This window comes from Pholcus phalangioides, unplaced genomic scaffold, assembly GCF_987345545.1.
Source record: "Pholcus phalangioides strain wild (caught in Gottingen) unplaced genomic scaffold, Ppha-v1.0 ptg000011l_1, whole genome shotgun sequence".
Lineage (NCBI taxonomy): Eukaryota > Metazoa > Arthropoda > Arachnida > Araneae > Pholcidae > Pholcus > Pholcus phalangioides.
In genome coordinates, this window is record NW_028301604.1 from 23,128,720 (window position 1) to 23,252,795 (window position 124,076).

At 35.9% G+C, this 124,076-nt stretch overlaps 2 protein-coding genes across 3 annotated transcripts; both read left to right on the forward strand.

Annotated features, from left to right (window-relative positions):
• The first annotated feature begins 7,283 nt into the window (after positions 1-7,283).
• Positions 7,284-75,835, forward strand: LOC149080237 (A-type potassium channel modulatory protein KCNIP1-like). 2 transcript variants are annotated; one of them, XM_089239316.1, is made up of 10 exons: positions 7,284-7,534; positions 13,925-14,327; positions 34,702-34,749; positions 38,135-38,224; positions 38,693-38,770; positions 39,522-39,646; positions 53,419-53,562; positions 53,766-53,978; positions 63,556-63,618; positions 71,128-75,835. In XM_089239316.1, the coding sequence occupies exons 2-10, from the start codon at positions 14,222-14,224 to the stop codon at positions 71,173-71,175; spliced, it is 915 nt and encodes a 304-aa protein (XP_089095442.1). In that variant the 5' UTR covers positions 7,284-7,534; positions 13,925-14,221; the 3' UTR covers positions 71,176-75,835. The 2 variants fall into 2 exon arrangements, with proteins under 2 accessions (XP_089095442.1, XP_089095443.1); XM_089239317.1 differs by lacking the exons at positions 7,284-7,534; positions 34,702-34,749 and having other exon boundaries at positions 14,082-14,327; positions 71,128-71,304.
• Positions 75,836-82,094: 6,259 nt separating this feature from the next.
• LOC149080238 (TWiK family of potassium channels protein 18-like) lies at positions 82,095-113,584 on the forward strand. The gene is made up of 3 exons (XM_089239318.1): positions 82,095-83,002; positions 109,463-109,683; positions 111,842-113,584. Exons 1-3 carry the CDS (start codon positions 82,468-82,470, stop codon positions 112,625-112,627), a joined length of 1,542 nt encoding a protein of 513 aa, XP_089095444.1. The 5' UTR covers positions 82,095-82,467; the 3' UTR covers positions 112,628-113,584.
• Positions 113,585-124,076: the final 10,492 nt, after the last annotated feature.

Genomic DNA, 124,076 nt, shown 5'->3' on the forward strand with positions numbered 1-124,076 from the left:
TATTGTGGCCTCGTCGTTCTGGAATGCGCCCGTCTTCAAAGAACATATCCATTGATAGGAATAGATTATATCTAAGTAAGCTAAAATACTCAACAATATGAGGATAGCACATTAGGCGCAGTAAAATATGTTAAAATGTTTTTGGATAGGCAGTGAATGAATGTGAAAGAAACTAAATTCAGTCCATTTTCACCAATTTTTTTACGATCAAACACCTTATCTAAATTAGAGAAACATCGAAAAATAATTGAAAATTTTACATTAAATATGACGCTGACCGATGAGCAAATTCTTTAAAAGACGATTTCTTATTTTTTCTAGAGTTTCCCAAAGTTTTTGTTCCATCGCTCCCTTCTTCAGATATTTTTCTCCCGTCCCTCCCAACTCAAGGCAACCCATAGGATCGTATGTCATACCCGTAGTTTCTACCACCCCCTTGGACCATTTCATGATATTTCTCCCACTTTGAAAAACAACTATTATATACGAAAGTTCCATTTGCATCGAGATTTATTTCACTGCTTTAGCAAGAGAGAGAGTTGTATATTCCGTTCTTATTTCTTCTACGCTCATTACAAGCTACATTTGCTGTGATGTAGTGATTTCTATTAGCTATCCTCTCTAATAAAGGAATGACCTCGCAGATTCATCCCCGAAATTAATCCTTCATGATTGTCAGAAGAGATTATATTGAATGTAACATTTCGTCTCACACAATTCGTATCTTCTATGCTTATGTATTTCCCAATGCATTGTTCAGTTTATCAGGTTAATCTGTACTTTATAATAAATAGCTAGAACTACGTTACTTTTCAGCTGTTTCAAATTGAATCTGAAACAAACTAAATATGTATATATACTCTTAATTGTTAATAAATTACTTGAACATGTTTATGACTAATGTACTCGTAGTGTAATTGATTGCAAACATACAGTTTATTTGATAATAAAATTATTTGATAAATCAGATTTGGTTGTAAGGGGAAAACAGCAATTTGCCCATTGATATTATTTAATTGAAAAATATCTATAATCTAATACTCCAATTAAAACATTACCCACTTGAACTCCTATTTTATTTAAAAATTGCTGAAAAATTGAATTTGATGATAAGCAATGCTGATAGTAAATAAATCTCTTTCACGACTCTTGTCACAAATGAAACGCGACTGCCTCTTAGCAGCAACGTACCGTATCTCCCGAAATATAAGAGCCCCCCGGTATATCATTTATATCTTATTTTCCGTGGATTTCTTTAGTATTATTATTTTTGTTCCAAAATTACATTCATTCATGTAAAATAATTTACGAGCTCCGACTTTAATTTTTTGTAACTCTATTTCCTGTGGAACAATTGGTCACCAATCTCCTAAAATGATCACTCCTTCTGTATAGGTAACACAGCTATCCAAGGATGTGATGTCACTCTCCGCTACCATACGAAGGTTTTTAACAACTGGCTGTTGCGAAGATGCAATTTTTGAAAAGAGAAAATATTCAAATGCCTTTGCGGAAAAGAACCCACGTCCTTTCACTTTCCGGGTGAACGCCCTAGACCGATAGACTACAGAGGCAACGAATCTCTCAATCTTTCCTTGGAGCTCGTGTACACTGAAAAGGACCGCAAAAGGACGGCCGGACATGACTTAGGCCAAGCTAACAACTGCTGCCGCTGCCACCAGATGGCGTCTTATGCAAAGATGACGTCACTCTCCGCTACCATACGAAGGTTTTTAACAACTAGCTATTGCAAAAGGATGGAATTTTTGGAAAAAGAGAAAATTCAACTTCTTCCCCGCAAAGGCAGTTGAATTTTCTCTCTTTCCAAAAATTCCATTTCCGCAACAGCCAGTTGTTAAAAACCTTCGAACACAACTATCACTGATTTTCTCCCCGAATTCTTCACTTAACCACTTCACGATCAAGGACGTAATATTGCGTCCAAATGCCAGTGAAATAAATTCAAACAAGTCTATCTGCTTTCTTTCCGCTCTCCTCACCACCACGAAACTTTGTTGCAGCCCTATGAAAGAAAAGTAGTTCTTTTCATCCCCGTGATGAGGAGGTAAAAGCTTCTATTCTAAGGTTAAATAGGTTCTAGTATACACATGTATATAAGAGGGGAAAGAAACAGGTAGGTGAGGGGGAAAAGAGAAATATACTTCATACCTAATATCTCTTATCTGTAAGTATTACAGATAAAATAGAGTATAGTAATATACTGTTTTCCTTTCATTTGTTTTTTTCTTACTTTTCTGCTTTTTTTCGCTTCCTTTTTCTAACATGCCATTACGTTAGAACAACGTTATCAAAACTTGTATCGTATGTATCGCCGATTCGTCAGAGATCATCCGAATGTGCGTGTACGTATAGTGAAACCCTACGTGAAGTTTTTTGTTTCTCTGTAATGCTTGTTATGTGTAGTGCTGCCATCTGCCACCAGTTTTTCTAACTATGAGTGAAGTGTTATGATTGAATGATTTATCGTTGTAGGACTGTTGCTCTCTGTGGCGAGACTTTTTAACGGGAGATCGGCTCGCATTTGCGCCTTGAAGTTGGGAGCCACAGAAAATCAACTTCAGCCGACCGCCACTGTGGGGTTCGAACCCGGATCCTCGCATCGCGAGTCCGTCACTATAACCATTCGACCACCACGCTACCACCAAGCCGTCTATCTAGAGAAATTGGAAATAAAAATGAATTAAACGAACAAAATCTCAGTAAAAAAGTTAACTATTTCAAATTCAATATTTCCATGAAATCTTCGAGAATCTCAGATGAAATATATATGAAGAAAAAAATGTAGACATTATCTATGAAGCGTTTCTGGAATTAATAAATAAACATAAGAAACACTGGATGTGCGAACCTGAAAATACTAACAATAAACATAATTGGATGAATTCCGAAATAAAACAAATGATAAATTATAAAGAAAAACTATATAAAACTCATAGGCACGATATTAATAATGTACAGAAATACAGAGACTATAAAAAATTTAATACCTTGCTGAAACAAAAAATCAAATTCGTCAAAGAAAGATATTTTCAAAATGAATTTCTTAAATGTGGCAAAAATAATATAAAACAATGGAGACAGTGAACATGATTGTTAAGGGACCTCAGTCACGGATTGTTTTACCAGAATCCCTAAATGATGCTAAATTGGCTGAAGATTTTAATGGTTTTTTCATCAACACAGTTGAAAACATTTCTCCCGATCTAGATGAACATATGGATCATATTTCACACTCCGAAAGAGATTCAATGGTATTCAGCCCAATAAATGAAAAAAATTTACAAATAGTGATAAATAGTTTGAAAAATAATAAAGCATGTGGTTATGATGGTATTACTGCAAAGATGTTAAAAATAGTGTATAAATATCATTCTAAATTCTTACTCTATCTTGTAAACACTTTCATATTAGAAGGGAAATTTGTGAAAAAATTGAAATACGCAATTGTAAAACCCATCTATAAGACCGGAAATAAAAATAACTTAACAAATTTTCGCCCCATTTCGATTTTGCCCGTATTCTCAAAAGTAATCGAATCAGTTGTTAGAAATAAAATTGTGAATTTTCTTGACAAACATAGTTATTTTTCGAGTTCACAGTTTGGTTTCCGAAAAAATATGAATACAGAAATGGCCATTTTGAAATTCTCTGAATATATCTACACCGAAAATAATAAAAACAATAAAAACTTAGCCCTTTTCTTAGATATAAAGAAAGCGTTTGAAAGTATCGATCATGATATATTAATGAAAAAATTCTATCATGCGGGTTTAAGGGGGAAAATTTTTAACTGGCTTACGAGTTATCTTGAAAATAGAAAGCAAGCTGTTAAAATAAATAATATAATAAGTGATTATAAAATAATAAGAAAAGAAATTCCTTAGGGATCAATTTTAGGACCATTGGCATTTTTAGTACATATAAATGACATTCATTCTTTGCAACTGCATGGGAAATTAGTTACATTTGCCGAAGATGCCGCATTGAGCATATCAGCTTCAAGTGATCAAGTATTAAAGCAATATACAGAAGAAGACTTAAATCGAATTCAATATTGGCTCCATAGAAATAAACTCCAGTTAAACGTCTCGAAAACAAAATACATAAAATTTCAGCTTCGAAGAAATGACGACATTTCATTTCAGATAAGGTATCACTCTCTAAATTGTATGAATGAGCTCTGCGACTGCCCTCAAATAGAAAAGACTGAAACCTTCAAGTATTTAGGAATAACATTTAGTAGAGATTTGAAATGGAAAAATCATATAGAAAATATCAACAATAGAATAAAATATTGTAATATAAGAATATATAACCTCCGAAACATTATTTCAGAAAACTTTTTGATAACTATTTACAATACTTGGATCCTGTCCACCATTGATTATGGAATTTGTGTATGGGGAGGTGATTATGACTGTAATATCCAATTACTCAACAAAACAATAAACAAAAGCTTAAATATAATCAGGCCAAATACTCATCATCCATCAAATATCCAAATAAATGACTACAGATTAAATGTTCGTAAAACCTATGTTTATAGACTGTTACTCTTTCTATTCAGAAATACAGATTGGTTTAAAATAAGACAAATTCAAAGAAATATCAGAAATAACGGGAAGCAATTTCAAATAATTCTTCCTCGTAAAACTATAATAAAAAAACAATTTATCTATTTAGGACCGAAAATTTACAATACCCTGGATTCACACATAAAAAATGAAAAATGCATAAAAAAATATAAAACTCTGATTAAAACATATGTGAAAAATACCAATATCATGAATAGTATATAAAGTTTTAAGACAGACAAATAAACAAATACAATAAAAACCATGGGACAATTTATATATGTGTGTATGTGTACGTGTAACACATACGTGTATATATTAAACGATGTGTTGGCCACAAGAAAACATTTTTGGTATTATTTTCATGGATCTGCCCTGGACGGACATAAGGTCCCTTGGGAGGTCATACTCTTGTATACAGTTTGTGTGTAGTTCATGTGTTGCGTTGTTTTTTGTTATGTTGTTGTATGTAGTTTATTCATACAAATAAACCTTTATTCTCAAAAAAAAAAAAAAACTTGAAAAATTATGATTTTTTAATTTTTTGAAATTTGAGGGAAAAAGAAAATGAATCACTTATGGATACCAGATCTAAAAACAATATACATATAAATGTTATATTATATAACAATATACGTATATATATATAATATTTTAGCACTTGATTAAGTTTTTTGATATTTTTCCTCAGTCATATTCACGACAGGATCAAATGTAAACTTTCTTTCTCTCTCTGCATGCTAATAACACGAGATACAAATGTAAGCGAACTGCAAAATATTTTGGGTATATTAATGGTATTTTTTCCTCAATCGTAATGAAAGACAAAAACGATCGCTAAACGAAAAGAAACTTTTTCAACGCAAATTTCGTATGACACATTCCTATAAGCGAAAGCAAAAAAAAAATGATGTATCAAATTGTCTTCATGATCATGTTCCTTTAAAAACTGAAGAATTTAATTTTTCTCGTATTTTCAATTTTCCTGAATAATCATGTCAACACATTTTATAATTTTTTTTTCATCTCGCACCCGCAAAAATGCTTTATTGCACATCCGGTTAAGAACCACTGCATCAGACTATAGGCAATTCCAAACAAGATTTAAAATAATATTGTTGTAGAGGGATTTATCTCGTAAAATCGAGTATCATTAGAGCGCAATTTCACTGCACATGTACATATTTTTTTATTTTATTTTATTGAACAAAACGAACCGACAACACAATACGAACACAAACAACAACACAGACTATACAAAACATCAACATACACTTTTTGACTCAAAGAGATAAAAAAAAGTCCTTCCATGTATCATCACTAACAGATTTTTTGGCACAATTGTAAGCAAAAGTATTTTATACAACAATAGCTGAAATCGAGCTACAAAAATTTATGATACACACAGTATATGATATACATACTATACATAATACATTTCCCTAAATTTATTTATTTCCCTAACGGTTAACTATGAAATGAGACGAACATCGTATACTAGAAAGTATACGATTTTTATATCCCTTTTATAAATGTACATATAAAATGATTGTTGCTGCCTAATAATAGTATCGAATTCTCTACATAATCTCGGAGCAAGAAAACAAAGATTTTTAAAGGGTTAATTTTGGCATTGGTGTGTGATAGTGATATAAGTACTGGGATCTCACAGTGTTTCTTCGTGTAGCCACTATGGAATGCCAATTAGGGTTCTTATACATAAATAGTCAAACTTTACATAAATAAAATTGCCGTATATTAAATTGGATTAATGATTTACTGTTATGGGGAAAAACTGCCAGTTTGTAAGATATCATGTCGAAAACAGTCATAAGGATGGTTTATAGTAGAGAGCGAATTTTTATATGCTTCCCCCTATACTGTTAGTCCGTATAAAATGTGAGGAAACCCATGAAAAAATTACTCCTCTCGTCCTCTTCATTGTTGAAATTGCTCTTCATTTATTGACAATTAGATTAGAATGATCTTTTGATTTGAGGTTAGCTGAAATAATAATTCAAAGATATTTGTAGTGCATTACTCTTTCAATGTACGTACAGTTATATATTTTATCATAGGGAAAGTCATTACATTCATGAAATTTCATTCCAGTTGTCAGGGTGTTTAAATTTCTTAGTTAAAAGTATCCATTTTTTTTAGTCTTGTTAGCATTTAGCCTAACTCGAAGATATTTCGAATTATTTTATTTATTGTATAAATATTTCTGTCCAAATTTTTAATCAACTACTCTTCAGTTGTTTCAGCTGAAGAAACCAGAAGAGTATCATTACAAACGAGACCAGTTGACCGTAAATATTAATATTGTGAATTTCATTAATCGAAGAAAAAGAGAAAAATTTATTGTGATGTTAATCATTCTCTATATTGATGATTGAGTTGTGTTGGCGCGAAATGTTTGTTGAGGAATCAAGAGAGAAAACTGATTGATTCGAAGCGTGTGTGTTTTTTTGCGGTCATCACGATGATGATGACAAGCAGCATCAGCCGGTAGTTGTTGTTGGTTGAATGCGGAGAAGAAGAAGAAGAGACAAAGAATGCCACAAAGGAGGGGGGTTGCGGGGGTGTTACATATATGAAGGAAGAAATGGAGGAGAGAGATGAAACACACAAATTCAAGGATGCGGCTCGCGAACATTGCAACGAAAACGCATGCGCCGGCGCAGATGCGTGAACTTACGGCTAAAAAAGCATTAGGCTTGGTAAATTCAGTATCAGTAGTTCGGGGTGCTTCCATTCATGTCGGAATATTGATTATGAGATGCACTCGGTGGTGGAAAAAAAAACAAGCAAAATGTTCATAGCTGGTTATAGCTGCCACCACTTGCCTTTATATTTTTTTTCGCTGCAAATGGTCATCGAAATTCAACTTCTATAAGAATCTCTCAGGCAAAAATCCTTTACCTTTGAAGCTCATTGAAGTAAGTTTCTTCACGTTTTAGGACGGCTATAGGTTATTCGTTTGTAATTTTCCTTCGGAATGACAGAAATTCACCTTCAAAATCGCATCCTTCGTTCAAGTACGTGGCAATTTCTCTTTTATCGGGATAGATAGTTTATGCGATTTAAATCCACTTATTCGTAGATCGGGGGAAGATGCGAGATGCGAATGATCGTGTTAAAAACTATCATCTCGAGTTGATGCTAATTATAATGATCGTACGGTGCATTGCTCTACAAGAGTGCAAAGTTATTTTATTAGTTAATTCCGTGTAGATTCGTTGTGGCAAACATTTGCCGGAACCCGATAAATTTTTGCTTGAAGTATTTAAATAGACACACGAGATAGGTTATGGATATATTTGTTATTTTAATGTAAATTAATACTAGCTCACACTAATTCTGATGTGCTAATTCACCGATAAAAACTATATTACTCAAAACACAAAAATGAAACTTTTTTTGTACGAACATAACGTTTATACGAACATAAATAAAAATAATAATTTGCATAATAATAATTAATGAACCAAAATTTATTTACAATAAATTACTATTGATTAAACTTTTTCAGTCATGGTGATGCTCTTCGATGGTCAGACATTAATATTTTCATTACATAATCCTTTCTTGAGTTGACACTTACTATCTAACGAATTAGAAAAATGCTTAAAAGTGAAAGTAAGAAAAGTAAGTGACAGTATCGTAGGACAATTTATAAGTATCCTAATACTTGTACATCGTGTTATGCATATCATAAAATCAATCTAGATTCTAGACTAACGACCTTTCAAATGTTGTGTTTAAAAATCGAACGAATAAATAATTATCTTCATCCTTTCAAATAAATGTCTTTTGCACAAATAAATACTTATAAATAATAACATTTTAGAAACATAGGTAATGAAAGATTCACGGTTGTGTTCCACAAATCATTGTGATAACCAAAGTTTAATAAAAAATAAAAAATACTCATGTAAAACAATAACGTACACACACACTTTGCCCAGTAATAAATTTCAAAGTCATACAACTATTTCAGTAAAGTTCGCGATATTGAGTTTTCTCAAGATAAATTTTGCCTCAACTATTTTAATTATCAAACATTCTCTTTCCAATGGATCCACAAGTTTAAGCTAACCTTGTATACGATATTTAATCATTTTTCAGGTTAAATATAACAATGTGGCATTTTATTACTCATGCACATATTCAACGTAACAGTTTCAAAAACATGCAATTCATTTCCACTTTATGTAAGCGAGTTAGTCTGATTTTGAAATTATTGCTATTTGTCTTCTGAAAATCCCGCTGTTAGTTTCTATTTCGGATATATATATATATATATATATATATATATATATATATAAAAGGTCAAACACTTCATAGTTCATTCTTATTATTAATTTTTCAGTTGATTAATTTATATAATGTGGATTTCTCTTTCACATTAAGTTAATACAAAATACATTTGCGTCCGTTACAATTATTTTCATATACTGTACGAATATACGACAAATATGAATTCTGATCAAAGTTACTTTATTATAAGTGGTATAATATCATTAATTACTTCGAAAGAATAATTGGATTTCGTTGGTAGTAAATTTTTAGACCTTGAAGTTAATAATTTGTCAATCTCATCTATGTTCGAACATTTATATCAAGATGTTGTAGGAAGTGGCAAGTGTCTGAAGTTTGGTCAATGTGTGAAGTGGCCAGACTTCTGAATTGGCTGTAACAAATAAAGAACATTAAACATCTTATATCAGTTATGAATTAATTATAATATGCATGCGTGTGTCATTGAGTATACACAAGATCATATTTGGGCCTACGAGGGCATAGGTATGATCATTATCATATCTGGGGGGACCTCTACTACATGATGATGATCATGTATATACTACTTGCGTCAGTAATGACCACTTCATCCACCGTCACTATTCGTCCGAAATTGATGACAAAGGAAACAGCTTACAATATGGGCCATTTTGGTTCCCTAATATCCATCTTGAATAATAAGTTTCTTGGAGTAACCGGCGTATATATAAATAAAAAGTAACCAGAATGTACCGTGTACGAGTATATTCATATTGTTACCGTGTATTATTCCGCTTGAAAATGATTGAATTAATGATAGGGAAAAAGCAGCATATTCAAATACTGAAGAAGACGATAAACCCATGCATGTCGTGAACAAAATATTCAATGGACCGAGAGTTAGGATGGACAGAGACGTGAAAGAAATAAAGTCGTAAAAGAAACGACGTGAGGAACGAAAAGAGCAAATTATACGATATCGCAACAGCCAATAGATAGAAAATGAAGGACACATGTTATTGAGTGTTTTGTGGAATCATTTGAATGAAAGCATCATTAATAAATTAGTTCTGCTTGCGTTGATGAATGCCGCAGCAAGCGCTCTTATATATTCTCATTACATTATCACACACTTTCATCATTTCATTAATCTTTACCATCTGCTGTAATTTCCTAAAAATATGATATCGTATCGATATATTGTGCTTGTTTAGCCACATTGAGAGGGCAATTTATTTTTTTTCATTTAGCATAGAGAATGTCCTATATTAATACCAATTGAACACTTCGGTGATGGAGAAAATTATTTCTTTTATACGATCAAATAAGTTACGAAGGGTTTTCCTAATAATACGAGAGTTAAAATCTCGCGATTTCTTCCGCACAAAAACGTCAAGATAATCAACGATGGTAAGCGAGATAAATATGGATGGATAAATAATTTTACATTATCACAGCAATCCGATATGAAAATACATTGGTACCTTAAAGACAAGAGGGGAATTCACTATAAAATATGCTTTAATTATGTAGTTTATTTTGGATTATATTTTTTATATCTAGAATGTGTGTGTGTGTGTGATATTTGCAATTTCAAGTGGCTACCTGCCACGATTATGTTCATAAGCCGATAAAATACAGGTATTTCTATATTCGATGGAGTACTTAGTTTTTACGTAACATCTGTGTGGGACAGCTAAAAGGTTTTATATAATATCACTTAAATTTTTCAGCAATTATCAAAAAAAGATATATAATACAATATTTTCACAGCTGGCCCAACAACTTTTAAATTGTGGGAAAGTGCCCGTTCTTTCTTTCTTTTTTTTTCGTGAAGCTGAAAAATTTGCGATATCAGAAAATTATTGTCTGATGATGAATTTTTTTTTCTGTCGAACAAAAGAGCAAAATAGTTTGTAATTTAAAAGAAAGGGAAAAAGTGTTATCAAACGTTCATTTGTGTCTAAAGCGATTCTATTCTCATTTGGCTTCAGCATCAAGTTTCAACATGAAATGGATTTAACGGACCATAAAAGACAGATGATGCTACGTAGAATTTAAAAGAAAAACTCCATTTCCTTTTCTAACCCGAAATGATCCCTTAATGTTTTTCCGCCGGAGTTTCTATTGCAAGAGCTCTATTTCATTCTGAGTAAAAAAACTTTTTGAGCACAATAAATATAACTTTTTAAGTTGCCAGTAGGAATACGTACAATGTTGCAAGTAATTTATGTAAATGGTAATATAATAAGTATGATAATATTACGAGTATGTGGAGCAGGGCTGACAAATCTCTCTTTCTCTAAATAATACATCAATATTTCACATACCCAAAAACATTACCAACTATTACTATACTGGATTTAATTATTTCACTGTAAAAAATATTTCTCATTGTTAAAAAGAGCGCAAAAAATAGTTTCATTTAATATAGTTATAGTAATTGGTTATTAAACCCATACAGTTATTGTGGTGAGTCGCATAATGACATAAAAATTAGTCTTTTAAGGACATTATTTCAAATGTCACAAAGAAAGAAGGCTGGAGATATACTTGCATCACTGCCGATAATCATTTTCATAGTAAAAATACAAAAGTCCTTTCATTTGACGTGAATAAGTCTTTTAAATCATCCGACGATACTGGATGCATTCGCAAAAAGTTGCGTAACGAAATCACTTAAACGTTCATATCTCATGATGTATTCAGAATATATCAGTGTTTATGATTTCTGTGGGTAGACCTCGTATAGGCAAATCCAATGGTATCGCTTTGATTTTTCAATACCTTTACTGGTTCAAGTCAGGAATAGACAAATCGCAAAAAAGAAAAAAAAAATCGGCACCAAACAAATTTTTACCCGAAAAAAATGGTCCAAAAGGTCAAAAAGGTCCTTCTTTTGACTTTTTCAGGGCATTGTGACCCTCTTTCATGTTGGCAGATATGCTGCTATGAATTCCAAACATTTTGTGCTGCTCTCAGCCTGTAATTAACTACACAATGCAAATTTTAGGCGCCATTACCAATTGGTTAGTCACCATGGTGATCTGGTGCCCTGGATTTGTCCAGCCTTAGTCTAGGTACCAGGCTCGCGGCCCACATTCGTAACGATATTGTTTTAAGGACTACGCTATATCTTGAGAAGTTTACAACGCAAATAAAAGCTAGTGATATCGTCTGATACATATTTTTGAGACAAATCTATAGTGACATCCGTTTTTTAAGTCAGTACTCACCAAGCGATTCAATGCACAAAAAATGTATTCACGTCAAAACTTGCGGCCTTGTCTATGACCCACCCTATCTAAATTTTTTTTATGTGTGTGCGTCGGGTATGTGATTAAAAAAATACGTACCTGGTAAAAATTTTTTTCATGCCTCGGGCATGTCGAGTGCTGGATTTGTCCGGCCCCGATATGTAGCCATTCAAGTATTAAATAAGCGCCAAAGTTTGGGGGGGGGGTCGCCTTTGGTTACTTTTGATGACTACGCGAGGAGGGAGGTGTTTGGATAATGATTACGTCAGCAACAAGTGTATGGAAATATGAAATATTGGGGAATATTTTTTTTGAATCAGAATAAAAAAAATTAATTTGATATCAGCCAAGGGGGGCTACATATATCTTCATTCACTTCCAAGAAAATCTAAATCATAATACCAAAGACGTGTAATTATCAACAGTTCCTGATAATTGAGCTCACTCGCGCACAGATAGATTTTCAACAGCACCATATTGATACTTTTCATCACAACATCAATCTGTTTATTTTTTATATGCTCTAGTAAAGAGGATTTTCGAACCACTGTAGAGCGTCCCATGAGCGTCCAAAATGTACACTCACTTCCCCCATACTCCATTTGTTTTAACTTGTGGTACCCTGCACTGCAGAAATCTCTAAACCCCCTTCAAAATGTCATTTCTTTTTAATGAAGTAGGCTTCCTTCCGATTTTCAGCAGGTGTAAATTAAGGGGTAAAGGGAAAAGTGTTTTATTGAGAAATAAACTTTACAAAATATCTGGGCTTGTCAATACTAAAATAAGAGGCTTTTAAGGAGGCAAGATATCTTGTCAATGTGCCACTCTTAGGGGTTAAGGGGAAAAAAGCTCATTACTGAGTACTTTTAAACGTTTGGAAGTTATGAAACGTTATAGAAGTTATTATAGTTTGAATCTCCTGCTCTACATAAGGCTCAGAGTTTTATTGGATTAACAGCACCAAAAAAAAAAAAAGAAAAGCTTACTAGCAGAGCCGTCTTAACGCTGAGTCTACCCGGGGCCTCAGGTGCATATGTAGTGCTCTGTGACAACGAAATCTGGTACTATGATTTCCGAAAAGTATGTATGTAAATTGGTAGGCCAATTAGGGTGGTACTTCAATCAGTTAGAGGGGCTCCCAGAACATCATTTAGCCCGGAGGCCCATGATACTGTTAAGACGGTACTGCTTATTATTGTGCATGGAATATACAGTCAAATTGTCTGACATTCGCAGGGTGGTTGATTTTCTTAGTTTACGTTATTCTTCTAGGATGTGCTTAGGGTGCGCTTTCTTCTAATAAGGAGGAGATGTGAGAGAGCCAGCCGAAGCCTCTTAGTACCAGTCTAGGTTTTGGGAAAAGTTTTGAGTCAAATATATACAGTAACAATGAACTTGATGCGTTTTGGCACTCCTGGATGACGTTATGAAAGGTGAAAGAAGTGCCTAAATGTGTCGGGTACTTTGTTACTGTGAATATTTATTTATCTTAAACCATTGTTTTTAATATCATAAATTTCTAGGATTTTAGTGCGAAATGCAATATAGTTTTCTTTATTTCACTTGATACATTACATCAGAGAACTCGAATTTCATTAGGGTATATAAATGACCGCAACGATTATTGCTATCTGGAAGGTTTTGATAAATAAATTCCACAAGGACAGCATTTCTTTTCTAGTGAGAAAAAAAAAATGTTTAGATGCAGTGCTGAGCACATCGTGTACATAACATGTATAAACCGTTTAGCCTTCTCACATATTTATTTTTCATTTATAATTTTCTTTTCAGAACGACGTTCCTGCTCAATTCAAATGCTCACAGACAATCGCAAGTGTCTCATCAGGTGCTATTATAGTGCTTTCAGCTTACTATCCATAAAAGAACAATTCTAGAAACAAACGCCGCATCATGGAAAATACTAACATTCATCTTAAAAGAAAAATCTGCTTTGCCCGCAGTGACAATCAAGGAAGATGAAGGATTCAGTCGTGTGCATTATTGTGCCATTTCGACAGAATCAAAGAAGGCGTAACCTGTGAGACGGTGTTTATCATTCAACTCGTTGACTTCGGCAGGTTCTGCGGAATGGCAGCAAGAAATGACCCTAATCAAGCAAGCAGTAGTGGTACCAAAATAAAACATCGCTGTTCTGTGACGAAAATGTCCATAGACAAATTAAGTGACCAAGAAGGTAAGTTCATTATTTATAACACAATGTCCTGAAAAATAGAATGTCTATAATTCAAGGGCGTAGCCAGGGGGGGGGGACTTGGGGGGTCTGGTCCCCCCCCCCCGAAATGTGAGAAAATGACCGAAAAAAGGGAAAAAGATGGCCAAATCCATTGTTCTGTCACTTTGGTCCCCCCCCCCCGAAATGAAAGTGGACCCCCCCCCCGAACGAAATTTCTGGCTACGCCCCTGCTATAATTCAATGCTTTTCTTTATTTGGAGCGAATTCAATAACTTAAAAACGTGTATATTTTTCGTATCTTTTACTTTTTTGGAATCAACTTCAACCTTGTAAGCCAATCGTTATCATCGTTTAAAAAGTAAAAAACTAACTTATTATTTAAAAACCCAATAACATAATTAATGTAAGTAAAAAAATAAAGTTTGAAAATAAAACTCTGAATGGAATATATAATTGGGGTCTTGATGATTCACAAGCAAAAAAAAACTCATTAATTTCTTGAATTATTAATTAATTATCAATTTTTATCATGCTAATGAAATGTTTGAGTGAAATCCTCGATATTTCATTGTTTTTACGCTGTTAAATATTTTACGTTTGAAAGATTGGTGACATTTCTTTTCCCTGAGTTTTACTCCGCCATATGACTCTTTCGATCTTGTGCCTGTTTCGATTTTAGGTTCCATCCAGTCTCGTGACCTTTTGTCTTTTCTAACCAATCCATACATCTTATGTATAAGTGGAACTAAGCACTTTTCCACTAACAAACAAAATATTTTATTTTCTTAGTATGAAATATGAAATTTAAAGAAAACATATAACTTTCTTACAAATTTATATGTTACTTGCATATGTATCTTTGAATTTTAAGAATAATATTTATTTTATTATTACCATTAAGATAAAAAAAAATGAGCCAAAAATTCGATAATTTTTTAAAATACATGCATTCCTAGATGAAAGTTTAAAAACACCACTTCGCCGTCGTAAATTGAGCTAAACGTTTGTGACCCTCCCGATAATAAAATAGTGATGATGTTTTAGAAGCATGAACGACCATACAATATGAAGGAAGTATTTGGAGAGTGCCCGGTATTATTGTGAATTCTAAAGGCCATTATATGGATTCTTCTGAGAGTTGAAAAAATTATGTGTTAACTCAAAAGTCAAATATTAATTCCCAGAGTATCTATAATTTGTAGAAATTAAACAATGTAATTGCAATGAAGACAAACGTTGTTGTTCTAACATATATAACTCATAATTCAAAACTCGATTTTAAAGATTTCATTGCATTTAACATAATTGAAAAAACGCGAGAGAAACAACAGTACATTCGTATGTTTTTTTGATATACGGAATAAAACTAATTTGTATTTATTCAACAACGGCAGTTGAGTAATTGGGTATAACAACTGGAAAAAGTATTTAGTCATCTACCTGAGTAGCCGAAGGCAGAGTCAGCGTAATCGCTTTCTTCAACGCTTTTCGGAGAGAGATTGGAATAAAAACAAATATGTATTTATAAAAATAATCAACAAAAAAGAATTATTTAGATAATCAGAAGGCGTATGGATCCGAGTAGGGGCACGACCTCCTATGTAACCGTTATACAGGGTGTTGCCTTGAAGTGGCGACAAACTCAGAGGGGTGATATTAGACATTAAGAGGAACAAAAATTGCCATAGAACATAATATCGCAAACCACGTTTAGTGAAAATCGCGAAAATGCGTATCAAGGGTGTGACGTCGAGTGGCACAAAAAGGCCAATGATAAGTAAAAAACCATTTATTTTGGGTATACTGGCATTCTCCTGCAATCATTTCTCTTCGTCTCCTTTCTGACGCTGAACTGTGCTGCAAAGGCTGTATTGTAATCATGCTGTCAAGTAAACGGTTTTTGTACTTATTTATTTTACTTTTTTGTGCACCACTGGCTGTGTTATAATAATGCTGTGAAATGTTTTTTTACTTATTATTGGCCCTTTTGTACCACTCGACGTCACACCCTTCATACGTATTTTTGCGATTTTCCCCGACTAAACGGGGTTTACGATACCATGTTCTATGGCAATTTTTGTTCCTCTTGATGTCTAATATCACCCTTCTGAGTTTGTCGCCACTTCAAGACAACACCCTGTATAGGAAGTATGGTTATATAAGAAGTCGTGATAGAGGAGTCCACATTGTTTTTTTTCGATACCCATGTGACCAACAACTCCTCTACTCCTTTACAAGGTGGACAGGTTACAAGTCCGTAGAAACTAAAAATTCATAAAAACCAGAAAAGTAACCGAAATAAAAAACGGTTTGCAAGGTTAGCATCGCTAGAGATGTCACAGGTTTTTTTTAAGACAGGAAAAAAATAACTAAAAAAACAGCAGATAGGTGGCACTGACGTACACAAGTCAAAGAAAAGAACGAACAGGATGCCTCCAAATCCTTTATTACAGCAGTATGTGTTTCACATGACCATCACCACTGGAGACAACACATTGCAGGCGAGTCACAAATCCAGCAACGGCAGAGTGCAGCAGGTCCACATACACGGTTTATAACGGTGAACTGGTTGTCGATTAGGGGCGAAAGTTTTTATAACCGTCTCATTTGCATATTTCCACCGAAGTCGCTCGTACCAGCGCCACCTATCGGTGGTTTTTTGTCCCCTGTCAAAAAAGTTCCCGTGACCTCTAGCGATGCTAACCCTGCAAACCGTTGTTTATTTCGTTTTTCCGGTTTTCATTCATTTTCAAAGTTTCTACTGACTTTTTGCCCACCCTGTATTTCATCAGTAAAGATACAGATAGCTGCCAAAAGTTTGCTTGTGTGGATTATCGGTAATGAATGAATGCCAGGACTCTGCCACCATACTTATCCCGTTACCGAGATCTCTTCCAGTCAGGATTCGTGGCAGAGTCTGTGAATTATAGGCACGAAATGGCGGTATTTTGATTTTGTTTACTTTTTTTTTGCATGTCAGCCATTTTTGACGCTCAATTCCTTTGCAAGCTCCTAAAGTGTAAATGTAACTAAAATGTACATGATATGATGGATATTGATGCTTTAGACCAGAGGTGCACAATTTTTCCATTCTGCGGGACAGACATGCGAGATGACTACCGCTCGCAGGCCACAAACTGAAGTACTTATCGTTTTGTGTATTGATACAGTACTTTTTTAAAAACACCTTTCACGGGCCTAGTGGAGCTGGCCTATTGACCCGAGGTTGTACGTCCCTGTTGTAGATGACTGAACTGAAAATATTTTACACTATTAAAATCTCTTTATGAAATGCCATGAATGCCACGCAGAAAGAAAAAGAAAATTGAAGTCATACTATTTTAAAATATTTTAAATTTTCCTATGAATTGTAGGCCTATAGTAATAGAAATATGCCTATACAAAATTGCAAGCAGAATTGAAATGATGTTAAGGGTCCTGAAATTATGAGCCATCATCACATCAACTCTGACGTAATGTCGACTCCAGCAATTTTCTTATTGCTTTTCATTAAAATCGTTACGGAATCTAATATCACGAATGATATATATCATCATCTTATATATTAAGAATTTATGATTCGTATGAAAAATATTTCCATGCAGCTGTCAAAAACTTGGTTTTCTTTCTCTTCCTTTCCACCATACTACTGTAATGCATTATATTTACTGTATGGCTTAATGGTCTTAATAAAATTCTGAATAGGTATTAGGTTATTCGAATTATAACTTTTTTCTTATAACTCAAATTTGGCGAAGGTTTATGCGTGTCGCTTTCGTCCGGTAAAAAGCGTATTCCGTACACATAAAAAATCATTGGCACAAAATGTGCATACGTACTTGACTTGCATAATTTGACAAACGCACAGTTTGCGTTTAACTAGTTGAATTAGGGTTATGACACTATCACGTATAGTAAGTTAATATGATAATATGCGTATACACATACAGACACTGCATAATGTAAAATAATATTACAGATATATAGAGACCTTAACAGATCTTAAAAACTCTTCAAGATAATTCAGGAGATCTGAAATCGTTCACTTATGTGAAGAACTCATTGTGAGAAATTTGAGGTAAGATGAATTGCGTGTGTTTGTAACTTCTGAGATCAACTCCATTGCCAATATTTTCACAAGAAAAGGAATATTCAAGTTTTTGTGCTGGTCATTGAGAGGGGATTTCTCTTAAATGAACAAAATGCTTCGAAAGAAAATAAAACTAAATTTTGGTTATACTCATAGAAATAAAGATTGTGTCTCTCGCACCAAGTATTTCAGCACCGTGATTTCTCTATTATGAGATGGTAAAGCACAAACACTTTTTACATTTTCGAGTAAAATCAAAGTTGCTCAATGAAGGAGAGAATTTTTAAAGCAGAAGAGAGAGAGAGAGAGGTCATAAAAAATAAAAATAGTTTCTTTACAAAGACAGTTTTGATCTTGATCAAGCAACTAAGACTTTGTGCTTTTTAAACTTTTATTTAAATAAGGATGAATTCAAAATGTTTTTAAGAGAATAATTCACATTCGGTTTGCTTTAATGTATATTTTCTGAGATGATTATTTATTTCTTTATAAATGATTATTTATTTGAGATTAGAAACGCTAATACATATTATGCATGTATAAACACATTGCATATTATGAAGCAATCAATTACATCATTTCGACGACCCAGTTCAAAAAGGCAACTCAGAAAATTACATTTTTGAGTTATGCACACCATGACAACGGTTGAAACTGCTTCTACAAATTGCAAAACAGCAACAACTCCCAACTCTATTCACACGCTTCCTACTGTAATTAAATCTGAATTGATTCCCATTCAGTTCCATACAAAGTGGATCTTTAAAATGTAGATTATCTCAAAACATAGAATTTCGAGTTGCGTTTTTGAACTGGGTCGTCAATTTGTACTTGGAGAAAACTTCGAATGGAATAGAAAAATAGCCGAAATTACCCAATTTAATGCTTCGGACAACAGATGTGCTGGTTATGATATTCATACTGACTGACTGGGTGATAACTCAATACTTCACACATTGACCTTTCATATAAATGTTACGGTCACATTCTCCAACATTGTACTTTCACCAACTCCTTTGATCATCTCCCGATGGGGTTGGGCTGTTAATATTCACTGAATATTTGTGGCCGCCCCAAAGGAGAACGAAGACGACAGAGCTTTGTAGCCTGAGTGCTTGAGAATCAACCTTATTTTTTTTAATTTTTTACATTTTGAAATGAAAAGAAAATTAATATATTACAGCATTAATATATAATTCTTAACTTTTTGGCACCCACGGCTTCTCCGCCATATCGGCGGGCCCTATTTCGCACGGCACCCTCACCTAGTGATAATTTCCCGAGGCTTCCTTGCTCTAACAAACTTTATCCGCTGCTCTCTTTCTCTATCGATAATAATTTACCCTTGGCTTCCTCGCGCGCTCTAGTGATGATATCAATATTCTCTGCTTGACACGGTGCCCTTGACAAAGTTGGCGACGCCTCTGAGAGCCGCGATGCACACTCTGAGAACAACTGATATATTCCGCGTGCCTGGTTCTGCTTTATTCACTCTCGTTATTATTAATAATTTACGACAATTGAACAAGAAAGACGATTTTGAGAATTCTCGGGAAATATGATTGTGCGTTCCCAATTCCCTCCAAGAATGTCAAGAATTAGTAAACCACTGCAGTGGAACCTCATTTATACGACGTTGACCAGAGTCAAAACGTTGTATAAATGTGTGAGTCGAATAACTGAGTCTTTTTATAAAAAAATTACTCCCCCCCCCCCCGAGACATATACAAAATATTATAAAATTCAATGTGTTTAATTGAATCTCCGATTCTGTTATTAAAAAAATATTTCAATCATACTTGAGGGGAAAAATTAAATCGCATTTCAAATCACTTGAAGAAATAAAATTTAGCAGAACATTGCATTTGGGTCACGACATTGGGCAAAAAAATTGCAACAAAATCTTCTCGACTTGGGAAAATTTCCCATCTTCTAGTCTAATTTTTTTGGCAATAGATGATTTGCAAGCAGCAGCTTGGTCTTTAATGTTATTTCTCTGCTTTATAGTCGTTTTCAAAATTGACATAGGGATGTTTATCTGTTTTGCATGATATACTTTCGTCATTAATTTAAAATTCTTATCGAATTCTCTATAGTAACTTTCAGAGGAAATGCCTTTCGTTTTCTTGACATTTACAAAGAGCTGCGGATTTGACACAGCCAGCAAACAGAGCACCGCGGTGAGAGAAAATTCCACTGGGAATGATCGAAAGAATTCATACAGTACTGCGTGTGTATACCGTATATGTCTCTTACCGGCAGACCAAGGACACAGGCCGTCAAAACAATTGAAATCCGTTTCTTTGGGGCTCGCCGCGTCTGTGTATTCTCAGAAACAAGCAATAAACAAATAGCTTTTGCGGTGACAATATGCAAGAATTGCTGCAGCAACGGAGTTCGAGTCGAAGTGAAAACGTCGAATAACTTAGGTTTTGCGTCGAATAAATGAATTATTTTAACATTAAAATGTATAGAAACACCAATTGCGACCGAAGCCAAACGTAATATAAACGTGAACGTCGTATATCTGAGTGAAGTATAAACGAGGTTCCACTGTAGCCACTTTTCTGGACCAGACACAGCCCTTCTCTATCGTCCACGGAGCAATTTGCTGGCCTGTTTTCCGATCACCAGATAATTGCATTGTTGGAGTTTGTATGGAAATTTTTTGTTCACTAACAGCAGTGTAGTTAACACAGTTATCTTGGCGTTCTATTCCGGAGACCGAGGATTTTTATCTCCGCACAATGGTGGTCAACTGTGGTTTCTTGTGGTTTCTCAACATTGGTCTTTCCCTGAAAATAAATAAATATTACCACAGCGATCGTTTCACTTTTATTACAAAAAAAAAAGCATTCAACATACTCAAATTTGAAAACTTATATATAAATAAGAGATGAAGAGTATATTCGAGCTTATATATAAAATTCATATTTACTTTCAAATATGAAATTTGAATGATATGGCATTAACTTTTACTTCTACTGACCATCCACTACCCTGGCTTGTCGGCAATTTACCACCGTTAGCAGCTTACAAAACGTTAGGGATATTTCATCCAAAATACATTAGGATGAGACACACATATACATGTAAACACTTCCGGACTAGAGCTATCTAAAATTAATGGGTTATATTGAGAGAACCCATCTGCTTAGTTATGAACGTGCTTTTATTACTCCACCGGCAGCACAGTGGTGGTAGGCTGAAGATGTTTTTCTGTGGTTCCCAACTTTGAGGCGTGAATGCAAGCCGATCCCCCCTGTTAAAAAATCTCGCCACATTGAGCAACAGACATACTACGGTTCAAATATCCAATCATTAAACTTCACTTATAATTTGAAAAATAGATGGCACAGCACTAACAATTCACGCAAAACACTAGATCCTCCCTCAACATGTTAGGCACACATGTTCCGGTATCACTAATTCGGTAGTAGCAATTGGTTACTCCCAAGTTTTCATTGCGTATAAGGGTTTTTGAGGAGGAATTCTTTTCCGCTCATTCTCCGGAATTTTAAACGATTTCGCGTTACTGAATTTCTGAAACTTTTTGATGATTTCCCGTTCCCGAAAAATTTGTCGAGAAATCGGAAAAAATGCTTTTTCAACCTAACTAACCCACAATGTGATATGAAACAAAAATGCTCGCTGTTAATTTTCTGTTGTGGAATTAACACAGGCTGAACTTAGTCACTTATGGCAAAAAAACAAAAATTACGGTGGTATTGAAGGCATGTTGAATTGCTCATATAATTAGTTGGCTACTTCATGCCTTAAGCAGTAGGGAGGCTTATTTCATTATATGAGATAAATATTCAAGTTCCTATCCTACGTATAATAGAGAGGAAAATATCTTGAAAAAAATACAATTTGGATTGGGGGGGGGGGGCTGAACCTGGAAATAAAGATCACGGCTCTGTCGAAACAAAATACTTGAGCAACTGCACACGTTTCTTGGTTGTCTCGTGACAGCTTCGCTCTTAATTAATAGTCGCTTAATAGTTCTCCTCCTCCTCGTAAAGGGGGGGGGGGCAGGACGAAACTTTAGGCTTGGAGTTTTTTTAAAATTTTTTATACTTGATTATTTGATCATATAAAGGATAATTAGACCAGGACCTACAATATATTGAAGATTTCAAACGGCCGCGTCCGACTTAAGCCTTTTTTTACACATCCCACCGTGAGGTGTTGGTGCAATATTTTACACTGTCAATTTATTTGAAAATTAACATGGTGGGCAAAAATTCGGGCCTAAGAGCCAGTTTCAAGGGGGGGAGAGAGTGCTTTATTTTCAATATTTTAAATAAAAATAAAGAAGAAAAATGATTCCCGAAGGTTCGAAAATATCGGAAATTCAGAAACGCTAATCGCGTATGTGCACTGTCGACAGCTGTTTTGACACGCTTTTCACGGCAGTCTCACGCTGGCAGTCAGCGTGTAAACGCCACAACGTAAGGTTCAGTGTAGGCTTTGGTTAGCTGAATTCAGGTCGGAACGCATGTTTAATGCCGTGTACGAATTTAGTGGAATGTAGAGCCTCTCAGATTCGTATCAACTGCTTATTTCTGCAGCAGTTGATTTAAAACCACCTCAAATATATACTACCAAATACTTGGCAAAGGATCGAATACCGTTTGGACATCTGCAGAGCCACTAATGATGCTAACAATGAACTTTATCAACCTGCAAATAAATTTGAGTTGTCCTCTTTAATGAAACTAAAATTTATAATTACTCATGGGTAGTGCTCTCATTGCAACCCATTACTTTTGGAAACTTTCAGCCGGAACACCCTGTAGTACATATGTGAGGCTATTTGAAAAGAAATGAGAATCTTTTTATAGCTCATTATTAACTAAATTAATTAAGTTTCCGGTAAATAAGCTGTTGGGATGTATAAGCCACACAATAAGAAATGACATAAAATTTTTTTTTCGCATTTTAGACGTTGACCTTCGTATAAGATACGTGTAATTTTCATTTAAAAATTATATTTAAAAAAAAAACGATATCGAAAAACAAAAGTAAATGTTTTTTAACTTATTTTATTTTAACTGCATTTAACTTACGGTTCAAATGTTTTTTTTTAGAATTTCATTTTTTACGCAACATTAGACATTATTCTGAAATTCAAATTTAATTATTCAACTGGATTAAAAAGAAATACGTGAATAAAAAATTCTCATAAGAATTCATTAAAATCTCTTAAAGTCAGAACGTCAGAGAAAAACGATATCAAATAGGTCACAGCTTTTTTAAGTAACTGCAAGAGCTAAAATTTAACTTTCAAATCAATATAAGCCGTGGCTTTATTACTAGAAATTACGGTAGTTAGAGTCCAGCTCGATATGATCTTTTTATATAGCTTATCGACTTATGCGCACTGGACCTAGCGTGCCTGTCATTCTTGGAAGTGTTTTGTCATTGATTTCAAAATCGCCTCCGCCTACTTTAGAAACGCAGTTAATGAGAAAAATTGTTGGCCCCAGAGCTCTGATTTCGTTCGAGCTTATAAAAAATAAGTTTAACGGAGCAAAATCCGGGCTGTATGATGGGTGCGGTGCATATTCGATGTTTTGTCGAGACAAATATTGGGCGATGGCTTAAGCTGTATTCTTCTGTGGTTGGCACCTGCGTCCCTTACAACACAGCATACCCTTACGTTGCCAATATTTTTTATGTTCAATATTTATTTTAATAAAACACATCGAATGTATACCGCACCAACTTTACAGCCCAACCTTTCTTCGTGACTTCTTTTATCGTCATTTTGTGGTGCCAACGAGTTCGTCCATCAAATGTGGTTCTAAAAAAAGAGATTCGATTTCAAAATTAGTGTCGAAAGAAGCATTTCAGTACTTTCAAGAATAGAATGCAGACAGACTAGGCCAAGTGCGTACAAGGCGATGCGCTACTGCATTTACTAAAAGATCATATCAATCAAGACCAACTAGTTTAGTTTTGTGAATAATATTTCATTCTATATTCTGCGTTCAATTAGCATATTTCGATCGATATAAAGCAATAAAAACAGATATTTTTTGTTATATTTTTGGAATAGGCTACACAATAGGCTATACAATAGGCATACCACATTGATGTACGCACCGCAGTGTTGTAAAAGCAATTTCAATATGCTTGTCAGTTTAAAATTAACGCCGCTACGGCATGTCTACCGCAACCTTCCGAAATAAAATTTATTGCCCTTGTGTAATCACTGCTTCTTTATGTCTTTATATCCTATTCAATAAAATTCGTTAGAAAAAAATGCTTGTTAAATGGTCAGAATAATTTGTTAACGGTTAAATCAATTGATACTTAAACTTTTGCAATGATGTTCACACACGGTCAGTTTCTCCATCTTTGTGTTTTTCTCAACGATTTCCAATGTTTCCGCCGCATCAGTATGAGCGTCGCAAGCTAAGATTATCGTTTTAAAAATGTTAGCCTTGCGCTGGGCCGTAACTAGAATTTTTTGTCATCGGGGCAAACATCGTTTTGCCACCCGCACAACTTTAAAATTTGATAATTTTAAACTGCCTCCACCCTAGCTTTTGGGACACATGTTGAGTCAATACACAATAAACAATGCATTTCGAACTGCTTAATGCGATTGCACTGCCTTTTACAGCCTTTCTTTTTTCTGTCATATGAAGTACTCGAATTATTTCATCGTACACGATATACCATGACTTCGGCAATTTTTCTTTAACTGAAAATCATTCCGATAGCTTTCCACTTTTATAAGATCACGTTCTTGATACACCATATAGACGCAATCCTCAAAATTCGCATATAATCGAATGCTTTTCTAAACTTTTGAGACAGCCTTTTTTTGTTTTCGATATTATGAATATTCTAAACATTCTTTCGTAAATTTTTTTCTCTATACATGTAGAAATGTTTCAGGTATTATTCATTGAAAGGTGCTAATTTTACTTACCGTGTTTTTTATGTTATTATAAGAAAAGTGCATTATCTAAACTTTTGAGATGTACTGTAAAGTGATCAATGAATACCATTTCGAAAGTTATTTTATATACTATACTTTGAAAAATAGTTTTTCAACATCTTCTTTTATAGAGTGCTCTCGATTCCTTTAGGGAGCACTGTGGTGCTCGCAAGCGATAGGTTTAGGATGTTTATTTAGCCCTCCTACTCCTAACCAGATCATGACCCGTCGCTCTATCTCAATGAAGGGATATAAGCAGTAGGTTGAAGAAGACCTGGATCGTGCTGGAAATTGTGCGTGTATGTGTTGTGAACCTAACGTGAAGTTTGTCTCTGTGTAATTTTAGTTATAGTGCTGCCATCTGTCATCTATATCTTGAACTATGAGAAGTACACTCATTGCCATAAAAATTTGCGCACCAAGAAATAATTGTGAGATCGAAACGAAAGTTGGCCTGAAGGTACATGTCGGGCAGATATGCAAATGATTAGAAATGCAGCGTGATTGCGCATTGCGTAATGCCACTAGAGGGCGTTGAACTTCGTTCTCCTTGGAGTATATATATTTAATCGTTTGCAAAGGAAATGCTGAGGTAGACGTGCCGTTACGCCGCCGTCGAAGACCATATGAGCAGTTGTCAGAGTTCGATAGGGGAAGAATCATCGGGATGATGGAAGCTGGGTGGTCAGCTCGGCGAGTAGCTCGTCAACTAGGCCGTTCTGATTTTACTGTGAGGAGGTGTTGGGACCAGTGGACAGAAGAGACGTCATTTACACGGCGACCAGGTTCAGGACGCCCTCGACAGACCAGTCGTCGAGAAGACCGTCACATCATCCGAAACGCACGTGTAGAGCCAACTGCCTCATTGGCCGCTATCCAGACACAGGCAGCAGCTTCACTACGGGCCCCTGTGTCTTCCCGAACCATCGCAAGGCGCCTGGCTGAAGGACATCTGGTATCGCGGCGCCCATTACGTGTGCTGCCAATGACACCCACCCACCAACGCCTCCGTTTGGAGTGGTGTCGAGCACGACGGGATTGGACTGCAACGGAATGGAACCAGGTCGTCTTCAGCGACGAATCGAGATTCAACTTGAGCAGTGATGACAATCGTGTTCGTGTGTGGAGGCCCCGTGGTGAACGCTTCAATCCTGCCTTCGCTTTACAGCGACACACTGCTCCCACAGCTGGTGTCATGGTATGGGGTGGCATTGCTTACGATACACGGTCACCCCTAATATTGATCCATGGCACAATGACAGCCCAGCGGTATGTCCATAACATCCTTCAGCCACATGTGTTGCCACTCATGGCAGGGCTCCCAGGAGCCATTTTTCAACAAGACAATGCTAGGCCACACATAGCAAGGATGTCACAAGACTGCCTTCGCCATATTACCACCCTTCCCTGGCCTGCTCTATCCCCAGATTTGTCACCAATCGAGCATATCTGGGATCATTTGGGACGGCAAGTTGGACACCCTACGAGGTTGGTCGAACTAGAGGCGCATTGACAGCAACTGTGGAACGAGATGTCTCAGGACATCATACGGAACTTGTATGCCTCAATGCCCGCTCGTATCGCATCGTGCATTCGCGCTAGAGGGGGTCCAACAGAGTACTAAAACTTCTGTTCATCTGTTACTTTTTTCTGCAATAAATGATCCTTTTTCTTGGATTTTCTAATCACTTACTTATATCAACGTAGTACTTACATGTGTAAAATTTCGTTTCATTTTGACGACTTCTTCTGGGTGCGCAAAATTTTATGGCAATGAGTGTATAATGACTGAGTATTTGTACCGTTGTAGGCCTCCTGCTCTCTGTGACGAGACTTTTTCACAGGAAGATGGGCTCGCATTCGCGCATCGAAGTTGTGAACCACAGAAAACCAACTTCGGCCGACCACCACTGTGGCACCGATGGGGTTCGAACCCAAGTCTTCGCGATGTTAGTCCGTAACTATGACCACTCGACCACCACAGCGGCTGTTTATCTAGTCCAGAGTCATTTGCTTAGACTGGGGGAAAGCGGTAGAGCAATTTGAGATAAAGGATATTAAAAAATGTTTCTATCAATATTGATTGGGAGTTAAATTTGAATAAATTTGTTGAATCTCTCTCTCTCTATTTCAAGCTAAAAGTTGTGATTGTTCTTTTTTAACGTCAGACTGACTACCCCTGGGTGTTCTTGGACAAAATTCTCAGAGTGAGCGAGCCCAAATTTGTGAAATTAATAAATAATTGCTGATAATTGATTGTTAATTAATTAATTATTGACAGTTTATCTATATTTTTTTTCAAAATAAATTCGCGAATATAACCGTAACCAACCCCGATTTTTCATTGCTTGGTCTTTAGCTAAACCCCCGTGATTCATCCCTCTTATCCATTTGTGGTCCGCGAGCTTCACAAATTCATTGATGTGATCATTGAATGCAAAAATTTGAATACCCCTACTCTGCAATTTTATAAGCAAGCCAATGTCGGAAAAATGAAACAATTAATGTCTACCAATCAGCATGATTTCAATGAATTTTTACTTTTAATCTTTCTTGCTTGAGAAGAATGGTAAGACGTAAACACACACACATTTGTCTGTAAGTTACTTCAGAGTAAAACATACATTTCACTGAAATAACGGATGCTTCCATTTCTATGACAAATAGATGGCGATACATTTTACTCATTTCAAAACAGTAAGAACTTCATCATATACAGTGAAACCTCGATATAACGATAATTTTCGGACCAAGAAAAAAAAATAGTTGTAGAGCGATTATCGTTATATCGAGTATCGTTGCAGCGAGGTTTCACTGTATATGTTTTTTCTCTCGGGAATGACAGCCAAATATTTGTAAAAGATCAAACTTACTTCTATACATTGAAAAAATCAATCAAAATATTGTTTCATTTGATCAGACCATCTTTCCAAATTATGCATTCCTTTTATGGATTAATAAAATCGAAGCCGTATTCTCCTCAGTTCTGGTGTCACCTGTAGGAGATACTAGATAGCACTTTAACTCTTTCACTATTGATCGTACTTTAAAGTACAGTACCACTAATTTTTCAACCCTTATAACATTTCTTACATATGTTGTTGGATGCTGATATTTTGAAATATAAAGGCTGTATAACTATTTTACGATTACCATGGATATTTGAATACCAGATGACAGCAAACGTGTGAACAACTGTTAGATGTTTCGCCCCTGTAAAAGTGCTTACTATACTACACTTTCATGTGATGCAGTAAACACTGCTTTTACAAAATGTTCCCTAGCAAATGTATTAAACAAATTATGGTTTTTTTTTGCGGTAAAAGAAATAAATATTCCTTATATATATTATGTATTATCTATATATATATAATGACATGTCCTAATTCACTGACTGATTCATCGTCGCCGAGCCGAAACCACTGAATTTATGAATATGAAATTTGGTCAGTAGTTTCATTTCATGAAGTAAAGACCGACTAAGAACGGATTTTTCAAAAATTCGACCCCTAAGGGGGTCATAAGGGGGTTCAAAGGTTGTACAGAGAAATCATGCCGAGCCGAAACCGCTGGAGCTATCTATATTTATGAAATTTTGTCAGTAGTTTTATTTCATGATGTAAAGACTCACTAAGAGATTTTTTTTTCGAAATTCTGCCTCTAAAGTGGTCATGGGGGGGGGGGGGGGTAGGCTCATAGGTTATATGAGACAATCATCGCTGAGCCGAAATCACCGAAGCTATAAATATGAAATTTAGTCAGTATTTTTATTTTGTAATGTGAAAACTCACTAACAATGAATTTTCCAAAATTCATACTGTGGGGGGGGGGGGCAAAATTTATATGGTGCAATCATCGCTCAGCACAAACCACTGGAAGCCATAAATATGAAAAATTCGGTAAGTATTATATTTTATAATATAGAGACTCGCCAAGACGGAATTTCTGGAAATGTAACACCCAAGGGGTCATGAAGGATTCAAATGTTATTGGAAGGAAAGATCGCCAAGCAATTTTCAGATTACCAAATCCATGCGAGCGAAGCCGTGGGTAACAGCTAGTTCAACATATTTGAATTGGTATTTTTTTTATTGTAAGACAAAACTTTCAAATACTGTACCAGGTAAATTAATTCCTCCCCAGCATGGCCCAACCCACACGGGTAAAGGGCTAATATCCCGGAAGGGACAGATCCCGGGCCTTGTCTGGTCTGACAGGTAAATTAATTAGTTGTGTACTACATAATTTTTTTTTAGGCTTTAATTGGTCTCACGACAATTCAGCGCAGTAATTGCGTTTTGTAAATATATAAGAATTCCCTTTCTCTCCACTTTTTCCAGACTTGGGACTGGCATACTTTCAGTTATGAATGAATGCTTTGAAATGATTTTGAAAATAAAATGTGGTTAGAATTGTTTTTTTCTGACACAAATTTTCTTCACATTGGCCAGTATTTTTCCGTATTCATCATATTCCAATTCATATGTCTTTTACATGATATTGTAAATTAATTCAATATTCTTAATTGTCTCTGTAATACTTGCTATCTAGTAAATCTTCAAACTTCTCTCAAGTATGTCTTTGTCGAAACGAATGCTAATGCAGCTAATTTTCTAATTTTCTCATATGTAATGCAAAATCACTGACGAATACTTAAGTTGCAATCCACTTGTCTGCACTTGATGCCATAAACACTGTGGAAAATGGAAAAACATCCTCTTTGACAAAAACATCCATTGTGGAAACGCTTGCTTTATAGCAGATAGGGACTCATGTTCGAAATCTATCAAAATCCTAAGAGACTTGAGTCCTGATTTCAGTACCTTTAAAGTTTGGTACATTTTAACGTAGGAATCTGTTGTACTATTTGCCATGAGGACATACACTAGTAGAAAAGCTTGCCCGTTAGTGGTAAAAGTCCCATCGGCAAACCAGTGTTCACTATCTTACAGAACACCTAAGTTCTTCTCTGTTGGAAAATATACAATCTGAATCTCTGCTATCACGAAGAAGAAACGGTAGACCGTTAAGGGTTGTAGTGCAACTGTTTCGATGAGAAGATCGTCAACAGTTTTTTGATTTATTATTATTTTTTGAATAACTGTACGTGTGATAGTACTGAATTGTCGCGGCGCTGAATTTCCGTAGATTCTTTTAATTAGAACTAAAATGGCCTAACAAAAAAGTGACATAATTTTTTTATTTTTTTCTTTCATAATGTGGTAGTGAAAGGGTTAAGAAATTCCACCTAGCTAAATGAAAATGCTCACAGAGAGCTCTGTCTCTTCCATTTGTGTTTTCTTATCTTTTAACATGACTGCCTTACATTTTTTTACATTACTTTAATTTCTGTACGTTCAGTCATATTTTGGATCATTTCACTACGAAAACTACCTGAAATTTTTAACAACAATCGGCTACTACTAGATCATTCCCTTTATACATGTTACTATCGACCACAATTTTTCTAAACATCGTTTAGTGTGTTTGAATATTAAATACATTTTTTCGTAGCAAACTCGATATTAAATGTTTTTTTCCAACATAATACCATACTTTTGTTTTTCGTCGTTAAAAATCAGATTCAACTAAGCTATATCTGTAACTTTATAACAAGTGGTTTTCATAGTCTATAACCTTATTTCTATTAATTTCAATTCATTCCGTTCATTCATTGGTTCATAATAAATGTTTCTTTTCATCATCTTCTTTTTGTTCTCCTCGTCCCATTATTTAATACTTTTTTCCAGGGGTTATAGGTTTAACGTCGTTCACGTGCGTTAACTTTCAACTAATAACATCTTTTCCATACTCTATTAGTAACATTCATCTGATAGTGAGAATTACATTATTTTAGTACGATTTAGCACTCTCTGTAATATTAATCTAATTTTACAATTTGTATGAAACTCTCGCGTGACTGACAGACATTCCTTTATTGCTTTTTTTTCAGGTATCACATAAATTTTTGTAGTTTTATTTATTTTATTGATATTAAATGAAGCTGCACATCAGTAAAAGGGATATTACTAGTTGAAGATTAAGGTCAATATGCCAGACGAGTGCGATTGTCCCCGTACACGAAAGTACAAGCAGTTCAGAAAGATAAAAAGTCCAACGATATGTTCGCTAAAAATACTATATCTTTCTGCACCATCAGTTGTCAGATGAGCGCTGTTTTTCACGCAAGAACCGATTTCACAATAGAAAAATCTTCCTGCCCGTGAACTGCTGCGCGATTTTCGCGTCCGCGATCATCCAGCAACTCCAGTTACAGTGGAACCTCGTTTATACGACGTTCAAGAGGTTGAGTCAAAACGTTGCGTCGTAAAAATGTGAAAGTCGAATAACTGAGAATTGAAAAATATAAGGACTTTCTTTTCTCCCCACAGACGTGTACGAAATATTATAAAATTCAATGTGTTTAATATTGCATCTCTAATTCTGTTAGAAATAAATAAATAAATAAATATATATATATATATATATATATATATATATATATATATATATCATTTTTGAATAATCTTTCAATCATACTTGAGGGAGAAAAAGTTAAATCGCAGCATTTCAAACCACAATTTAGCAGAACATTGCCTTTAAGACACGATATTAGGTAAAAAATTGCAACAAAATCTTTTTGACTTTTCCTCATTTTGTGGTCTTTTCATCACTTTGCCCCGGAGCCCATGATGCTATCAGGACAGCTCTGAACCCACCAACGGTATTTGCTGACAGCCATTTAAAATTGTTTATTTCAGTTATTCAAAATGGAAATTGTATGTAGTCGATTTTCAGCACCCATGGGACCTAGGATATGTCGAATTATTGAAATCGTCAGATAACCGAGAGGGCGTATTATCAGTGACATTTTTAGGTGTACAAACATCGGCTATATTCTATTTCCAACTTCGTGTGAGAACAATAATGAAATAAATTTTTGAATTTTGAAATTAGAAAGTTATTCAATACCGTAAATACCGTACTTCTCAGAACGTTTTGAAAACTTTTTGTTTTTGAAACCTTTCTGAATTTGGGACGCTCATGTATGTATACTAATAATGCATATCTAAGTATATAATGAACAATCGTTCATAGATTGCAATAGCAGCACAACTTAAAAAACAAAAATCTTACTCGTTCAAAAATAACTATCTTTATCATCCTGCAACACTATCACGAGAGTAAGTTATTAAATATCCATCAGATTAACAACGTAATCATTATATATTACATTATTTAAACCCTTTCTCGTTTTTTGACGTGAATACGTCTTTTAATAGTTTAAATATTCTGACGATACTGGGAGCATTCTAAAAAATGTGTGACGAAATGCTTTGAACGCTCATATCTCAAAAAGTACGCAAAAAGTCAAAAGCAATGGTATCGTCATATGCAAAATTTCAAAAACAAATCCAGTTATATCGCTCCAGTTTTAATATCACTTCCCGTCTGGACACCAGACCAACGCCATCTATAGCTAGACTATAGATGGCGATATATAGCTAGACTACAGTGCGCCATCTAACGCCATCTGTAGTTATAGGAGGTGTTGACCAGACCCGCTGCCCTGATTCGTAACGAATTGTTTTCCGCTATATCTCGAGCAGTTCACAACGAAAATAGACGACATTGGTGTCGTGTGTTAGCTATCTCAAAGACAATTGATAATGACAATTAATTCAAGGTTCGTTCATTATGCTCATCACATCATTCAAAGCACAAAAACTTATTCACTTCAAAACTTGTGACCGTGCTTATATGACACAGCCTACGCCAATTTTTTTTCTTTCTCTCTATGTTGCCAAGAAAATATATAATGTACAAATTTTGAGGCTCCGGCCTGAACCAATAAATAAATTTCTTTCTCTACATAATTTCAAAAATATACTCTATAAACCATAGTTTCCCAACCTTTTTCGTCCCATCGCCCCGTTCTTCAGAATTTTTTTTTTCCCCATCGCAATCTAACCCATAGGATCCTATGTTGTACCTGTAGCTTCTACCTCTCCATTGGAACTTTCGATCGCCCAAGTTGGGAATCACTGCTCTAAACTGTGAAGGAATAAATGGCAACTGTGACTAAAATTTTTATTTAAAAAAAAGAGAAGCTTGTGAACAGCTGAGTTAGGTGCTATCGTTAAATCCATTTTTGGTTTGTTTGGTAGAAAACAAATAAATATACGTGTAAACTAGACATTTACAAATTTTTGTAAATGTCTAGCAAAGAGTATTGCAGAATAATTGCATTCGAAGGCTAATGTGGATTATTCATCTACGTAATAGCCTAACACAGTTTTAAACAGTTGTGAAGAAGCACCATATTGATGAGAATGAATTGGTTTGAATCCCAGAAATGTTTGCAGATACCATTTTAAGCTGTATAAAATGGCAAATGTCGGATTTCATTCAGACGTTGAAATAGTCTGTCATTGAAAAATTTTAGGTCTCCTAAAATATCAGAATTTTCGAGATTTCTAAACATTTTTCCGCTTTCTTTTGTGTATTAGGACGTTCTTTTCGTAAGCATTTAGTCCAATTCTGGACGAGATTTCTACAAAGAGATATCAGTTTGTTTGAGAAATTTCAGAAGATCATTTGTTCACTTTTTGATGAATACTTAGATTACATCGAAAGGATTACATTGTACTCATTGAGAGGGACGTAGATGTTGGAGAACACTATTTTGATATTTTTAGAAATTTAAAAGGTTTGTCAAAGTGGATCATGCGATAACGTTATCTGCACGGAAACATCAACTCGGAAACTCGGGTTAAAGTAAAGTTAACTTTAGGGATATCTTTTTTTCAGAGAAATATAAGTTCTTTGAGAGCAAGATACTATTGATAGCAGCCATGTCTAATTTTGAAACATGTTTATGGCACATTAATAGTAGAGATTGCATGAAGATCTGTTTGATGGAGTTTATGTTTTAACGTGCCACTTAGTTGTGTTCAATGATTATTCATAAAATTTCCGAAAATTTCCAAATTATTTTGATGAATGATTTTTTCCTTGAACCCTCCATTTTCCGAATTGAAGATAGGACCAACTTGAATGAAAATAATATTTATTAAACAAATTAGCATTGAAGGTATGGAGGATAACTTTTCTATGTTCAGTATTTTAGATATCATTAGTTTAAATAACCAAGAACTTCTTGTAGATGAGAATGCGCACGTTTGAAAATCTAGAAAGATGTGTTGCTTTTCTTATCAATCAAATTGATAATTTATTGATCCAAGAATCTTAATTATTAACCTTAATTATCAACAATCATATTATATATATTTTATATATATATATAATCTTTCTCTCATTTCCCACAGTGTCTGCTGTTGTATTGCCGGAACACTTTTCAATAAATGCAGTTCAAGGTGAAGAACAGTTTTCATTTCTTTATTTTATCAATTTTTTCATTCTTTTGAAAAAAATATGTTTCAAAGAACGGTAATTTGTAAATGCTGCATTGTTTCATAATTATTGGCCGATTCTGTCAAAGCTAACGCTTACGAGGGACGCATGGTAGTAGGAAAAACCAAACACCCCTGTTAAGTGAATGAGTTTAATCACACAATGTGTTTAAAAATGCATTTCTATGCAGTCGAAAGAATGCAGTTTGTGACGTGATTGGGGAACGTAGTGTAAAATTGATGATTTTTTACGAATTTGAACCCTAACATAATGTGTCGAAAAGCAGTTGTACCTGTAAAAGGGGAAGTGTTGGCACAACAAGTGTGATAGAATTAATTATGTGTTGACTGCTTTCAAACTTTTTATGCCGAAGATGTTGAATCGGCAAAGGGCGGGTCGTTCGGATATGTGCGATATTTAACAGCAAATGTTTGAAGAAAATCCAACGTCTCTCCCATGTGAACTCAGTGACAACTTGTATCATCACTAAAAAGTATCCGAGTACCTTAAAGCTTGGGCAAGTAACCTCCACACTTCGGCTTCACACAACTAAACCAAGCAGTAGCTTATACGGAATATAAAACATGCATTCCAAAACCTTGAAAGTAGTACTCTCGTCCATCATCGGATCCTTATTGTAGATAAAAAATTGGTTCTCCTAAAACTACAGAAAGCGAGCAGCGCAATAGAAAGTAATCATCGAAAGAGACGTTTATATATACAGGGTGAGTCAAAACTCAACGTAAAACTTTTAGGGGAGGTAGAAACACAAAACAAAACAGAATCCCATAGGAATGTATGACACGAAACTCCAACCTGATCAGCTGGAGGATAAACGAAGATGAAAAATGACAAGCTAATAATGGGTGGAGAAACTTTATTTAGTGATACTTTACACGATGACAGTGCGTGTACACGTTAAGTTTCGCAAGGTCTCAAAGTTCTTACAATCCACAGTTATGCACAAAAAAAACAACAATATATATATATATATATATATATATATATATATATATATATATATATATATATATATATATATTTTTTTTTTGGTGATACAATTTGTACGTTGAGTTTTGAATCACCCTGTATGCACCCAACTTCCACCCACAGAAGGTTTCAATCTCTGTATGATGGAATAACAATAATGTGTTTCATTAGGAGTTTTTTTCCTCGTGGTCGAACTGTCACAACGAACATATAATTCTGTCACACAGAAATAATGAAAAGAAAACCCCAAACTCGTAAATCGTGTGAGTCCCGTGCTTCAGCGCATGAGTACAAGTACATGTGTCTATTGGAAGCTGGCAAAACTCAACTCATTATTCGTGAGATTTCCTCTCAAGCTGTATATTCACATGTCTTGCCATCTGTACATTTTTTTCCTGAGGATCAAAAATAGTTGACTAACCAGAATGTTGGATTTTAGCATAAACAGTTTCTCAGACCACTTTTTTGCCACGTGATGTTTTAGCTCTGCAAAAACATTGGGTAAAATGTTTTGTTTCTAAGGGCAGATATCTGTCTGATTAAAATAAATTTCTTTGATTGTTAATATTGTTATTTTATTTATGTAAGAATCGGTTAATTATTAAAGTACCCACTATATATACTTTTTAATTTTTGTGCAAACGTCGTGTCGATAATATTACAATAGATAAATATAAAGCTTTATTATGTTTCGCGGACTTATAGTGGAATAGGTAAACTAATTGTTACTAATAGGTAGGGCCTCCAAAAAATTTCTCGGGGATCCATGATGTTCTTAAGTCAGCCACCTCGTTGGGCAATTTGCCTGTTGTGGCGTTGTATTTGTATTTGTATTTGTATAATTGTCGAAAACTCTTTTACCAACTTTTGGAACATGCCTCCATAATTTAATGTAACGAATTTAAACAACTATTATTCACGTAGAATCAAGTCATTTTCCTCAGAAAATCGAAAACATTTAATAGCATTTCAATGAAGTATGAAATTGAAAACTAAAATTCAGTTTTTTCAACTTTTGTGTTCAATGCAGTATCTAGACTAAAAGCAAATTATAGTTTCCGAAAGAACTCTTTCCGTTAATCGAGGACAAAGCCTTGAAGATAAATTTTTGTGTCATTTTCTTTCATGCGATATTATTTCTGTCTTTCTCTCTCTTCCCCTACGGAAAATTCGAGAAGCATTAGTGTCATTTTTTTAATCAAGCATTGACTTTAACGTTTTATGAACCGCCTTTACCTGGATTTCTCCTCCTTAAACAGTCGAACTTTGTGAATTCGAAGCGCAAGAGGGCAGGGCAGCAGAAAAGTTTGAATTATCCAAAATTCAAATTATCCAATTAATCTATACTGGACCCGTAAAATGACTGCAAATTGCAACCGAATAATCAATATTGACATGGGATTAATATATAATTTATTTTAGTCGCTACATTCTTCCACCGTTCTGAAATCGGCATCGTGGTAGAATTTCTTGACCATACTCAAAGCCTGATTTGCGGAAACAGTTACTTGTCATCAGTTTCCCAAAGTTTGATAATCATTATGGAACGTATTAGGGGAATCAATTCCCATTAGAATTTGTGAGAAGAAACTTCTGAAGAAATCTGTTTCAAAGAGGTTGAAAAACACAATTCATATCAAGTGGTATACAATTTCAATGCATTCCGCCTGAAGAATATTAAAATAGGCATTAAATTACTAAAAACTGATATGTTTTAAAAATTTACTGTTTAACAAATTGTTCAGCAGCCAATATCCGTGGATAGAGTAAAGATTGAACAAATCGGTCGAGAGAAGCAACGCCTGTCTGACTGCTTATGGATTTTCCTCCGCCTACATTTACTCATACTATGTAAAATCATGATTGTTTTCCCCCTCGAACTTCGAACTACCTAAAATATTTGAAAAAAAATTCTAATTAAACATGAAGTTTTAACATTAAATTAGATACAAAGCTCTCTCAAGGGGAGTTCGTAAACGTTCGAATTATCCAAAATTCGAATTAACCAAGTTCTACTATAGTTTTTATTCATTTCTCAAAAACATCTTATCATAGACATTGCTAAATGGAAAGTAATTTTTTTTTTTGCAAATCGCACACGAGTTATTTGTAGCGTGAATATAGCGTATAGTGGAACCGCAACGGAGGATCCGATGCCTAATTTTCAGACCAAAAAAAAATTGTTCATATAAGATAAATTTTCTGTGTTTGGCAGTGAAATCTATGAATGAAAAAAATAGTTTTTAATGCTTTGTGATCTGCTTGATCTCAGAATATCACCAAAAGCAATAGGCAGCATTAAGACTTGTTTATTTTCAGTAATATTTTAATTGTTTTATTTTTTTTTTTAAATCGTAGAAACCGCATTGACTGGAAGTAAGACCGAAGAGCCCGAGCATGAGCCTGAAGTTCCCGAAGTGAAAAATATGAGATACTGGGCGAACAAGAGTATGTTACTCCCTTTAATATTCTTTTTTATTTATTACCTAGGTATTTTCAATCACCATTGATAACTAATACTGCACTCTTTACAAAATGAATATTTATTTTTAAAAAATATGAGAAAAAAATGCGAAATAAGTGTCTGTAATTCCTGCGAAATGACAGACAGTGTTTTCATCAAAGATTACATTTGTCATCCATCATCTACTGTTGATCAGTTTCCTTGGAAAATAAATAAATAAATCGCTTAATATCATTTTGATGTAGATCCTCATAATTTAGTTACACATAATTTTATTCATTTCACAAAACTTAGAATATATATATGTTATATATTCACACATTTTTCCTCTTTTCTTCTTTTCAGATAAGAATATTCTCCTTATACAAACATTTTACGTCTCATTTATTGTTAATAATAGTGAGATCCATTTTAAATTTTGGGGTTGTTGTATCGTAATATTTTAATTCCAGTTAGCCATGTCTTCAAAAAAGTTCGCCACCCAAAGAAGAGAAGAAGGAGCAGCTTCGGTTCTCTCTTTTCTTCGATCGGTAAGTACGCAGTTGAATAATCCTAATATAAAATGCAGTATGGTGTCTAAAGAAATGTAATTGCATAAAAAAATAACAAAAATTGTGAAGTAGTCTTTACAATTACGTGCTTTTTTATTATATATGTTTGTATCTTTAGTATATTCTGCTGACATGCATCGGGGAATAGACTACATCCCATTAGTTATGCGGATTTCAAAAACGACGGCTATGTTTTTCTTGGTTAAAATGCATCATAGAATTTTTTTTTTCTTTTATTTTCGTACAAACTTGTTACAGGAGATGGTGAGATGTCTCGAAACTGTAATGAAAACGAATTTTGTTCTCCATGTGTATGCATATTTTAAATACAAATAGGTATTATAGACAGCGCGTAAAAAATCCAGCGAAGTTACTAATAAAATATAAAATGATAATAGAATCTCGAAACCACAACCATTTTGAACGTTTGATAGTTTGTGGTCAATTCCCGAAATTTCCTGTTGTATATTTTTGAAAAGTTTGACGTGTAATTCAATAGTAAATCAACGGTTTGATATTTTTCTTAATTTTCTTTTCTTTACATTATGTAACCTCACTTCATAGAAAATCTACCGAAAAATTTAGCTGACGTTGAAGTTGATGTTCCATTCGTTGAAGCATCGTTCAGTATATCACCCCTACCAGTTTTGAATACCACCGAAGCTATTTTTCAAAATCCTAAACATCCCGTATCATAAACGTACAAAAATGTTCTTGCTTGAATTTACAGATAGCCAGTTAGAAGATCTAGATGCAGATCACTCACATTACAAGCCCGAAGCAATCGATACCCTTTGTCAGCTAACGAAATTCAATCGGAGAGAGCTCCAACTCATGTATAGAGGGTTCAAACAGGTAAGAAAATCCTGTTTTAAAACTGTTTTAAAATATCTGATTATTTTCCATTACCGAATGGATTTTCCTTATGTGTATTACGAAAATGTCAGTAAGAAATAATTTAAATTTGCAACGTCGTATATAGATAATATATTTTATTTCGTGTTTTGTGCAAAACCTGTGGTGTGAGCTTCTCTTTTTACTTATGAGAAAATGACATTGTACTGTAATAAAAAAAAAAAAAAAGTTTTCAAATATTCATTAATACTTTCCAACTCTCGTATTAAAAAAAAATATTGTAGCAGTTATACAGCAAGTAGGTACAGTCGATGCTCGATTTGACGAGGACTTGATAATTAAAATCGAAAGTTCGTAAATGGGAGGACGGTGAAAAAAATTTGGGAAATAAAAAATGAGTTGGTCACTCTCGATTATCTGACGATTCCCAAAAAAAAAAAAAAAATCACTTATTTTTGTTTGATTTTGATCGTAATACTTGGCGGTGATTTCAGTAATCAATGATTTTAGCTTTCCTTCTTTCCATTCGCTAACGAAAGTTATGGGGCCGTTCAAGTATTACGTCAGCAAATTTTTAGGCATTTTTGAGCCCCCTCCCTTGTCAGCAAAAATCAGCAAAACTCTGACCCCCCCCCCCCCTTGTCAGCAAATTTTCGTCATCAGCTCTGCCTCCCTAAATCCTAACGCATATTGGTGGGATCAGAGACGTACGTAAAAAGGGGGGGAGGATCGTGGTCCCTCCTCGACAAAAATGTATTCTTTTAATGCAAAAAATAATTTTTAAAAAAATTAAAATTTTGGAAGGACATACCTTCATATATTATTATAATCAATTTCTGTTAATTCCAATGCTATTTGAAGAACTCAAACTTCTTTTTAAGAAATTCATTGCGACCAACCCTCTAAGACATATATGATGATAAACCCTTGGCCTGCAAACCAAATGTGGCCCTGGAGGTTACCTGATGTGGCCTGCCCCCCCCCCCCGCAAACCTAATTTTGTAAAAACGAACTAAGCGGCACATTTACAGATTGCTTAAGTGACCCGTGGCACAATCCAGAGCATTTAAGCGGCCCGTGGCACACTCACAGATCACTTAAGTGACCCGCGACACAGTTCCAGAACACTTAAGCTATCCGTGGCACATTTAGAGCTGCCTTGAGTGACATATGGCACAGTTTTAGAGCACTTTAGCGGCACCCAGTGCAGTTCTACATCATTAAGGTTACTTCGGCCCATTCCCAGATCACTTAAAGTGATCTCTTAAGCGGCATAATTACTGATCACTTGAGTAATGCGTGACACAATTCCAGAACACTTGAGTGATGCGTGACACAATTCCAGAACACTTGAGCGGCTTGGACACATTTCCAGATCACCTGAAGCATCTGTGGGACAGATCGCTAAAATGGTCCTATGGAGGGGGACACATTCTTAGGACGTATAGGACATATTCCTAGGACTTATCAACAGGAAGAATGTTGGTTCAGGTGCCCCCAAACTATCAAAAGGTTTTTCTCGTTTTTGGCGCACCGAGTACGATGCCATTAAGAATATTTGATGTTTTCATAAAGTTTTAATGACGTAAGCATTATCCAAATCCCCCTCCCCCGTTATCATTAAAAGTCAGCAGATTGAAAACCCCCCCTCCCCCATCGATGCTGACGTAATATTTGAATGACCCCTATACCCACAGCTGCACTTTCTGCGTATAGTATCCGATAAGTCTGGCCGTGCTTTTTTTAAATTTCTTCTGTCCATCTGATCTTCCGAAATACTCCAAGTTTAACTTAGAGGTAAATATAACTTCGTTGTTGTTTCAAAAGGGTTCAGTCGATTGGAAGTTTTACCTCTTATTTTCCTCATCCAAGCAACTAGTGCTTTTTTGAGCTCCGGAAATCTCGCTACTCTGAAATGTTTTCGGAATGGTGGAACGCGCGGGGATTCACTTGCGCCGCAGAAACGATTCTTTGCTGATCTTTGATTGATGTACTCAGTGTACTTTTTGGAAACCCTTAGGCTACATTTTGAAAATTTCGGTTTTTTAGAAAGAGATTTCACACATTAATTTCTTTAAAAAAAATTTTTCATCTACTGTCAAACACAATTTTTTCCGGTTTTTTTCAACTTGTGAAGCGGAAACTAATTAGTCGAAGTACAGTTCAATCGACTCCCGACTTAGAAATTGCCTTGTCGATAAGCTAATGTATCATTCCATTTCTCAAACTATCAGTGTATATAATGCACAAAAGATGAATAACGTTGTTAACCCCTTCGCGTACGAGCTGTTTGCGATAAATTTGAATGATTTGTATTAGACGTACGTAGGCGATAAATGTGGTAGCCTTATCCCACGTTAAAAAAAGGAAGAAAGGGAAAGAAAGAAAGGAAAAAAATAAATAAGGGTGAGGGAGGATCAGTGCAGAGAAAATTGGATAAGTTGGATAAGAGAGTACTAGTACAGTGCCTTGCTTTTTCGCCCTCTCCTACAAACTTGTTTTTAGTGCTTTTTTTGCTTGTATGTTATCTTTCTCAATTCTATGTGCAGTATATAATAGAGGAATTAGTTCTGAGAAAGATACATTATATGTGTGTGGGGATGCCGTGGAGAACGAGGAGGGGGAGGGAAAGCTGAGCAGAATTACCACCATCCTTATCTCAGTTGCTAGTTATCAGTTGCTCACACACACACACGTTCAACTTTGTTTCAGGGTTACAAGAAACGTTCCCGATGAGGAAAAAAGAGGCTGTTGGACCCAATATTACGTCCCTGATCATGAAGGGGTTAACGCGCCTTCACTTCATGGTTAACCCCGAGCACAATATAATGTGGATTTTTATGTCGTTGATTGCAAATTGGTAAACTCTCTACCTTCCCCCCGCCCCTCTCTCTGTTTCCTCTTAAGACACGTAGAACATCCAAATTGAAATTTACTTTTGATTACAACGAACTCGGAAGAGGCTGGAAGAATAAAATAACAGGAAAAAAATAGCGGGAGGAAAACGAGTTTTTAAAATAGAAAGTTAATAGAAATGAGAGTTCGTAAAATAGAGCGGATTTTAACATTAGATAGAGTTCAATATGGCATGTTGTTCGGGACAGAGGAAAAGTTCACAAATTGGAGGTCCTTAAAATCGAGCGTCGACTGCATTATATTTCTAGCACTTTTATCACTTTTTTTGAACATGTACAAAAAAAACGATGGAGATGTACAATAAAAAAAAGCAATGCCATATCGCAGAGGAAACTAAAATCATATCACGTATGAAACATTGCGATACATCCGATATATCATTTGTAAAATCGATATCAATACGTATAAAGGAAAGTCCCAAACACGTAATTCCATTTCTCGATGAAACTAATACCATAAAACAAGCGTGCCGGGTGCTATATCGGTAATGAAGACGATAACATAAACCATTACAGACGGTGACTTTTTATCTAGAACTAATTCCATATTTCTCCTGATAGCGCTTATAAATGTATTATTTCATAGTCCATCATATCTTCGCGTCAATAAATCTTCTAACTCACTCTAAACGTCGGTTCAAATTTGAACAGTTATTTAGTGCTGCTGACATTACCGAAGTATTTGTGGAAACCCCATTGAAAGTAATAAATTAAAGGGTAATATTCAAATCTTGGTAAAGTTTCCAAATGCATTTTGATGCTATAATTTAGTTTGATTATCAACGTTTTAATCATACTGTTTTTAGCATAATGGATGTGCGTGACAGCGTAAAAAAATGTTAATTCTGTTAAATTGTTTTTTGTTAGAAAATACAATACCGTAAACGCGAGTTACTTTGGACCAAAACGATAAAATAACAAAAAGTACTCTATATAATTACTGAAAAAAATTTAATTTCGGGACTAGTTTTTCTAGTTTTCACTGAGTAGTGAAACTAAGCACTAAGCACTAAGCAAACTACTAAGCACACACACATATATATATATATATATCTCATATCAGTTTTCTAATGCTCTGTAATTTTTCATGTACGGAAATAAAATTAAAACTGAAGTTGAATTGAGTTCATCGGGTAGTTTACGAATGCCGACTAGGCAACAACAGTGGTGGTTATGTATGCTGTGATTGCACGAGGTTTTTTCATCTCTCAAACTTTCAACTGTGGGGTGGGGGGTTGTATCCCAGCTTTGTCAAGTTAGGAAGTTAGGTAGGCCCCCTAATTAGAAACCAAATTTAATACTTGTAACTGTAATTATGATTAAAATTTCGTTTAATCTTTTATTTTTTCCGAAAACATTAATTGAAAATTTAAGCTCTGGTAAAACTTCAAAAATACACCCTATTGTATTTTTGCAACCCTTGGCAATTCGTTTTTGATTACACTTATGAACATAATATTATGCATTAAATAACTATATTTATTTTTTCTATTCTATCCTATTACAATTTTTTGTTTCCAGACTTTAAAGATGGGTATAAATACAAGCAGCCTGGAAGTCGATGTTGGGGTACGTCCATAGTGCACCGCTTCTTGCTTTATCGCTTTAACCGCGGAAGTTGCAGAAAGCGATATGGTCCAGCGCGATTCTAGCCGGTGCACAGTTTGTTATTTTGACCATCTAGACTTCTTCTACAGCATAGTTTCCCAAACTTTCAGTTGCATCTCCCAACTTCTTCAGAAATTTTTCTCTCACTGCCCCCAACTCAAGTAAATCCATAGGATCCTATGTTAAATCCGTAGGTTTTATCGCCCCCTTGGACCAATCCCCACTTTGGAAAACACTGATCTAGAGGGGGAAAAAATATTTTCTCTGTTTTAAATTGATTGAGATTGATTTTTTGTGTGCTATTTCTTGTATCATTCTAATACATATATATGCTTAATAATATTTAGTTTATTCCATAAATTATATAGATAATTGTAAAAAAATACATGCAAACAAATAAACTAATAGTAAAAAAATGCTAATAAAAATGATGGGAAAAACCCTGCTCTGTATCACTGTTCGATGAATCTAGATTTTATTGGGATTCATCAGGATTATGAGTGGGATTTCTGTTCATATCTCTGTTATTTTGATGTCAGGTGGAACATAACAATTTTGGTTGCTTAATCCTGTAATACGCAGGATAGAGTTCACGTTTAAGTGTTTTGCTTGTTGACGCAAGAATTTAGAACTGTGATACACGTGCTACTAAATAGCACTAAAGCATGCCACTTTCGAGCATATGCAACCAATGAGATTATTGATACTATTCATGCAAATGTTACCAATAATCTTATTGGTTGCATATGCTTGAAAGTGGCATGTTTTCGTGCTGCTTAGTAGCATGCGTGTCACGGGCCTTATACTCATGCATTTAAAGGTTAATATCCATCATAAAAGCAAGCTTTTGATCTGCTGTTAATGAAGATGACTTTTGAAGAATTGATCTGCGGACCTGCTTGATCATAGTTCCTCTGTTTGGAGACGCATTTAGAGTTATTTCACTATAGTCGCCGAATCACTTTTACCCACTTTTCTCAGTGTTACTTCGATAGCGCTCAATTTTTCTGGGCTCGTGGAGTTCAGAAGAGGTTTCACTTTCCGTGACTTCACTCTAAGAACGAAGTCGGTGAAGCGCTTTTTGGGTCTTTTATGGCAAAGTCTTTTAATGGCAAATCTTTTTTTGTGATGGACCTGGAGCAGCTTCAAATAAATCTTCAGCATACAGTACATTTTCATAAAGCTGTAATGAACAATCTTTAAGAAATTGTCCCTTGTATCTTGCTGCTTTTTGCCACCGTTTTTCAATTGCCAGGCAAAAATATTTCGAACATATACTTTTTAAAATTTTCCATTCATGCCTTAGAAATCTGCATTGCCAATTTCTCCCAAAATAAAATTTAAAATGGCTTCAAATCTTGTAATGTTCTCGTTTCCTACCCATATGTCAAACAATGACCAACGAATAATTTGTGGACCCATCTGTAGAAAAAAAATTAAATTATTTTAGTACGCAGGTTTTTGAAGTTTTTATTAGTCAAACATGTTAGCTATAACTTGTATATGGTCAGAGTGCTCAATAACGCTTAATAATGTACTAAAACCTTAAAAGAAATTAGAAAAAATAATAATTTGTGAGATAAAAATCATTTACTTTACAAAGTAACGTCCTCAGGTTAATTATAAGCAATTTTGAAAAATTTCTGAATTAAAAATATCAGAAAAGGATGTAAATTATTACCATTCAACAAAAACAGCGCAAAAGAAAATATGTGGCATACACTGGTCAAGTAAAGTTGACGGAATGAAATGGGTGACGAAGCCATGTGAGGTGTATGTTTGAGAACGGGCATATTCAGACCTACTCGAACAGAACTGTGAATGCTTAAAGAAAGAAACTAACCACGTTCCCACAATGTGGGGAGGGGGGACATTCTGCTATTGAGAAATATAATGTTTCCCCTGTTCAGATCAGCCGAAAATTTAATTTTGTCCCCCTAGATTGCCAAAATAACACATACCGCGGTGATGGTTATAGTACATCGCTCGCGGGACCGTCCGCCTGCATGATCAGTTGGCATCATTTAGCTATCACGTGGGGATCTATTATGTATTTTGGTGAAAACTGATAATATTTATCATAAAATTAAACATGTAAGAATGAAAAACGTCCATGAAATGAATAGGACTGGCCTTGAAGTTGTGATGGATTTAGTGTAATCGCTAATTATAAATCCCATGGAATTTCGGTCCAGTTGGTATAGGAACCAGTCCTATTTGGTATATGTGCAAAATTTGGCGACGATTCGGTCTAAAATTGTAGATTTGTATATATAAAGAACAAACATACATACATACTTTCACATTTATATATAAGATAGTAATTAATTATCGTTAATTAATTATTAAATAAAGATTTAGCTTTTACTGCGTCATAATTAATTATGATTAGTAATAACGATATAATTAATCATTCAAAAACTCCGTTGCATTTACTATTTCACTACAAAATTAATACTTAGAGGAAAGCATCCGTTTTAAAGTGCAAGCGGTGAGCAGGTCAAGCGAGAAAAAGAAATAATTCATTCCGGTTGAAGCGGGTAAAAGCAGTTTGAGCCGGTAAAAGCAGGTAGGCAGGTGCACTATGGCCGCCCCAAAGAGTTTTCACGATCTTTTTTCCGCCGCGATAAAGCGAGAAGCCATTCATTATGGATGCAATTAGACCTGTTGAAATAAACAAAAGGGCAAGCTACAGATAACTTTAAAATACCTCGAAGCACCATTAAAAATGAATTTAAAAATACATTTTCTAGAAAACCATGCCATCTCAAGGTGTTTAGTGCCGAGAAAGAACTATCATTCGATGGTTCCAAAAATGTGTGAGTATGATAATTAAGCCTCTAAAGCCTGTTAAAAGAGGTTTTTTTTGGTCAATTTGTAAGACAAGATTGTCAAGTAAAAATTAAAAAAATCAAACATGCAAATATTGCTATTTTTATAATCAATATAAGGTGAAATATAAATTTTCTTTCAAAAATTGAAGTTTTATAACGAGAGAGCCCAGGATCAAGAAATACCCTTTCATTTAATACTTTAAGGTAGGAAACAGATTATATTACCCACATACAGGGATAACATCGGCCCAATTGTTTTTAAAAAAATTATCTTAAGTTAAAAAAAAAAATCTGTTTATATATATATATATATATATTATTTACATACACATAATATAAGATAGCCTATCGATATAAAAAGGTTACTAGAACTTAAAAGTAGTAATAATATTGGGGGGTTTATTGGAAAGTGAATTTTTGAAATTTTTAAAAAATGGGCCGAAGTAGCCCGCGTTTTACGGTATACTAAAATTTGAAGATCAGCCTATTCTTTATATGAAATCAATGATTAAATTTACGACGATTGAGTAACTTATTGTAACGATTGAGTAACCTTATTTACCGAGAGAGTTTAACCTGCGATTGCAGTTAAACTCTGTCGGTGAATACGGCCGTTAGAGGCAGTTTCGCGATGTTAACGTTAAGTCGAAAAAATATCCTTGAATCTGTCTTTCATCGGAACAAAAATCCACTCTGTAGTTATTCCAACATCCTTCAAGTTTTTCGTCTTCTAAAAGCAAAAATGGACCTCGTAATACTCAAAATATCAAGCAAGAATATTTGCTAAAAATCATGAAATGTAACGTTAACTTTCACTCACATATAGTTCATGAACAAGTATTTTTCACCTGTTACAGTGATTCACCATTTCCAAGTGATTTGTTTATTGCAGCCGTTTTCTTCACAAATGTTGAATCATTATCATAAATCCTTGTTTTCAGGGGTAGAATCAATATCAAGACGGAAATTGGTAAGAAAATTTATGCAGAGTAACGTAAAATATGTGCTCATTGCCCACTAGATCCAACTGGATTTAGTCCTAAACATCCTTAAAGCTGATTTTCCCCTTGTGATATAGTTTCATCCACTTTCATTAAAAGTAGCTGCCAAATATGATAAATACTATGTGTACATTTGTTTTGTGCGTATATTTGAACGAATAAAATCACCAAAGAATTGAAAATAGTTCGGGTGTTATGTACATACTATATTAAAAATGATCGACATTGGTTTTTTCCACTATTCCGTTGATAATTATGTGTAATTGCATTTCTTTCAATTTTATTCCCCCTAATCATTTTGGAATTCAATTGATTATTTTATTATTGTACCTTTCCCGCTGTTGTATTAGTGGTAGCTTGCAAGAGCATAAGTGCCGTAGTTAGTGATCATTAGTATGTATAACGCATGTTTTAGATTTTTTTTGCATCTTCTTAGAAAAAATCGATGGAATTTCATTATCATATATAACTGAATATAGCGTGATATATAAAAATCTATAATTCACATTATGAGAAATTTTTTGTTTTTCAATATTCACTTCCGAAATGATTTTATAGAAAGGCTAATATACCTTGAGCGGTGAATTTTTAGTTATGAAAATATATAGCTTTGAGCTGATTATGCGTGTACGATTCTTGATACTGCAAGTCTAATGAGAAATGTGGCAATTTTTTAAAGCTTGCATATAATTGAAGAATCACGATATCGTAAACTCCAGCTATCACGCTGTAGAGGAGACACAACTCTGTTTAAGGCAACCTTGGCGTCCAATGAGGTTCTCCCGCTGACTCAGTGTTTTTTTAATTTTTTTTGCACCTGTGGAAAAATAGAAGAAATAATTTGCAGACGCGGCCAAGCATAGAAATAAAAATCAACATAGACAGTATTCTATTTATTAAATCTAAAAATAAAAAAAATCTGTATTTTTTTATTAGTATGACATCTACTGAGTCTTTGTTTTTATTCTATCAAAATTTTATGTAACGTGTGTGCAGCATTATTTCTGAGACAAAGTGTTTTTTTAACACCCATTCAATTTATTTATATGGTTTCTATTATTGACTGAACAAGCTTTTTTACACAATCCTTAGCCGAGCACATCCTCGGTCTATCACCATTATGGGCAAATTACTACCGTTTTACCCCCTTTTCAGGGGTGAGTTGCGTCGGCATATGTGTACCGAACCGTCTGCGTGCGTATCCAGTGTTGTGTGTGAAGTATGTGTTGCCATCTATATTTCAAATTGTGATATAAGTGTAATATTGAATATTTGTCAAACGACACAGTTGAATATTTGTGCCGTTTCACAGAATCTGTTGTTCAGAAGTGAGACTTTTTAACGGGGAGATTTATCAGCCTAATAGAGATCAACTTCTATCACATTCGTGCCTCGAAGTTGGAAAACAACATGAAACCAAATTCAACCGTGAAAAAGCCTCTGCTCTCCCGACATAATGTGATGTCTTAGTCATGTAGCGACGAAATTGATTTGAGCGAACTTTTCATGTCTCGGCAGAAAATTTCTTCGGGCCGGCACCGCTCCGTGGACCAGCGATTGAAGAATAGGGGAGACCGGGGATAGTTATCACACTTTTAACATTTCAATTAATTTCTGGTATGTAATTCAAATCAATATCCGAATGTTTGATATATCAATATCAAGTTTGAGCAATTGGCATGTTCTTAAGCTTTCTGCGAATACAAAAAATCACTTTATGAAATATAAATTTTTAAAAATTTCTTGTCGAGAGTGACAACCAACCTCATATATGGGCAAGTTGTCACAGATCATGGGTACGTAGCCACACAACATTAATTAGGTGTTTACTCATTATAAAAAACATTGAAAATAGTAGAACTAAATAAGCTTTATAAAATTGATCATGAATTCTCTTGTTTAACTCGATTTTATTATCAATCTGCCCATCAAAATGGAAAAAGAAAAAGAAATAATTGATTACTTTTTTTAGGTTTATATAGTTTTTTATGTATCCCCATTTGTGTTGCTTGTTACACTCGAAAATTATTAATGTTGATAATGTTGTTTGGACGCCGAAAAATCGGCCGGATCATTACAATCGTTAATTATGTCTTATTCATTTAATGCGTATTCTTTAATAATAAATTTACGAATAATAAAATATAGCTGAAATTAATTACGTCTTACTTATTTAATATTTACTCTAAATATATGCACAATAAAATAAATATAAAATAATAAAACTATGAGTAAAATAAAATATTTCATATCACTGATCAATATTACACACATCAGATTTACATATCAACAACAATTTCATATCACATGATCAATATTCCATATCACAATATAACAATATCATTAAGTTATAGAATACTTTTCGGCCAAAGATTAAAGTTTAATTTTGATCTCCTTCACTCGAATCAGCAACCAAGAGCATGTACCCTTCATTTCATTACAAGCATCGGCCAATGTAACTCGTGTTTTCATTGTTTATTTCAACATGGCTGAAGTAGTATTATCGAAGCGAAACAAAGAAATTTTTGCGCATGACGGGTCAGCTTTATTGGTTCGATAGATATGTTACCATAGGCGTGCGCAGAATTTTCTCGAGGGGGGGTTAGATTTTTTGTCCTTCTGAGGGGGGGTTTACGTTTTTTCCTGCAAAATAACACTATAATCTTGGTTCTGCGGGTTAGAACCCAACCCCCCCCCCACTTTGCGTACGCCAATGTATGTTACTAACGTTAAATATATTATCAAAACTATATACGAGCATCTACCGGGGAACTTCAAAAAATTCTTGATTGCTGATTCCGGTGAAGGCGATCGAAATCGAATTTTAATATTTGATTGAAAAGTATATTCTATAACTTAATGATATTGTTATTGTGATATGTGTAATATTGATCATGTGATATGAAATAGTGTTGTGATACGTAAATGTGATGTGTGATACTGATCATGTGTGTTTACTCTTATTTTATATTCATTTTATTATGCATATATTTAGAGTAAACGTTAAATGGAAAAGACGTAATTAATTACAGCTATTTTTTATTATTCGTAAATTTATTGTTAAAGAATACACATTAAATGAATAAGACACAATTAGTGATTGTAATAATCCGGCTGATTGTCCGGCGTTCAAAGAGCTGCGTCCAAACAGCCGCGTCGAAACGTCCTGTACCCTGTTGATAACGTAATTAAACTGCGATATGTTTGAATTTTACTTATGGCCGCTTTTGAACAGTAATTTTGGCTATTGGGACAAGCATTGCCACTTGTACATAGTGGCATCTTGAAAGAAATTGGGGGATGGGGGTACAACGGGCCCCATATCGCACCGAGTGAAATAAGAGCCTCCAAATTATTGAGAATTTTTATTAACACACACATATACAGGGTGGGCAAAAAGTCCGTAGAAACTTTGAAAATGAATAAAAACCGGAAAAAACCGAAATAAAAAACTGCAGGGTTAGCATCGCTAGGTCATGGGAATTTTTTTTAAGACATGAAAAAAATAACTAAAAAAACAGCCAATAGGTGGTGCTGGTACGAGCGATTTCGGTGGAAATATGCAAATGAGGCGGTTATAAGAACTTGCGTTCCTAATCCACAAGCAGTTCACCATTGTAAACCGTGTATGTGGACCTGCTGCACTCTGCCGTTGCTGGATTTGTGGCTCGCCTGAAATGTGTTATTCCCTGTGGCGGTGGTCATGGGGAACACATACTGCTGTAATAAACGATTTGGAGGCATTCTGTTCGTTATTTGCGTATCTTTTCTTTGACTTGTGTACATCAGCGTCACCTATCGGCTGTTTTTTAGTTATGTTTTTCTTGTCTTCAAAAAAATTACCGTGACCTAGCGATGCTAACCCTGCAAACCGTTTTTTATTTCTGTTATTTTTCCGGTTTTTATGAATTTTTAAAGTTTCTACGCGGACTTTTTGCTCACCCTGTACAACATTTTAAATAAATAAATACAAGAGGTCCAAAAAAAGAGCTCGGGTTCCGTGCACCCAGACTCACTTTTGGAATCAACACCGAGGGCATATATCAGAATATTCTTTGAACGTAGCCGGTGTGATAACGCGTTCGATCACCATCTTATTGAAAACACTCACCGTCAATGTGGTTCGGATGAGAGCTATTTCTGTTACCGCAAGAAATCCCTTTCCAGACTTATTAGAATGGAAAAAGAACCTATATGGCGACGACCGACGGATGCATCTTAAATGTAGGCATTCATTAGCCGTTTTCCTGGCCCACGTAAGTCCATCACTGGTACTGAAGGCAGAACCGACTCCGGCTGTCTTCTAAGAAAATTGAAAATCTCCTTTATTGTCTATTAGATTCTATATTTAAAACCACTGAAGCTCTATGCGGTGGTATTTTGGAGTTGGTGGTAAACATACCTCAGTGTGACGGGATCGGATGTTATTCTTAAGTAGTTGATTAAATATTGATGATGCAGGTGCACTGATGTTCACGGGAGTTCAGATCTCCATTTCAGATATCATAAGATTCACCAAGGCCATCCTGTGATTAACGCACTTATGGATCGGGTGCACTTTAGTACCCTTTGTTTCGGTCCTGGACTTATTGCAGTGCCGTCTTGGAAACTACTTCCTTTCTTTGAAACCGAACATGGCCCGGGTTATATCAATTTTAGCTAATTTTAGCCATTGCCCTTGTGAAAGGGTAAGACCATGTTGGAGATGCTTGAGACTACTGTTGCCAACAATACTACACAATAGGGCATCTCGCACCATCGGTTCCCAAGGCCGTCTCAACTTCTGAGCCGACTCGAACACATTTCGGGGGTTCTCCGTGGTTATCAGATCTGTTATCACGATTTTCGAGAGTAACTATATAAACTAGTACGCTGGTACTGCCAGGAAGGTAACTTCACCTCCCCTCCAAAGTACAGTTTTTCGTGGGACTCGCGATGATTTGAAGATGGCTATGTCGTCTTCGCACAATTTCGCAGAAAGAAAATCTGTCTTATCAGAGGCCTAACACGGGCAAGCTCAAATGGAGACATATCGACGTCGTTGCCACTTTTGAGACATTCTTGACTTTTTTACTTTTTAACTGCACACGATCCATGCTTTATCGACTATTGTCAATGACATCCCTGAGTGACAAGAAAGACTAAACACTCCATTCCAAAAAAAAAGCACAGTGGTAAAATACTGTCTTTTGAATGCTAACTTGATTTGCGTGTTAAATGTGACGCTACTTGTATTATATGCTCGTAATTTGTATAGATGGTCATCTTTCCAAATGACAAACATGCAATCTAATTTACGTTCATCCGGCTCTCTTTCTTGTTGTTGCGATGTCATTTTGCAAAAGTGTGAATTATAAGTAAGACATTTTCATAATTTTCTTTATCACGGAAGTAATTGGTATCATCCAATACAGGAATGTCCAAATGGCATGGTTAAAGAAGAAACATTCAAGGGCATCTACGCACAGTATTTTCCAAAGGGCGCAGAAACAGCACAGTATGCACATTATGTTTTCAATTCTTTCGACCACGATAACACAGGATCAATCACGTTTACGGTGAATATTTACCTCTCGTTTTACTCTTTTTTAATTTTTCTCTCACAAAATAGTAATTATAAAAGTAGTTAGTCACAAACCCCGATCTAGAGCGTGATAAAGGCAGTGTAATGCAAGTATAATAAATTTGATCTGTAAAGACGAACATTTGTTTACCAAACACATTTTAATCGTAACTAATAGTTCTTCATATTCTCTGGCAGGACTTTGTTATTGGTCTCTCGGTACTAGCAAGGGGTTCTCTGCAAGAAAAGCTTCGGTGGGCATTCAGCTTATATGACATCAATGGAGATGGTTATATTACTAAAGACGAAATGTCGCGGATCGTGCAATCGATTTACGAGCTCATGGGTAAAGCTGTTGAACCAATGATAGAGGACCACACAACGCGAGATCACGTCGACAGGGTCTTTCAGGTGAGTGAATATAAATGTGGTCTTTCAGTTGGAAATTCTTGTATACAATAGAAGATACTTTTTTTTGTCTCTTCCAACCAGCTTCGAATTATAAACATCTGTTATAAAACATTCCCCTGAATATTTTTCTACCAATCGTAATATTTAATAATTTTCTAATAATATTTTTTGATAATAATGAAACAAGTTATTTAGACAATCATATAATTCTTAACCCTTAAATGAGTAGCTTTGCATTACGTGCAAAGAGTTCATTAAATGTTCATTACTGCAGTCAGTTTGAAAATAAAAATTCAGAATTGCCTTTGCACATAAGGTGAAGTCATATTCTTTCCATTTTATATTTTGAATTTGCTGGTAGATGTCCCAATTAACGACAACAGCTCTTTGTTTATTGCAAAACACATGTGGCTATGATTTCGCTAATTAGTTAAAAATGTTTTGTTTGCATTTCTTTTTTTTACATCGAAGTTTGCTATCCAAATTTTTTCTTATTATAGTTGGAATCATACAAAGAAGGTAGTTGAATCATACTTGGAAAGTATTATTACTTATTTTATGTGTGATTTTTGAAGCTTTACAAGTCATCAATAAGGCCCTGTATGAGCAGTACAATTCGAAATAAATGAATTTTAATGATTTTTCCCGCTTTCAATACGTATCAATAGCAATGAAAAACCCCATCAGCTCGAAAAAAAAAGTTGAGCATTTAAGGGTTAAACCCTTGTCTGTGTCGTCCGAAGCAATATTTGTGATTAGACGGTTTTCTTTTCTTTTGTGACGGGAGAAATTGGCTTTTTCTTTTCACCTTAAAGGGCAAATTGAGTTTTAATCTTTTTTATTGATAAATGCACGAAATTAAACAGGGGGAAAAAGACTTCCATTTTTTATATGTTTTTCCCAAACATATTCCACAGTTAAGGGGTTAAGAAATTGGATGGAATTCAGCTGTGGCAGAAATCTTCAGGGGATAGTTGTAAATCAGAAAACGCATACAAGGATCTTTCCAATGATTGAAATGCATCAAGAGTTTTTCTCTTTGACCTTACGCAAAGTGAGATTCCAATCCCTACTCAGTCTGAGGCCTTATTTCTTATCAACAGAATTTAATAAATGGATATTTATTTACTTTTATGGCTTCACAGTTAAAACGAATGAGCAAGTAATGAGTCGATTCTTTTAAAAAAACACTGTAGAGTGTGTCTTGGGAAGGCATATAGACCCGTCAGAGAGAAAGCGTGGTCGGCCACCACTGACTTCTCGCTCTGTGTGTGTGTACGTGACCCAAAAATTATTTTCTCTAATTTTCCTTATGTTCCGTCACGTGAGTTTTCACTCCTTTTTGTGGTTCCTATATATACACACCAACGCAGGAACATGGAATCTTGTACACTCAAGCAAATTTTGGTGGATGTTTGACAGTAAACTGCAGATTTTTTGAGCTGATTTATTGAACCAAGACTTTTCGAGTTGTTTCTACAAACCAACTTGAAAAAAATCTGAAGAATTATATGCTTGTCAGAATGGTTGCCGTTCGAGTTTGCATGTGACTTTTCATATCTGCGCAACTCTTGGGAATGAAAGCAAAATTTAAAATTTCCCATTAGCTAGTGTGATCTTACCGAGACGTGACTGTTGCTAGTTTGAAACTGGCACCATTCTCCGATCTTCAGATATTGTAGCAGCACGCTAATGTGCCGTGGCATACCGGTTGCGAATTAAAGTTCTATTACTACTCAATGTAATTTTATCCTTGAAATATCTCGTTGCACCACTGAAAGATCTCATGGCGCCACGGCAGTCCATTTGGGTTCTTGCGATTCTTATTCCCTCGAGCACCCACAGCACCCCCGATTCTGACGCCACTGTATATCATTAAGGTCACGCTAATCTACTACAATCAATTTTGGACCAAACGGACTTGCGTATTGTCATGGGTATTCTCTATCGCTTGACCTGTTTAGGGTGGAACTTCCTCCGGTTGAAAGAACACAGTTTCTTAAAATAATATATCATTTAGGGGCCGTTCAAGTATTACGTCATCAAGTATTACGGGGGGGGGGGCAAAAATGGCTAAAAATTTGCTTACGTAATACTTGAACGGCCCCTTATGCATGTGTTGATGATTATACAGTGCACGCCGTTTGATGGGATCACATCGGCATTCGAGGTTTCTGATAACAATAACCACATGATAACTTTGTCCGAAAAAAAATCCTGGTTGTAACTACGATGACCAACGACGACAACTTCGTTTTTCTTTCCCGTATGACTGGTATCAAAATTTTAAATCGTGCCGTTTTCCATTATTATTATTGTTGTTCTAAAGGATATTTTTTCTTTAAGCTAAAATCCTTTCTTTATTCCGAAATTATACGGAGTTAGAATGGAATTATCAATGTATATCACAAATTATACAGGGCGCATAGCAAACAGAAGGGGGGGGGGGTATGGCATTCTACTGTCGAACCGTAGATCCCAGAGGTATACTTCAGTTAGAAAAAGTTTCCGAATAACGTGTAGTGCTCAGATATTTCATTCATGTTTCAAGGGGTTGTATAGTTATTAAAATAAAAAAGTCATTTTTTTATAGTGTCCCCGTATTTACCCAAAACTCAGAAAGTTGTTGCCCTGTCTATCCTGATACCAAAAAAAACTTTCATGTTTTTAAATTCAATATTCACTGAGATATTCGAATTCAAAAAACGGAAGGGAGTTTGGGAAAACACAGCGTTAAATACGGGTAAAACGATTTTCCAGCATTTTTTTTCAACTTTCTTCTTTTTATTGAATTAGAAAATATCTACGTGAATATTGCACTTAGAAACACGAAATGTTTTTTGTTGATATCAGGAGAGACAGGGCAACAACTTTCTAACTGGGTTTTGGGACGCACGAGGACTGTATGAAAAGTTATTTTTTTTATTTTAGGGGCCGTTCAAGTATTACGTCAGCAAATTTTTAGAAATTTTTGACCCCGTTCCCCCCTTGTCAGCAAAATTTCGTCAGCGCTGCCCCCTACCTCCTATATTGGTGTGATCAGAAACGTACGCGGGAGACGGTCATAGGGTGCTCGTGCACCACCCCCTCCCCAGACGAAAAAAATTTTTTTAATGTACAAAAACATATATCTATCTTATATAATATCTTTAAAAAGAAAATACCTTTATATGTTATTATAATCGATTTCTGTTAATTTCAACGCTATTTGAAAAGTAAGAACTCAAAATTTCTCTTTAAGAAATTGATTGCGACCCACCCTTCAAGCCATATATGGTAAACCTTTGACCCGCGGACCAAATGTGGCCCTGAAGGTTATCTGATGTGGCTTGCCCCCTCAAACCCAATTTTGTAAAAATGAACTAAGTCTCACATTTACACATCGCTTAAGTGATCCGTGGCACACTTTCAGAGCACTTAAGCGGCCCGGACACATTTCCTGAGCACTTGAAGGATCCGTGAAACATTTAGAGATCACTGAAGGGTGGCTCTGTAAGGATTTATCATTAGGGAGAATGCTAGTTCAGGTGCCCACAAACTAGCGAAAGATTTTTCTCGTTTTTGGCGCATCGAGTAAGATGCCATTAAGAATATTTCATATTTTCATAAAGGGTGGTTGATGTCGTAAGCATCATACAGCCCCCCCCCCGTCATCAAATTCAACAAATCGGAATCCCCCATCGATGCTGACGTAATACTTGAATGACCCCTTAATAACTATACACCCCCTTGAAACATAAATGACATGTCTGAGTACTACACGTTATTTGGAAACGCTTTCTAATACCTCTAGGATCAACGATTCGTCAGTAAAATGGCATAGCCCCTGTTTGCTATGGACCCTGTATATACAAGTGCATATGTTACATCCTTGTATATGTTACTGCCAAAGCCCGAAGTTCAGCCAATTCGCGAAATGGCCGCCACTTCATGAATTGGCCGGAGATCCCTGGCCAAAGTTCGATGTATTGACAAGATGTCCAAACGGCCGCACCAACCGATCACACCTTACGTGTGATGTAAGACAAATCCAGTTTTTTTCCACCAATCATTGAACGACACCGTTACGGTGGTGCAGCATTGCTCGTTTGGGGTGGAATTATACTGGGTTCCGGAACAGATCTACATGTTCAAACCGGAACCATGAAAGCCCAGATTTATCGGGACATCATTCTGGAACATTATGTACGTTTGTTTAGGGGTGCCATGGGCGCAGAATTTGTGTTTATGGATGACAACGCCCGTCCTCACCGAGCAAACATCGTAAACGAATGCCTTGAATCTGAGGATATAACCCGTATGGAATGGCCAGCATTCTCACCTGACTTGAATCCGATAGAGCATGTATGGGACATGCTTGGCCGACGAGTTACAGCCCGTCAACCACCTCCTACATGTGTACCGGAACTTCGGAGAGCATTGCTTGCTGAGTGGAGTGATCTTCCCCAAGATCAGATCGATAATTTGGTACTCAGCATGCCTAGGCGTTGTACCGACTGTATTTCATCGCATGGGAGACATACAATGTATTAACCATCATACCAACCATGTAATAGAAAGTTTTTGTAAAGGAGATATTTTTTACAATTGCTCCAGGGAGCAAAAGTCGTAGTTTTTATGAATGGTATCATACATACACCATCGTTTTTGTTCTTTATCTATTGTTTAATAAATGGGCTTTATGAATAAGTAACGTTTGTTTTGTTTCTGAACCTTTATTTGCCGGAGCTGGCATTATCCTTAATTTATGGATATGAGTGTATATACTGTTTTACAGTTTTATTTTTAAATGAGTGGTGTTTATTAATATTATACAGGGTGGTAAATATCGACCGCCCAATAATTATACACGTGATTCCTTGTAAAAACTAATATGGAAAGTGTTTTCCGTTTGGGATCAGACGAATATTTAATGAGTTTTAACGTTTTGAATTTTTGTAACGGTCAGTTACGCGCCAAACAACCAACGAAAGCAAATTTCTTCCTCAGCAGCGGGTTGCAGGCTTTTTAAAAATGAACTGAAATATTCAATCGCATTAGAAAAAAGCCAAGATCAGTTACTGTATTTTCCTTCACAATTGGCGTTTCTTCATCTTCGTGCAGAAGAGTGACGTTAACCTTGTTATTAGATGTTACATTCACCCCACCATATTGGCAAACTTATCACAAAATTTGTAAAGCGTTAGCCAAACTATTGGAAAAATATATCGTGTTTTCCCAAAATCGACACTTTTTTCTAAAATGTGGTAATATGTTCTCCTTCACTATCAAGTCAAATTTTTTGAGGGAAGGTGCATACAGTGCATAGTGTTTACTTCGCGATCGTTTTTTTACGCTGCCGTTTTAATAAAGCAGGTCGTCGACCAATAAAGCAGGGCAATATTTTTTGTCATTTTACAATTTCATCAAAACTGTAACACGTGAAAATCTTCAATGAAGAATGTTGAAATGATAACTTTTGACTGGTGTGGAAACAGTAAAATAATACCAACGATTCAATCAGAAACTTTTAATCAAATCAATTATTATATGAATCGACATATTCAAAATAATTAGTGGTTTCGGATTTTTTTCTATCGATTATTCATCGAGTCACATTTTCATACCGTTTTCTACATATTGCAATAAAGACTTTTCATTTCCTTGTGATTGCAGTTGATTTTTATTGCGCTGAAATGTTAATGAATTTACTTTACCTTTTTATACAAGAAATATTTTGACGACTTCGAAATTTATTCCAGCCTGCATGATTTGAGCAGAACTTGGTCATTTTTTTCAGATGAAATTTCATTCGGGGAGTGTTTATAAGAGAGCGGTTGCCCCGGGCCCCTCTTTGCAGATACGAACTTCGGGCTCTCGCCGTATTAGGCATTACTAATTTTGTCGCCCCTTTGAAATGCTCTTATATTCCGTTTCTTAATATTTTTTTCCTCAAAAATTCATGTCCTCTCTCCTTAGCTCTCAATTTTCGAAATGAAAGTAATCTCTTTGCTGTTTGTAGTCTAAATATGGTTTTGAGTAATGTTTCTCATAACACTCTCATAACGTAAATGAGAAGTCGTAAAAATTTCAAACTGTATTTGTTAGACTTCATCGTGACAATTTGCAACTGTGATCGATTTCATTCACAACAACCTTATTGTGTTAATCAAGTTATTTATGCTGCAGAACAACCAAAAACCGTGGCAGAATCACGGCCCCACATTTAGGGCAAGGCCCCTAGACTGGGATCTTTGGCGGGTCTCCAAGCCAGATTTTTCACGATTTTGCACTATGGTGAATTTATAACATGGAAAAAGAAATGATGATAATTGTCCCGAGAGCCCCAGGGCTAGAGACCTGTCAGCCCCACCCGTGTGGGAAGCCATGAATGTAGAGCCGTCTTAAAAGCACCATGGGACCCCTGGCCAAGTGATTTTTTTGAGGCCCTCTAACAGGCAAATTTACATGCATACTCCTCGAAAATTGCAACTATATCTCATTTTTGTGAGGATCCTCTTCTCTTGAGCCCTCGAGCCGTGCCCGGGTGGGCCCTTGCGTTAAGACGGTACTGCATGGATGCAATATGTAAATCTTCGGAAACTTCGAAGTTGGAACTGGAAAAAAAAAATCTCATCTGAAAATTGTTAGCGATACTTTATTCATTTAAACAAGACAAATCAAATTATCACAGACGTTGTGCAACTTTGATCAAAGCAAAAGAAGTTTTTATTTTTGGGTTAAACAATCACGTAAAAATTTGGGAAAGGCACACATACACAAGAGAGGAAAAAAAACTGGTTTACTTTTTCTCAATTTTTCTTTAGGGATATATATTTTTATCCGTTTCGGAAACGCCAGGTTGTACACTTGGTCATCACCTCCTAGAGATAGAAGGCCTCTGCACTGTTTGCCATAAACGTCATTCAGACTACCTAGCAAGTTTGCCACATTTTGAACCACAGCATCCTATTTCGTTTCTTCTTATTTTCGCGTAGAATCTTCCTGATTGGCTCACAAATACCGCGTAGTGATTGGATGTGGGGCATAGAAATCACCAATTCTGAACCCGATCATTTCTTTTTCTCACAACGATGATACTGGCACGAGCAGGGAATTTTTTTCCCCTGAATATTCTGAGGAAAAATGGACTGCTTACTGACGTCACAAGCTGAGTGCGGAGGCCTTCTATCTCTAGGAGGTTCTGTGTAGGTTCGGTGAATTCGGCAGGGTTTTGAAATGACGTCATCAATCTTTAAAGCGTTATAACTCATTAATTGGAGCGTTATAACTCATTAATTGGAGCGTTATAACTCATTAATTGGAGAGTTATAACTCATAGTTATGGAGCTAATCAAAAACATTAAAACTCTTTTCCATATTAGTTTTTCCACAAGGAATCACGCGTGTAATTATTGGGTGGTCGATAGTGTATTGCTGTCATGTATATAATTTATTTATTTAAATTACTTATGTATATTTACAAGAACTTAATTGAGAAAAATTCCCAGGATCTCTCGTATAAATTTAAATCCCGTAATCCACAGAGTGAGAAAAACCAGCGGAAAACGTTAATCCTTAGCTGTGATGCATCTCACGAGCTCTCAAGACACCTTAGAAGCTGCTTAAATTATGATAACTAAACTTTTTATGATAGAAACTGCTCTACAAGTCTCCTCGGATATATATATAACGTTAAGCTGGGTCCAGACCTGCCACGCTACGCGATGCCGAACTCGCAAAAACCAATTTGACGGCAAAATTAGTCAAAATTACCTCTAAAGGCCACTACTACTATGAGGGATCACGTCACGTCAGAGTAGTGTGACATGGTGAATTTTGACTCGTCAGAACTCTGTGACTTCCAAAATGTTATCACAGAATTTCCACGAATCAGAATTCACCATGTCACTCAGAGTAGTGTGCATCGGCCATCAGTCACATTCTCAAAAACAGTTTTTAGTGGGTCGGGGCGGCGTAGCGCTGCGGGTGAGAATGAGCCGGTTTTTTTACGCACTGAGGGACGCAAGCGAAGCGCGCTTGGGTTACAATAAAACTAGCATGGGATTGTCTAAAACACATACACACAAAGTGGTTTTTAACATTTTTTCCATCCTGCACCCCCAGTGCAATACGACTTACCTTCCCGCACTCAAAAAAGACAAAAAAATTCTTCAGGACACTTCTTTACCTGCTGATAAATGAAATATGTATAGTCAACAATGAAATTTGTTAAAAATGCTTGGTGAAAAATTTAAATGTGACCATGTTAAGAGACAAGCTAATTCAACGAGACATTTTGCCTGTTTCAGCGCTCAAGTTGATATTTATGGATGACAAACACAACACATTCCATTTATTTTGATAGCTCATTTTGAACTTTTACAAACACTGATACTCTGAAAAATATTTTTGTCAATTGCATTTTTATTTCATCAGTGATACATTTCTCACAATAAAAGTAGCTAGGAGAAAGACATTTAGTAAAAACATTCGCCTCTTTTTTCCCGAATAAACATGATTTGTAAAGCAATTTACAATTCTATTTGATTTGAAAGGAGTGATGACTATATTCTTCTCTCTACAACCTTCTCAATACAAAATTTAATAGGGGGCAACTAGTGTTGTAGGACTTGAACCGATGTTTTCCAAATGTCATGAATGGAAAAAAAAAGCTGGGGAAAATTTTCATTTGGCTATAAAATATTGATAAAAAATATTTAAAATTATAAAAAAGATGAAATATGAAAGTATACTGCTCCTAAAAATATATATTATTAAAAAAAATTATTTTAGGATAGAAAGTTATTTTAAAATTTGAAAAATGGGCTGGGGACAGTGACATTTCCTTAAAAAATGGAAATTTGTTCAAGCAAGTTTTAAAAATCTATCGATGAAAAAATCAAAAAGAGAGGCAACTGGAGGGACTTTTCAAAAACTATAATAAAATATAAACTGACGAAAAAAAAAGTTCTCTCTCAAATATATTTAATGTAAACTGCTGTTGACACAATTTAGACCAATTTCGTGAGAATGACCCAAATGGACCCAAATTTAAAATTCAATCCCCCTCCCCCTTCCGTTTATTCAGTCGACTTTTCCTTGGTTAACTGCGTGGTCAGGCTAGTAAGATGTCGTTCCATGATTTTGAATCAATAATTCACATAAAGTAGGCTCGGCTACCTATAAGAATATATCGCACTAAACGCAAAAATTCCAGTCTTTCAATGGTTGTACCATGACCGACATCTTTTCCATCTGCACAAGCAGAACATTTTTTTTATTTGAATTACGTCGTAGAACTTTTATAAATGATGTTACAATTCGAAGAGGAATTCTCTTCCTTTCAGTTAAATTGTAAACAATTATGTGATGCTATATCAATCATTGTTTTATAGGGTCATTAATGGCTTTGACACACATTAAAAACATTGATTTGGGAACGATTACAGTCCATGTTGCATTCTTAATCTAGTAGAAAGAAATAAGAATAATCACGCGCTGAAACGACTTTGAATCTCTAACAATAGCATTCACATAATGGTGAAAAAAAAACCTGTAATGTCTCTTGTTTTAGCGTTTTTCTCATTACTTTCAGAAACTGGATCTTAATAAAGATGGCGTTGTTACAATAGATGAGTTTCTGGACTCCTGCCAAAGGGTAAGCTTGTGACAGAAAGTTTTATTTTTCGTTTTTTCTTTCCGATTCGGGGAAACGTGTATCAGAGTTGAATGTTTCACACACAGACACCTCTTCTTTAGAAAACCTAAATATATAATTTTATTCTGAATGTCAAAAATAAAATCGAAGAAGAGAGAGAGAGAGAGAGAGAGAGAGAGTAAATCTCTTAATTTACATATATATATATGTTACTGCTAAAGCCCGAAGTTGGCCACTTCACGAAGTGTCCAGCTCAGTTTACCCGGCCAATGCCCGAAATTCAGACTTTCGCCGGCCCCTATATTTCGATCGATATTCCCCCTATGCGTCAATTCCTATACATTCCTATATATGTTTCACCAAGATATCGATATTCAGATTCCTTTGATCGTTAGGGTTGCCATAGCTAACCTAATTATGGTTAGCTATGTCTAATTTTAAATGTACATAATTATCACAAAAAAATACGCCAACGTGGCGATAACCCGAATCATAGGGATCGATGTAGGAATGTATAGGAATCGATATATATAGGGGCCGGCGAAAGCTCGAATTTCGAACATTGGCCTGTTCAGCTAGGCTGGCCACTTCGCGAAGTGACCAACTTTGGGCATTGGCAGTAACATATATATGTATAACTGGTGTGTATTCTCTGGACAAATGAATAACTCCGCGTATGATTTATGTAAGGCGGACTACAGTGAAATCTCGATTCAACGATACTCTGTGGACTAAGAAAAAATATCGTATAGAGGGATTATCGCGTTATATCGAGAGATAGATACAACCGCTCACAAGCCCGGACTGATGCAAAGCACCTTACTTCCGTTACCTCAAAAGAGGCAGAGTTGTGTCCAAAAAGTTAGCAATGATTTATAGTGGTGGCTCTCCTTGCCCCGTGCTCGCAAGTACCGAATCACTCGCGTCGTTCTCCCCATGAAGATAGCCATGAACTAGATGCAACGTACAAGCCATTTGACAAAAATTGATAGCTGAACACAATGACTAGGGAGAAAAATTGCACGTGCGCCCAGTGACACATAAGGACCGGAGACCGCAGCCAGGGATTTCAAAAGAAGTGTGGAAAAGATTTGTGCGGCAAGTAAGAGAAAAGAAGAGGAAGTTGGCATGTTGAAGTGGGAGAGATTTGAGAATGGTCACAATATATATAAAATACTATATATTATATATATATACAGCACCTCCACTGCGACGGGAAACAAAGCCTCCGTCCACAGTGCTAGGCAATTTTGTTTCCCTTTCTTTTTAAGGAATATGCAATATATACACACAGAAAACACATAGAGCCCCCCCCCCCCACTGCGACCTCGTTGACAGTGCTGAGCATTCACTTCACATTTGAATTACTCGCATATATTATTTACATTACAAAAATTTCCCTTTTTTATACTATTGGGAATGCACATAAACATTACTATGAAGGTAATGCATATCGGGAACAGATATCACCATGAGCTCATACAAATATTCAAAGTTACAAAATTACTATCATACTATGAAAGTCGACGGGAATAATCAAACACAGCCACCGTTCACAGTGCTGAGCGTTCACATTTGAATTACTCGCATATATTTATATAATAATATATATACGCTACTTACATAATATAAATTTAGACCATTCTCTTTTTATATAATTGGTGATGCACATAAACATTACTATGTACAATACATATTGGGAACAAATATCACCATGAGCTCATACAAATATTCAAAGTTACAAAATTATTATCATCCTATGCAAGTGTATATACATAAACATTTGTTTATTCTTCCGATTGTTTGTACAATGGATCACATCCAAACAATCAGGGAACTTATAGAGAGACACAAGGAATACGAATTACAATTGTGTATGGCCTTCATTGATTTTGAGAAAGCGTTTGATTCTGTCTTCACATCTGCTGTTGTTAAAGCTTAGTGTAATTAGGGTAGAGAAGACTTATAACAATATCATCAAGAAAGTATATGACAAAGCAACTACAACGATTCGTTTGGATAAAAGAAAAGCAAAGATTAAACTTGGAAAAGGAGTCAGACAGGGTGATACTATCTCACCAAAACTCTTTACCGCTGTTTTAGAAGAAGTATTCAGAAAACTGGATTGGGATAAGAAAGGAAGTAAATTAATGGAGAATTTCTCAACCATTTGCGTTTTGCAGACTACATTGTTGTTATCAGCAGTAATCCAGACGAACTACAAGAAATGATACAAGAACTGGCGAAGGCAAGTATTCAGATAAGATTGAAAATGAATCTGCAAAAAACTAAAGTTATGTTCAACCCCTTTGCATTGAATAGGACAATCTTGCTGAACAACACAGAGATAGAAGAAGTAGAAAGCTATGTATACCTGGGACAAGAAATTGCCATGGACAACGGAATCATTAATGAAATAAACAGAAGGATCAGGATTGGATGGAGCACTTTTGGAAAAATCTGTGTAATTCTGAAGAGTCACGTGCCATTATGCCTGAAAAGAAAAGTGTTTAACCAGTATGTGCTACCAGCACCGACTTAGGGAGCTGAAACGTGGATACTCACAATCAAGACGACGCAAAGGCTACAGACAACACAAAGGAGCATGGAAAGATGTATACTAGGCATCACAAGGAGAGACAGAAAACGAATCACTTGGATAAGGAACCACACAAAGGTATATGATATCATGGAAAGAATTGAACGTTTAAAATGGAAATGGGCTGAACATATTGCAAGAAGACAAGACAACAGATGGACCACAAGTATTCTAGATTGGTACCCCCCGTGGTGTTAAACGTCCGAGAAGGCGTCCCCACGCAAGATGGATTGACGAGATCAGGAAAGTGACTGGAGTCAACTGGATAGCTAAAGCATCAGACAGAGCAGAATGGAAAAATTTAGAAGAGACCTTCATCCAGCAATGGACTGAAAATGGTTGTTGATGATGATGATATAAGTGCGCCCCTTAATCTGCGTCTGTTTCAGATTCTACTTCCGTATCACTAGTGGAATATTCACTTCTAGTTATTATCAAAATAGCTTCTTTATTATTCATCAGATAGCTCAAGACTTGTTGCAGTCTTTGTAAAATAATTTTCCGTTTCCATAAGATCTATCATCCGTTTGGTGGTGCTTCTAAATAGTATCCCTTTGTGTACTCACACTGTGTCACATAGTGTATCACGCTTCCCGAATGGCCGCATCTACACGTGCTAGTCTGGCTGATTTTGAACCTTTGCATGTTTTCACCGAATGGACCGTGTTCTGCGAGGAACATTACTATTTTTCTGGGCATAATACTACTTTAATTTTACCCACCTTTGGTATTACGTCGAAGACCTTTCTTCCAGTTGTGCATATTTGCCAATGATGTTGCCATTTCTCTGACACTTCTTGCGAGAGCAGATTTTTAATGTCGGATGCCGGTAATTTCATTAGGTGGTTTTCATGTTGATGTTTTGTAGCCACTTTTGCGAATTTATCTGCCATTTCCTTCCCCTCAATGCCTACATGAGCTTTTACCCAACGTATTGTAATCTTCCTGTTGTCCATTAGTATTTTTTCTAGCACTAGGCTATGAGGGGATTCCTTGAGGTAGATTCGTATTGTTTGTATACAGGACATGCTGTCGGTCTTTATAGTTGATTTTTCTCCAAAATGTTTTGCATAAGTGACCGCCATCCAGATTGCGTATAACTCTGCTTGGAATACAGTGTTGTTATTGAGCAATCGACAGTTCCATTTGTCCGTTACTTCACCCATTTAGATACTGATGTAGGCTGCTCCTACGCCATCTACTGTCTTGGAGCCATCTGTGAATAAAATTCAGTGGGTTGACTCTTCTGGGTCTGTGGTCAAGACCTGTGTTGGCAGAATATCTTTCACCGGGTGATACATACGTCCACGGCGGATGTTCACGCTTTACATCTGTAAGAAAAATATATGTTACATTATTTATTTTAATTTCGCGCCTGAGCCTTGAATTTGCTTTCTTTACTTCGTTGTCCAACAGTATGTGCAGTAAAGGATTGTTAGTTAATACTTGTAACGCACTGTTTGGTGTTGTGGAATAGGCTCCAGTGATGAATAGCAGGAATTTTCTTTGAAGAGAGTCTACTTTTGTTCTTAGTTGTTGTTTGGGATCATTGAACCATGCGATAGCACCATATGCTATAATGCGGATGGCGACAACTTTATATAAAGCGTATTTCTAATACTTGTATTAATGCCCCATGCGGGGCCAGCCATTCTTTTAAAATTTTGTAAACACTTCTGTTTTTTCGTGATCAGATAATTCACATGTTTTTTCGGTTTATGTTCACAAAACAAAGACTTTTTATTATTTTTTACTTTAATTATCTTACCCTGCGTCGCGTACCAAGAATCGTGGGACTGGGCCTATAGTAGCCTCACCTTCATCTCTAAAAAGGGATATCTGTCTTCCTCTGATTGCATCAATCATTGTTCTTCTCACATTGTCCGGCATTGAAATGCTGAGAAGTTGGTTTGCTATTGTTTTGTGTGAAATATTATTGAAGACTCCATTAATATCTATTATTCCTGTTTTTGTCTCTAAAATGTTCGTATACTGTCATGAATCTTTGAAAGTGCTGTCTCCGTCGAGAACCCGCTTCTAAATCCATGTTGTTTATCGCTGATCCACTTCGTTTTCTTGATGTAGTAGTTGATTCTTTGTGTCAGCAACTTTTCGAGAATTTTGCCCACTGTATTTAGAAGAGTTATTGGACGGTATGAACTGATATTGTTCGGATCCTTTCCCGGTTTTAGAAACAGTATCAGCTGCCCTTTCTTGAATGTTGTAGGAAAAGTATTGAATCTGAGGCATTTATTGAAATGTGTCGGGAAAAATAATTTATGAAAAGCAGGATACACTTTTAATCAATGCGTTTGTTATTTCTTGAGTTGAGAAAGGTGGATCGTTTCTGGTATATCCGTATCTTGTATATTTCTTGACTGCCTTACAATATTTTCGTTTTCTCCTTCATTATTTTTGGGGAAAATTTCTAAAATGTTTTGGGCAGCTTGTAAAGATGATATCGAGATATAGCATTATAATAAGGCACCACCAAATTTATGCTGTTGTTGACATCTCTTCCGAATTAGCGTTGTACGTATCACCATAAAATGCATTTATAAGCATTTATTCGGCAGGAAAAAAATTCTAATTGATTAGTTGAGGAACAAAATTTAGTTGGTTGTTTCACCTTATAAAATAGCTTCTCTCACAACACATTTGTGTACTACACAGAAAATAGCTTCATGGCAACTTAATACTTCCGGACGGAGGGAGAGAGAGGGGGGGGGGGTAGATTATATATATATATATATAGTGCAAAAAATACCCATACAAACATCCTCAAAAGAACAAAAACTGGTGAGAAATTTAAAAATAGTATATTGAAGGTGATTTTGAGTGAAATATAAAAATTATCGTTGTAGCAGTTTTATACTATTTCCTAAAAAATATCGTTATTGAGGGATTTATAGTAGTAAATGATATCGTTGTATCGAGAGGAGCCTATAGGCCATTCCAAACATGATTCGAAAAAATATCGTTGTAGAGGGGTTTATTGTTATATCGAGTATCGTTGTAGCAAGGTTTCACTGTATAAACATTCCGATACCTCTACAGCAGCGTTTCTAAACCTTTCTGAACCCGAGGACCTGTAAAATGTCTGAAACAATTTTACGGGCCATTTTAGTCCCGTTTTCTGTAATTTTGGTTGTTCCGATTTTTTTTTTTTTTTTTTTTTGTACTTTTGGCCTGTTTTTTCAACGATGCTTTTATTTGAATTTGCAATATTTACTTAAGTCGTGAATAAACAGCGTTTTCATAATACAGTGTATAAATTATTATTTTATGATAATTATCTAAATAAATATAGATATTCATTGGGCAATTTCCGGTTGTCGCCTTTGTGTTTGTATTTGCATTTCGCATATTTGTCAGGTTCAACGTTTTTTCCACATTTAAAAAAAAAATTAGTAATTGTGCTTACTTCTGGCAACATTTTTGATGGCAATTTGTTATGTCTCGTATTTTACCCTATTTAAGATCCCAGTTTACATGAATGAAAACGTAGGAAATATGGTCATTTGAATGTTTTTTGTGAAATACATTATGTTCACTGTGATTTGTAGCAGTCCTTTATTTTCCCACTCTTCAGCAATTTTAGAAGTAATTAGAAAATTTATTTAAGGTAATAAATTGAATTTTTTGGCAAAATTTAGTAATATCCGTCCGCATTTAAGATTACAATTTGCCGCAGTTTTCTCGATGATGTATAGTTATGTGTAGCGATATATATATATATATATATATATAGTTATGAAGGTATATTTTTAATTGACCATATTATTAATTTTAATTACAACGGTTGAATAATATTTTTCATTCAGCGAGAATTAAATTATTGAGTCTGCCCGCGGAACACTCATGCCATCGTCGCGGACCATAGGTTAAGAAACGTTGCTCCACAGGATTTCTATAAATCTCGTCTGTTGCTTTATGTCAACCATTGTGTTTTTTTTTTTTTACTTGAGTACGTGTATTAAATCATCCGACGATACTGGGCGCATTCGTAAACAGTTGCACGACGAAATTCTTTGAACGCTCATGTCTCAGGAAGTACGCAACGCAAGTCAAAAGCAATGGTATCGTCAGATGCACATTTCAAAGGTCATTCAATACTTCTTCGGTTTCAATATCTCTTCCCGTCTAGGCACCAGGTCCATTGCCCTGGTTCGTAACAAATTGTCTTCCGCTATATCTCGAGCAGTTATAACGAAAATAGACGACATTGGTATAGTTTGTTAGATATTCCAAAGACAAAGCCGATGATAACGCCATAATTTCATTTTGTCATTATACCTGTCACGTGATTCAAAGTACAATAAACGTAATCACGTCAAAACTTGTGGCCGGCCGTGTCTATGACACAGCCTACCCTAATTTTTTTTGTAACACAAGGAAATCTTACAAGATATTCGTTGTTTGCGATGCGAGTATTCAAAGTTTTATTTATTTTTGAATTGCTAATGAGTTAGTAAAATTGCGAGCCAACGTGATCCTAATTTTGAAAAAATACTAAAAAAAGATTTGAAATGAACGTAACACAAATATGAGTGAAATTTACGGTATGAAAAGGCTTGAAAATTCAGATGATGAGTCAAAAAAAATTAAGTGTTAAAAAAAACATACAATGTGGTTCATTCTTATCATGGAGGTATAATTCCTTTTCAGTTAGTCTTAGACTTAGAGTAAGCTTCCAATTTTTTCATCCTTCATCCTAGAAGCTGTTAGACTCAAAAAAGTTATTTCTTGAAAAGTTACGAAAGATTTAAATTTTTATACGTTACCCTGGTCCTATAAGTCATACGCTGGTCATATTTATGTTTATACTAATTTATATGTTCTCATATGTATTTTCAAAGTTACCACAATATATCGTTGATTTTTTTTTTCTGTATTCAATCTCGTTTCAGGATGAAAACATAACAAGAAACATGTCTGTTTTTAACACTATATTGTGATCGCTTTATTTTGCCAGTACAAGATAGAATATTTCCAGCTACCGAGAAAACGAGAAACCTCTTTTGTAACTGATCGTTCAAACAGCGTTATGTGTGCGAGTAGAATGCAGTAATTTGAGCAAAAGGGATTTCGCCGTTCAAACGTTTTCCCGGTGAATGGAATTCTCGAGAACGAAACATGGTAAAACAACCTTATGAAAGCAGATCACAAAAATTCAGGACATTATTTTGATACACGAATGTTTAACGAGCAAAAATTCCGAAATCGAAACTCTATAAGGTACATCTGGTCTGTTTCATATTTCCGACTCTGAAAAATGACGACCTTTATTTCCTCCGGACATAAAGAAAAAGCATCAGCATATGGAGAAGATGCGTTGTTTTCGCCTTACATTTCCGATTTTTTTAAAAAGAGGTTGCTTGCTCTTCACCGATATACATTTTGAATACTGGTACGAGATATGCGGCCGATTTTTAACCCGAAGTCAGTCACAAAACGTCAGATCTGATTTTTGTTATTTCCTACGCAACGTCCTTTTTGACAATTTACGATTTACTCAAAGTTTAGTTTCCCCATTCCACAATTTTAAAATTACAAAAACCTAAATAGTTTGTTCGTATTTTACTTTATACATCGAATCTCTAACATATGCGACATGCTGGAAATATGCGCAACTGACGTGCTCACTCGAAAAATAATTTTTTACAAAAATTAGTTTGTTTTTAAATACATTTTCAAAGATAAGTTTCTGTTATTTTATCGTTAAATCGGAAAAAATTGGCGCCTATGAAAATAAGTGATAAAAACTTGAAATATCCATGAATTATATATTTATTTTTTATTTTAATCGATGTTAAAGAATGGAATCGTTAAAGATATCACTGAAAACTATGAGACGAATAAAGCGTATTACAGCATGAAATTTTTAACATATATAGTCTCACAAATGATATATATATATATTCATATTTTTTGCACGCGAATCTCACAAGGCGTGACGTAGAATGCCCCCTCAGTGATCATCACAGTTAGTGACCACACTCTGGTCATCATCCTACTTAGCACGCATTTTCCATTCTGTCACTTCTTGATCACTGATAGGGCAGCACCAGTCATCTAATGATTTCAGCATTGATGTCATTCCAAAACGTGTGATTGAACTGTGAGTACCTCAACGAATACCGCAAAGTGCATCCAAGAGAGACGACTCTTTTAGAAATTAAATAAATTACAAACAGAGAGAAAATAAATTTATCGAATGCAAAAAAAAAATTCCCCACGACTTTGTGATCTTTTAATTTCACGAAATTCGGGGAATTTAATTACTTAAAAGATCATACAAATAAATTTTCGTCGTGTTTAATAGCCATAAGTTTATCTAATGTCATATTGTATTCGCATGCGACAGTATCGAGCCAGCACGTGTGGCATTTTTCGAAAGCTAAGAAACCATTGAAATTATTTCAATTTAAATTCAATACCAGTTCACTGTTTTATCATTTAAAAAGGAAAGAGTTAAAGATTTTAAACTATTTTAAATAATTAAAAAAGTAATAAATATTTTTCGTAGCGTACTATAACGTGAGAACGATACACAAAGACAGCGATTTATGTTATCAAAATCTAAAAATGCGGGAAAATAAATATTTTACTTCTGAAGCAATTTCGGATTTAGTCTCATATATATTCTAGCTATTTTCGCATAAAATATCCAAATAGTTAATCACAAATTCAGAAAAACCATGCTTTATTCCTATTTCAAATAACAATGTATTTTAATGCAGTTTCAAATAAATAAAGTACTATATCGTCCATGAAAAACACCAAAAGAGATTTTAACCGTGTAATTTAGCTCTGTAATTCTTTTTTATGAAATAAAAATAATTTGATAAAATTTCATTTCAAATTGCACTGGTTTTAAATTCTCATTCAGATTGCATTCATTATTAACAATATTTCGCATTACAACGCTGAGAAGTAAATAAATTTTAGCATATCGATTGTGATTTTGACTGGTATTAGTGCCAACTGGCGGTATTTGTACGGTATGGTGTGAGAGAGTATTCATTTATTGGCTTTATCTCTTCGTAAAGTGATGCCGAGGAAGAAAAAATCTTTTTAAAAATTGAATTTTTATGAGTAAGAAATGACAAGATTCATCCAAATGTTCTTGTTTCTCGAGGCAAAATTTTGACAATCGCATTCAAGCTTCAGAAAAAAAAAAGCCACAGCAATTTTTCAGCAGCAATTTAGTCCGTTGAATAAATTAGAAATTTATTCGCTTTTCTTATTAAAATAACTAGGCTGTAATGTCTTGCAAAGTTATACCAGCAAGCGTGTTATGCTTTGCTTGGCAAGACAAAAAAAATTAAAATAAAAAAAAGTTTAGAATAAGAACGTTAAAATATTTCACTAACACTATTAAAATACACGTAACAATTTACACTTATATGCCAGAGCAGCCCATAATGCTGTGAATGTATTATTATTGCTAGGAAATCGATTTGGATTTCAAACATGCTATAGCAAGTATAGAACACTGAATTATGATAAACATTCTAAAAACTTCGAGTATTTTCTCTCTCTCGTCACTGGTAGTTGAATTTCCATTTGTTGTTCAGGCATTAATTGATTGCTCTTCATTTTTTTCTCTAGAACCTTTTTTTTTCCTGTGCTCTCGTTTGATGAGGTAAACAGATTTTTTATTTATTTAACGTAGAATCGAAATCTCGGCGATCAGTTTAACTGGATATCTGAAAACATAAAATTATTTGTAAACCTTGAAACAAAATATAACTTTTTGTTACTGATCAAAACGTTGCAATACATGCCCGTTGAGGCAAAAAGCAGGATTATGTACGAATGTTCATTATAGATTATCAGATTATGAGTTGGATATCGCGCGGAACAAATGCCTTCCAAACTTGTACTGTTATAAGCCCTTCAATGAAATTATAACATTTATATAAGTGAACGTCTTCTCATATTTTAGTTGAATTATTATTAGGTCTTAGAAGTTGGATTAATGATCGATAAATACAACATTAAATCCCATAAATAAATTTATGGGTTATAATAAACATTTTTGCCGGTTTATAAAAAAATGATCTAGAAGAAGAATTTCTATATAATACAGTTCACTAGATTTCATTTTTATATTATTTAATTCTCAATCAAACATTTAGTGAAATTGTTTCTCTCCCTTTTTTTAAATAAAAGAAGTATATATTCCACGTTGCCAAAAAATATATATATTTTGAAACAAATTTTTCCGATGACAAACACTTGTGTTAAATTTTCAGGCAGCTGCTGAAAATATTCACCAACCTTCAAGCATTTTTTGAAAAATATGTAATTTTGAGTATTTATATGTATGTATGTATGTAAATTCGTCTATGTATGTATGTTATTTCGGATTCAGAAAACAACAGTGGCATAAATTCATTCCAAAGGATGTTATGGAATATTCCATGAATCATATGAAAACAGTTCAATCGTAAGCTGTTATTTTTTATCATAGCTAATATCTTCTAAATAGCATTTTTAAAAAAAAATTGTTAAAGAAAAAATGTATTAATTTTTCTTTCTAATGAAGGATTCGTTGGAAGAATAATTATAGTAATAATATTATTGTTATATTAAGCAGTATAAGTCTGAAATGACCATTAATTAGCGACGTGAAAAACATTGCCATTTTTATTTATTTTTAGATTCAGTTACAACCCTTCTTCTTTTAGCCTATAAATTTAATTCAATTTTATTGTTTTGGTTATATATACACACATAAAATTCAGTCAAGGTACTGAAAAAAAGGATATGACAACTTTCATTCCACCATTTTTACTTTTATTGTAAATTAAAGTATATGAGAAAATCGTGTTTCCCGTGGTGCTCTTCTTTCATTGCAATCATCAGTATATCCACTGAATTGTAATGATCGATATACCGCTTAAAATTACTAATCAATATCGTATTTTTATCGGAAGACACAAGTCATGAATAAATAGTTATATAGAATTCGACATTCCATCACTAAAAAACTGCAGTATTGAAATAGCACCAAAGTATATACTTGTGTTTATTTCATTATAAAATTACAAATTTACTTGTTACTTCTTTCGCCTCATTCATGACATCGATCGTATAATACGATGCTCATATTTTTTTGGAAATGATTTTTTCAAGAAACAATCCATGCTTTGTGGGCAGTATTTGATGTTCATAATAATTGTAGATAAATATTGTTAACTATGCCATTGGTGTTTTCGAGTAATCTTTCCGTCACAGTATTTTGTGATAATGTGGTTGTAATGTTTGCTTCTAATTTTATGCAATGTCAATGTAATGTGAGTCGTGTATTTGTAATGGTTAATTGACCTGAATACGTGATTGTACAAGTTTCTTTTTTTCTCCTAAGTTATAACTATGTGTTATTTATTGATTTCTGCCGCCACGTAAGTGAGTGGGAAACCTCCGCTCCTAAACGGAGTGCTCAAGTCTTGGAAGGCATAAGTAAAAACAACAAGATAATACACTCAGTTGTGATTAGCAAATTCAAAGTGCTTGAACTTGATCCTATTATGTAATGTAGATAGTTCTCAAAATAATTTATGGTTTTACATATAAAGAAGTTTAAAGAAATAAAAGCGATTCAAAATATTTGTTTACGTACTTCTTTATTTCATTTTATTTTATTCTTGTCTTTAAAATCAATGAATATACACCAGCAAATCAGTTCCTCTGGCTGAAGCCCTGGCAGGTCCCGGGGGGGGGGGGGGAAGACATGATCTCATGCCGCACTTGTGATAATAGCATTGACCATTTTTGATTATCTAATTAAATAATTCATTGCAGCAACAGAGCAAGATGGTAGTGCTTTAACTGAAGATGTTCATATGTATCTACATAATATAAGAAAGTTGCTGAAATTATTCGTACCATGAAGGAGCATTATTATTTTTTCAACGGGCCCCGAATCTGACAGGGGGGGGGGGGGGGACAACCTTGATATTATCCTCCGGTACCTTAAACTGTATATGACGAATTATTTTGTTAATTGATTGTTTATAGTAAATAATAGCTATGGCACTGGATTTGAATTCCCGGCAAACTAATGTATTTATATGTTGTGATCTGATCCGAACTGAACTTATCGTGAATGACGTTGCTGTTGCGTTACTAGACACTAGCGTCAGAGTATGATATAAATTGAGTGTACGCCGTTGTGAGTTCACTCTTATCTTGTTATCCGTTCATATATTAACATGTAGTCGTTCAGTTACTAATTAAAAGTTATATATTTTCAATTTTTCATGCCTGTGCATTCTCGGCCACATCTCAACTGTATAGAATGATATAAATTATGGAAATATTGAAATGATGTGAAGTGTACTATAAGGCTGTATGCTCAAATTATTTATATTTGGGACTGAAAAATCGAAGTTTGTGGGTTATCTTTGATAAGTAAATGTGCCAATTACCAATAAACTAAATGAATGAGGAAATCCTTATCAGTCGTCGATAGGCGGCTTTTTCTCAGCCCAATATATAAAAGGAAATAAGGAAGGTAGAGTCAAGTCGCCAATAGTGTAGATGGTAGCATGCTTGCTCGGTTTGCAAGAAAGCCTAGGTTGGAGCGGAGACCAGATGATTTTTCTTTCCGAGTTCACCTCTGCATAAAATCCAAAAAATAACTGTTTCCTTGATCAATCTTATCGATATATACAGTATATATTCTGTATAAAATGACATGCACTGATTCATCATCGCTGAAGCTACAAATATGAAATTTGGTCAGTAGTTCATGACATAAAAACTCACTAAGAAGGGTTTTTCCTTTTTTAAATTCAACTCCGAAGGGGGTCATAAGGGGATTCAAAAGTATCATAACGAAATCACACCAAGCCGAATCCGCTGAAGGTACAAATTTGAAATTTGGTCGGTATTTTTATTTTGTAATGTTGAGAATGACTAACAAGGGATTTTTCAAAACTCGACCCTTAATGGAGATTCAAAGGTTATATGGAGTAATTATCGCTGAGCCAAAATTGCTGAAGCTATTAAGCCAGTAGTTTTATTTTATGATGTAAAGACACACTAAGGAGGGGTTTTTCAAATTTCAACCTCTAAGGGGGTCATAAGGCGGTTCAGATGTTATTTAGGGCAATCATGGCCGATCCGAAAACAATAAAGCTAAAAATATGAAATTTGGTCAGTATTATATTTTATAATATAGAGACCCACCAAGACGGGATTTCTGAAAGTTCAACCCCCAAAAGGGTCATGAGGGGTTCAAATGTTACATGGGGAAATCATCGCCTACTAATTTTCAGATCACCAAATCCACGCAAGTGAATCCGCGTGGATTACAGCAAGTATAAATATGCATCTATACATGTAAAATAACATGCCCTGACACACTGATTTACCGACCGATTTATCATCACCGAGCCGAAACCGCTGAAACTATAAACATGAAATTTGGTCAGTAGTTTCATTTTATAATGTAAAGACTCAATATAAGAAGGGATTTCTCAAAATTCAACCCCTGTGGGGGAGGGGGTCACAAGGGGTTCAAAGGATATATGAGACAACATCACCGAACCGAAATCACTGAAGCTATAAATATGAAATTTAGTCAGTAGTTTTATTTTGTAATGTATAGACTTCTCACTATAAGAAGGGATTTTTCTAAATTCAACCCCTAAAATTGTCATAAGGGAGAATTTTCATATTACGAAATCTACGCGAGCGAAGCCGTGGGTAACAGCTATTAATAATATATAACGTGATCCTCACGTATTCTCAAGAGATCCATATGATCTGTCCAGGAAATTTGTTAGTGTTAAGCCAGGGCCACACTCGTGTCAAGTCCGGATAATAGTCGTTCGCAAATATTTGCTCCTAGTATTTACGCCCGAGTGGTGTGGTGGTAAGATGCTCGTCTACTACCGTGAAGGGGAGATCCCGGGTTCGAACCCAAGGGAGGATATAGATAAGTTATTTTCCCTAACGAACTTGAGGCGAGCACCGATAGACAGCGCCTTCATTTCCAACCCATCTCATTAATTAATGGTATTAAATTGTGATAGGCCAGAGTTGGTGAAGTAGTGCTTTTTTTTCCAATATTTGTCTTCTGATGTAAAGAAGCGAGTCTGGCGAAATTTTTGCTTCTAGAACACTATGTTGTGATTGGTGACGTTCTTCGACCAATGTGTGGTCAGACGTATTGGAAGATCGAGAAGGAAGACGGCACACTTGAGCTGGAAGGTATTCAACCAACCTTCCAGTATCTAACATTTGACGATCATTGCCAACGGTGGAGCGGTCACACTACTTGCCAATGACAAAACTTTGAACGTATTAGACCAGCCTTGACACGAGTGTGGCCTGGCTTTAGTAGATCCGAACCTGGATTGGAACCCAGACCTTCAGAGGCCAGATCCCTAACCGCTCGACTGCCAGGCGGGGAATGAGTTCTAATTTACATTGAGAGAGAAATTTTTTCCGGTAAACGATGGATTATAATATATATATAACTACGAAACAAAGTTGAAAAGGAACAAAGAGTCACAAATGTTCAATAACCGTTTTTTTTTAACCTATCCACCACGGCCCTTACATTTTTAAAATACAATTTTGGCTTGCGACTCTTGCACTGATGCGGTGACTACATTAATTTTTGTTTCAAAAAACACAATATCTCGGAAATTGAATATAAATATAATCGTATAACATCCACAAATAACTTCAGTTAATCAAATTGCACCTCAACTATTGATCATCAGTTCTGAGAATTCAGCAATAATTTGCGAACAAATATCTGCTTAACATAAGAAAACATAATTACATAGAAGTCGGATTTTGTCTTAAGGAATATTTACTGGGTTTTTTTCTTCTTTTTTTTTTTTGGATGTGGTGCCTTTGCCAGGAAAAAAATACGGTATTTTTCCTTTCGAATGACGCGATTGAAGTTCTGAAAAATCTGTTTTTTCGTAAAAGATAATTTCGTGCACAGAATACGGTCAAAAATTTATATCCCTAAATACAGTCGAACTTGTTTTAAAAGGGATTTATCACAAGCTTTTCTGAGGTTTTTACAAGCACTTGTGAAACGTTGTTTGGAGTGTTATTTAATTGCATTAGCCTTTAAATTTCACGCTTTTTACGATAGGTCAAATAAGAGGTTTGGTAAATGACCAGCAAATGTTTTTTCGAATATGCCGGAGTAAATTTCCTTTGTGAAATTTAACTTACCAGAAGAAAAATCCTAAGTCAGTGAATTAAAAAAAAAACTTTCTTTTATTAATTACAGTTATATATGTATACATGCATTGCACTAGTACTTTCCAAAAGTTGTACGATCACTAAGAGGGTCCCCGTCCCGTGCTTGATTTGAAACGCTATAACAGAGAAGATAAAAATTATACTATAACACAAATACTGTATATGTTTATGAAACATGAAGTGTGCCGTTCGTTATCGTCACATATTTTTGGGAATAAATCATTCCTCTAAGAATGAGGAACACTTTTGTTCATGACAGCGACGCCCCTAGATGCTTGGTCAGCCGAGCAATCACGCACTTTGGTGCCCCCTTATACAGTAGAACCTCGATAATCCGGATCTTGGATCAACCACGCCACGGATTAACCACAGGTGCGGAAATTTTAATTTCAAGTTAATCTCTTCCCTATCCATGTTGTTTTTTTTTTTCATTGGTAACGTAAGATTTTGTGAAGGTTTAGTAATGAAAACAAACATTTCCATTTCGTAGAACCGGATTTCTTAATTTCTTTTAGGGCCTCCTCACACGCGGATACTCAAATTGAAGTCGAGTATCCTTTACTTGAGAGTTGAGTTGACTTAAACGAGTCGAGTTGTTCGTTCTCCCTCACACGGTGCTGCGCTACTAAAAGTCCGGGAAAATGAGTAAAAACAACAGTGTTTAGTTCACCTCACCTTATCTCCCTGTACATTATGAACCGGGGTAGGAGTAGAAATCAATTTTTTAGCAATTCTAGCAGCGAGCGATTAAGTTGGTGATAGTTTAGTATAATTATAAATAATCATCCTACACAATTATTTCTGCCCAAAAAAGAATAAATAGAGAGAAGAAAATTATTGTATATGATGTGCGTATTTCTACACATACTACTAATCCGTACATGCACCTCGTACATATTCCTCTACGGAATTTCTAATGAATCGGCACATGCCGGAATGTGTGTCCTAAGTGTATGTGTGGCCCTAATGTATTTATGTTGTTGAGTTGCGCTTGTTTCGTGTTCATGGTGCCATCCGCGTGTACGTTGAAAATAACATTCATCGTACACTATTCGTCACGGCCAACGAAAATGGGATTCCTGGCATTCTATGGAATTAGAAAAGAGACTTACCTGGAATTAATAAATCAGCTGATTGCCTGGGATCCCTGATGCGTGACTGTTAATAATCCTTAAGGTAAGTGAAATTCATGTTGTAAATATCCAATATTTTTAGGGAGTTGTAGTTCTATAATATGAGGAAGCTTTATTTCCTTTTAAGAGCTGACTATGCTGCTACCATACCGAGAGAAAAAAATATAACTGTGTTTATCTTGGAGGGGGTACCCAGTTTTCCCATATCTTCCCACACGCACGTGTGTGCGTGATTTCAATTTATAGGACGAAAGTATGAAGGAATATTTCATAGTCTATTATCTTCATATATATATGAAGGAAGAGTCGCTTTACTTTTGTTGTGTTCGACTAGAATGCAATATCGCCAGTGATATTCCGTCGCGTTGGATATTTCGTTGTCAATATCTTCGCATGAGGAGCTCCATAGAAATATACTTGTTCGATTCTCTAGATACCGAGTCTCTTATCAGTCGTAAGACTACAGTATCCCCGTGTGAGGAGGTCCTTACAGAGCTCCCCTCCCCATTCTCAGAGGTCCCATGTGAACGCGTTGAAACAACAATCCCCATATACACACATAAGACATAAGAACCGGACAATGCCCTGGTGCGATCAGCATTTGAAGATTTTGCCAATTCGAGGCAATTGCAGACAACGCCAGAAAAAAGCTTCTCATGTATAGGATGTGTTGGTTAAAATGTGTTATTTTTTTTACAACTGAAAGAGACAAGGCTCAAGGATTCTGCTATCAGCGAAGCCCAGTATTACGTAGTAGTGTGGCTACGTAACTGTGTAAATAAAAAAATGCAAAGAAACGTCAATGGTTGCCCGCTTTCGCAGAGAAGCCGTCAATCAATTTTAATCCAAATTAATTCCTACGACGGAAGGGAATGTTTGCAAATAAATGAGACACGCATGTGCTATTCAAATTGAGTTAAGAAATATGCCGAAACCTCTCTCTTTTCTTGCCCATAAAGTTGTTTTGTGACTTTTGATTATCGTCAAATGATTAAAATTTTTGCTCCCTCTCTACCGCAAGAATCTTCATTGTTACAATATACAAAGGGCCGTCATTTCTACTTTTCCGGGGGGGGGGGGGCAAAGAACATGTACTCAATGTATGTGTATATATATATTTGTATATATATACCATTTTTAGTGTATTTTTAAAAGCCAGGGGGGGCAACGCCCCCCCCCCGACCCCCCAAATGACGGGCCTGAATATACAGTAAAAGTATCAAAATAAACAGTTTCGGGAAGACAATTTTATTAATTCATTATCATTTTTCTTTTATTTTTTGTTCTATAAATATTCCTTAGAGACTCAGTGTCATCGGCTTTCTCGATCTCTCTCTTTCTTTAAAAAGAACTTAAAGAATTAAAAGAAAGAGCAATAGTTTGAGAGAAAAAGAAACCAAGCATCGTGTCTTGGTTAGAATGACGTAGGCATTTCGCCAGCAAAATGAGCACGTGGTACCTGAGGAGGGGGCTGTAGAGAACGTATCTTGGTTCATGCTGTAGTTAAACTGATTCCACCGACACACATTACTTCAAACGTGCTGTTGATGGAAGTGGTGTGACATTATGCGAGGCAATCCACGTTTTATTCTGGAGGAGAGATTTTTCTCTAAGGTGCAAACCGAAAGCTTGATGCAGCACCATGTTTCGTGAAAACTCCCCAGACAATTATTGCCCTACTTCTTGAAACATCCCTCTCCCATTTTATCATTCCTCTATGATACATCCATCCACACTACGTCACATTCAAAAGTTTCTGGTCATCGTTTTCTCATCCCGGTGATGCATCACGAGCAATCCATAAAAATGAAAGTTGCAGAGCGGCTGTAGTTTTTTCTTTGAGGAAAAATATACAATCTCTTCAAAGTAAACATGCCGTCGGCACCACCAAGTCCGTCCACAACGTTACTACGACCACCTTCTTTCCATCCCGCTACTGTACAATGGGCACCAGGTGTACAGCCGCGCTATGTTGTGATAAATCCTATGCACATCATCACTCTACAGGACAAGACGAAATCTTTTGCTGTGAGAGTAGTAGAGAAAATCAAATCATTCTCAGAACGATGGTTCAGTCATGTACTGTTACTTATTTTTCTCTTGATCTACGCATCTTTAGGAGCACTGCTGTTTCAATGGCTCGAAGCACCGACAGAGATGGCCGAAAAACTCAGTATGAATCGAACCAAAGAACTTGTTATTGAAGGATTATGGGTGGATGCTCGAGTTAAATACCAAAGTAAAAGTGATTGGTATAAAGAAGCCTTACGCAAAATAGAAGCGTACGAAAACCAAGTAGAACAACTTCTCCGAAGTGGCGTTCCTCTGGACTCGCAAGACTCACAAAAAATCATATGGACCTTTTGGCGATCGATGTTCTACGCAGGGACCGTATTCACAACAATAGGTAAGCATCTGCTTTACACGTTTTCCTTATTATAATGATTTCACTCAATGAAACTGTCTTTCCTCGTAATCACTTCTAATTAGAAACATGGCTTTGTTAGTCCCCACAACGTAAAAAGCTTTTAGTTATGTATCATAACTCATTTGCTCGATACAGTACTATAATTTTCTCTGTACAATTCTAAATTAAACTTTAGTGATTCACGTATGAAAAGCCACGTTTTTAAGGCTGGAATTACACTATAAAAGTTTTGAAGCTTTTTTTAAATAAAAATCCAAAAATTCAACCAATAAGCGTATCAGTTACATTCTCTCAAATGAACCGAGATGAATGAAATACTAGTCTATTTTTTAGATGATTAAGTACCAAACGGTAAATTCAAGCTTTTCCCGAACATTAAATAAATTTTCAAATTGAGTAGATGCAATCACTTTTTCGGGATCTTGCTGCTAATTTTATTCTACTAAGGCCGAGATTACACTATAACAGTATGAGAAAAGATCTTTTAAAAAACTTGGAAACAACCAATAATCTTATCGGTTACGTTAGAGCGATTGTAATCAATATGCTCATTGGTTGTTTTACAATTTTTTTTAAATATCTTTTCTCAAACTTTTATAGCGTAATGCCGGTCTACGTAAAGAAAAACTCATTTAAACAACATTTTATTTTAGATTCAAGCTCTTCTTTCAAAACGGTGGTTTTTACTTTCTACGTGAATGAATGTTTGCAACATCATCACTTATTCGATTCATTCTCTTAGGGCCTATATGAATATATTCTCGGTGAAAATTTTTCTCATTCATCCGCTTCGTAGTAGGTAATTTTGCTTTTGAATTTCATGGCAAATGAAAATTCTTTTCCATTACCAGTCACTTTTTTTTCGATTATTGACCATTTCCGTCGCACCACGGTCATTTTCTGCACACGAGGGCTAATTTGACCAAGACCTACGTTTTGCTGTAGAATCTGAACGGCAGCGTTTGAATTTTTTTCCTCATATATCTCACCGAAGGTTGGTGCGCTAACCTTCCGTGAAAACTTCTTGCGGTAGCGATATGTTCTGCAGTCATCTTGTTGCCGTTTCTGTTGAACCTCTGCTTCTTGAAAGTTTCCTTAGAAGGACGAATAGTATATTGAACTCGAACAACATTTCTGAACATCTTTTAATACTAACTATGAGGGGAGCAAAGGGGGCAACTGCCCCGGGCAGCCAATTTTAGGAGAGAGTAAAGACATCACTATAAAATCATCAAATTTTACAGTAGTGGGGGCGATAAAATCATATTTGCCATCACCTCCACAAAAATTCTAGTTACAGCCCTGCTGTAGGAAAGTATTTTATCGACCAGGACACTATACCGCTCCCATTTTTTCTTTGATACAAAAGTATTTGAAGTATGAGCATAAAAATGTTCCCTCTTTAATAATAAAATAGATAGATAATTGAGAACACAAAGAAAAAAATTATATATACTGTACACAGGACTGTCTTAACACATAGGCTTATCTGGATACGGCCCGGAGGCCTCGTGGCTCTCATGATAATTACTATGATTTTTGGGAGGAATAATGTAAATTTCCACTCAGGTAAGGGAGGCCCCAGAACACTATTTTTCTTGGGGGCTATGGTGATTTCAAGATGGCACTGTCTGTGTGATTCGAATCTAATTACTGCGTGTTCGAACATATTCGACGGTTGAACGTCTTTCTATTTTTCAACAGACTGGTGGTTGTTCTGAATTTTGTGTTTATATTGTACGAGTTAGTTCGCGTATTCTAATGATATAGTATGTGGGATGAGGAATCCCCCCCCCCCTCCGTTGCCGATTGTCAGCAAAAGAAGCAGGAATGGCGCCTGATGTCTCAAAAGATTTTACCACTCAACTGCTTAGCCAAAGCATAGTTGGCAAAAGATCAATTACTCTGTCTATCGTAACTTGGAATTTGTTTGATTCTTTTAACTTCAGACAGCATTTCGAAACACCAGCTCTGGTGTTTAGAGCGATAAAGTTTACGTGAAGCAGAAACGAGAAACTCTCTCCATAATCAATACCACAAATTTGCTGATGATGCAATTGGAAGACACACCCACAGCTTATCATCAGTTTAAATTCTCTAAGTATCACGGCACAGTTCTATATTTCATTTAACAATGCTTCATTGCACCATGTGTATATTGCGTGGAGATTTCAGTCTTCTCACAAATCAGTCGATTTTCTAATCAGCAGTAATGCTGTTAAGTCATATTTCGTACATATGAACTACACGTGAATAATTTAAAATGGAAAGGCTCGTTCATGAGCCTCTCTTCTATGTTTTCGCGCACATCCTTCAAAAATAGAAAGCAGGCTTTCTAACATAGCGGTAATCATTTAACGTGATTAATTGAGGAGTAGCACGTTTCCTCCAAAAATTAACGCTATCGTGTACTAACTGTGGGATAACTAGGATTACTGGTGGGAAAAATATGGTCGTCTCGAAATGGGGGAATAACAACATATTTTGTTGACATAACCGCAATACCCCATTTGTGAGTCGAAAAATATTATATAGGAATCGCTCTACAACTTGAATTCCTTCTTTCATTAGAGCTTTGAAAAGCAATTTTCTCAAATTTTTTAGCATTCATTCAGCTAAAGGATTCGACAAATAAACGGCTCATAACGGAATTTAAATTAAATTATCAGTGACCCTATATTTTTTCCATGTGTGTGTGTGTAAAATAATTACAATAATATTAATAAAGTAAGTTAGTTCTAACAATCGTGTATTTACGCTACGATCACAATGGTCCGCATCTTAATGAGTAATATCAGTTTCCTTAACCGAATGTTTCTCAAACTTTTTTTACCCGTGATTCCCTTATACATCGATATCACCGACTCACTGCGACGCCCCTGACAAAGGTTAGTGATGCTCCTAGGAGCCGCGATGTACACTTTGAAAACCCTTGCCTTAAACTATTTGCATACGCAGTAGAATAAGCCACGAACGGCGCGAGTGTCTATTATCTTCGAGCGCGGAAGAATCTACTTATATACAACACGTAAAACCCCGTTTTTTCATCGATGAATGGTAATAAGGTACAGGTAGTAAATTTAGAGAGACGATGCAAATATGTTTGTTTCAAAAAGTCAACTAAGCAGTTTCAGTTCATAATTTTTTAGACATAGTTAGGCGTATTATTCTATATGTTATGCCATTTCAAATTTGTCTTCAATACGAAATATCATAGTTTAAAAAAACATGGATTTTTTTAAAAGCAAAATCGTCAGATTCCAAGATTACTCTTATCTTTTCGTATATATCATGACACGTGTTTTGACTTTTGATAATCGTGAATATTATAGCCAGAAAGAAAGCTTTGAACAACTTTCTACGTTTAACCATGAACCATAACACTTTATTTTTTTTTTGCAAAGCGAACTTTTTAACGGTTAAATTACATGACTTTAGTTTGAGAAGGAAAATTCCTACGACAATTTAAAATACATTAATCGAAAATACCTTTAGACACTTATGCCAATATTGAAATCAGTGATAGATATACGAAGAACGTAAGAGCACTGGTCAGTTGATTGCAGTAATCATATATCTAGTTTGCGAATACGCGAACTTTTCGTCCAGACTGTGAATAGACCGCGAAAGAATCCAGGAAAAGATGCGGTTCACATGCAGCCACCGTCACTATACCCAGGGGCATCGCCCGTGTTTTAGACCCGAGGGTTTTCGGTTAAAATTCTATGCAGGAAATTTCGATTTCTGAATCAATTCTAGATGCGCTCGAGCTCCGTACTATAAAATAATGTGCACTCACACACCCCCGGCTCATACATCACTGTCTCTATACCTATCCCTCTCATTCATATAAGGTGCATGGCAATTCGTGCCATGTTTTTCTAAACGTTGACTCGAGAATCATTTCGGAAATGAAGCGAACGCTATCGGTTTGACTGAAGTTTATCACTGCTTCAGTGTTTAATGGTGTTCTTAATAACCGGCTTCAAATGTCCCATCCGTATATTAGACTAAGCAACAGAGTGAAAACAGCGAAAAATGTGCCCCATATACTTAATTTGTATGCAAACGATGAAAAAAGTACTCCTCATTAAATATAATCTTAGCTTAGTTGCTTCGTCACTGACTTATTTCCTTTGGATAAAAGCACAAATTTCACGAAAACACGCGTTTTCACTGGTGGTATGCAACTAGTGAATTATTTTCTTCATGGTTGCTTAAATTCTGTATATCACTCGTATTTCACGTTACTTTTCCGGCAGTTAAAAGAACCGCGGTCTAATCTAGTGATTGTTCATAACTAGAACCCGGAAGTTTCGGCACTTCGTGCAAAAAAGCACTAGAAATGCGTAAACTGAACACTAAAAGAAATGCATCTGTAATTAGTTGGAAGAAAGGAAAAATAACTAAAAGCCTAGATATTCAAGTGTCCAAAAACTGGTTAAAAATTGGTTGCACTTACTCCGTCTACCGTTTCAATTACAGCTTGTAATAACTGCAATATTTTCAATATTAAATTGATTTCATGCCAAAAATAAAGTATTTGTGGTCCTATTGATTCCAGTGCCAGCAATACCAGACGAAAAGCCCGTAGAGGAAATTATTGTGGGGCTGCACCTGCCACACGACCCTGATGGCGTCTCTAGTCAATTCAGTCGAATACTAAATATCTAAAATAATTGACTGGTTGTTTGTGGTGTGAAAAAATAAAATTGCCACAGTGTCAGAATCTCTCAACTCCTGCAGGGCCTGGGTGAGCCAAAACGTCAACTGATGACAGCTTGGGACACTGCTAGATCACTATACATTTACAGAGTAAACTCGATAACTCGGCACCCCAAAAGTATCGATGAACATGCTGACTTAATTGGGCATTTTGCCTGTTGTGGCGTTGTATTTGTATTTGTATTAATTGGATGCCAAGTTAGTGAGGTTTTATTTGATCTTATCGCCCCCCCCCCCCACAATTTTTAAACATCATTTATGTCATGTATATGCACTTACAGTAAAACCTCTCTTTTGCGGACACCGTTAGAAACAAAAAAATTCGTCCGTAAAAGAGGGGTGACCGTTGATCAGGGATTTGAAAAGCATACTTTTATTATAAATGTACAAGGAGAAATTATTACTTGGCCGTAAAAGAAGGGCAACCGCATCTGAGGGGTGTCCATCAAGAGGGGTTTTACTGTATGCATATAGTTGAACAATGCCATTCCATCATCTATAAATTAACAAAACAAATTATCTGCAATTTTCTACGAAAGGATTCCCAATAATGTCGAATTATGGTAAAAAAAAAGCATCAGTTTATCGAAATATCCATTAGGTATTTGCAAATGAGCAGTGCGATTGCCGAAATTTAAAGAAGCTTTCATTTTTTTAACTTAAAAATTTCGATCTAAAAAAAACTATTTTTTAACTTATTCAACCTTGTCTCGCTCAAAAATTTCAGCTATCACCCGTGCTTTTCGTAGTCCACAGGTCGAATTTCCAGGCTCCAAAAAATGTAAAATGACCCTACGCCCCTAAGGTATGAGAAAGTACAGTATTTTCGACCAACAAGCGATAAAAAAAAGGAAACGAAGACTTGTTGAAATATACGACAGAAATATCGTGAAAAAACTGGCCAAACTACGGGCAATTTCGAAAAATTAGTTGTGATAACAAAATGTAAATCGTAGTCGACTTAAGCGTGGTTTAACTGTCTTGTGTCGAATTAAAGAGGTTTCTCCCCATTGAATTTAGTATTATGTCACCTAAAATAATAATAAATGTCGAGTTATCGAGGCGCTGCTGTACAGTGCTATCAAAAGCATGATAGAGAGAGGAACAAATTAGGAGGAAAATTCAATGCATGAGCAAGATGTGTTTACAAGGAGGAAACAAAAACGACTCTCAGCTTCTCTCATACATAGCTGCGCGTTTGTCTGAAACAAAAACATTCATGTCTAATACATCCGGCCAAAGAAAAGTTAATGCAGGGCAGCACACAGAAGAGAAAACTCTCAAGCACTTGCACCAATTCGCGTTCAAATGAGACTGGAAGTTCGGGGCTGGGGGGTTCTTACTGATAATAATTAATACTAGGAGTCAGAGATTTTAAAAAGATCAAGTCTTGTAAAATTTCTCCAAGCTGAAAATATCCAAGTTCTACCGAATATGGCTTCTGAAATTTACTAACAGCTTAAAATAAGCAATTATGACAGGAGAAAAAAAAGTTTATACAAAAAAATGTTCGAAAATAGCCAAAAATAGGCATTTTGTCAGAACTCTTCCGGGCTCTATTCATAACCCTTCTTTCACGGGAAATTGCGTGCATTGTTAAGGGGTACATTTATTGTAGAAGGTTATTGCAACATAAATAACTTCACGTTGTGCTAAAAACTACTACTACCAAACCAGACATGCACCTCTTCCATATTCCTCTGCGGACCTTCTAACGAATTGATACATGTTGGAATGTGTGTGTACGTATAGTGAATCTATCGTGAAGTTTGTTTCTGTGTAAAGCTTGTTATGCGTAGTGCTGCTATCATATTTCTTAACTATGAGTTTTTTCTCAACTCATAGTGAGTGAAGTGTTAGGAATGAATAATTATACCTTTATAGGGCTGTTGCTCTCTGCAGTGAAACTTTTTAACTGGGAGATCGCTCTGGAGTTGGGAACCGCAGAAAACCAACTTCAGCCGACCACCACTGTGGGGTTTGAACTGGGGTCCTCGCGATGCGAGTCCGTCACTAAGATCACTCGACCACCACAGCGGCTGTGCTAAAAACTACAGCCACTCATCTTACCTCACCTATAAATCCATTTCTTTATAGAAGGTGCGTAGGTAATAAGAGGTATGGCATTTTACTGTCGAACCGTTGATCTTAGAGGCACACTTCCAATTAGAAAAAGTATCCAAATAACGTGTAGTACTCACATAATTATGTCATTCATGTTTCAAAGGGTTGTACAGTTATTAAAATTAAAAAAAAAAAAAACTTTTCATATGAACACTCTTGCCAAAAAACTCAATAAGAATTGTAGCCCTGCCTCTACTGATGCCAAAAAACATTCCACGTTTCTAAGCGCAGTATTCGCTGATATATTCGAATTGAAAAAACGGGGGAAAGTTCGGGAAAAAATAGCATTATATATAGCCCCGTTCAATAGAAAAAGCGAGTTTAAAATCCGCTTCAAGAATTTTCACACCAATGACTACTCTCCATTTCTTTCCTTACGAAGCAAAAAAGTCGCTAAGTGGGTGCTAGAACTCCCAATGCTACCACAATATTTGAACGTGTGAACGGGGCATATACATAAGCGGGTAAACCGTTTTTTACCTGCATTTATACATATAATGCTGTTTTTTCCCCAACTTTCCCCCGTTTTTAGAATTTTAGAATTCGAATATCTCAGCGAATAAAATAAATGTGGGTAAGCCGTTTTTTAACCACATTCATATACAAGGTGCATAGCAAAAAGGGGGTCATTGGCGTACGCAAGGGGGTATGGGGTTCTAAACCCTCCCCCCAGAGCCGAGATTATAGTGTTATTGTGCAGGAAAAAACGTAAACCCCCCTTCAGAAGAAAAAAAATTTTGAACCCCCCCCCCCCCAGAGAAAATTATGTGTACGCCTATGCAGGGGGTATGGCATTTTACTGGCGAACCGTTGATCCTACATTTATACTTCCAGTTAGGAAAAGGTATCCAAATATCGTGTAGTAATCAGATGTCATTCGTGTTTCACAAGTGGTTATATAGTTATTAAAATAAAAAAAATACTTTTATAATGGACACCCTACGCCCAAAAACCCAACTACAAGGTAATCCCCAATTACTACCCAGAGTCTGTCTCGCCAACAAAATACACATTAGTAATAATGCATTTCTAAGTGTAATATTCGTTGAGATATTCGAATTCGAAAAACGGAGGAAATTTGGGAAGGAACAGCGTTAAATGCGGGTATAACGGTTTTTCCGCATTTAGAGCTGTTTTTTTCCAAATTTCCTCCATTTTTTCGAATATCTTAGCGAATATTGCACTTAGAAACATGGAATTTTTTTGTTAGCATCAAGAGAGACAGGACAAGAACTCTTTCTACTTGGGTTTTTGGGCACACGGGGATTGTAGTCGAGAATTCATCATTTTTTGACTGTCTTTATCATACTCCTATAGGTGGAGATAGACTTGAAATTCTGGGGGCACACGATGACGATTGGGGGGTATGATGATGAAGATGTCAATTCATATATACGCATCTACATTAGATCACCGCATTTGACGCTGACGCATCTCCGCCATGTCTGACCTTAAAAAAAGGGTTTCCATCTCCATCCAATACAGTCGAATCCCGTTATAACGAACTCCAAAAAACCTGAGAAATCACTTCGTTATAAAGGAATTCCAGGTTTTTGCATTGTTCCTATGTAAACTTATCTGGGGATTAGAAAAGTTTTCGTTGAAACGAGATTATTTTGCTATAACGGTATTCGTTGAAACGAGATTATTTTGCTATAACGGTATTCGTTGAAACGAGATTATTTTGCTATAACGGTATTCGTTGAAACGAGATTATTTTGCTATAACGGTATTCGTTAAAACGGGATTTGACTGTATTTGTTTTCTACTGAATTTTACAAATATTTTACGAGTTTTATTAGACCTATTTTCCGGTTCTACAGTGTTTCAAAATAGTAACAAACGATTTACGAAAATAATTTTCAACTATCCACGGTGTCCCGAAATTCAAGAAAAAAAAATGTTGTTCATTCACCGATGACTTCAGTTTTTACAAGCTCAAGGAAAATAAAAAAAAATTATTCACACAAGAGCTGTTCAGAAATTCGTTTCATTACACTTAACCCTAGAATGGTAAAAACCTAAAAAGTTCTATTCTTGTGATACCTATACAAAACTACGTCTCTTAAATGTTTCTCCCTCATACCTTTAAACATGGTGAAAACTATGCTCTAGTAGAAATAATCGTTAAAAATACTCTCTCTCTCTATTTAATTATTGATTTATTTCAAATGTTTTACACATATTTTTGATTGTGTATGCTATCCTATGCCAGTGTCAAGTTTTACATATCTTTACTTTGCCTTTAATTGGAAATTAAAACTCAAATTTTAAATTTCAAAATTCAAAAAATTTTTAATTCAAAATTTAATTTTAATTAAGTTTGAGTCAAAGAAATCTGTCTTTTGCTTCATTCCATGAACTGAACAGTTTTCTTAATATGCTGTAAAACTTCTCTTTTGTGGACACCACCGTGACAATAAAATTCATCCGTAAAACCGGGGTAACCGTTAATAAGGGGTTTGAAATGCATACTTTTATTATACAATGGGAAATTATTATTTGGCCACAAAAGACGGGTGACTGCATCTGAGGGGTGTCCGGTAAGAGGTGTTTTACTGTATATATATCTTAAATAAATATTTTTATTCAATTAACATTGACGTCATGCTATTTTATTATGCGCAAAAGCTTCTTTTAATGCTCTTTTTTTTGAACATGTGTGCAAAAACTTAAGTATTAAAGATATGGAAAATATCCTACTGACATAGGAAAGCATATACAATCAAAAATACAGTATGTGTAAAAGATTTGAAATAAATCAATTTCTAAATAATATTTTTAAAGACGTTTCTACTAAGAGTATAGTTTTCGCCATGCTTAAAAGTACGACTCCTTAAATAGTGACGATTATTGTATATCTCGGAATAAGCGACGCTGTGATCACGTTCTTTAATACATAATTTTAGCGTTTACGGCACAAGCGTTAATTTTTGTTTAGGAAAAAGAACGCACACAATTAAAACGTTCTTTTTTTCACTTTTTCCCTCTGTAGTGAGTATGCTAATGTTACGCTTGTTCCTTAAAAATACGATAATTAATGAAGGATTAAAAATATTTCAACGACAATATTGTATAAGCAAAAAAAGTTCTTTTTGTTCTAGTAATGAAATTATTTAACTTGAGTGAGTCACCACAGTCGGTTGTAGGAAAAAAAATAGATTGACTCATCCTAGACTTTGTTTTGTTAATATAATCTGAAGGGAGGAAGAAAGCACACAATGGAATAGTTCCAAATTGGCTCAAACTGGTAAAACTAATAGCATGATCTATTTATGCTAACCCTGATGGGTCTCGCGAAGTATTATGCAGATACTTAGGACTTGAAGAACGGGTCGGTAATTAATTTGTTTTATAGTTCACACACACACACACACACACAGCCATCCTCTAAAATTTTTTCAAGGGTTAGCACGGGAAAAAAAAGTCATGCGAAAAATTGATTGCTCCGAGAATTCCTACACACTTTTGACTCCTTGTGACTCCTACACACTTATCATCATTTGGCTGCGAAAGACGGGTGACTTTTGCGGTCAAATTTAATTATTAACTATTAGCTAAAAATATTTATAATGTACAGATATATTCATAATGAATTAAGAAAATTCTATGGCATCTTTGGATCCTGAAATCTGTTTGCTGTGTTTTCTACAGGGGTAATTTTTGCGACTTCATATATTCTTTACAATACCGACATTACCCGCATTTCACGCTGTTTTTTCCAACTTTTCTGTCTTTCATTCGTGCAAATGCAACCAATGCCCTTATTGGTTGCATTTTTCAAGTTTTATAAATGAACTTTTATGAAACTTTTATATTGTAATCCCGGCCTAATTCAAATATCTCAGTGAATATTTCACTTAGATACGTAGAATGTCTTTTGTAGACATTAGGAGAGACAGGGTAACAACTTTCTAATTAGGTTTTTGAGCACACGGGGACTGTATAAAAAGTTAATTCCTTCATTTTCTTATGTGTACGACCAATAAAATAAATTTCAGTTTTTAAATAACTGTACGTCATTGTCATGTGCAAAATAAAGGGTTAAAGACATACTAACCTCGACAACCGGTAAAAATTGATTAGTTAAAAGTATGAAATTATCAGTTTTTCTCATCATAGAATATAATTTATCATAAGCAGGCCGTATATAACTAAGATTTTTGCCGCTCTACAACTTTAAAATTCGGTAATTTCACAACACGGTGTTCTTTGTTCCCACCAAAAAAAAAAACTGCCACCGCCTAAATTTTTCCGCCTAGGGCAGTGTGTTGCGTCTCCCTCCCTCCAGTTCCGGCCCTCTCATAAGTGTGCTCAACATGTTCATGAAATAAGAGATAACACCCGTGATGACAGGCCGGGTTCCCATCACGACGATGAGGAAATGGAAACTTTCTAACACTATAAATTGTGCCCCTTGTGGATCGATTTTTCGTACGAAAAGCAAAATATTTCCGGCGCTATTTACTAAAAGTGTATACTTTTGGTAAGAAGCAGCTTTAGGCCTAAACTCCTCAACTGAATAATTGTAGGTGGTAGAGAGAGTGCATCAGACTGTGGTCCGTATCCAGCTCGATGAAATCACTTTTATTTCCCCATCCAAAGATGATTTAAACCTTTCAATTTTTCTTTGCTGAACTTTTAGTGGCGTGTACGAACATCACATTTTCATTATATTAAAATATAAGTAAAAAACAATGTATAAAACAAATCAGTTAAATATTATAACAAAAATGTGTTTAAAAAATTACCCCAAGACCAATAATGTTGTATATCATAATTCTTTAACACATCTTTACTTCGATACTTGAATAGATATTCAAATATTTTACAACTGTTTACGATAATCAGCATGCATGATTTTTTTTCACACAAAAATTTTTTTGTCTTTGTCGATTTGTTATCGAAAAATGCATTGATAAATTAGAGAAATTTTTCACTAAAATATGCAATAATTTTCTTTTACGTTTTCAGAAATTTTAAATCGTGATCTACTTTTAGCTGTTTGGATATTTCAGTTCGTGCTTTCGATGTATAAATTTGTTTGTTTAAAAAATAAAATCGTTTAGGGGATTGCATTGAGAGAGAAAATAGCACGATTGCACATTTGAAATTGAACGCGTAACAGTGGTGGAAATACTTACCTTGTTTGCACCGCTGTGTTCGATGATCAGATACGGAAAACAAGAAAAGATCGTTTAGTAACGCTTATTGTAAAAGGGCTAAAGCACCGCTTGATTGTATAGAAACGGTAGTACAATCGCGAAATATAGCGATGTGAACTTCCAAAAATATCACCCGCGCGGGCCACCGGCTTGAAGTTTTGTCGACACGATCACGTTTTTCGCTACACTGTGCTAAAGTCGCTTAGGCAACAGAGCCTGGTTGTATTCGGTTTTACCCTGTCAACCCTAACCCTATTTTAAAATAGGAGTCAAAGTTTGAAACACTAGAATTACCGAGATTTCCATCCCTCCAAGAATTACTGAGCGATCAAAATGGCCACTATTCTAAAATACGTGATACAGCTGTAAATGTTGATTTATTTGTGGATTAAAACAAGTACAATAAGCAATAGGGTTGCCTGTCTTGAAATGCTGTCGTATGTGGATTTTTGGAGACATGGGTCCCCCCGGGCTCCCAACCCTGTGAAGAAACATTAAGTTTATATTCTTCAAATTTATATCGCTTATCATTCATTTATTTCAGAATTCCGGAGGGAAGTTGCTGCATGACACTCAAGTGAACCCTCCCCCCCCCAACTCAACGGTTCCGATAAGGCAAAACAATTGAGAGTTGCTAGGGATGCCATCTCTTGTATAATGGATTCAACAAAGCATGCGAAGGGGATGTGTACGTGCATTGCTTTGTATATTCATGAATTATTGTGGGAATGCTTCACAAAAATCCTTGAGTGCTCAAGTAACATGAATGCAATGTGTTCTACCACCTATGTCTCTTCTCCACTCCACCCCATCCCAGCTAGGGCAGTTAAGAGATTTTGCGTGCGAGCTAAATAGAACAAAATTTCTGAAAAAATGGAACAATAATTTTGTACCACAAAATGCGTAGCACCGATCCAGAGAGAGGTGATGGGGTGGGGATCACCGCCCAGAAGAGCCCAAATATGGAAAATAATGGTTCTGTCCAATAAAATACATGATACTCAGGACCTAGGACCTGTACCACTGTACAACTTTAATTCTCACTTAGTCCATCCTTTGGCACATCGACCTAGGCCTGCAGCAACAAAATGCATGGTCAAAAATGAAATGTGATTCGCCTCCTTGGCTTTACCCTCAAGGGCACTCTCTAGCACCTTTGTATTTTCGACCAAGTATTTGTAAGACATAAATAGTTTATTTCAATGCTTTTTACCACCGTTTAAAAATCAGCCCATCTTTTTTTTAAAACATCCTGTATGTTTGCTTACGCCTGAAATGCAACGAAACATGAACGATTCTACACCCTATTTTTAGAAAAGAAATGGATAATTTATTTCCCAAAAAAAAAATGCATTAATAGTAGTTCGTTTAAAATCTGGTTAAGCAACGAAATTTTCAACTGCGATCAAAATGACCGCTCTCTCTCGGTAATGCTAGGTAAAATTAATTTTCAAAAATCAACGGAATGACTTGAAAAAAAGCACTTTTTGCTTCAAAAGATTGTCAAATGTTGAAAAATGAAGATGTAGCAAGCGATCAAAGTTTGAAAAGCGATCAGAATGACCGCTCAGTAATTCTGGTGTTAAGAGACTCTCATGACGTTGGATGTTAATAAAGTTTATATGGAGTTGAGCAATATATCATCGCATACCTCATACGGCATATCGTGTTTACGTATCCGTTTAATAAGGGAAGGAAACCAAAGGAAAGTGCGAAAGAATATTGGCTTCGAAAAAAAAACCTTATTTTATTATTATTGAGAGAGAAATTACCCTACGAGTGATTGCTTTGAAAGGATATTGCAGACAATTCAACAAGCTCTCTCAGAGCAAAACATATGAAGCTAAAATATCTCCTCCTAATTTACTGCTGACGCATTTGGAAACAAAAATACAGCCCATAGGTCGAACGTCTCTTTTCCGTAAGTTAAAAGCGGGCAAAAAACGTTTTCTCTTGCCTTGTTGTTTTAAGGGAGTCGGCGGATAGTTTCTAAATTCAGAGACTGCAGACGTAGAAAGAAGTTTCTGGTTGTATGTTTGCTGTTCATTCTTTGAGTCAGTTCTCAGTTGTTTGCATACACATTTTTTCTGCCATCTCTTTTCTTCGCCCATATGATGAAGCACATTCCACTTGCATAATTTCAATTACAAGATGCAAACTGTCTTTAAAAACCTCAGAAGGGGGAACAGTGCTCACCAGCTATTTGTTCTCAATCGAGTATGCGTATAATATTTATGTTGGATGCACAGAAAATCGGCTATAAACTTTAGGTCCCTCTCAAATTAGCCCTCATGTGCAGAAAATGACCGTGTTGCGACAAAAATGATCGAAATGAGTGGATGAGCAGAAAATAATGTATATGTTACAGAGAGATAGGAATCAAATCTTCATTCTTACTTTTTTCTGGTTGAAAGTAAAAAACTAGTAATTTCTGTTGCTCAACAGAACAAAATGTATTTTACCTATTTTACCTTATTTGTTACGTTTCTTGATGGTGCGCTTGAACGTTTTTTATTAGTCAGTAGCTTAGTGGATTCAATTTTGAAAGTGCGCTTGTAATTCCTCTCTTAAACAAGGAGTCAAAATAGATTGAAAAATCATGCTGAAAATGAAAATAATTTTTGGAGTTACTGGTTAATATGTTTTGATACAGAACTTACTAAAGTTCTGCAATTTTTTAGTATTCTCAATACCAATTACACACATCGACAGGGGCGTAGCCAGAAATTTCGTTGGGGGGAACCACTTTCATTTCGGGGGGGACCAAAGTGATAGAACAATAGATCTGGCCATCTTTTTCCCTTTTTCGGTCATTTTCTCACATTTCGGGGGGGGGGACCAGACACCCAAGTCCCCCCTCGCTACGCCCTTGCACATCGGCATGCAAAACTTGAGTATAAATTTGTCTTTTTCGCGAGAAATGGACAGATAAAACAGACAGCACTTGTTTGGTACCAAAAAAATAAAGAGAAACAGACTGAAAAACGTCACAGTTACTTTTAAGTAAGTAAAACAACTGTCACTTTTAAGTAAGTAATATGATCTCTCTTCAGAGCAATGGTTGAGCGATACTGTCAATTTATACTCAACACAAGATCATTTAACAGTTCTTAGGCTAAGAGCACCCATTCCTCGATGGACATCTGATAGATTTTTGGGCGTACTTCTGTGGATGTTTGCTTGTAGAAGAGCCTCTCCCCCAAAGCATCCCACACATGTTCTCTGAGATTTAAATCAGGGGAATGGTATAGCCAACCATTTCGAGTGATATCCAACAGGCTCCTATATATCACGAATCCGAGTCTCACGTTGTAGCCCGCACAAACGGCAACTTGGAATAGACTTAGGAGGATTATGAACACCAGTTGAGATTTGGGATCCGTTTACGATATATCTTCCAAAAAAAAGGAGCTCAATTAACCATACAGTATAGACCAGTGGTTCTCAAACTTTCGTCACCCACGTCTCCATTGCCCAATTCGTGGCAACTCGTGGCATTCGAGAAACACTCGCTGAAATTGCAATTATCCTCGATGCAATCAAACCGGAACAAGCGCTGATCGGGTCTGATCTAAACGGGCAAAATCCGCTATGGAACTATCCGAGGCTTAACGGTAGAGGCAAAGAGATAGAGCAATTCATTGGCGGGGACATCACTCAAACTCAGACCCACCGTCATATGTTCATGGCGACGAAAAAGGCTGGCCAGACCTAACTCTCTCAACAAACACAGAAATAGTGCAATGTCTAAATAGACATATATAACAACAGACTTCTCAACCAGCCTTCATAAACACATTCTGATAGAACTTAACATTTCTGCCAACGCTATCTCACTCAAAAGATTCAAAAGTAAATTTGGTCTCTCTAAACTTAATAAGCATCTCAGCGACACATCCCCAAATTAATAACTTTAATTAATAATTGCTACACATCGGAGGATCTCAACGCCCAAACCGAAGCGTTGGAAAACTTAATTTCCCAAGCTTGCCATAAGTCTCTAAAAGAAAACATCCAAACTTAATATCAAAACCTCCTGGTGGACCCCCAAGTAAATGCCGCGCATAATAAACTCAAAGCTCTACAGCTTAGAACACAAAAAGCCTCCCCAGATGAAAACCCCAGACTTTTTATAATATTTAAACGTGAAAGAGCAAAATTTTATAAACTAGTTCGTAAATCAACAAGAGAAACCTTCAGAGACTTCTGCAATAACGCTTTTAATCCTTATGGTAAACAATATAAAACAGTTAAATCCAAAAGCACCATCCCCTCCCAGCTTTTCAAACTTCTTGGACAAGATGCGCAAGGAACCCAAAGAGATTTCGCTAATATAATTCTGAAAAAACTCTTTCCCACACCACCTAACACGTCCTCCGCACAAAGCACGAACACTACGACATCGTCGAACTACAATGACCCTCCATTCAGTCCGGCCGAAGTGGATAGGATTATAAGACTTATCCCCCACGAACGAAGCCCCCGGTCCTGATAATATTGACGGCCCGATAATCAAGCATCGACACAAACGATACCCAACTCTTTTCCTCGCGCTGTTCAACAAATGCCTCGAACTAAAAACATTCCCCAACATTTTTAAGATAGGGCAAGTAATACTCTTCCAAAAACCAGATGTAATCGACTCGTATCGTCCAATAACCCTTTTGCCTATAGGAGGTAAATGTCTAGAAAAGCTTTTGACTCAAAGACTCAACTTCCACTTGGAATCTCAAAACTATAACTCTAACCTTCAATTCGGCTTTAGGCCAGGTAATTCTATAGACGATGCCGTCAACCTAATACTCACTAAAATTAACGAATTCAAGAGCAAAGAACTGGACGTCGCCTTTATAAGTATCGATATTAAAGGAGCTTTTAACAACCTGGCCTATTCCTCAATAAACCCAGAACTGTCCAAAGCTCCCCTCCCTAACAACATTAAATCAATGTTTTCGGACCTCCTAGCAAATAGACATGTCTTAATCATAACACCGGAAGGCCTGGCGGTTAGAAAACAGGATATTGGCTGTCCACAGGGTTCGTGTAGCGGGTCGGCTTTGTGGAATCTTGTGGCCAAGCCCTAAAAATCCCCCTCCCGGAAGATGCCTATATCCAGGCCTTTGCTGATGACTTTGCCTTTGTGATAGCATTAGTTAATGTATCACAGCTAGCGACAAAAGCAACTAAAATTCTTAACTATTTTTCGAATTGGCTTAATGAACATAACCTCAAAATCTCAACAGAAAAAACACAATTTCTCTGTTTCACAAAAAATAAATATCCCCCTAGGATCAAAATTAATGGTAAAAATATTAAATGTGTAAACAATCTCAAATATTTAATCGTAACCATACAAAAAGACCTTGACTGGGAATCGCACATCAATGAGCGCAAACTAAAAGCGACTCTCTCTCTCTCTCTCTTGCTTCCATTTTAAACTAACTAAAATAGCAGGCAAATCCTGGGGCATCTCACAAAGAATTAGGAACACCATCTACAAGACGGTAGTCGAGAGATTCTTAGCCCATGGCACCTCAGCTTGGTATAAGCATCCAACCAAAAAAACAACACAGGCCCTAGATAGCGCACAAAGAAAATTTCTTTTAACAATAACTGGGGCCTATGACACAACAGCCACGCTTGGACTCCAGGTAATCACAGGCAACTTCCCACTACACCTAAAGCTCCAAATGGGAGCAGTCTATGCAAACGCAGATAATTGTATTTGTATAGAACACATCAATAAATTCCATGTTCTACCTCGAAATTCAAAGTCATATACTGAGACAAATTGTGGCAGAAATTAAAGAAAATAAAGCAAGTGGCTACGATCGAATTACACCTAAAATGATGAAAATTATCTCTCACTACCATATAGATGTATTAAAGGATTTAGTGAATTCCTCAATAACAAATGGCGTATTTTATTCTGAACTAAAAAATTCCCTCGTGCATCCTATATTTAAAACTGGAGATTCCAATGATACTAACAACTATAGACCTATCTCGATTCTCCCGATTTTTTCAAAAATTCTAGAAAAGTGTATGAAATACCAACTGCTCAATTTCCTGAATCATCAAAAATTCTTTTCAGCCAATCAATATGGATTCCAAAAAAACAAAAATACAGAAATGGCAATTCTAAAATTAACGGACTTGATAAACAATGGAATAAATAAAAATAAATATTCAATAATAGTTTTTTTGGACCTAAAACGAGCATTTGATTATGTGGACCTAAACATTCTAACAAAGAAATTATATTCAGCCGGTATAAGACGAAATATGTTAGAATGGTTTAAATCATACTACTACACTAGACGACAAGCTGTCATAATAGAGAAAAAAATTAGCAATTTTCAAGAAGTTAAAAAAGGCGTCCCACAGGGATCGGTCTTAGGGCCGATACTATTTTTAATTTACATAAATGAACTGAGTAAACTAAATCTAAATGGTAACATTATATCTTTTGCAGATGACACAGTTTTATATGTTGAGGATACGGAAACACATAGTTTGGTTAAAAGAACAGAGAAAGACCTAACAAAAATAAATCACTGGCTAATTAAACCCAAATTAAAAATAAATACACAAAAAACTAAATTTATGTGCACGAAAACAAGAAATATGAATCACAATACAGAAATTCACGTAAAATTACACACTCACTGCCAATCTCAAACTATATCAGTATGCAATTGTGAAGAAATGGGTAGAGTGTTCAATTATGAATACTTAGGAATAATTATACAAGATAACCTAAAATGGAACATACATAGTGAAAAAATGATAAAAAAAACTCAGAATGTATTCAGGAGTGATTTATAGAATTAAATACATTGTTGATAATAACTTCTTGAAAGATATCTTCTATGCGTGGGTTTATTCAAATATAAATTACGGAATATGTGTCTGGGGAGGAGCATATTATGAAAACATACGCAATCTAGACAATCTTTACAATAAATTAAGAGAATTAATAAATGTTCCAACAGAAAACAAAAACATACAGTGCCATATATTGACACTGAGACAGAACTACATGTACAGAATTTATAAATTTATCATCAAAAACGAAGAATGGTTAGTAAAAAATGAAAATAGAACCTCGAATGGATATAAAAATATCTATCAAGTGCCTAAAAGTAACAAAACATCATTTCAAAAAAGTTTTTGTTACACCGCACCGAAAATAATGAAACTTCATCTACTCTAGTAATTACACAAATAATAATAAAAATACAGATTGCAATGTCTTTATTATGATCAAAAACACAGATATTAATGCAGTACTTTGAAATAAATTATTGCACCAATGCATATTAATTATATACTAAAATACATCTAATGAAGGAAAGAGCTGTTGCTGAGGGACAAAATCATGTAATTAAAATCATATAGGCCTGCTGGAAGGCCTTCATAGTCCCTTGGGGCTACATAGTGTATGTATTATATGTGTGTGTGTTTTGTGTCGTGTAACATATGTTTGTTTTTGTATATTGTATTATATATTTGTATATTGTAATTTGCTGTTTTGTTCGTTTTTAAAAAAAAAAAAAAAACGCAGTTAGGTTTAGGAAAACATTCAAAGAGAACTTCAAGACTTTGACCCCAATAACTTGGAAGCACGGGAGCATGGCTGGCACGGCCACCCCTCCTGCTCAATTATCCCCAATCAAATTTCGATTGACGGTCACGATATAAAACTAGCAAACACCCACATATACCCAAATGGCTCCAAAACCGATGAAGGCGTCGGGGCAGCCTATTGTGTATACACAAACAATACAGAAAAGTAAACGGGGCAAGCAGCGCTAGATAAAAACAATAGTAACTTTCAAGCAGAATTGTTGAGGATAGAAGCAGCTACACAATACGCAACGGGAACAGAAGAACGAGTTTTAATAATACTGATAGCCGCTCCTCCCTTCAGCACTTCTAGATCCAACAAATAGAAACACAATAGTACGTGTATTAAGGCGGCGTCTATTAGATAACCCAAAAATTTGCCTAGGTTGGACCAAGGCCCATGTAGATAATCTTGGAAACGAGAGAGCAGACTCTCTAGCCGAAGCTGCAATCAACTGTGACAAAAAACTTGATAACCCTTTCCCACTAACGCTCCTGAAGCGACAACTTAAACAAGCAACCCTCCAGAAATGGCAGCAAATCTGGGACCAAGGAACACAACAGCTAGGAAAGTGCACGAAATTGTCCCTCGAGTCACATACAACACACTAAACTGGAATAGGGAGGTGACTATCTTCATAACAGGACACGGCCCATTCCCCTATACATCTACACGAACGGAAACGCCGCAAATGTGCCTGTGGTATGGCCGCAGAGTGCAAATTTACAAAACATGTACACATGTACAAATATTCCGAAAACAATGGTTCACTCAAATAATCAAAAACAAAAACACAGCAACAAGGATTACAAGCCTTGTGAAATATATACACGCCAACGAAAAACAAAAAAATCTGTCCACCAGATTTATAAAATAATGTTTTAAATGTTACGAAAATAAGGGGGGGGGGACAGAAATAGATAAAAACAAAATATATATATATATCATATCCACGACTGCCACTACTAATACATAACCGCAAGATATAGCATGTACTAATGAGACCCGAACAAGAATTTTTGACATTCCCGTTACAATGATGTAAATGTAATAACCACAAGTGTCCTTCATTCCGCTATTCTAGCGGGCTGCTAGGCGGGAGGACACGTATGATTACATAATAACCATATATTACACGTAGTTTTTATTTTATATATATTCATTTTTTTTTAGTATAAATATAACCAGCCAGATCGAGTCAACCAAAACACCAAGACCGAAGCTGATCCTTAGCTAAGGCTCTCTCCAGACAATCCCCCATTTAAACCAAGCCCACATTGCTCACCAAAATAGGTTTAGGGCGAGACGACTCGACCTGGCAGTTATATATATGTATATAAATGTGTGTACATGTGTATTTCTCTTTCCTCTTTTCAAGTTCTTCATGCATTTCATATCCACATCACACGTGCGTGCGTACTCATATTGTCGTGTTCATGTTGCTCACCGAGTAAGGTGCTAAGCGAGATGGCACGGATGGTCCCTAATTGTATATATTCCCCCAAACAATATATTTCTATTTTGTATTTTTGTCATCGAATCCACCGAGCGAGTGAACTCAACCCAATAAAACTGATGCTGGCTTCTAGTCCGCAAGTTATCAAACAGATTTGCTCACCAATAAGGTGTTAAGCGAGATGGCTCGATGGCATGCCCCCCCCCCTCTAATTTCTTTTAAAACATACCTCCATCCTAATATGTGTACATTCATCCGTCTTAACGAAACCCCGAAACTTTTCTCCAACTCCCAACCCCATCTCGTCTGTAATCACCACAAAATTTGTTAATCACGATAGTGCCCAATTGTCCGGGGAAAATATATTGTAAATTTTTTTTTTTTTCTCTTACTCTTTTTTGACACAAAATAAAGTGTTCCAGACTCTGCTACGAAGATCGGCTGGAAAAGATCTCGACAACGGTATAAATCCAGTGGCAAAAAAAGTTCTGGCGTTCATTTATTCATTGCCCAATTCGTGGTTCATCTGCGGCTCTCCAGAATTTTTTGGTGGATATTTTCCCATGTAAAAGAACTGTTTCAAAGCATAAATAGGCCAACAGATAAATTTCTCCAGCTCGCCGCGACGTCCCTGATGAAGGTTGGCGACGCCCCTAGGAACCACGATGCACACTTTGAGAAACACTGGAATAGACTAAAATGGAAACTCAAATGAAGATAGACCTTAAAAATATAGATTAATTTTTTTGGGGGTGTACATAATTAAATTTCCTCTGTTTTAGCTGTTCGTAGTCGTAACTACTCATGTTCAAAAGTTAAGCAACAAACTGATAATTCTCTCCATTGTTATACATAGTTACATTAAAGTTTACGCATAATTACATTTAAGTTTTAAATGCGGCACAACGTCAGTGTTTGAAGTATTTCATTGGGATTGTGTGTGCTTTTTATTTTAATTTAACATGTTCGTTCTTTGCTTACGTGACAATTGTAACGATATGATGATCTGGACAGAAATTGTTATTGGCTCCCGCATCGACCTTCATGTCTTCATTAGAGGTTCAGAGACGGTAGTGCACTATCGAGATGATATTTTTGCACCATATGCTTGCACCATTTCTTTTTGTCACGGGACCTGATGCTATGTTTATAGACGATAATGCAAACGTTAACACAGTTTGCGTTGTCGAGTAATACGTTCAGTATGAAACGCTGACTCGTATGGAATAGCCATCCATTTCTTTTGACTTTTCCTAATAGATAATATATTAGGCATCTATATATAAAACATTCAACTGCTCTCCATGACTCTTCCCAAAGCCTCGGTTAACTGCGAACGAGTCTTTCACTTAAATGGACCCTGATACCGCAGAACGCCATTGATAATCTTATCGTTGGTATGGAGCCTGTGCAATCAGTATAGGTGCTCTTACCCCATATTGGCCTTCCTTCTCCTAGGCTATTCCGTTTATTCACAACACTATTAGAGAAAGATTCCTTGTGCGACACCACAACCTGGAGTTGTCCCTTACTCATTGGCGTACGCAAGGGGGTAACGTAACCCCCCCCCCCTTGAGAAGAAAAAAAAACTCCCCTTGAGAAAATTCTGCGTACGCCTATGCTAAACGATTCTGTATCCCCTTGTCGAAGCAATCTATTGACGGTGTATTAGTAACATTTGGTCCATCCTATCAATCCAGTTGAAAATTTTAAACACTTCAATCATATCCCCCCGCCACCTGCGTTCTTCCAATGTAAATATATTCAAAAAATCAAATCTCTTCTCATAGCTCAAGCCTCAAGCCCCGTGTATCAACAAGAGCGTGTGTAGCTGTTCTCTGCACTATGTTCTTCCGTAAGTATGATCTTCGAAACCGTACATGAATGAATGACCGCCAGAACTTTGCCACTGGACTCTTCCAGCCCAGCTTCGTGGCAGAGTCTGGAACACTTTATTTTGTGTCAAAAAAGAAGAAAAAGAGAAAAAAAAAACATACAAAATTTTTACAACATATTTTCCCCGGACAATTGGGTACTGTCGCGATTAACAAATTTTGTGGTGATTACAGACGAGATGGGATTGGGAGTTGGAGAAAAGTTTCGGGGTTTCGTTCAGACGGATGAATGTACACATATTAGGATGGAGGTATATTTTAAAAGCAATTGGAGGGAGTCCATGCCATCTCATCTGTTATCTTACACTTGTCATATTATATACACAGGATACAAAAAAAAAAAAATGAAATGAGAATTTTATTGTGAAATATAAAATATCCATCGGAGCGAGTCATCTCGCTTAATACCTTATTGGTGAGCAAATGGGTTCCGAAACCGTACAGCATATTCCGGGCCAGAAAGCACTAAGCTCCATCAAAGCGAAAGAATGACTTTAGAAGAACACGAAGAGACCTTTCTAAGAATAAAATCCAACATTCTATTTTCTTTTTTGATCACCACGGAACAATGTTCAGAAAACCTGAGTCATACGTCAATGAGAATGTCCGGACCTGTTAACTTTCTGTTAGCGGTCCAGACATCGGAATAACTTTACCACTCAACTGGTGAGTGTAGCATGGGTTGTTCGCACCAAATGAGTGCACCCTTCTCAACGCAGAAACTCGTGCTTGATTCATTTGCCCATGCTGCGATCATATGTTAGTTCGTCTGGAGCAACTAAATATTGCTTGTATTCCCGAGAACCCACATTAGCTTCACGTCATCTGCGAATTTGCTAGCTTTCCCATCAATACCCTGATCGAGTTTATCGCTAAAAAGCTAAAAGAGTATGGGACCAAGCACACTTCCTTGAAAGACTTCACTTCTAACGCCAAAAAAGATAAAAGATCAAAAAAATTCCGTTCACCATAACTCACTGTGATCCATCTTGCACCCACGATTCTATCCAATGTAACAAGTTGTCTCCCTCTATCCCAATATCATATACAAACGCTTCAAGAGTTTACCATGTTAGACCCGATTGAATCAGCACCTCCTAGAGATAGAAGGCCTCCGTACGCTGCTTGTGACGTCAGTAAGTAGTCCATTTTCCCTCGGAATATTCAGGGGAAAAAATTCCCTGCTCGTGCCAGTATCATCGTTGTGCGGAAAAGAAATGATCGGGCTCAAAATTGGCGATTCCCCACATCCAATCACTATGCGGTATTTGTGAGCCAATCAGGGAGATTCTACGCCAAAATATGAAGGAACGAAATAGGATGCTGTGTTTCTAAATGTGGCAAACTTGCTAAGTTGTCTGAATGACGTTTATGGCAACCCGTGTGGAGGCCTTCTATCTCTAGAAGGAGCTGATTGAATGCGTTTTTTGGAAATCAAGATCATCACATTATAGAAGCAGTGATGGTAACTCGTGGGAAATTTCCCATATTCGTGGGAAAAATTGGCCAAGATTGGACCACATGATAAATTTCTTGGCGTTTGTGGGAAATTTTAGGAGGTCATCAAACAAAAGAATTTTTGTTGAAAAAAATATATAAATGCAAAACACAACACTCACACACACAAATGCTTTTCTAATGTAAAATAATTGACTACGTATTTCCACCGATAGATGGCAGCACAAATTTCGGAATGTGTGGGGAAAAATTTGGTCAAAAGGGAAATTTTGCTTGACGAGGTTACCATTACTGCATAGAAGGAAAAAAGATTGGTTACACACACACGACTTTCCCTTTCTGAACTCATGCTGGTTTACTGACAATATATTATTCTCGTCCATCCACTTCACCAATTGCCTTTTGATAATAATTTCCAAACTCTTCGGGAGGGAGCTCGCCAAACTCATTGGACTATAATTGGACACGGCTTCTCTACTATCCATTTTCAATATTGGAACTACATTAGCAAGCGTCCAATTCCCTAGGACGATACCCTCAGCAATACTCCTGTAAATCTGTGCAACCGGCCCCACTAATTCATTAGCACATTCCCTAAAGATCATAGGATAAATATCATCTGGTCCTGGTGCTTTGTGAGGCCATACATTTTTGAAAAGTTTTAGTACTTCCGTTTCTTCTACTTGAATATCTACGAGGGCTTTATCACCCTATGACATACCCGTACTCTGAATATCACCCTCCCCATTAAAAACTAATGCGAAAATTCATTGAATGCCCTACACATGTTTTCATACCTCTCTACCTAGATCCTTCAATAGAGAGATGGGCCAATTGCTCCCTTACATCTATTATTGGCATACAAAGGTTTTTTAACAACTGGCTGATGCGAGATATATTTTGCAAAAAGAGAACATTCAACTGCCCCTGCGGGGAATCGAACCCACGTCCTTTCACTTTCCGGGTGAACGTCCTAGGCAAGTGAAAGGACCTGGGTTCGATTCCACGCAGGGGCAATTGAATTTTCTCTCTTTCCAAAATATATCTTCGCATCAGCCATCTGTTAAAAACCTTTGTATGGATAGCGGAGAGTAACATCATCTTCAGATATTATTGACATACTTGAAAAATTATTTTGAATCAGTGACAATGTTTTCCTACCAACTTCAACTTCTTTTTTACTATCCCTTATTACTTTCTTCAAAGTCCTTCTTATTTCATTAAAAGTTGACAGGTAACCTCTTCCACTTTCATGCTCTCTAAATGACGTTTTCTTGATGAATTCCTTCCTTCCTGAATAAGTTTCTAAATTCACCACTAAAGGAATTTTCAAAGCAAATCGTTGATGACGTGCTAATTTTTTGCAAACATGTGACCAAACTGCTCAAACATGGCAAGGTTGTTTAAACACACGTGTCCTTTTTTTTCTATTTCTTTTCTCATTTCTTCACTAAAAAGAATAAAGCTAACTCAAGAAACTAAAGCTAACTAAAGAACGAACGGGTTTGCTGGTGAAACTCTTTTACGAACACGCTGATTACGCACCAAAAGCTATGTTGAGATTTTCGGTCGTCGATTGTTCATATGCTATTTTTGTTTATTTTGTCATTATGGTGTATGTAAAGTGTGTAGTCTGATTTTATTACTTTGAAAATAAAGAACACGTTCACCCTCATAAGTGGTAATTAATTTGTTACTTTGCAATTACTAGTTTTCAGATACTATGTGATCTCAACTAGTGTCTAAACTTTTATATATATATATATATAAAATACACATGTTATTTGGATACTTTTTCCAATCGAAAGTATTTTTCTATGCCCAATGGTTCAAAAGATAAATGATGTATAAGGATATGACTTTATACTCTGTATATAAACGTTATGGTAAATTATAAACAATACCAAAGTATTATGGTTCTCTCTCTAGTAAGAAACCCTGTAATCAACAACACTTTCAGTAAATTTTTCTGTTTTTTCTCGATAGGATACGGAAACATAGTACCTGTGACTGCTACAGGTCGAGCTGTAACAATTATCTACGCATTCATTGGCATACCGTTCTTATTGATGGTACTGGCTGATTTGGGGCGTCTCTTTACTCGAGCTATCAAATTCATATTGTATTATGGAAAACTACTTTGCCAGACAGGCAAAATAAAAAAAGCTAGAAGAATGGGAAGAAGAGCAACTGCTGTTCCAGTTCAGGTGCACACATTAAATATCGACTTGATTTTGATCCTTCTGAAATAAAATTAATTGCGTTTTGACCATCAGTATAAATTTTTCGTTTTCGTTTTAATTATTCTTATGCTGCATATGTATGTTGCTATGTGGCCCACGATATCCTGACTACTAATGCTTATACGTTATAGGATCTGTGGCGCTGCTTGTCTTATACAATATTTATATTTTCATTATGTTTTTTACGCCACCCAACAGCTAGGCATTATCAAGTATCTCCTTCCATCGGAGTTCAGACTGTCAGATCAGACAAGGTCCGTGCTCTGTCCCTTCCGGGATATCAGCCCTTTACCCCTGTGGGTTGGGCCATGCTGGAGACGAAGTCCAGCCTGGGTCTGGCCGTCGACCACAACGTGTAACAAAAATCTCTCTCTTCTATTTCTCTACATTAAATAAGTTAAAAAAGTGAACGGAGTGCCAATGACTCAGGCTATTTCCGAAACAACGAGATATTCACCAGCACACGCGTCACCATATATCTAAAAGTTCTGGGACTTGTTGCAGAGTTCCATACCTTCTGACTCACTACCATCTTCAAAATAATCTCTCTTAAGCACCAATTGCCATTTTCTGGAAGCAACAAGCAACCTGCTTGTTTGAGCGATCTTTCATAACCACCCATGATGCTTTCTGCGATGCTGCTTTTATCTCATCTGATACCACAAAACGGTGTCCCTGCCGATTTTGTTTGATCGGTGCAAACAAGTTGACATAAAGTAAGTACAATTACCGAGAAACCGTTGTTAAAGGTAGGTCAACCACTGCCCACTTTGGCGAATCTCTGGCTATTTACTCCCACAAAAGACTTAAATTCATTTCCGGGAAGAAACAGTGAACAAAGAGTGTTCACTGGACAAGTCATTGGCGTAAGTCAGTTGACAAGTCCATTCGTCGTAAAATTCCTAAGATTTGCTGAAGTGGACAATGGTGCATGGTGAATGGTCTTTATGGTACATACTTGTTTCCACTGATTAAACAAGATCTGCAAGAATGTCGTTTTGTGTCATCAGATGATGCAAACGCATCATCGCAGATGGCGTTACGGGAAGTTGATAAAGACAACTTCCAGAAACTGCACAAGCATTAACAAATATGTATCGCCGATCAAAGTAATTATTCTAAAAACATGGTTGTGTCCGTATATAGTTTCTTTTATTTATTTTTTATTATGTCGAATTTACTATCGCTTGCTTAATGGAGAAGCAGTGTATTTTTGTCTGATGCGATGTGTTGTAATTATTGAAATAGTTATGATTATTAAATTTCTGTGCATCTCCGGAGCTGTGAAAATACAGTCGACCCCACTTAGAACATTTTCCCGCTAAGTACGACTTATTTTCGTAGTCTGAACTATAACTAATTCTCATTAAGATTTCCTGTTTAAAGCGTTTTCCCTCTTACAACGTTTTTATAACGGTTTTTTGAAAAACGTTATAAATGGAATCCACTGTATGCAGTTTTCTGTATTCCAACATACTAATAGGGTATTCAGACACTGAGTAAAAATTATTTACGCTTTCAACGCTTTCAATGTATGAATATTCTCTACCTATTTGAGTGAGCAAGATCAGATGAAGCCATGCATAGAAATGATGTGTATCTCTGACCGTGGGCGTGTTCGATCGGCTGGCGTTCTGTCATCTGTCTGATCGGCTCGGCTTAAGTTGTTTCGACACTGTCCTTCAACGACTTATATCGCCACCTCAGAGGGGGTATAAAGGGTATACTTCTATACCAGATCGCCATGCGGTGTCTTCGGACAGAGCTGCGAAGCATGGCTGGTTTAGTTTTTTAGTTAGACCAAAGAAAGCTCTGATTAATTTCTTTGTATAGAAGAAAATAACTCATCACTGTTTTGTTACTTTACAGTGAAACGAAAATATAAACGGGTAAAGAAAAACAAAAATATTCATGAAAACATAATTAAAACCTTTGTTAACAAAACAAATTCCAGTTGCATTAATTCGGTTTTTGTCTGGACATGATGCTCCTCTGCAGTTAACGTTTTCCAAAATGAAAGCACATTTAAAAGCTTTAATAATTTACGTAATTGAGTGTATGAAATCACACACACACACAGCCAAATTATTTTCCTAATATATTTTTGTTTTTTTCATTACAGTACATGACTGTAGCTTGGAATAAAATTCCTTCTCAGAATCGTAATAAGGGAAATCCTGATGTTGGAATAGAACTTCAGACAGAGAAAAAAGTAACAGCCGACGATACTGAAGATGCGTCTAAAAAGGATGCTAAAATCAACGAGGATGTTAAGATAGGAACAAAGGAAGAAAACAAATCGGAAAAAGATGATGAAAGCGTTATAGCAGTGGAAACGGAATGTGAGGAAGCAAGGCCTATAGAAACTGTACTTGAAAATGACGTTGACGACGAATTTAATTTTCCAGTCTCTCTTGCTATGTTGTTACTTATCGCATACATGATGCTTGGTGCACTTATGTTCACACTTTGGGAGGATTGGACATTCTTTGAGTCTTTCTACTTCGTGTTCATTTCGATGTCTACTATCGGGTTCGGTGACTTAGTACCAGATCATCCAATATTTATGATGTGTACTTTTATCTACCTACTTTTCGGTTTAGCTCTAACGTCTATGTGCATAAACGTTATTCAAGAAAAATTATCAGCTACGTTTGAAATGGCAAAACTGAGAATCGGAACTACTATCGGACTAGATGCTAATATGCTCATCGACGTAGATGGGTATCCGGAAAAAGGAGAATCACCCGAAAAGAAAAGTAATTCTCTAAAATCAAGAAGAGGATCGAAAACAAAGAGTAAAGATGAGCTTGATATCAGCGATGGAGAGAAAAAAGATGATCACACTGATGGACCTAAAAGTCCTGCACAAGCAATACAGACTGTTGATGAAAACAAAGACACTTAACTTCTAATGTTCTTTTCAGAATGATAGAAATTCTCAGTGCCTAGTCAAGGAAACGCAAGAAGGTGAGCGTCCAGAAGAAAAATCAGTTGTCACACAGATGTTGCATTTCATCTCCTCCATATGTTACAAAACATTAGCAGGAGAAAGGCAATCTATTATACATTTGTAGTAACATGGTTTTCTTGTAACAAAAGATGATTTTTTTCTTCTCTTGAAGAAAAAAATATGAGCAGCGTACCTTGAAAGCTATCTTGTGATCAATTTAACTACTCTTCAAACAAATCATTTACTGTGCGTTTGTGCTAAAGAGATGGGGTTTCCCCAAAAACCTATCACAAAAAAACACACAGAAAGATGGCTCAAACATTCTAGAAACTTGTGTGATCTGCTCACGGTCAAAAAAACAGAAGATACCGAAGTTATTCTATACTAAATCAACCGTGGGAAAAAAATCAATGTTCCTAACTGGATCTATTGGACTCGAGAAATGCGATTGAGTCTCTATACAGGATGTTTCAAAACTAATGCAACAAACTTTAAAAGGAACACACAAGACTAATTATCTTCCATCGTAGAATGGTCGATACGCAATAGCTAATAAAAGCTTAATAATAGCTAAAATAAATAATAGCTAATAAAAAAGAAGTCTGAACAATATGTAACAGAACTTCACAGGAAGCAAGTACCATGTTTTCATTGGTAAATTTATTGCAGGATGTGCCATCAACCATCCGAGGTCGCATCTGCTTTTAGGATGATGGATGCCGCTCATTTTTTTTTATGAAATGTGAAATCACTGAAAGAGTATGTTGCTGTTTATATGGATTGGACACAGCTGGCCGATCCAATGCTCCCTCCCGATTTTCTCATCTGTCCTGTCTTAACTTCTTTTTGTGAGACTATTTCAAGTGCATTGAGAATGTAACTGCCATTAAAGCCACTGAAGACCTCGCCACCAAAATTAATGTCATTACTGCATCTAATTACTGTAGTAGCACCTCGACGCTTCACATTCTACTACGCATTCTCTGACAAAAAATACCTGTTCAGGTATGTTCTATCATTCCGTTTGTTTCATAAGTTTTGAAACACCCGGTATAACGCAATTTTCATCGGAACGTTCACATTTTCGTAATGCAGAGTAATGAAAATCAAACTTATCATCTCAGAGGGATCTGGAAGTTCTACTGGTCTAAATATCACGAAATTCGGACAACAATCAAGATGATACAGTCACCATTTATTAAATAGAAAAAAATTTAGCATCAAAATTCACCAATAGATGCCGCCGCCACTCGATAAATCATCCCATGGGTGTTCAATATGTCTCTCCATGATTTCCAAATATACTCTCCAACCGCAAAACCTCGTTTTCACAGTTGAACGCAATGATCCCCGAAGGAGGTACATTGGTGGTGGTCGGCTGAAGTTACTTTCCTGTAATTACCCAACTTAAAGGCATGAATGTGATCCGGTTTCTTATTTGAAAAAGTCTTAAGAGAAAGCGGGCAAATAAGAGAGTGTGAAACTCAGACATTTACCACATTCACAGATGGAACACATATTTTTCGAACACGAAACGCACATACATCTGACATTATAAATACGTTAGGACCGCACATATACATACGACACCTTCCAGCATGCACCAATTCGTTAGAAATATCCCCCCCCCCCACAGCCAGAGAAATGTTGAGGTAGTACACATGTACGGTTTAGTAGCTTTCTACTACTAGTATGGTTAGTGGCTTTGAGTTTTCTGGTTAGTTTGAGGGGTTTTTTTCTCCAAAACTTACGTACTATATTTGATATTGGCATGAATGTCGAATTGTATTGTTATTGAATTAATTTTATTATAGCAGCCAATATGGGACCTCAATCCCACTTGGTGGTTTCCATTCAATCGAGAAATAATGTTTTTTTCATTAATTTTTTTTCTTCAAGCAAATTAGACGCAATGAGTCTATGTAATCTATAACATGCCGACTATGGCGCTGGACAGCACCTTTCATAGCAGCCTTCTAGCTATAGATGGCGCTGGCCTAGATTACCCAGCGGATCATCGTCCCAAAGCCTCCTAGATAGTGTCTAGGAAGCTTTGATCGTCCTCCATCTTGGAGTGGTTTACTACCTCTATGCCTCGTTTACATATGCAATATTGCTGTAGCATTTGGGGTTCTAACATCTGCTTGATGACTTTTTTCCGTCCTAGGGAAAGAGGAGTAAAGAAAGGAGGAAAAATATTTACATCCTTTTCTATGAGGATTTTCACGGTACACACCTCTTTCCAATAATCCTTTGCGATTTTTCCCTATTGCGGAGTGAAGGAAACCAGATCTTTCATTTTTCATGTAAACGGTACTATAGTGTGGTGTTGCTTGGAGCGGCAAACCAAGTTTTTTTGTTCAAAATGATGTCTAATCGTAAAAAAATGCATGAGAATTTCGCGCGATAGAAGTGAAACTTCTAGGTCAGTGTTTCACAAAGTGTGCGTCGCGGCTCCTAGGGGCTAACCTTTGTCAGGAGCGTTGCTGCGAGCTGGAGGTATTGATTTGTGTGCCTATTCATGCTTTGAAGTGGTTCTTTTACATGGGTAACTTATAGAAATATTAGGTTTGAGACTCCGCTCCCAATAATTCTGAGCCCACCCAATATTTTCAATAACTTTACGCCTATGTCTACCAAATCTGGAGACCCGTAGCTGAACCATGAATTGGGCAAGGAAACCGCGGGTGACAAAGGTTTGAGAACCACTGTTCCAGGTTTTCAAATCTAACACCTAACTACTAAACTAGTTCGTTTCTGCTAGCTGAAATAAAATATAAAAACTTTTGATTCCTAGTATATCACGTTAATACTGGTTGAACGAGCGTTTGATGCTTGATGCTCTTGGAAATCTCATGAACACAAAGTTGTGAAATGATGAAAGCCAAAGCACGATTTGACGTCACTGATCTAGACCAAATTATTTGGGATCAAGTGGTGTCAAAAATGTGTATGCATTCATGAGTGCTCTGCTCTAGCTTCATATAGGGCAATTTCGATTTCTGAATAATAAGCTGAGAGAACAGTTTTTAAAAATTATTTTAAAATTATCCACATTATTTTGTGGTGCTTCAGCACCCACTGCAACCCTAACTCTGACGCCACTGTTGGGATCCCCGAGTTCATCCCAGGGCCATAAATCGAACAGAAGGCTTCAAAATTACAAGCTTTCACTGGTTCTGAAGTTACGTCTTTTATAAACTCTGTGAATTTTAATCAGTACTGTAACTATTTCTCTCATTAATTGTTTTTGTCAATTGTTTGTTTTATTAATTTTGAATTATTTCATTTCATAATTTTGGCATTAATTTTTCATAAATTTTGAGTTTTAGAATCACCGAAAATTGTCACTTTCAATAAGTCAAAATTATCATTAGTTCTGGAATTACTTCTTAATTTCAAATTAACTTTCGGTTTTGATATTTTTCAGCACCCCTGTAAACGTGAATGTCACCTGGGAGCAGATGCGCTACCTGGTGAGGTAAAAAATCAAGGCCTAATTTCATTATATTGTCACTGGCTAATCCCCACTCCTTATTTAACATATGGAACACTATCGCCCCTCATGGCAGAAAAACATATTCACAAAAATATAATTATGCAGAAATATAATACCTCGAAGTACGCGATAGGTGAGACCGACGATAACCTCTTATGTGTGTGTGTCGGGGTACAATTTCGCATACAAACCAATATTTGTTAATTGGGACCAAAATTTAGGAAGAACACCAATCTTTTGGTAAAAATTTCAATAAAAAATGCAGTTATTCCTGCACACATACTAAAGGGAAAGTAAAAAGTTATTTTTTATAATGATTTCTTCATGAAATCTAAGTTGCTTCGTGGCCGCAATCAGGTTCTTAGATAAGTCCATATTTCATAAAATATGTGCAAACGAACGTTATGGGTAGTATGCTTCAAATGTTTTTATAAAACCATAGTTTAAGTGGCAAGTAAGTTGAAATTAATTAAGAGGTTGGAACCCGGTGAATTATCATTAATGAGAGTCGCATTAAACGAACCTTTTTTTTTAAGGCTGGCAAAACGTTGGACTTCAAGTATGAAATCGTGACCATTTTGAAAAATGGCAGATGCAACACATACTGTTCTTATCAACCAAAAAATTTTTTTGTGATTATAACTAGATAATCGCTACCAATTCAGCAATTATCCTGTGAAAATACTTCAATTTTAGAAATGAGCTTTTGCACAAAAAATTGTGAAACTCCGAGTTCGCACGTAGCCGATCAATTTGTCGCACTCAACTTGTCGCGGTACAAATTCGTCGCAGAATTAATTCGTCGCGGTACAAGTTTGTCGCAATGTCAATTCGTCGCGGTACAAATTTGTCGCAGCTCCAATTCGTCACGGTACAAGTTTGTCGCAGTGTCAATTCGTCGTGCTCAACTCGTCGCGCCTCAATTTGTCGCGGTACAAATCCATCGCAGTGCCAATTCGTCGCGGTACAAATTCATCGCAGTGCCAATTCGTCGCGGTACAAATTTGTCGCAGCTCCAATTCGTAGCTGTACAAGTTTGCCGCCGTGTCAATTCGTCGTGACGCCAATTTATATATTACAGCGCAGAATCAATTAGTCGAACCATCGATTCTTCACTGTACATGTTCCACGCGAGCTTGTATGTAGGTTTTTTGTCTTACATGTGAAATAAAAAACATGAACAAAAGTGTGCATGCAGTTAACTGAAAATAATTATTTTTTGTCAATGCGGAAAGGCCATCGAAATTAAAATTACAATATCAATTACATTTAAAAATTTAACTGCATATAAAAGTTTAATTATATTTGAAAATTCAGTTATAAAAATTTGAAATGTGTTAAATAATTGATTTTTCCTGTGATAAAATTTCAATATCATGTGGAAAGATTTCGGTTTGTATGATATTCCCCAAATTACCGTGAGCCTATCTTTAACGGTAAATTTCGATCTGCCCATGGGCACGAGAGTTTCTCCCCTCCCCCTCCGAGAGTCATCAACATTTACTATTACAGTATCTCCATAAGAACCTGAAATATTTAATTAATTAATCATTCAATTGAATTAATATTTAATTTTCACCGTATAAGCCGCACTTTCCACTTCCTGTCAGGATTTCTATTTCTCCCAGCGAAGGGAGTTAGGCGCAGATCAAGGCTCGAAATGTACAGTGCTTATGAATGACGATTCGATGAAGTTTTCATATTGCCCACAGGATGAGCACCGACAAAAAGACCATCTAATCACCAATAAGAAAGACGACTATGGGTCAGTCGCATAGATATAATATAACCATTAATCTTATGTGTATAATTAGTCGCATATCTTTGGCTGACTTGTTTGAATATTTTCACATAGTTTTCATTAGCGTCTAAGCTTTTGGTACAAGGTTGGTGTGCTTGGTCTACATATTTCTGTTGGCATAAACATGGAATATTGCAAAACCGAACGTGGAAATGATATGTTGGTTTACGTGTGTGTTTAAAAGTTTTTTCCCCCATAATTCATGTTCCGAAATTAGAAAAACTTTTAATGCGATTCAAAATGAATTAGACTATTATTACATACTCTTACATTGTCTGTTAATGTTAATTCACTTGTATTGTAAGAAGAAATTTTTACTAATCGTTGACCAAGCACACCAACCTTGTACCAAAAGCTTAGACGCTTTTAGTATAGTATATACTGTAGTATATTTTAAATTAAATTGTTTTAATTCAATTTAAATTGCAATAAATTGAAATCTTGTCCTACGTATCGTTAAAAAAAGAAAACGTTTATGATAGTTTAAAATAGCATCACTTGTTATTCTATTAATCATCATCTGGCTTTTTATTGCGATATTCACGTTATATAGGTGTTTAAATAAAATGTTACTCAAAGGCACTGAAAATAAATAAAGGTTTAGATATTGTGGAGTGTTTATATGTACGATACGAATTGTTTTTAAAATTAAAATTATCGTAATAAATGTAGGCTATAATCAGAGGCGGATTTATAGCTTTGCCACCTGTGGGCTATTCAAACCTTGCCTCCCTTCTTCCTTTTTAATTCATGTTCTTGATCACCAATTACTCAATTTTGGTTACGCCCTTTCACCTGAACTTGTCCATCTTGGGATAAAGCCCGCATACCCCCTCCCCACCCAAGGAATATACCTCTGAATATAATCTTATATTGTCTGTTAATGTTAATTCACTTGTGTTGTAAGAAGAAATTTTTACGAATCGTTGACTGGAGCCGCATGAGTGTCATGTACATGAAGTTACTTACAATGGGCTAATTAAAAGTCTGCTTTCATTCATTTTACTTTAGAGTTGAAAAAAAATCAAAAATCGATTGACATTTGCAGTGGTGTCAGAGACAGGGATGCTGTGGGTGCCCAGGGTACTTCATATGAGCACCCAGAGAAATGATTCAGAAATCAAAATTTCCTACTTCAAGATCAAGACAAGAACCCACAAGTTCCAAACACCTCCGGCACCCTTGGCTAGTTAAAGGTGCCGACATGAAGGAAACATTGGGGGGGGGGGCTGAAAATCGCCATTCATTCCGTATATAAGGGACTCAAACCCGTACTCAGGAGGCGAAATGGTGTATTGCATTGTATATTCATGAGATATTGGAGTGGGGAGGGGCTCAAATGGCATCAGCCCCCAGTTTCTGGTGCCCATGGTCGTAGTGTTTGAATATTATTTCGGTGTGATAATACAAAGTTATTTGAAATGTACATTGCATTGCAAAAAAAAATAATTTGAAAATAAGACTTTTCGCAGCTGTTACACATAAAATTTAGATACCTTGTCGATAAAAAATTCCTTAAAGATATATTCTCTTTATGGATACATTTAATAGTGAATTAAAGAAATCGCGCTGGGGGGGGGGCACATTGACCGCAATTTATCATCTCGATGTGCACTCCCAACGCCCCTCGCTGCAAGAAATGGAAATCCCGGCAGAAATGCGGCTTATATGGTGAAAATTAAATTTTTTAAATTTATTGGATCCCGGTGATCACTTGGTGTACGTTCCAATGTACTTCGATGACTTCAATGAATACTTTCCTTCATTTAAAATGAATTCCTTCATTAAAAATTAAAACAGAGATGGGGAAGGGGGAACATTTCCAAATAAATGATAAAAAGAATTAGTTCCATTTTCATAGCTGCCAACTTTTGAAAATGAAAATTCGGGAGATTTTCGCGCGAACCCGTATTTTATGCTAAAACCACTCCCTCATATATACGAAAGGGATTTTTCGAAATAAAATAGGGATTTTCCGCACATAAAAGTTAAAGAATAGGGAATAAAATCCCTACGCAGAAACAAGTGAAATTGGAGACCAAACTTCAAAATGGTGATCTAAAAAAATAAATATTGTGTTCAATTAGAAACGCTGTGAACAAACATTCTGCACGAATGACCCCAAAATCATCGGAAGATGAAGGGGAAAAAAAGCGTAAATTTTTGAAGAACACTGACGTTTTGTGACACTTGCTTGATGTTTTTTTTTTTTTTTTCATTTCACATGAGTGATGATGGCAGTCTTTCCATGACCGATGTTTATGTCCGTAACACAACTTGTACAAAAAGGAATAGTCGGCTCTTTTCTGGAACGTTTGATGAAAGAAAATTCAAAAATCAGAGGGTTTGTAAAATAGGGAATTTCCCCATTTACGACGTTTGACGTCATTTCGAAAGGAGAAAAAAAAGAGGCTTCATGCCCCACAAGAAATTCCTTAGGGATTGTTTTCATAAGCGGGAACTTCTTTAAATGAAGTACAGAACTTTTAGGGACGTTTAGGGATTTTTTTGTGATTTTCGTAAAAATTCGGGAGATTTAAGAACTTTTCGGGAGGTCGAGGGATGAACCTAAAATTCGGGAGATTCCCGGAAAATTCGGGAGACTTGGCAGCTATGCATTTTTTACGCATAAAGCAACTACCCTATATATTTATAAGAACACAACAAACATATGAATTTTAAAGCAATTCAAATTTGTCGCGACGAAATGACTTCGCTACAACTTTGTACAGCGACGAAATGAGTCTGCGATAAATTTGTACCGCGACGAAATGAGTCTGCGACAAATTTGTAGCACGACGAATTGAACGCGACGAATTATCTTTATCTTACACGAACTGAGGCTTTATCAACATTCCCCCCACCACAAACTCAACTACTTCTGGGTAGGGGAGACCGGGGCTTGGCGTAAGGGGTAGGCTAAAAACCTTCCCTGGACGGGTCATGCTGATCCCTCGGGAATGCATGAAGATCGTGTTATTAAAAAAAAATTGCATTCAAGGATAAAAGGGGTAGGTTGGCAATCAACCTCTGATCGGCACTAGTGTCGACTCACGTGACCTTCACTACCAGCCCGACCCTAGACTTTTTAGTGCGATGGTGAAACTGCACCAGAATTTCTGTTTTTCGATTTGGTAAGCAAACTTTTCGCACTTCAGTAATTTTTTTTCTGTGGTAAACATACGGGAATATATTGTTATTTCCGTTAAAAAAAGAACAACTGAAATGTGTAACCAAGTGTTTGATTTGCGTGTATTAGGTTCTACAATTTGAGATGCCTTGCCACCTCTGCCGTCACATTTATTTTAAAGTCCTGTTTGGGGATGGTTGGCAAACTTATAGTGGGGCAGGTCGGCCGTGCGTCAACCAACCCCAAGTGCTGAAGGCTTTGCTCCAGATGAAATAAGAACTGTGAGTGTAGGCTCTGGAGAGGTCGTTGAGCAAATCGTCAGCAAAGCGACCCCCCCCCCCGGAAGCTACGTCAGCAAATTCAGTGTAACCCTAAGCAGCAATGTCTCCGTCATTTTACCAGAAAAATTACTACCACTTCCGAAAAAGCACTAGTCAAAAAAGAATTAAACAGTTATCAAAAGAAAAGAAAATCTGAAATCCTCACATACATTCCAATAAGAAAGATGATAAGGGACGAAAAAGAAGCAAAGAACAAAAAAAAATTAAGAACTTCAGAAAGGTAGCAAACAAAAAGGTGACGAAGCGACAGCCGGAGAAAAAAGAAAAACAACTTGAGTACAAAAGAGGAAGAAGATGAAGCCAATCTCGATGTGGAAAGGATCTTTGGGCTAGATGAAAAGGACGACCAAAATGGATTTATTCCGTTTCAAACAAACATGCCATCAACATCAGCGGTTGGTGGAGTTCAGACGAAAAAATTCCACCTGAGTTGGAGAAAACTCACGAACCTGACCCACCTATATTAAATTTAATGGAGGAAATTCCAAGCAAGTTAACCTATTCTATCGCACACCAACTCCGGTTACAAATAGCCATAGGGAAATTTCTAACCAGTGGAGTTGGGTGGGAAATGAAGGTGTCATTTATTTATTTAAAACAAAAATGAAAGTGATTGCCACGGGCTCGGTAGGTAAAGAACTTGTTTCTGATGTTGTTATATTTGAATTCGAACACGTGAACCTTGACGGCAACCTTCATTGTGGAAGACGAGCATCTTTAAAGTGCGCCACTCGTTCGCAAGAAAGTCAACCTGGCAGGGCTGTCACCAGATGACTACATTGTCGTCTTATACTATGGGGAGAGATACCCTGGAAGAGCTACTGTGTTGGATGAAGGTGTCCTGATTACCACGATGGAGAAAAGGGGAAAGTACTGTGCTTGGCCCAAAAACAAAGATGAAGTTTTGTATAAATTATCGAATGTATTCAATAAACGTCCTTCGCCTAAGTTCTTGTGTTCATCTAACGATGAGAATGAATACTTAGTGGACCTGAAATGTCATTAACTTTGTTACTTACTTGCGATACCTACGTAGCTAGTTTTAAAATGCTAAAATTAACAGTATGTAGGTGATATTGTGTTACCTTGCTCTTCTTAGTTACTTCATTCAACGCCATTTGTTCATAACCTACCTACTAATGACTATGTCGAGCTAAGATTTTTTTTTCTTTTACAATTTAGTTTAAAGTGGAAAACATCAAGACTGGTTTAAAGACCAAATTTACAACAACAGACTAATTTGATGGCTCATTTGTTTTACTATGTTTGAAAATATTCTTTGAAGTAAAGCATTGAAAAATAGATCGTTTTGGCATCGGTGTATTACCTCTCTCTCATCACAGAAGTGGTGTGCCAATCTACTCCGCTGGTGGGGCTGGTTGGCCAAACTTGACTTGACTCAACATCGGAATGTTAGATATCCAGGAATGAAAAAATATAGATAAATAGATATAGTTTCTGTAGACACAATCAAAATTGTCATAACTAAAACACACTTGCCCTCAAAATAATATGCCGCAAACGGTTGCACACAAACAGCTTCGGTTTCCCTTTTACTCTATCACACAACCAGTTATTCTACGAAACCGGTTCTGAGGAAAAAAAGCGTTTTTCACTTTTTCTGACGCCATTCTTTCCCTCACAAAATTTCACTGCTATGCCTCGCTAAAGAAGTTTCACTTCAAAGAAAGCGAGATAGGGAACAACCAGGGCCGCCACAAGGGGGGAGCAGGCTGGTCTGGTGCCCCGGGCGTTGAACCAGAAGGGGGAAGCCGAATTCACCCTTTAACTGCTTCTTCTGCATTACAAGGGGCGCCAAAATGCCGCCTTGTCCCGGGTGACAAAATATCCAGTTGCGGCCCTGGGAACAACGATTGGCTATAGCGATAGTACTGACGTTACACTTCGCTCAAAGATGGTGGATAAGTCAGTTTCCTGGAGCTCTAATGCCGACGAATGCTATCTTTTTGAGATGCAACAGGGTTATGAGATGTTCTTACTAGGCCCACGAATGGAAAGCATCGTTGAATATCGGGGGAGGAGTATACTGAACATCCACCCAATATTTGTCACATTGTGGCGCCACCTAATAAATAAATAATACTGGTGAATATCTGTACTGTTTTTCATTTAATTAATTTTGACCGCATCATCTAAGGGTCTGTCTTCCGAATTCCGCGATATAGGTGAAAACTTGAGTCCGTTGACTATAGAAACATAGTTTCAATTAGAAAAAGTATTTGAATAACGTGTTCACCTTAGATGTGTCGTTTATTTTACTAAGGGAAATTTTTGTACAGAGATATAAAATTTAATTTTTTCCTCCCGTCCCCTAACTTCCAATTAATGATGTTGCCAAGTCTCTCCTGAATCCAACAAAAAAATCCATGTTTCTATGTACAATATTCACTAAGATATTTGAATTCAAAAGGTCTGTTCACATTTACATGGGAAATGAGAAAAGCGCGTTTAAAACGGGCTTCAAGAACATCCACCAAAGCCAGTTTAAATGGACCTAAGACTCTTTCATATACGTGTGTGCCATCATATACGCCTTCGTGTATAAAGGGGTTCTACATGGACCGGCACTTTAACCCCTCCAGATGTCACGTAGGTCGGCCTGTTCAATTCGC

What these genes read in the sequence shown, in the direction of transcription:
- LOC149080237 (XM_089239316.1), top strand. Translation starts at nt 14,222, where the DNA reads ATGGCAGCAAGAAATGACCCTAATCAAGCAAGCAGTAGTGGTACCAAA. An exon ending in ACGTCGACAGGGTCTTTCAG is followed by an intron (nt 53,979 to 63,555) that starts GTGAGTGAATAT and finishes CATTACTTTCAG; the next exon opens with AAACTGGATCTTAATAAAGA. An exon ending in TTCTGGACTCCTGCCAAAGG is followed by an intron (nt 63,619 to 71,127) that starts GTAAGCTTGTGA and finishes ATCTCGTTTCAG; the next exon opens with GATGAAAACATAACAAGAAA.
- LOC149080238 (XM_089239318.1), top strand. Translation starts at nt 82,468, where the DNA reads ATGCCGTCGGCACCACCAAGTCCGTCCACAACGTTACTACGACCACCT. An exon ending in GACCGTATTCACAACAATAG is followed by an intron (nt 83,003 to 109,462) that starts GTAAGCATCTGC and finishes TTTTCTCGATAG; the next exon opens with GATACGGAAACATAGTACCT. An exon ending in CAACTGCTGTTCCAGTTCAG is followed by an intron (nt 109,684 to 111,841) that starts GTGCACACATTA and finishes TTTTCATTACAG; the next exon opens with TACATGACTGTAGCTTGGAA.